Consider the following 144179-nt stretch of genomic DNA (forward strand, 5'->3'; position numbering starts at 1 on the left):
CTCAGTGTGGAGGCAGTTGAACTTGATTTCAGGTATCTGAATTTCTAACAACGCACCAGTGGTTATGGAAGGTCCCACCGCAGCAGCCCTCCCTGTGTGCAGATGATCTCTCCCTGGCCTCCGGAGCAGAAAGGAGCTGAGCATGAGCACTCCATTGTTCTTCCTTCCATCCGCTGTGATAAGATGGGTTTCTGGATGGGCCTTGTTTCCCCACGGAAACAAGTTGATAAGACAGCAAAGTCTTCTTTAAAAAGCTAATGTTTTCAATATATATTGTACAGGCAAAATTCCTTTTTTTAAAAAAAGGTCACATTCTCGACTAAAAATGCTTTTGTACAGGTGCCTTTTTAGCACAGGCAGTTCACAATTTTAGATTCTGACTTGGTTAAAAATTCAAAGCCCCAGGTCTTTTCTGATTCCCTTGCCACCCATCTGAACAAAACAAGGCCACTTCAGAATTGTGCACACCCAAGAGGCGGTGCTAGTGGGCCCTCCCACGGGGCCAGGTGAGGGGCTCACAGGGAGGGTAAAGAAGCACAATCAGAGCCGTCCAGGAAGGTGAGCTTCAGTTTGAGGGTTTTATTATCAAAGTCTTGTAAAACAATTTCAGAAACTGTACATGAACATGGCACAGACTGTACGGAGGTCGCCTACTTCTGGTTGGACCGGCACGGAAGGAAAAGCTCTGAAACTGGCTACTAAGAAAACAGCTTGCCTACTACGCAGCTATCCTGGGGTCACTGTGTGTGGGAGATGACTACTGCAGGGACAGTCAACACCAATTTATTAGTTTATACAACTTGAGATCAAAGAAAAAGGACATTATCAAGGAGAGACTTGTTAAAAGCATACAAATGTCAATTAAAAATGCACCACTTCCCCCCCCAACATTTGAGTTTCAAACAGTAAGAACCAAAAGAAAAAACAAAACAAAAACTGTACAACAGTATCAATGAAAAGCGGTACAAGCTAAGTTTCAAAAATGGGCACTGATAAATTAATAGGACAAGAAATCTCAACTCCCAATGTAGATGTTAAGGACAATGTAGAGCTCCATTTCAAAATACACTATTTGCTACCAGAGGTTATACTTTTTTTTCTGGGGGGGGGGGGGGGGGGTAGAAGGTAGAAACAAAAAAAAGCCTAATTGTAAAAAACAAACAAAAAAATACTCTAGTGCATCGTTAACCTTTGAAAGCCAAGCCCAAGGCTGAGGCAAGCTCCGCCAGGAGGCTCCAGGGAGAGTGGTGTGACGCTGCTGCCTCGCTCTACCATCTGCAGACTCGAGAGACACTGAGGATATTCCTGCCACAATGAACATGCAATCGGTGCATTCCCTCTAGGACTGTAAGGAATCAAACTCTAGAAATCGTCTACGTGAGCTTATTTAATAAAGGAGATCACACAACAGCCAGTCCATGCCTGCTGGAGGTGCATGCAGCCGGTCACGCGGGGGCCCACCAGCAGCCCCAGCACTCCCCTGGTGGGGAGGCCCAGGGCGCCCGGCCATGAACAACAACCATTGACAGCTCAGAACTAGATACATCTAGGTTTGGGGTAACAAACGGGCAGACAGAAGCCCCATGGGGAATGTCACGGAGGCATGTCCGTGGCTGGCCGGCCAGGTAGGCGGGCACGGACCCCTCAGTCGCTCATGTCCATGTCCTCCTCGTGGTGGTCGTCTCCATTCACCTTGGACTCTCTCAGGGAATCCCCACTGCCCTTCTCCACAGATGGCTCCTGCGCCTTGGGAGATCCCGCCGGTGGTGCCTTCTTGTCCTCCTTCTTCTCCTTCTCGCTGTCGTAGCCCTGTTCTTCTTCGTCGTAATCTCTCGTCACCTGCTTTGCCGACAAGAACAAGCCAAGTCAGACTCTGCCTTGTCAAGTGTGTGCACACTGCACCCCACCTCCTCCCATGCCCGAGTCACCCAGGCCCTAGACATACTTTGACATCTTTGTCGCTCTCCGATTTTCTTTCCCGTTCTTTTTCCTTATCTTTGCTCTTCTTCTTCTTGCTGGTGGACCGCTCTCGTTCATCCCGCCTCTCTTTGTCCTTATCTTTTTTCTTCTCTTTTTTATGTCTAGGATAATGGGTAATATGGGGAAGATGAGACCTGCTCAAAGCTGTGGGTCAGGCTTTACCCCCAACCCCAGCCCTGGGGGTCATCAGACTAGATCACAAAGTCCCCAAAGAAAATCCAGGGGTCACTCACCTTCGGGGCGAGGGGGACCGGGACAGTTTTCGCTTTGGAGAGCGGGGCTTTTTGGGTGATCTCGTCCCACTCCGGCTCCTTCTGCGCCGTCTCTCCCTGCAAGGACAAAAGGGCAGGGTCTTTTTTCAGAAGTGATACACAAAGCACATCTGACTGACCCTAGGAGCACTTCGTTCTCCTGCTGTTCCCAGAACTGAATCATGCTGGGAGCCATGACCAACCACTGGCAGCATTTGAATACTGCCCCTCTTTCCTTCATTGAGCTGATGAAGCTGACTCCACAGCACAGCAGCATCACTCAGAATCAAATAGTTACCAAGCAGTGGCGCTCCTTTAAGAAAACAAAAAAAAAAGCTCCTAAAATACCCAGAGCTCCCTGTTTACACACCAGGGGCCAGGCCCAATGGCTTTATAATTCTTTAATCTGCTCCTTAGTGGCGCCCCATCTCATAGGAGCTCTTATTATCCTCATTTTACATGTGAGGAAACTAAGGCAACAACATCAACTGGGTCATTTGTCTGAATTCACCTCACGAGGCTACAGAGAATCCTTTACAAATAAAATTTATTTAAAGGAGCCTTTGTGTTTAAAGCTATAATGTGAAGCAGCTGGAAGGCAGCTCTTATTGTTCAAGTACTATTGAGTTCATTTGAAGACTGAAAAAAGCCTTCCGAGAACTGAATCCATTTTCAAATCCAACAAGACCCGATGGCCAGAATCCAACTCCTTCTGGATCTTTCACTAGACAAGCAATGTCAAAGGAGGACTTGGGGGGGGGGGGGGGCGCTGATGGACTCTAGCCCATGGCTTGAGCCACAACCCTTCTCTTTAGGGGCAATGATCACGTAGCCTCCTCTTGAGGTCACAGGCACAAGCACGGCCTCCCACCACCACTGTTGCTACTTCTCTTTGTAGCGAATTATTAACACCTCCGTAGGAATTGCAGGTTAAGGTGAAATCAGGGAAAACCCAAGTTTTCAGGCTGTTTTTTTTTTTGCTACCTATAAGAACTTGGGTGAATCACAACAACCTAAGTCTTTATCATCTGTAAAATGGGGAATGTTGGACTTTGCTGGTTTCTATCTGAACAAATCATTTCTCAAATGCATCTTTTTCTCTCATGTGTAACATCAGTATTTTCTGTAAAATTTTCTACTTGATTTTACAAATCCTGGATTTACCAAGTCAGGACTAGGGTGTTTTAGTGTGAATACTGTCAAATGGCAGTCAGCAGGGCAGTGGGATACACAAAGACAAAAAGGCTACCATGCCTAATGGAAGGGCCCGTCAGGGGCAGACCCAAAGCAAGCCACCTGAGGTGTGGCCAAAATGTCCAGCTAGCAGATGGAAGCAGGGGTGGGGGGAGAGAGCCAAACTCTCTGGGCACTAAAGTTGTCTTCCTTTGTTCACCAGCTGCTCACTCATTCTGGGCTTTTCTGGGTCTCCTCTCTACCAAATCCTCAGCCATGGGCCATGGGTGGGTTCTATGTAGTGCTCCCCCCCCCCCACACCCCGCAGCTCTAGGCCCTCGTTCTGCGCCCCATCCAACATGGAGGCTCATCCTTCCACCACTGTCTCTTCTTACACACAGCCCTCAGGCCAGTTCAGGCATCATCCCCTCCTTATACTTCTTGGCATCGGTCTCCTTTTTTACAGGTGTTCACCTTTCAACCCACTGTCTGCACAGCTGCTATTTTGACTCTGAGACTTCTCTGCTCAAGAAGCTTCAGTGGCTCACTGTTACCCAGGATCAAGTGCCAGCTCTGTTGGTCTTCAAAGGACACATCTGATCTCTCCACCTCTTATACGACTGCCCAGAGGCGCTGCTTTTGGATTCTTCATCTGATAATACTCTTCCCTCTCTCCACCTTCAGGGTCAATACATTTGCGCCTAATACAAAGCTTGGCCCCTCAACCTGAGTAAGGAAGATTGTGATTCTATCAGAGAGGGGGTTCCGCACAACTCTTTCAAAGGACAGCTTCTCTCCCAAACTTGAGAGCCACATTTCCACCTGACAGTTTCCTCTAGTTTCTTCTCTTCAATCCACACTTGGCCCCAAAGTGTGACCAGGCTTCCCTGTCGCTGGTTGGTCAAAGTGACCACTTCCACAATCTATCGCACGCCAGACACATGGGTTTCCTGCTCTGGCCTGAATCCTCCTATTCACATTGAACTGTCCTTGCCTCGCACCTGGACTTGGCATAGGACCAAAAAGCAGGCACCAGCAGGTGCCACCCCCCCCTTACCCCACCCTGTTTACAAAGGCATGGAGGGGAGAGGGAATCATCTGTAACCAGCTGAGCCACAGGTGTTGGGCAGGACACAAGGAGCTTCCAACCATGGACAACCCCGGCCTGTGGAGGGTGGAGACAGCAGCTTTGTTAGCCACAAGGGGCTTGTGAGGTGGAGGTCAGGGTGCAACTGAAGAAGTCAGATGGGGCCAGCAGAGTGACCAGTGTCAGGAGTCATCCAAGGGGTGAGGGCAGCCACTGGGCCACTACAAGGGCATCCCGGGGAGCCAGAATGGACAGATCCAAGGGACAGGCCAAGGTGCTCCTGAATCAATGACCACATTAAGCCGAGGGGTGGATTTCTAGGTCAAGAGGAGTTGCTTCAACATGTAGAATGCTGACATTTTACAGATGGAGAAATAGGCCCGGTGAGGTCAAGAGCCCTGGCTCAAGGTGACACAAGCCAGCTGATCCTAGGGTCAGAGCTCATACTCATCAGGCCAGGCCCCCAGGCCCCCAGCCACAAGGAGGGAAGGCCAGGAGCACAGGTTGGAGACAAGGTTAAGACGACAACCCTCTTCAAAATCCAGAGAATGGCATGCTCCTCTTTCTCCAAATCCTTGTTATGGGGTCCTGATTTAGCCATGCATGCTTTCAAGAAATTACCCTTCAGGGTAGGGGGCAAATGAGACACTGGGAGATGATCCCCACCCATCATTCAACTCACCGGCTAGTGCTCCGTGACCGCCTTGCTGTGCTGTAGCTTTTGGGAGGCGTTTTAGAACGCTTTTTTTCTTTTTCTTCTTTCTTTTTATCTCTAAAACATGGAGTGGAAAAAAAAAGATTTTTAAAATGTCCAATCTAGCATGCAAATCCCCCTTTATGCGTGTCACCTAAGGCATAATGTCTTCAACCTGGCAAATATATTTCAGATGAAAAGTGTGAAAACTAGGAAAGCACCATGAGATGCTATGGAGGAAGAGGATCCATTCTAATGCTCTGCATAATGTGCAATGAACGACCAAGCTGGATTGGGCGGATCCGTGTTTGATCTCTGCCCTCTCCCTCGAACGTAAGAGCCAACCTAGAGCTGGGCACAGGGACCTCAAGGCATGCATGCCACCAGTATCATACCTGGTTTTTGACGTGCTTCTCGATCTTCGGCCCCGCTCTCTAGAATGAGATCTTCTCCGCCGTGGGCTCTTGGATCGCCGCCTACTTCGTGACTTAGAATGTGATCTCCTTCTGGATCGGCTTCTTGATCGTCTAACAGGGAATAAGCTACAAGGTTACTTTTGAGAAAAGGAAACCACCCTGCAACAATCAAAGTATCAACATTAAAACAAAGAATAGAAATTTCAGAACATGCACAGTAAGAGATTATATGGGAGCTGTTATGTCAGAAAATTCTACCTTCTCTTCAATGAGGACAACTCTAGTACTTGGGTTAGCTAAGACAGGGAGTCTTTTTTGTTTGTTTGTTTTTTTAGGTTTTTGGAAGGCAAGGGTTAGCTTGCCCAAGGCCACACAGCTAGGTCATTATTAAGTGTCTGAGACTGGATTTGAACCCAGGTACTCCTGACTCCAAGGCCGGTGCTTTATCCACTACGCCACCTAGACTCCCTTAAGACAGGGAGTCTTCAAAGGCGTGGTGCCTTTTTTAAAACTAAGAGTCCTGGTGGGCAGCTAGGTGGCACAGTAGATAGAGCACCAGTCCTGGAACAAGGCCTTGAGTTCAAATCTAGCCTCAGACAATAACTACCTAGCTGTGCGACCGTGGGCAAGTCACTTAACCTCACTGCCCTGCCAAAAACAAACAACAACAAAACTAGGAGTCCTTAATGGTTTAAAAGTTCTAATTCCCTTATTCTAGACATCCTGGAGAGAATAGATGTGGACGCTGGTACAACATGACAAGATGACTTTCCAGTGCCATCCATCACACCACAGGGATGTCCTTCACAAATGTCCAACAAATGACTCCGCAGCCTCCATTATTCCCCCATTCCTGAAGCAAGAGATTCTGCAGGTGGAGAACCCCCCCGAACCTGTGTCTGGCCTTCTCCGGGTGAAGCTGGTCTGGGAGCAGTGTGGCCTTTAGGTGTAAAGTCCATGGAAGGAGGGAGGGCAGGGCTTGGGCTGCCTATTAGTGGAGCCTAAAAGCTAGAGAGCTATTTGACTATGGGATAAAGTCCAGTACAACTTATTTTTATTAATTTTTATTAATTTTTTTACCTCAACTGTCATCTAACTAGGCTGTTCCCACTTCAATGTTTACATTTTTGAATTCTTTTGTGTTTGAAACAGTAATGACCTGTTTAGATCTAGTCTGTCAAAATTCTAGAATCCGTGAGTAAAGAGTTTAAGAACACCTGAGAAATCAAAAGAATTAAATAAAGCACTTCATCAATAAAAGGTCATAGTAAACTAATCTTTCTTTAACAATCAGGTTACTAAAACAGTAAATGAAGAAAATTCTAGAGATTGTTGAAGAGCAAACAGAGATAGTGGGGACAATCTCTGGGATCAATTGTTATTAACTCTTCATTCTCCACTTATAAGGTGCTTGATCTAAGTCTTAAAGGAAACCAGGGATTCCAAAAGGAAGTAAAACAGTGATTGCTCCAGAGTTGGCTGGTGGGTTTGATCAGGGAGCAGGGAAGAGAACAAGGCTGGCCCAATGACAATTGGTATAAATGAAGATGAAGAATCAAGGGTCACACATGTGGTGGAATGATAAAGGACTTGGCAGCGTCAGCTGTAACAAGACTAGATAAGGCAGGACTGTGAAGAATTGCAATTACCAAAGAGAAGTCGAAATGTTGGCAAGGGCGGTGGAGGTGCAATGGTTATGGTTATAGCATTTTGATGTTGGTGGAGACCATGGGGTGCAGTGGGCAGGGAAACCAGGCAAGGAGGTGAAAAGGGACAGCTTGTATGGCTTAGCGGATAGAGCATTGGGCCTGGTATCAGGGAAATCTGAGTTCAAATTTGGCCTCAGACAACTAATGGATATGTGATGGGGGGGGGGGGGGGGGGGCCCGGAAACCACTTAAGCTCTATTTGATTTAATCTACTGGAGAAAAAAAACAGAAAAATGCTCTAGTTATCTTTCCCAAAAAAGCTCCATGGGCCAGTACAGTCCATAGAGTCACTGAAGAACAACAAAGCTAATCAAGATTGTGGTGTGTCTGATGATCAAAGGGGAAGGAATAGAGGTAAATGCATTTGGTTTCACACATACTCAATTGAACACTTATGGCAGGCAGCTCAAGGGCTGAGGTACTAGCTAGACTGGCAGCGCATTCATGCTCTGAATAAACAGCATCTTCTTATGGTCACTTTAGTCAGCATCCTGCCTCCGTTACTCTTCTGGTCAAAATGTACAAATGCCCAGCAAACTATTCAAAAAGGGGACGGTTCAACACAGAAAACAATACATGGACAAATGCAAATAGCTGGATAGTGGTCTAACCTATGCCTGGAAGATGAAGGAGTCCTCCTCCTCCTGGATCGTGACCTTGATCTCGAATGCCTCCGTTTTTCTTCTTTCTTATCTGGAAACAAAAAAGGGGAAAAAAGTTTCTGATTTACAAGTATTATGATGCATCTTAGAAAAGTTCCTCAGCTTTTCAGAGCTTAGAAACCATTCTCATTTTTCTAAGTTCTCCATCTCCTCTCACTGGCACCTAACAGCCTCTCTCAGAAACATGTTTCTCATCATGTATCTCTCAGATCACTTTCCTCTTGATAAAAGAGAATCTTAGTAATGAGCACTGAGTTCAGGGTCAAGGATCACTTTATGAAATTGGCCATTTAAGTGAAAAATTCTACTACCACTGAACTAACAGATTTCAAGGAATTCTCTCTTACAATGCTCCTCACCTCAGAACTAAAGTGATCTTTTTCTCCTTTTACAGCCTTTCTTCTAGGAAGGGCTCCCTTCTCAAAGACAGTAAAAAAAGACTTTGCCTCCCTATTTCCTTTTTTCCAATTCCAAATGGCTTCTAGGGAGGCTGAATTTTATCTTAATTCAATGAATAATTCTAAGGCAGATATCCAATGTGTTGAATGTTTTCCAGAAGCTTAATATTCATGTAGAGCCCCGGGGGCTGGAATCCCAGAGACATGTTGCTCACACCCTTCTAGGGGGTCTGTTTTACCATTAAAATGAGAAGAATCCACAAGAAAACTTGAAGGATCCTTCCAAACTTTTTTGATTGTCCCAGTTCTGTATCTGAAATACAGTCCTGCTTACCCAAGTTATGGCTTCAAGCCAAGTGTCTTTCCTTCCAGTCTTAGCCTATATGTCAAAGGTTGCTACTGACCTTTTTCACTTTTCAATAAGTTACCATTGTGCAAAGCCTGGTTTTATCCTGCATAATAGTCCAAAGTAACAACAATGATAATTCTTCATAAAATATTTCAGATGATTGCTTCTCAGTAATGCTCAACAGCTATCTACTCTTTTCTCAAATAAAGTCAAGACTATAAATGTCTCATACATCTGAAAGGACAAATTCAAAACATCTAATTTCTACTATTTGTTAATTTACATTATATTAAAATAGTTTCAAATTTGCAATCAGAATGTTCTCTGCCAGACACTTTGACTTGCTCAGTCATATAGCTAAGTGTCTGAAGAGAAACTTGAATTCAGAAAATGGAATACAGCACCACCTAGCTGTCCCAAACAAAATACTCCTGTTTAAAATTCACCCCAACTGATGCTGAGCGAAGGGAGCAGAACCAAGAGAACATTGCTCACATTTAACATTGTGAGTTGATCAACCTTGATGGAAGCAGCTGCTTTCAGCAGTTCAGAGGACTGGGATAAATCTATTTGACTAAGGACAGTGATGTTCCCATTTCAGAAGAAGAAAAACAAACAAAAAACCTCCACAGAATCTGAATGAATACTACATTCACTTCCTAAAAATTCCTCTTATACCTTTCTTTCCTATCTCATGGTTTTCATTTCCTTTAGTCCTGGTTCACCCATACCAAGAATGGCGAATCTGTAAACATGTTAAAGGCAAATGTGTATGTACAATGCTCACTGCTTGCTGCTGGGGTGGGGGAAGAAATTATATAACAAAAATAATACATATGCATGTGGATGAATGTTGAAAACCTTTCATAACATGTAATTAGAAAAAATGAAGTATGCATCCAAGTCAACTCCACTGATATCATGAAGAGAGACAGTATACTTTTCTATTTCTGGCATGGTCTCCCCCCCCCCCCCCCAACAATCACAAACATGGGGAAGAATCCGGATTTACCTGGCTCTATGGCAGCAGAAATCAGCGACTGTGCTTCTCTGACTCTTTTCATCGCCTCCTCTATTTCTTTACTAGAGGTGTCTGATTTTAAACTTGGTGAAACAAGACCTGCAGCTACATGGTTCAGCCTGAAATCAGAGGGAAGTCCTAGTGAGCATTTTAAAAATAAAATTTAGATCAGCTTTTTATATTTTAAAAATTCAGCCATCCTCTAACTAAGAACAGACAAAACCACAACAATGCCTTCTTGGGAATCCCAGAGACCTGAGAAGGACCTCACCAACCTTGGCCCTCATCTCACCCAGGAACTTCAGACCCTATTTAAGGCAGGGGTCAGCTCAAACAGCTCATCTCTCACCTGGCTGCACTACCCATTATGCCCCTCCCCATAGTCAAGCTTCCTTTAGAGTGTTGTCTGACCCATTTGATTGGAAGTTTCTTGAGGGCAGATACTCTTCTTTCAGCGGTATTTGTAACCCCAGAGCTTTAAAGCCCAGTGCCTGTCACAAGTGGTTACTTAATATTTACTGACTACTGAGTGTACTGATTGTGTAAACTCATTTGGGGTTCACTGAGAAATGATTAAAGCTCAAAGATTTTCATGTTGATGATAGGCTGGCTCAAGCTATCATGAAACCCCGGGAGAGAATGCAGGTATGCAAGTGTCTGAAAAGGAATTAAAGAATACTGATCCACAAATAGATGGAGCCGTCTGATACTACCCAAAGACTTCTATGGGCCCTTGATGAATGCTACTTCTGAAGAAATTTCCTTATGGATAGAGATAGGTTCAGGATTACATTCTGAAAACAAGACTTCATAACCTTCTGGACCCTGACTGTCTAGGCTAGCCAGTCCTCTTCCCAAGGTTGCACTGTCCCTCAGTTAATATACACTTAGTGGAATTAGATACTAAATAGACATTTCTGGAGTTTAGAAAAATCCATTGGAAATAAGCTCTCAATGCCATTTCACACGTGGGCCAAAGTACAATGACATAAAATGATGGCAGTCTCAATTATCAATCATGTCATGAAACGTAACCTAAGAACTCTGGTAAATGCCAAATACAATTGCCTCAGCATACTTTCAACCACATCTGGATTTCTGAAGGCCATGGCAGTGGAAGGCTATGCCAAACAACTCACTGGATAATGCTAATCCTAAAGTCCATATGACAGGTAAATAATTTTATCTTGTTCAAGGATAATTTGGTTACCAGGTGACTGGGTGAAACTTATGGAATCAATTAAAATACACAGAGAATTGTCAAGTGAGAATTCACACAGGTCAAATTAGGAAATGTTACCATTTCAGTAAAAATAAACATCCAGTTAACTTGCTACATAAAGCACCCAAAAAAGAATCATGCCCTAAACATTCATATTCCTCATCTGTAACACTTTGATTTGTATGATAAAAAACTTACTTGGGATCCACAGTACTCATTAGCTTCAGTAACTGATCTGCTGCAAGAGACTGTAAAAAGAGAAACACATTTAAAAAAGAGAACCTTCCACCTGGCCCATTATTGTAGATTCATCCCTTGATGGCACTACAGTAATTTACAATACCCTGGGAGTCTGTGGATGTGACAAGGTGACCACACCACCCTAGAATACTGCTCTGACTTGATGTATGGCCTCTTAAGGGGTGGGGAACATGGACAAAAGGATAAGACTTTTATACATTTTAAAATGTCAAAAAACTTGAAAGTTCATTAGCTAATGTTGGATAATATTCCATAAACCTAGGAATGATCTTATAAAATAACTTCATGAATTTGCGTGCCATCCTTGCACAGGGGCCAAGCTAATCTTCTCTGTATCGTTCCAATTTTAAGTATTTGTGCTGCTGAAGCGAGCACAATAACTCACCAAATTATCTGCATCCCCTGGCCCCCATCTCAAAGAGTAATTTGTTAAAAAGGAAAGAATACATCCAAACAGACTTACATGAATAAGACATAAGCCATCCTTCAAAACAGTCAATGTGTATGCTAATTTCTGTGACTAGCCCAAATTACTGATATATAGACTACTTGTCCAAATTAATAAACAACTGCAATCCTGAGGTGGAAACACTGATAACCCCAAATACCATTTGGGCCTCAATAGTAAGTTTACATCAAGAAAATAGTTATCATCATACCAAGAGAACAAGACAGGACTATAATTCTTTACATAGGTAGCAGTTATCATAGGCATAGGAATGCAGCCTTCAAGATTGAAGTATGGTAAGTCAGGAAAAAAGGAACACACTACCTGAGAGTTCAAGTTTGCTCCAGGAAGCCCAAGAGCAGCAAGGGCAGGGTCCAGAGCAGGGGCCCCCAAAGCAGCCAGAGGAACAGCACCAATCTGTGGAGAAGAAAAGGAAGGCATCTAGAGTCCTAAAAACACACCCAAGCAAACAGGCACAAACAGACAAGTCTCAGCACAAGAAGGCTGTCATTGAAGACAGAGCAAGGTGAACAATCAGGTACTCAAAACCAGTGGTTTCGAATCCATTACTGGAGGTTATTTGTACTCAATGCTAAAAAATTTTAAAATAGAGATTATGCAGCAAAAAAAAAAAAGAGGTTAAGTTCTTATCAGTAAACTCTTTTTTTTTTTTTGCAAGGCAAATGGGGTTAAGTGGCTTGCCCAAGGCCACACAGCTAGGTAATTATTAAGTGTCTGAGACTGGATTTGAACCCAGGTACTCCTGAGTCCAGGGCTGGTGCTTTATCAACTACTTCATTTTTTGACAAGCCACTTACATTCCTCTGACCAAAGTTCTTTTCAGGATCCTAGCCAGCTCTAAAGTTGCCTAATTCTTGTCCTTTGGGGGGAAAAAAACCCTCAAACCCAGGGCCTGCCAACGCATCAAATGCTTCAAACAGGGAAAGATTGGTATTTTCTCTTCCTATAAGCACAGGCAAGTACAACTCTCATTATTGGTAATTTGTTAGAGAGCAGTTGCATTTCTTACATTTAGCATAAGTAAATCCTACAGACTGGAAACAGGACTCTGTAATTGCTATATGCTTGAAATACACAATTTATGGTTGTTTTCTTGGTTTGCCATAGTATATCCCAAAAGATGACTAAAATTTCTTCTGATCTCTTAGTTCATTTGTTCAACCCCATTTTCCCTTGAAAAAACATGGTATTATATTGAGCTGGCCTCAGGTTCTAAAGATCTGGGTGCAAGTCCTGCTTCTGATAGATACAAAGCTGGGGGACTGAGGCCAACAACTTGCTTCACTGGTGTAGCACAGCCCCAGCGATAGCCTTTTGCAAAGGAACCCCTGGATTAATGTTTGCCAAAGCCCAGGTGGAGATGTAACATCCACTGCAAAGGACACAATTATGCAATGGTCTCTGAAGGCAGAAACATCAGGCTGGTGGGTAGGCAGATCACTCTGGGGCAGTTACCTGCTTTGCTAGAGTGCATTTGCTCAAGTGAATTTCCTACAGTCTCTCCCTGCCTCTCAGCACAGGTTATTTTCTGTGACTTGAAAACAATTTTGTGTTACTATGATCTCTAATCAAAACACATTGACTTTATTTCAAAATGTATCTAATATTTTACTTAAAGCCCCCCATTTCTACTTCTGAAAAGTATCTTTCTTCTTTAGCTTAACAGCTACTCAGAGGTCCAGTGCCTTTTGGACATCTTCGTTGTTAACATCTTCTGCCCCCCCCCCCAATCAACCCAAATTTGCCTTCTCCTCCCTTCTATCCCTTCCTCATCCCAACTGAAAAAGAACGAACTACTTGCAACAAATGTCAACAAACAAAACAAATTCTCACAATGGTCATATTTCGTGTGCGTGTGAATCTTGCACCATATCCACATCACCTCATCAGCTGAGTTGCACAGTCAGGTTTTCACTACATTAGTCCATATAAACCATTGGATGTTAATTCTCAATTCCTTTTTCTTCATTTTCTAACCCCCAACAATATTCTACTCATTACCCCCATTCATTTCTTTTTTGTTTGTTTGTTTTTGCAAGGCAATGGGTTAAACAACTTGCCCAAGGTCAAACAGCTAGGTAATTATTAAGTGTCTGAGGTCCGATTTGAACTCAGGTACTCCTTACTCCAAGGCCGGTGCTCTATCCACTGTGCCACCTAGCTGTTCCTCCTTACCACATTCAATGGAAATTCATCATTTCAATTTAATGTGATCACAAAGGTACAGACTGACTTCCTTGGGATCTATTGTGAACACTAGGCACTTTCAACCAAAATATAAAGGTTAAGTGTGTTGAATCACTTCTTGTTTCCAAGTTTCCTTTCACTGAAATAGTTTTGTTTTGAATGCTGAGTCAGCATTGATTTGTACAATTTCCTCATATGGTTGCTGACAGTATGAATTCTTCTTTAAAGAATATGTGTCAACAATTTTACATTTTGCAGAGGGAACGGAACTGTTAATTTCACTGGTTTGGGGAACTTCTAAGTGAAGAAATTTCTCTAAGTCAGGATATTCTCTGAAATGTAAAGGCTCAGAGACAGTTGCCTGGAGCACACAATACAAGTAAATGGGGGTCAGAGGTGGTAACCAAAGTTTTCCTGGCTTTAAGGTCAATGTGATGGGAATGTTCTCTGTGTCTAATTTTAGGTAGTAAAAACGGTCACATTTGAGCCCAATCTCCTATCTTTTGTTAAGAATTCTAGAGATAGTCAACACAGCTGTATGGGAGGTATCATATTTTTCTCTTCTCAATTTGCCTTCAACTTGCAAATTAAAGCCATGTCTCCATTGTGAATCTATTAGGGTCAAGAGTTAAGAAGTGGTTCGAGTTTCCACCTCCCCACAAAGACATCCTTCAATTCTCAGGCTTAGCAAACCTAATGGTTCCTCTTACTGGTTCTTTCTTGCTTATCCACTCTGTGCCATCACTGTACTTTTATAAACAGTTCTAGCATCTGCTGCTTTGAAGTCTAGTTTTAAAGTATGGCAATGCCACACTTCTTTCAATTATGTTTTCCTATTTTGCCTTATATTCTAAATGTTTCATCTTTGTGTGTGTGTGTGTGTGTGTGTGTTTTTGCTTTTCTTAAGGCAAAGGGCTAAAATGACTTCCCCAAGCTAAGTGAGTATTGAGTGTCTGAGGCCGGATTTGCACTCAAGGCCTCCTGACTTCACTGTGCCACATAGTTGCTCCCATCTCATCTTTTTTTGAGAACTACCAATAAAACCCTAAGTCTATAAACAAATTTAGGTAGTTTTGTGAATGCTAACAGTCTGACACTGAGTGATCCATCTTTTCTTGTTAACAAAGTCTCTCTCTTTTTTTTTGTCCTGAAAAGAAATTTCAGAGTTGTTGTTACAAAAAAAATCATGCATTGTGTCCAGGTAGGTAGATTTTCTGATAATTCATGCATCCCGCATTTATCTTGAATATAATGTCTTACCTTTTCTTAATTTTTGGTAATTCTAGACATAAATTGATGGTGATTTTTCTGGATTGATATATATTCTGCTAACTTTACCATCAAAGTTAAGTTTAGTCACCAATTCTCTGAAGTCATCTAAGTATTCCATTGTGCTAGCTGGAATGAATAACTTTTACATCTTACAACTTACAGTGCATATCACTCTGCTCTTTTGTGACTGAAACTATGTCAAAAAAATAGTGGTTTGAGAAAAAAAATCGTGACTTTATTGTATTGTGAAGACTAGTTACCATCATCTAGAGGGATGTTGGCCTAAGGCAGCCCCCCCCACTTTGAACTTATGAATTATGCACCATAGGATCACAATTCCTTAGAATATTCCAAGTGCAATTAAATTATTACATAGCAAATGGCCCTCAGAAACAGTTCTAACTACTTCGCCAAAGCAGACCACCTGGTAGCAGTCACTTTGCAGCAATAAGCCCAGTCAGAGGTTCCCTTCCTACCAGCCCCGCCGCTTTCAGGGAGTGCCTTGGTTTTTAGAAACAGGCGACCACAAAAATAACCTTTCATATCTTACAACACCTGAAATTTTGTTTTCCTTAAGTTTTATGCACGACTGCAGCGACACTTGCACAGCACAAATGAAAATAACTGAGTACATACCATGTATATTCTAAGTTGTTTGAATGAATGAATGAATGAATGACTTATGACTACTGTGCGGCAAGGAGACCATTTCTTAAAAACACTTCAACAGCTTCCTCCCCACTTCTACCCACGCAGCAGTACCTGGGTAAGGGGGTTTGGAGTAGGCAGAAGTCCACCACCAGGCAGAAGACCTGCCACTGCATTAGCTGGTGCCAACAGAGACAAAGCCTTAGTCTCATCAGGAATAACTCCTGCAGAGAGATAGTCATGCATTAGAATACATTCTTTTTCAAGACAGAAAACACACAAAAACACCCAGAAAATGTCTCCCTGATACACCACCTGAGTTTGTTGAAAGTACTTATGTTGGCTAAAATATAAAGCTTGAATTCTATTAATATTTATTACTAATTTTATGTCAGAATGAAACTTCAATGTGTGAAAAATTGACTTCCTTTTTCTCTACAAATGGTTAAGTTTCTAGAGTAAAAAAAAAATATAGCACAATACACACTACTTGTTTGTTAACACTGCCAAGATGTCATCACCTGTACTCGATTTTTAAGTCATGAACCAAAGGTAAGCAAGCACAGTCGGCTCTCCAGGGTGTGCTCTCAACTTTCAAAAGCTGTTTTATGAACACGACTCGTGTCGGCTGCTTCACTATAAAGCACACAGAAAAATCAAGATACACAAGACAAAAAAGGTTGATTTAGGGGTTAATAATATGGCACAGTTCACTATGATTTTTTTTACACCTACCATACAAATTTTGTAAAAATTAAAGAGAAGAAAGGTATGTAAGGATGTTGAATCAAGCGTAGGGCTTTTGCTGACTCAAAAGGGAAATCTGAATGGTTCTGCAGATCTCGGAATATTCTCTAGGTGCGTGAAGGGTACAGGCTTTGGCACGTTCCTTACCTGCTCAGTGAAATGCTTTATGTTCCAATATGTGCCATGCTAACGGTACCAAAAAAGGTTGCTACCTATTGCCAGTTAAAAAGCAAACTGGGGCCCAAACTCTTGAAGGCACAAAAGACAAGTATGGCCATTTTAAATGTCTAGGGTAGGTAGGATTCAGCATAAATATTCATAAGGGTCCTACAATAAGACACATACTCATGTAGACAATTTTAATCTTATCCAACAGCAAAAGCCCTAGACAGATAGATGGATTCATCTGTTAATGTGCCCAAGCCCCCAAAATGAGAGTTTAATAATACAATTTATCTACATATTTGCAAATACCAGTCGTATTTCTGTAATACATATTAAGAAACTGCATCTCATCATAAAACATACAATATGTACAGGGCACTTAAGAGAAACTGGATAAGCTGCAGAAGAAAACTGTTGGGTGGTATTTTCAGCAGGGCCTGGTATATAGTTCAGGCTGAACCAGGGAAAAGAACTGTAAAACACAACAACAAAAAAGAAAAACCACTGTTAAATAAAGGTAATGGTTCCTTCCACCTATACTGAGAGTGCCGATAATATAAACAAATGTATAATACACAGCACTGTTATCTTGCTTGTGTCAGAGCTGTCATCAATTTAGATACCAAGTGTTATGGAGGAGGGAGAGGGAGAAGATCATTTGGATATTGGGCACTAATTAATGCATCAATATATTTACATACCTATAGAGATTAAGGGATAATTGTGCATGCAAAATTGTCTCAGAAAGAGGATATATAAAATAGTAACATCTCTTATCTCAAATTAGTGCAATTGCAACATTTCTGGCAATCTAAATATAAATCCTCTTGAACTTATTGTGAGACACCTAATAGAAGATCTGCATCCATTAAAAAAAAATCATGCATCCGATCCTCTGATATTAAAAAAAACTATTTTAAAAATAAAACTACAATTTGAAAATAGCAATGAGGCCCCTCACCAGTTAATTTTCATGCGTCAAGAGTTTTTTTTTAACTGCTGCTTTGATAGAACCATGAAATACTGCATGAATGTGTAGAAATGAAAGAAAAAGAAACAGACAAAAGAAACAAACATTAACCAAGGAACCTAAATAACCCCCAAATCCATTAATATTAAGAGTTCCTTCCAAATCTGACTATCACAATGTTATCAAATTAAGGCTAGGCTTTCCCATAGACTCTGTGTGTCCCATTCTAACACACTGAGCAAGAGCCAACACCAAAGGGTAAGAGCTAAAAATGGAGTGGAACTGTGTGAAAGGGAAGGAGGATTTGTGCAGACACCTGGTGCCAGGCAACATTAAAACTGCACATCAGAAGAGAAATACATCAAGAATAGGTTTTTGAAATGTAAAACCATTCATAATCCCATAGACATAAAAAATTCATAGGAAAAAAGTGGCCACGTTCCTCCCTTTTAGATTGTATATGAAAAGCTGCGATCTTATGGTATGTTCCATTTTATTTAGCATCTGGAAAAACCAGAAAGGTGGTTTATCCAAGAAAAGATTCCATTTTCTGGAAAAGTCTCCCTAAAATGTCCTAGGAATGATTTAGCCCCAAAGACCCACACCAAGAACCCCTCCGTCAGGCTCCCGTTATTGGAAATCTTTAGTGCCAGACCTCTTCTCTAACTGGCACAATGACAAAACGGAAAGGGCTTAAGAAACACACACACACTAGCCCAGGGAAGAGCGGTCATAGCCAGGCTCTTTAGTATGGTCATAGCAGGCCCTCGCCAGGAGCAGAAAAGCAGGTGTTTTTTTTTTTTTAAGAAAAAATAAATCAATCTCTCCAGGTTTTCTGGATTAGACATCTTGATATCCAGTTTTCAGGTTGATACTGAGAGATAGGTGTCTTCCTTTTAGAGAAAAGACAGTATCAAGAAGTTAGTTGCCCTAATGAGTTCAAGAAAGAAAAATTGGCAGAATTTAAAATGCCTGGCTCATTATGATTATACATATTACCTAAATTCCAGTAATTCTCCTAGATACAGATCTTTATATATATATATATATATATATATATTTCACTGACTTTTCTTAACCATGTGCTACATTTATAGAGAAATAAATCACGTTTAAGATACATTTGGACTAAAGTCTGCCTTAAGTTTCATCAAGTAAGTGGCTGTCACAACGCTGTCTGGTCCCATTGTTAGGATCCATTTCCCCCCACCCCCTGCTTTTGTCCTGTCCAATTACTTTAACAGCCTAAAATGTAAAAAGAGAGAAAATGTGGTTAACATTTGGTGACACCAGGAAAACACCTGGGGGGCTTGAGCGGGGCTTGCTGGCCTTTAGTTATTGTCTAGAATCCCCTGTAGCGGCAGAGGACCCACTGTTTTTCAGTCATCTGGAAGGGCTTTGCATTTGCCTTCTCCACTACAAAAATCACACACACAAATAACAGAGAGAAGAGTTTATTATTTAGTGAAATTCTATAAAGTATAGCAAGGCTGAACAAGAAAACTTGGAATAAATTGAAATGCCCCGTGCCCTTCTGGCACCTAACCTAAAGGAACTGTTGGCTTTTCACACAGACCACAATCATTCAACCCTTGGTATACTGGAATCTACAATTTGGTAAATTGAATTTGAAATCTCAGTGAAAGGAAATCAGATCTACTGTTCTCTTTGATTCCTAAATTGGAATTCCAAGTCATGCATTTACTTCAAGGCATCTCTTGATTTTTAAGGGGAGGGGAAGGGAAGAAGAGGGGTTAAACTCAACACCAATGAAGGTCATTGCTTACTAAGTGGTTTTTTTTTTTAGGAATTGTAGTGAAGGACAACTTCTTTTATTTCTACTAACAGAAGGAGCTAAACCAGAAAAACGGGAGCTGCTTCTAGTTTTCAGAATCCCGAGTGGCTGACCATGGCCAGAAAGTCAACAAAGCCAGGGACTGCAGTATACCAAGGGTCTCCAAATGTTAATGGCTCAGGTTTTGAACACGCTGCTATTACTCACTCTACAAAACTAGACTGAGGCAGACAGCCAACCAGAGGATGGCCACAGAGGCAGGAAACAAGGCACAAACCTTCTGCATAGGGTACGACTATCAGAGCTCTGTCAACGAATACAGTGTTTGTCAGATGCTGTGCCACAGCGGCCGAGTCTGGATCATGGAACTTTACAAAACAGACACGTGAGGAGACCGGCAAAGGCGAGTCGCTAAAAGAGAGACAATGGAGAAAAGACATTAGCTGCCACAGCATGACATCGACATCAAAAATAAAGCCCACACTTGGGGCCAAGAAGGCCAAGGTTCCCAAATCCTGTGCTTATCTACACCACTAAGTTCAGACATCATGGTTCTAAAAGGGGTACAATTCTATTTTACAATTCAACAAAAACCAAATCACATCATCTTCCAAATTTTGCGTTTACTGAAATTTTAGCTGTCAAATGTAGTAACAGCACTAAGACAGACAGAAAAAAGTTATTAGCTCAACAACACACCCAATTTTCAATACACTGTTAAAAAGTGGGATAGTTTTGGCCCAGGAAGTAAATAAACATTCTAAGAAAACCAGATGCCTTTAAATCAGAAAATTAATTTCTTTCACCTATGTCCTCTAGGCTTCACATACCTACCTCCTTCCACCATATGAACTCATGACTGGAAGATCAACAACAAAAGTAACAATTAAATATAAACCTAAAATAAATTGCAAAGAGTTTTTTGGGAGAGGTGTAGTTGGAGGAAAAATGAAAGGCTCTGATTCAATGTTGGTTGACTTCAGAAATGGATTTTTTCCCTTTTGGTAAGCTATTTCAAATTTAGAGAGGGTACTCACCAGCTTTACTTTTTGACTTTTAAGCCAAGAGAGCACAAAAGCCTCAAAAGATTTGACTTGATCCCATTATACTCCCAAGAACTCTGGGGTGTTTTTTTTAAATCAAGTTTAATAAGGCTACCAGAAGGTAAGCACTTCACATTCAAACATGAATGTGGCTCGCTGTTATCTACGCAACATTAAAAAAAAGAAAAAAAAAGTCTATTCTAAACTCTCACTTTAGTTATGTTGACTGTTTCCATGATTTACCTTTTTTTTTGTAAAGATGAAAAAAGTACAGTCAACCTTAGAATTTAGGGGAAAATTAAGATCCCTCAGCCAACAGACATTCTACATTATCTCCTTTTATTATGTATAAGTCATAAACCAAAATCTCTAAATTATTCAAATCTTATATGATTGGAAATAAATTCAGTATGTACCAGCAACTGCCAGTGTTGTCATGAGATTGTTCCCTTTCAAGTCTAAATGTATCTAAATGCAATACAAGAGTCTTAACATATTGATAAAAATGCTGAGTCAATAGCTTCTGCCAGTGGTTGGTAAATGCCTTTGAAGGTTATAGAGCTGCACAAGTATAGAGAACTCCCTGGGAAGCAAACTGACTGGGGGCAGAGTCAAACAGGCCCTGCCTTACCCAGGGCTGGTTCTGAGGCTGGCTCCCTATGTCTTCAGCAGGAAAAGTCCTCTGAATTCTCTTCATAACCATGTTTAAATGGAGTCAGTGAACTACAACCCCTAAAAGAATTCAAAATGCTTAACAGTTTTCATCTTAGAACACACTTGGGATTGATTCTCTCTTCCTAGGGAATAGGTCTATCTTCTTCATAAAGATCCGTAGTACTCTAAAATATTCCTTTTCAGTTGATGGAATTCAAAAACTTAAGGCAGAATACCTCAGCAGCCAGAAGGCAAGTAGAGGAGGTGGCAAAAGTCCTAGATTCAATTGGGAATAGGAGAGAGTATATCACAGCATCCTTCTAGGGAGACTAGATCGAGGATAACAGATTTAGATCTCCAAGGGTTACTAAGAGATCACATGACCCAAACTATTATTTCAGAGTTAAGGTAACAAATCAGGAGAGGTAAAGGAATCTACCCAAATGTCAAAATTGGCATACAAGCCATGGTTTTGTGAAAATAAATCTTGTATGTTCTCCACTACATCATAATGCCAGGCTTCCTCTACCCCAAATTGTAAAATAAATATTCTAAAATCTAAAGCTGTTTTTTAAAAAATTATCTTGCTATCAAAGATTAAAAAATATCATCAATTTACCCAAATCCTCCTCCTGTACTTAATGACTACAGTGAATCAAATCTCTAACAGCATATTTAGGATAAGGTGAAAATTATTTGTTGTTTTTTTCTTTTTTTCTTAGGTTTTTGCAAGGCAAATGGGGTTAAGTGGCTTGCCCAAGGCCCCACAGCTAGGTCATTATTAAGTGTCTGAGACCGGATTTGAACCCAGGTACTCCTGACTCCAGGTGCTTTATCCACTATGCCACCTAGCCACCCCAAGGTGAAAATTATTTACAATCTTAATTTGATAGATATATCAGCTAACTGTAAATGTAATCTACTCAGAGAGCCAATGAAAGGTAAAAACGGTTAGCCTGAATTATATTAAAAATTCAACTAGAAAGTATTAAAAAATGCTAACTTTTTACAAAAGTATGTCACTTGTTAAACATGTTTCAATTTTTGATTTAGAAAATATGATCTTTGTTAACAATTTATTACCATATATATCCACTAGAGCTAAAAGCAGGAAACTCACTTATCTGCTGGACAGGAATAATCCCTGAGAAAAAACATGTGCTTTCCTATTCAAAATATCCAACTTCCAATGCTCTGATTTCAAAACTACTTTGTTTTATCCTAGATTTGTATCATTTTCAATGCAGGCTCTCTATTCTAAGGGTAATAAAATAGGTGATCTGCAAAGTTGTAATACAGAAGTCCTTAGCCCATTATTAACTCACACCTGAAAAAAATGTCCTCTTTATCTCAGTTTTGATGACTATACTACCATTAAATTAAGAGAGAAAGGAAGCTGCTTATAGTTTTGTTACTGAATTCAAGCAGATGACTTCAATACTTAAGTCTCTCACAAAAACACAACTTCAATGACTTGCTTTTAGACTAAACAACAGCACTCCAATTTAAGCTGTAAAAGAACTGGATGCTATGCCATCAAATGACTAGGAGAAATGAAAATATTTAGTTTGGGGAACATAGAGGGAGGCAGAGAAGGGGAAAGTGATCTATGATTTGAAAGTCAAGAATTATTCTTTGAATATTTAAGCACTGTCTAGTGGGGAAAAGGGATTAAAAAAAATACAATTGGCACCAGTGTGCCAGAACTAGGACAAAGGACAACCGAATATTCAAACAATTCTATATCTGGTCCTTGTAACTATTGTTATCATGGACAAGTCACTTGAGCTCTGGGCCTCATCTCTAAAATGAAGTAAAATGCCATATACATAATAATGTTCACACCTCAAAAGTTTAAGGCCTAAATTAAATAACTGTAAAAAAAAAAAGAGATTTGCAAAACTTAAAAGGCTCTATTATTAAAGCTTATAATGTTATAGGATTTTCACTCATTTATCTTCAGTCCTCTAAAACACAAGATAAACATTACTATTTGTAGTGACACAAAGGGGTAAGATTTAGCTTAAGGTTTCAGATTCAGAAAAAATAAATGTGGAATCAGATTATTTAGTGTTTAACTATTGTCATGGGGATACTTTATTTTTTAATTAGGAATTGAACTGTCTTAGAACCCCATATGAGCTACCATCATCTAATGATAACAACTGAAAGGAAATGCTAATCAAAAAGAATCAGAATTTGCTTTTAAGAGTAAAATAGAATTCCTGAAGGGATTTCCCAGCTTCACATTTCTCTAGCATGATGTCCCACTGGAACAAAAGATGTGTGCCATAGCATGAACAGCAACAATGAAGCCAGTTTTTTTGTTTGTCATTGATGGAAAAGTAGAAGTGGAAGGAAAGATGAGCTCAATTCTTGTTTCTTCCATGAGTGTATTCTCATGATGAATGTGATTGAGCTCTTGTTTCATTTTCAGTTACAGTAAGTACATTGTAATTATTTTCCAGAAAGTGGATTCAACTCCAAGGGATTCTTATTTTTAAATGATCAATTTTATTGATTACAAACTGAATGCCATTTTTTCCTCTCTAAACATAACCTCAAAAAATAATCTCACTATTTTTTACTATTTCAGATAAGCATTTCTGAAATCAATCCCTGGTGTGGCTTGTTCTTCCCCCTTCCCCTCCCCCTTCCCCAAAGGCTCTCCATGTGAGTTGGGGTCAGGTCCCAGGTGCCTAAGGGTCCTCAGGTCATAACTATTTCCCCTTTCCATTTCTGTTATCTCACCAAGGCACACTGAAATGTTCCAGAAGCTATAGGAGTTGTGAATGAAAGATTTAGTTGCAACAGGCAGAAGGGGTTGTGATCTTGTCTCCAGAATTGTACTTTTGCTTTACAAATGGACAAATTTGATCTTTTTTATTTTGCTTGTATTCATCTAGTATCAGCACCAACTCATCATTTTGGGATATTTCATAGCGCTGAACTTTTAAAAGTTGTGAATAACTTTTCTGAATTCTATGTTGCTATCTACACTTAAAGTGTCAAAGCACTGGTGGGTAAACTGTCCCTGCCTTAGATGGAATCTGGGCAGGGGCACTGAATTGCACTAGTTGGCCCTGTATTCCTCACAGACAGAAGCTCTCAGTAAAAGCAACAATTCATCAGTTTCATTTTAAATCCTTTATGAAATAAAATCAATAAACTCAATCTTCAGACACATACTTCCCCCTCCCCTAGTCATATTTTAATTCTCTGGTGACTAATGGAAAGTACTCATAAAGCCTAACTGCTATATAGTACAGTATGAGAGTTGTCTGGAGGAAAAGCAGTTTGAGTTAGAAACGAAAAGACTTATGATACACAGTAATGCTTGACATTAAGACACAGTCGGATCATTATTCGAGTTATTTTAAGGAAACAAAAACAATCCTTTTTGTTGTCAATAAAATTGAAGCTTTCAAGAGAAAAATTAAAATTTTGGAGAATTTGTATCCTTCATGAGTCTGGCAGCTTCCCAATTCTTTAAGGACTTTTCCTATGAGATTGGTGGTAATATGAATGAATGCAAATTTTGATTTTGCATAATGAAATGTTAATATATGGCAGATCTGAATGTACCAATATTTTCCAAATGACTACAGTGTGGAAAATATAAAATCACAAAGGTCCATTTAAAGTCTAGGGAAAGTTAAAGGTTTAAAAAAAATTCATGCTTTGGTTTTAGATCCCACAGGGCAATTCATGCTTTAGTGCAGTTATCAAAATAATATTCACGATTCTCTCAAGTTATTAAAACACTCCTTCCTGTTCAACCCTCTAGCTGTATGAAACTGGATTTTCTTGATAAAGTTCCACCAAAACAAGTATCACAGGAGCTGAAGCTAAGGGGGGGGGGGGGGTGAAAACCCGGGCCTCGGGCCGGGGCGGCCTCACTCGCGCTCCGCTCGCTCTCTTGGTGGGTTCCAAGTCTCCGCACGGCCCCGGTCGGCGCCCGCGCCCCCCCGCCCCCCCCCCAGCCCGGCACTTACTCGGGCGGGAACAGGCGCAGCTCGTCGATCTTGCCCAGGAAGCCGAAGAGGGTCCGCATCTGCTCCGAGCTGGCGCTCGGGGACACGTTCGTCACCTGGATGACCTCCGTGCCGCCGCCGCCGCCGCTGCCGCCCCCGGGCACGCCGCCGCCGCCGCCCGGGCCGCCGCCGCCGCCGCTGGGACCCGGGCCCGGGCCCGGGGCGCTGGGGACGACGCTGGGCGTGCTCATGGCGCTCTCGGGCCTCGCTCGCTCCTGCTTTAACACATCAAACACACAACAAACAGTGAGCGGGAGGGAGGGGGAGGGGAGCCGGGGGTCGCCGCCGCCGCCGCGCCCGGGGAGGAGGGAGGAGGAGGAGGAGGAGGAGGAGGAGGAGGCCGAGGCGGGGAGCGCAGCGCGCAGAGCGGAGCGGCCCGGCCGCGCGCAGGCGCAGCACGCACAACAAACGGCCGCCCCGTCGCCCGGGCTGGGCCGCGGCGTCCCACAATGCCTGGCGCCGGCGCATGCGCAGCGGCGCGGCGGGCCCGGCGCCGTCGTCACCCCGGGGCCGAGGCCTCAGCCGCCCCTCCCCCCCGCGCTCGGCCGGGCCGGGGGTCTCGCGCCCCTCCACCGGGAGGAGGGGGCCGCCCGCCCCGCCCCGCGCCGCTCGAGCTCCTCCTCCCCGTTCCGTTTCCGGGGCCACGTGGGGCTCCCGCGGGCCAGGAGGGCCCCGGGCCCCGGGCCCCAAGCAGCGCGTCCCCTGGGCACCCACGAAACTTCTCCCGGGGTCCCCGGGCCGCGCTGGGGCTCACATTATCGAGCTGCTTCTGGGTGTCCGCGTACTTTGCTCAATAGCCCCCGATTTCACTCTGGTCTCTGCCTTAAGTCACCTCAATCTTTAAACTGTTCGTTCTGCTTTAGGATGATTTCAGTAACTCGTTTAAAATAACCAAGCCGTTTGTGGAGCTATCAAGGATGTGAGGAGATCGCTAGGTAACCAGTGTTCCCTGGCACGGCCAAGTCTCCCAACTCCAGGTAACTCTTACAGACCCGGCAGGGGCACTACCTTGTGGTCCTCGAATGGAGGAATGCCAGGTGCGTGATAAATTAAGTGAACCTATCTGTTGCATTTCGACTGGTGTCTGAAACTAAGAATGCCAACATATGGACACGAGAAAAACAAAAAAGGCCAAACTCACCTGCTAATACACAGTTTTCATCCAATGATATTAATATGCAGTTCCTATCAGATACAGGTTTTTTGAAGAATCCTGTGCCCTTATAGGGGTGCTCTACAAATGAAAGATACAAACTATTCAGGCACAGATCGGACAATCATGGACTGCAGCTTACCCCTACTGGAGATGACTTCCAAAGGGATTCAAAACAAGTCTACGAATTGTACCTGCTGCTTCAGTTAATGATGAACTAGTAGGAATAAGCAAAAAAGGATACAAGAGCACAGAATGAAATGATCCCCCACACAGAGATCGCTTTGGAATGGGGGAGACAACAAACACATAAAAGGACACACCAAGTTATAACTACAAACATACACAAAGCAGTTAAGGACAAGGCTGGGAAACAAAAAGGTCAGTCTGGCTCACTTGGAATGTGGGAGATGGAAGCAACATCCAAGAGGCTGGAGTGATCAGGGATATGGAGAACTTTAAAGTTGAAACAGAGGAAGGGGTAGACAAAAGTCACTGGGATTGAGAGAGAGGATGCTTAAGGAGAAGTTTTGGGAGCACAGAGTGTAGGAGCACTAAGAGGAGCCTTTGATGTAGGGAACAGTCGATTAAAACCTGAACCTTCTAAGGTAGTAGTCACCTGACTGCAGGAATAATGGGCAAGACCTGAAACCAGACTAGGTATGGGAGGGGGTGAAGGAGAGGGAGCTTACTGAACTGGGGGCAGAAGTGTCTTTGATAAAAAATTTGTGGGGGAAGAAATGTGATGCCTCCAGGACATTCAGTCTGGAACAACCAATCAGCAAATGGTTCTCTGGGACAATGATTGTTTCTATGCACAGACAGACCCAGAAAGAGATTTCGATGAGCAGCTTCCCTGAGTAGAGCCTATTATTTTTGTTTAATGTCCATGCTTATTTTGACAGTTCCTAACACCTCCTGCGGATAAACCACACTTTGTGCCATGGATTGGGTACAAACCAAGGCCCCAGATCTGCAGGAGCTCCTTCCCACTGGAGGCCTACAGATAGCCAACAGTTTTTATTCTAAAAACATGTAGAGCAGTGAGAAAGCATCTAACATTTCCTTTCAGATCTAAGTCATTTTTTGAGGTCTGCTAAGGTTTTCTTTCCATATTCATTCACATTTTAAATGAGAGAGACCCAGCAGCAGTAGGAGCTGAAGAGCCATGGGGTCTCTCTCCTTAAAAAGTGAGGGCAACTTGTCTATATTAAAATCGGCATGGATCTGAGCCTTGTTTCCTAGGCTCCTCCCTTCCATCCCATTTATTTATATGAGGTGCAAGGCATAGAATACCTTTATTTTGAACTTAAAATGTCAAAGAGAGGAAAAAAAGAATGAGAATGGTTTGGGTATTGTTATTCCTGCCCTGAAAGTATGAACTTATTCACTGCCAAAATGTTTTAAAGCCACTGTGGAGAAATCCTACAGCTAAAATTTCTAGATGTTTTCCCCTTATTATGCATAAGCATAATATCATAAGTTCATATGAAATTTAAACTCATTTCTTTTTTTTCCTTTAAAAAATGTCTATTTTAGGAGGCTGAAAATAGCTCCCCCCAACATATATAATATTGAGATCGCACATGTCCCAAAATCTATCCCAAGTGATTTTGACACCATAAAGTTGCCTGCAGGGGCTATTTTTTTATTTTGTTATAAATAATTTGGGGAGAGGGAATTCAAATAGATTCTTAATAAATATTGGTTGAAAGACTATCATGTATGTGTAATAATTACCTTTATAAAAAAAAGCAGAATCTTTTGTCTATTGATACTTTTAATATCTGGCACTCTAGTTTAAACTTACTACCTCTAAAAAATTAAAATGTATATAAAGTAAGAGGGCAGGTTGACTACCAAAGATGATTACTTTTTTTTAAATGAACTAAGACAATTTCTCAAATTTATTTTAAAATTAAGTTAAGCACAAACCATTTAAATGCCACTATGAAAACCAATAACTTCAAATTATACAAGTAATAAAAGAGATTTATAATTTTATTAATGTTTCCTGTTGGAAGATGGAATGGTATTTGAAATAAGCCTTTAATAGAAGGGTTCTCTTCACCTTTTTGTGCTTATGGATCTTTTAAGCAGCCTTATTGCTTCTGTTCACTGATCCCTTCACAAACCAAGGTTACTTAAGTGCATCTAAAAATAAGATTACAAAAGAAAACAAATTATATTGAACTATAGTTAAAAATATTTGAAAATTTCATGGATCCAAGTTTAAGAACTCCAATACAATCAAATCAGGTTAAATGTTGAGAATATGAAATTCTTTTACTAGCCATCATTTTGAATGTTTAACAACATATAAAATTATCAACATGAACATTTTTATGTTTGATGAAAACAAAATCTTCCACTGGATACTACTACTGCACATTTGATAATTTTAATAAGTATGTTAATATGTTTTATCTTGGGATGGGGGGATATTGGTCAGGTCTTGATTAAAACAAGTTGTTAAAATACTAGGGACTACCTTGTACCTAATAAGTGCTAAATAAATGCTGGTTCTTGTGGTCAAAAAGAAGCCTTTCTCAAAATGGCCAAGGCCCAAACAACCAAAGTTTACTTATTACTTATATCCAACAAGGCAAATCCTCACCTCAAGAAAATTTTGAAACTCTTAAGAACCCTTTGTTTTCTTTGAGCTTTCACCTCCTCTAGGCTCTATAAAATTTGGATTACTGTTCCTTCAAGTAATAATTAACTCTGATTAGAGGTTTAGTCTATCCAAGTTCTAACTAGGGAAGAGAGGGGGTGGGGGAAGAGGAGAGGAAGACAAAGAAAAGAGAAAATGACAATAATTAAAAGGAAACTAGAAAGCAACCCCCTCCTCCCCCAGCAGCTAAGGAAGTAAGTCAACTATACATTTTTTAAAGTCTGAAATGATCAAATTGGTTTGAATTCCAAAACTTATTTAGATATCGATTAAAAGTTTTTATGCACATTCCTCCAGGGTCAATAATAAATATGCCTCATCTTTAAAAATAATATTTATCACCTGCAAGATAAAAGAAAAACACTATTAAGGATCCCGCCCCTAATGCAGACATCAGTTACAGCACAGAAGACAAGCTCATGCCTGCTGAATGCAGCCCAAACTAGATAAAAAATGTAAGTGGAATATGTTTTACAAAAAATAAACAAAACAACACTACAGTATAGATAATACTAATTTGTGGTTTTCAAAGTCAATATGTAGCCTGCTGGGATCCATTTCTACTTGAGTTTGACACTACTGATGTAGATTAATTTCTAAGTAGATTAGAGAATACTGAATTTCCAATGCTATTATAATGTCAAATTGTCTAATGTTACCACTTTTTGATCCAGAGAGAAAATATCATGCTTTTGGAGGCACAGTGCTATTAATGTTTGCTCTTAATTTTGTTTTGCAGAAATCTAAAAGACAGCAGAACTATATTCTGACTTCTCTTTTCCCAGATTGCTTTATAATCTAATTTAAAATTTTAAAATTTGTTTTGAGACCCTTTTACCTGAAGGAAAACACATACTCTGAATTGCTACCACAAAACGCTATATAAGTGACGCAGTCAACAGAGAGGCGGCCCTAGAGTCAGGAGAACCTGAGTTCAAATCTGCCCTCTGATGTCTTAATTTGCCTAGCTGTGTAACCTTGGGCAAGTCACTTAACCTATTGCTTAAATAAATAAAATAAATGCTATATAAATGTGAATATCAGCTTTAGCAACGTATAGAGGAAAAAATTTCAGCTTTAACGTTCAGTTTTAAAAACAAAAGAAAGCACTTTTAAGGTTTTCTTGAGACCAGTTCCATTCATGAAAAAAAAGGATTATTTAATTTGTAATTAGATTAATGAGGAAGCCCTGTCAAATTACTGAAGTCCAAGACTTAATATGCCCCAACAGAACTCATGATCTCCTTCCTCTCCTATCTATGCATGTTGTTCTAGGCACCCAAATGCACAACCTCCTGATGCAACATTCCTGTTATTTCTCTCCTTCACCCCTTAGATCCAAAGTCCAAGTACGGTCATTTTGTCTTCATAATCTTTCCCATCCTTTTTCCTTCTTTAGCTCAAGGTCACAGCTAAGCCCCTCATCAATACTTGGTCAGACTATATGGCAAGAGACTAATTGCCAGGGCACATACTAATGCAATTGCCAGCTCCCTACTTCTAGTCTCTCCCTTCTCCACCCCAGCCAAATGGCTAGTTCTGAAGCCGAGGCCTGACAGCATCACTGGAGGATCAGGTGAGGGGGGGGTCTCCGTTCCCTCAAAGACAAATAGAAATTTGGCATTTAAAGTTCTTCAATATGTGGCTGCCTTCATTAGGTCTTCAAGGTTTCCCAGAACAGCCAAACTAGTCTAGTTTCTCTTTCTGGGGCTGGACATTCAGTGTCCCACCTCAGAGAATTTGCTGAAAACACTCCTTTTGCATTTTAATTGTAGGGGTTTCTAAGCTTCTCTCAAAGCATCATCTCCTCCAAAGGGCAGCTCTTGAAAATTTCATTACTTCAAACAATTGCCAAGTATTCATATACTGTCTGTACTTTTTTTTTTAATTCAATAGAAGGCAAATTTGTTTTTGTATGGGCACATCGCCTGCACTTGGATGGAATGGAGTGTTTAATATTTAATCCTTAGTTTTCAAAGATGATCATGACACCAGGGAGGTGATGTGACAAGCATGAATTGGATTAGAGTTGGGGGTGGGGGTGGGCATTGGGCTAAGTCACCAGTCTCATGTTCTCCTTTGGAGTCATCTGGATATGGATCAGGATGACCAGAGATGGCTCTGATGCGAGGCAATCAGGGTTAAGTGACTTGGAGAGTGTCTGAGGCCAAATTTGAACTCAGGTCCTCTGGACTTGGGGAACCATGCTCTAGCCCCCCCCCCCGTCATCTAGATATCTAATCTAATAAATAAATAAATGGGTTTGATAAATGTCTGTAGATGAGATTTCTCTGCAGGTCCATCAACTTTTGATTAAAAAAATTTTTTTTGACAAGGCAATGGGGTTAAGTGACTTGCCCAAGGTTACAGAGCAAGGTGATAATTAAGTGACTGAGGCTGAATTTGAACTCGAGTCTTCTTGACACCACTGCATCACCAAGCTGCCCAACCTTTGATTCTTCAACCAAAAGTTTGTTTTCATCTCAAACTATCGTTTTAGTAACTTTTATTTTTCATCTTCAAATGGAAAAGAACTAGTTGGCATCACCTAAGGAAAAATGGGTTTTTGTTTTTACTTTTTAATGTCCTACCCCTCATGTCTTTTTATGGAAGGTGTTAGAGCCTCTAAGCAGACCTGGAAGATGCTTGCAACATATGAAATACATCTGAGGCAAAACTAATCTGGTAAAGCAGCCAATTTGTTTTATCAACTGAAAAAGTCAAGTTGACTCACATTCTACTAAGAATACAGAACAATGTTTTTACTTTGTTGACAAGGTTGTGTGTGAGGAAAAAACTTGTATCAGTATCAGAGCTACAAGTCATTCTCCTTGAGGTTACAAGTAAACAAGTATCACTACTCGTTGCTATCCTAGAAATAAGATACTTCAGGAGATAATAGCTGCTTGGCTTTGTTTTTAAATGCAGATTATCTGAACAGAAAAAAACAAGGATTAGTTTAATCTGAATTTTTCACATGAGAACTTTTTTTTGGAAAATGAGAAACAAGGGGTCCAAGCTATGAATATAACTTGTGAAAGAGAGAACACCAAAATCTGTTCTCTGAATGGTTTCGTTTTCAGTTCAGGTTTATTTAAAAGCAAAGATTCTCAAACATTTTCATATCAGGGTCTCTTTATCACGTTAAAATAACAGCTTTGTTTGGGTGAATTGGTTGTCTATGATATTTACAAACCATGATAGAAATTAATATTACGCATGTAAGTTTTTCTGTCACACAGGTAGGAATATGGCAAGACAGTTAACATTTTATTCAAGGAAAAATCATGTAATAAGGCAAGATAGCTTAGAGATTAGAGAGAAAAGCCCAGGAGTTAGGAAAGAAGGCATGGGCCCAAGTGTTGCCTATAAACCCACTTGCCTGAAAACCAAAATGAAAGAGAGAATCTGCTTTGGGAGAAGGTGGTTCTCTTATTTGAAAGATTCCAGTACCAATAAAATGATAGGTTCAATCTTTAACCTAAAAAGTATATATGAGTGCAAACCAAAACATTTAATATTATCTACATATGTATTATATGTTAAACAAAAAATTAAAAACCCTCATCAAGTTAGGAATTATACCTGATTATTAGTACAGAATGTCAGAAAAATTTAACAAATGATTCCCCTTTAAAAACTTAAATAAAAAAGATAAATGTTGCACGTTATAAATCTTTAAAAATTTTGATGTTTATTGAGTCCTTTCCCAAGTCTTGCCAAGTTTGCTTGCCCTTCAAACTTTGGAAAAGACAGCATATGCTTGAAGTGGAAAATGACTTCAAGGGAGGGGGATTAAAGTGTTTTCCCCCCCTTTTAAAAAAAGGGAAATCTAAACATTAACAATGTTAATAGTAGCAAAACTGTATTTAACAAATGCCTTTTCCACCTAAATCAAATTACTTATTCAGTGCCATATCAAAGTATCAAAAATTATTTTGAGCTAAGAAAAATAGTAACAAAATTCATATGGAGGAATTAAAAAGTCAAAAATATCCAAGGGAATTAATGGGAAAAAAAAGGAAGGTGACCTATTCATACCATAATCTAAAATTATATATAAAGTTTCAGTCATCAAAACTGTTAGGTTCTGGCTAAGAAATGGTGGATCAATGGAAAAGATTAGATACAAAAGAAATAATAGTAAATGACTATAGTATTTACTGTTTGATAAACTCAAAGTATAAGAACTGGAAGATAGTAGGGCAGAAACTAGACGCAGACTAACACCTCACATCCTATACCAAAATGAGATCAAAATGGGTACAGGGTTTAGACATAAAAGGTGAAACCATAAACCAATTTATTTCTCTGATTTACTATAAGGAATAGTTTATCAGATCTACAGAAAGGGGAGCAGTTTATGACCAAAGAGAGAGGTTATAAAATGGCAAAATGAATCATTTTGATTATGTTAAATTTAATATAAAGTTTTTGCACAAATAAAACCAATGAATCAAATTAAAAGTTGGGGGCAGAAAAAGCACTGGCCCTGGAATCAGGAGGACCCGAGTTCAAATCCAGCCTCAGACACTTATTAATTACCTAGCTGTGTGACAACTTAGGCAAATCATTTAATGCCCTCCCCCCATGCCTTGAAAAAACCATAAAAAAACCCTCTGGAACACTTTTTACAGCTGTTTCTGAAAAAAGGACCCATTTCTAAAATATTTAGAGAACTGGGTCAAATTTCTAAGAATAACAAGTCATTCCCTAATTGATAAATGATCAAAGACTATAAATAGGCAATTCACAGATGAAAAAATTTAAGTTATCTATAGTAATATAAAAATGCACTAAATCATTAGAATAAATCAAAAGTATCTCCCTCATACATAGCATATTGGCAACATGACAAAAAAGGAAAATGATCACTGTTGGAGATGAGGGAAACCGGGACACTAATGCATTGTTGGTGGAGCTGTGAATGATCCTATCTTATGGGAGAGCAATTTGGAATTACACCCAAAAGGCAATTAAAATAAACTTCATATCCTTCCACTACTAGGTCTGTATGCCAAAAGGATTACAAAAAAAGGGGAAAAGATCCATATGGATAAAAATATTTATAGTGGTTCTTTTTGTAGTGGCAAAGAATTGGCAATTGGGGAGTAGCTGAACAAATTGTGGTATACAAATGAGTACTATTGCTCTATAAGAAAACATGAGGGTTGGGACTTCAGAAAAACCTGTATGAACTGATGCTGAGTGAAATGAGCAGAACGGGCTTAACATTATACACAGCAACATTAGATGATGATCAACTATGACTGACTTGCTCATTTCAGCAGCATAATAATAAAAAGAGAAAGAATTGTCTTTAGATTGGTCTGGGTGTCTGCTACACTAATGTGTCTTTAGAAAAAGGACATGGGATGGAAAATACCATCCAAAAGCAACTATGCAATGTGAATGCAGACCAAAGGTTACTATTTTCAATTTTTAAAATGTTTTATGTATTTTTTACTTGATTCTTCTTTCATAACATGATTAATATAAATATATAGTTAACATATATATTAATAAAAACCTGTATTAGATTGCTTTCTGTTGGGGCAGGGAAAGGGGGAAAAATGTGAAACTCAAAACCTTCACAAAAAAAAGATTGCTGAAAACTACCTTTGCATGTAATTGGAAAAATAACAAAAAAATCTTCAAAAATAGTTACTGACAAATAGTTACATTTAAATCTGTTATTACAGGTAAGAGTTTTTGATATTCTTTTGAATGGTGAAATCAAACAATAATTTAATCTATTTCAGTTTTTTAATGTTAGAAGAAACCTTATTGCTTTATAAGTGGAGATTAAAAGCATTTTTTAAAATATGGATACTAAGATGCCACATTCAGGTGTGCATTCTCAGACTACATTTGTTGAATGCAAAAGATTTGTCTAGCAAATGTGTCAAGCACCCAGTCCCACGTCAACACTTCCAAAGTGAAGCCCCAAACAGTAAAATGTTAACTGGTAAATATTAAACACAAATACAATAAAAAATAAATAATATTACATGTTAAAATGCCCACAGGGATCTTTATATCCTCACCAAAACCCGCTCTTTCCTATTTGAGTTTGACACCACTGGACTAGGAAAATTCATGTGGCAAGGTAGCAAAGTTTTTTGTCCTAAGTTAAGAGACTTTGATCACCAAAAAAAAAAAGTAGATCAAATTATCATCATCATTATTGCCGAGCACGAATGTGATGTATGAAAAACAAAACCATCAGCCTGCAAAGCCAACAGTATTCTGTCACGGAACTAACGTAGAGTTGTAATGCATAGCTGTTTCACTGAAGAAAGCGTAAGGTCAAGACGATGGGTCACAAAAATGGCCGTAGTTTTTCTACTACTAAATTAGCCGAATGACAGGCTACTCTGATCCCACGTACCTGGATTCACACCTGCTATTCTGGTAAAACCCTACTTTAAAGAGTGAAATCAGAAAACTTTTAGAAATGTCACTCTGGACCTTCCAATTTCTGTGACCCAAACTCAATCTGTCAATCGGCCAGAATTCCTCAAAGGCCCTCGCTGGTGCTGAATAGAGACAGGGGAGCCCTTCTTTAACAACACAGGTCAGCACCTCTGCAACTCACAGTCTGAAAGGGGCCTCGGGGACCCTCTTGTCCAAGTTTTACAAATGATGAAATTAAGGGTCAGGGAAGGGACTTGCCCCAAATCACAGAAACTGTGCCAGGATCGGGAGGCCGGCCTTCTGACTCCTCAGAGGGCAGGGAGGGTCATTAAGGGGGGCACATAAGGCTGGAGCAGCTTTTAGAGGGAGAGTGGGGGTCAGTTAACTTGTAAAGAACTCCCGATGTCGTCAGAAGGATTACTCCTGGCCGCCACCCACGAAACACAAAGACCCTTCTCTTTCTACCAAGTGCCCCAGCCCCGAGGACGAGCGCGTTAGCGCCTCGCGGTTCGCGGCAGGTCCGGGCCCCGAGGCCAGGGCGGATCTGGGCCGGGGGGCCGGCCACGGTCCCCGCCCCCCAGGCCGGGCAGGCCGCCGGCCCAACGGTCCCAAATTTCGGGCTCTCGGACGAGCCGGGGGCGCCTCTCGCGGCGCTCGGCCCGAGAAGCCCCCGGCCCCGCTCCCGGCTACGGTTGGCTCCGGGCCCCTCGAGGGCGGTGGGGGAGGGGGCGGCCCGCCCAAGGGCACGGAGAGGCCGCGCCGGCGGCTCCGGCCCGATTCCCGCCCCGGGCCCCGCGGCCCTCCCCGCGCCCGGCCCGGGCCTCCGACGTTGCTCGGGGCGGAGGGAGGGCGGAGGCCGCGCGGCGCGGGCCCGGGCGCTCCCTCGGCGCGGCCTGCGGCCTGCGCGCCCCGCCGGGCCTTCCTCCTCCGTCGACGGGCCGCCCCCGCCCCCGGCCCCGGCCGCCGACGCGCCCCGCCGCCCCGGCCCCGGCCCCGGCGCGCCGCGGACGCCCAAGGGACCCCGGCGGGCCCCGCCGCCCGCTCACCTGAGGAGGGTGCTGGCGCTGAGGAACACGCACGCAGCCCGGCGCCTCTCCAGCGGCCTCCTTCCTGCCTCCCTCCCTGCGGGCCCCAGACGCCGCTCGCGACGTCACAGGCGCGCCGGCCGCACGTCACCGCGCACGGCGCGCCCGGGCGCGGCCCCACGTGACCCCGCTCTCGCGCGGCGGGCGCGCCGCTGACACGTCACGGGGCGGGGCGGGGCGGCGCGGCGTTCGGACGTCACGGGGCGGGCGGGGCGATTTGGGTTGGAGGCGGGAGCGCCGCGATGTCGAGGCCGAGGGCGGCGGCGGCCCGGGGCCGGGGGCCCGGGCCGGGCTTCCGCCGCGAGGACGGCGGCGACGGCGGCGGCGGCGTCCCGCAGGGGCTGCTGAGGGCGGCGCGGAAGAGCGGCCAGCTCAACCTGTCGGGCCGAGAGCTGAGCGAGGGTGAGCGCCGGGGGGCCGCGCCGCGCGGGGCGGGGCGGGGGGCGTCAGCCTGGCCTCGGGACGGGCCGCGCTGCGGGGGGCGGGGCGGGGGGGGGGGCGCCGGGGCCGAGCTGCCCCGCCCCCGGCGCTGCCCCCCGCGCGTGTCCGCGCCCCCCCGCCCCCCTGCCCCCCCCGCCCCCGGCGCTGCCCCGCGCGTGTCCGCGCCCCGCCCCCTGCCCCCCGCCCCCGGCGCTGCCCCGCGCGTGTCCCGCGCCGCCGCCCCCTGCCCCCGCCCCCGGCGCTGCCCCCACGCGTGTCCGCGCCGCCGCCGCGGTCGTGGTGCCGTTGGGCTTGCGGACGGTTCGGGGCCGGTGCTGACGTGCCCACGGCAGTGCCCCACGGCGCCCGGACCGTTGGCGCAGAAGGCACAGTGGCACGGCCTCTGCCCCGCGCGTTGGCAGCCCCAGCGGGGGGGGGGGGGCGGCCCCGCGGGCTGCCACTGCTGCCCTCCCCCCCCCCCGCCCCCTCCCCCAGGACCCCCGACCCTCCCGGCTGCACAGGGAGCCTTGCCCGGAGGTTACGGAACGCGTGGGTTTGCTGAACCTGAGGCCGGAGCTGCCGAAGCCGAATCAGTCCTGTGGTCTCGGGGCCCCTTTATCGGACTCTCGGAGTGGAATTCAAGACGCAGATCATTTAGAGACATTCATTGGCATTTTCTGGTTAGGAAATGAAGATAAGGAAGTGACCCAGAAATAGAATTGGAGATTGATCCAAGAGGAGAGAGAAAAGAAAAGGTATTTTGGGTCCTGAAGGAGAACAGAGACTGGAAACTACAGAACTGGGATGTTTAATCTCCTTGATTCATGAGTTGTCATAGCAGCTTTATGATGTATTGAGGGAAAAGGGTCTTTGGCCGTACATCTGAGTTCAGATGTCCCTGGCCTTCGCCCCTAGACTAGCCACAGTGACCTGCAGCTAGCCTGGAACCAGAGCACAAGTTCCCTTGGGTTTAGTATCACCTTGCTCTAGCCTATGGCATTTGCTTTCAACTGTGCTGGAGTGAGCTCTCATTGTTTATGGGATCATCCAACATTTGTCCTTCATTCTCAAAGAAGACCCATCTGGATCAAAGTGAGGGGGGTTGTGTTAAGGTCACCAGTGTCATCTTCTCCGGAGCCATCTGGGTCCAGTAGCCACATAGGGATCAGGATGACTGGAGATGGCCCTGGATATGAGGAGGCAGGGTAAAGTAACTTGCCCAAGGTCACAGATCTTGCAAGAGTCAAGTGTCTGAGGCCAGATTTGAATTCCAGTCTCCTGACTCCAGGTAGGGCTGGTGCTGTCTCCACCGCCTAGAGTACTTTTAGAGTCAGGCAACTCTCCAAAGACTATGGGTTGTGCCTCTTTTGTATCTTTATGTGCCTGGCACATAGAGTGGACAGTTAGTAATTGTTTGGTTGATTGATTGATCTCAGTAAGGATGTGGAAATTAGGAAATTACGGAGGTCCTGAACCAGGTTGAAGGCTCTGTGACATAGGACAGAAATGATGACTTTTGGGTATAAGTGAATGAGGAATCCATCCAAGAGAAACTTGTTTATTTAAAATTGCAGACAGGAAGCTGGAAAGCAAGACTTAGTAGTTGTAAGACTGGGATGGATAGAGATGAGAGCACTGGGAATATTGGCATCAGAAGGAGTTTTCACATATTCTGAATTGCAAGGTTTGGAAAAATTGAAGCTGGGAATTTGTTAGTCAAAGGAGAGATAACCTTTGACCACAACTCCTATCCTCAGAAGGCAGGGTCATTTTAATTTCTCATATAAAAAGGGAAAAAAAGACCCTTCATTTCTGGATTAGTAAATAGTGATTAACTGAACTCATCTTTAGCTTTGATTTCTTTGGGTTGTCTCAGGAGGGTAGGGAATGGCACATAATCAGATGATTGTCTCTATCTGGAATATGTGCTTGCTTCTTGATCTGTGCAAGTCTCCAGGTCCCTAATCCTAAGTAAGATCCTGTTGGCAAGATGCCTAGTGGCATACTTTTAATAACAATATACAAGTTTTATAAATCTGAGATTTCATAATCTACGATAATAATAATGTTATCAAATATAATATTTAGAATCTATGTAACACTTTTAAGGTTTTCAGAGTATTCACTGATTTTCTCAAACTGAGACTAAAGTAGAGGGGAAAATTGATGCATGATTTATAGATGTTTGTATTCTGTGCAGCCCCTGAGACTGATACACACCAAAATGTGGATCGATTCTCTTCTGTTTGTGCTAATTAATACCAGTTATTATCAAGAAAACACATGTTCTCTACCAACCAGCACCTCACCATCCAAAAAGGAACCATTGTTACAGCAAATGGAGAAGTTTTGAATATTGTGGATAAGTTCACTTACCTTGGCAGTGTTCTTTCCAGGGATGTTCACATAGATGAAGAGGTTGACACACACATTGCCAGAGCTAACTCAGTGTTTGGGAGGCTCCGAAGGAAAATGTGGGAGAGAAGAAGATTCAGATTGACTACCAAGGTCTACAGAGCCATTACGCTGACCTCATTGCTATATTACCTGGACAATCTACAAGCACCAGGCCAGGAAACTGAATCGCTTCCATATAAATTGTCTTAGGAAGATGTTGAAAATCACCTGGAGGATAAAGTACTGGACCCTGAAGTCCTTTCTCGAGTTAAACTGCCAGACATCCAAACTCTGCTATAGACAGCTCAACTATGATGGACTGGTGAACATGTGTTTGCCTCAAAGATTCTCCTCCAGAGAGTCACACAAGGCAAGCACTCACATGGAGGTCGGAGCAAGCAATTCAAGGACACTCAAGGTTTCTCTGAATTACTTTGGATTGATGACATGGGAGACATGGCACAGGACTGCTCATCACGGTGTGCCTGAATCAAACAAGGCTCAAAATGTGAGATGCACAGATTTAGAGACATCTCCATCCCAAATGTTCATGTGTGCAATGCATGCCTGACTTGTGGTAGAGCCTTCCCATCTCATATTGGTCCGCTCAGCCACAGTCTTCCTCATCTCCTCATTTTAGTCCTGTGAGCATGAAGGACAATAACCTGTGTACCTAGCACTATTAAATAATCATGGTAATAAATGAATTCTTGCTTTACCTTTGATCTTTTTGGAAAAACCTCTTAACTTTTTTTCCATCACACATAACGCTTGCTCCTGGACTTAGAGAAAAATTTGGTTTTTTTTAAGGAATGGTACGTTTCTTATAGTTTCTAGAGTGTTTAAAGTAGAAGTGACTTGAATTTGGTCAGAACCTTTTTTAGCATCTACTGATGTAATTGTGGCTTTTATTTTTTATATTACTACTAGGATTTATTATATATTTGTATTATTATAGATTTCTCTTCTAGCAAAAATCAGTTTATACTGATATCTTATTGTCTTATCTTGCTATCTTTTATACTTTGTTTCTTAAGGATATGATTTCTCTCTCATCACATTCAATTTGGATCAATGTATACCATGGAAACAATGGAAAGACTAACAGACAGCCTTCTCTGGGGGCAGAGAAGGGAAGTAAGATTGGGGGGAAAATTGTAAAACTCAAAATAAATCTTTAAAAAAAAAAGAAAGAAAAACAATCACTTTTATTTCAAAAAGATCTCACTGAACCATTTTACATCCAAAGAACAATTAACTTCAATATGACATAAATTGTTTGCAATAAGATGAGAAGGCCCTCATCAAATCTACAATACAAATATGGTGTCCTTTGGCAAACCAGTTCTACATTCCTGGTATAAATGGGTCATAGTCTACAATTTTTGTAATAAGTGTTGTAGCCTAGTATTTTACTTTAAAATATTCACGTCTTTGTTCCCTAGGGATAATTTGTCAATATTGTTTTTAGTTTTTTGTCTCTATCTTACTTAGGTTACAGGCCATATTTGTATTGTAGATTCAGTGAAGGGTCTTCTCATCTTATTGCAAACAATTTATGTCATATTGAAGATAGTTGGCCTTTGGATGTAAAATGTTTCAGCCAGATCTTTTTAAAATAAAACTGATTTTTGCTCAAATAAAACCAATTTTTTTTATGCTGTATAGAGTCATAGAACCAGAAAGAATGGTTAGCAGTGTCCATTTCTCATTTTATATACATATGAATAATTCGTTGTAAATCCGTATTTATCAAAAAAGGGGAATGACAACTTCTGATCACCTGATAACTTGTCTCTCTGCTGAGGATTTAAACTTAGTTCCTGTGACTTCAAATTGATTGTTTATTCTCACTGTACAATACTGTCTCATTATTCCTTATCCTTTTTTTTTAATTTACGTATAGAAACAAGTTTGAAATAGCTTTTTTTGATGCTGTATTGACTGTGATTTTCATTTTCATAAACATTAATATTGTTTTAATTATGTGTTAATATGCAGTTGTAGTCATATATTAATGTATTTACACAAATGTCATTACAATTTTTTCTTTTCATTTTGGGGACAAATAGTTCCTCAGTCAGTCTGGAGAATAAATTTGGATGTCCCTGAGGAAGCGAAACAGAATCATTCCTTTACTGCTTCTGATCGATGGTGGGAGCAGACCGATCTGACCAAACTCATCGTATCCAACAACAAGCTTCAGTCGCTTTCAGACGACCTCCGCCTTCTGCCTGCACTGACTGTACTTGATGTAAGTTAATCGACTGTACTTGATTGAAATATAATCTGATATGGTAAAGAGAAACTGCAGCTCCACTTATATGCTGAGAGGGAAGCTGGAAAGGAACTGGCTTCCAATTCCAGTCCACAGGAGGCAGGAGAGAAGGTGAGGCTAAATTCAAGTTTGGTATTTTGGAGGGGCTAGGGCCTCACAGCTGACTGAGGCTTCCTGGGCAGGGATACTGTCTCGGCCCTGAGGACCGCAGCTTGTCCTCTTCTTCTCATTCCTGGTCATGGGGTCCCCGGCCCTGCTCTGCAGAGCTCCTCATTTACTGACAAAGGATGATAAGGGGATTGTGGGTGGTGGGAGAGGAAACACATGTCACTTGGGACTGAGTTTTTGTACTTGTTGCAGATGCACGATAACCTGTTGGCATCCCTTCCTTGTGCCATAGGTGAGCTGGAGAATCTTCAGAAGCTTAACGTCAGGTAAAGCCTGATGGGGGAGGTGGAGACAAGGTATCTATAATGTAAATGGGAGGTGGTCTCATAAGATCTGAGCCATGTAAGGAGCCTGGGAGGGTCAACTCTGATCTAAATCTTAAAGCAAAATCAGGGGAGCCAGGAGGTCAAGGGATGGCCAGGACTGAGGTACCACATGGGGAGAGAGGGAGTGTGAGGACTGGCACATGGGCATGGAATGGTTGAGTCCACGGAGAGGAGAAAAGAGGAGGAAGAGCAGAGCGGCAGGAGGACTCAGCAGATCAAACTGAGCATTCTCTCTTTGTTTGATCCTAGAGGCAGTGGGGCACATAGACTAGAAGTGATCAGAGAGAGTCTTGAGGGCATGATCTGACCTGCCCCTTAGGAAAAAAAAAAGTTTGGTAACTGGAGGGGGGAAAGATTGGAGGCAGCAGACCCCCCCCCAGCATCTAGGGCAGTAGTTCAGGTGAGAGGTCATCAGGACCCATACCAGGAGGGGAGGCCACATTGGAGGAGAGAAGGGGGCACACTGGGGAGCTTTTGTGAGCCAGTCCATAGAGGTGAAGAGTGCAGATTTGATGGAGTGGTCTCTAGGGTGCATGCCCAGGCATCCCATGGGATGTCCTGGGGAGGAAGGCCTCCTCAGCCAGTGAGTTGGCCTTCAAAAGGCAGGCAGGTGGGTCAGGAGGGGCACCCACAGGGCCAGGCCTCAGAAGGGATTTCTGGGTAGATTCTGCATGGAGGGGAAATAGGCAGGTTCCCCATGTGCTGGACCTGGCAGGGTTTGAACTTTGCTGAAATGAACAGGGAACAACTGAGTATTTCTGAAAAGCTGAGAGACTGCTATCATGAGGTCTCTGCTCTGTCTCACGTTGGAAGGTGAGGTGGGGCAGGGAAAGAGTGGACACAGGATGGATGACCCAGGAGGAGACAGTGGCAGGGGTAATAGCAGCTGGTTTTCTGAATCTTTTAAGATTTGCAAAGCCCTTTACATCTCATTTGTTCCTTGCAACTACTCTGGGAGGAAGGTGCTCTCATTCCCATGTTACAGATGAGGGAACTGAGGCTCAGAGAGGTCCAATGACTTATCCAGAGTCCTAATCTGCATCTAAGCAGGATTTAAACTCAGGTCTTCTGCCTCTCCCCAAACTTCACTTTCTGACAATAGTACAGAAGAGGAGTGGTAGGTAAGAGAGATTTTAAGCCAGACCTTAGTCATTTACTGGTTATGATTGGTGAAGGAGAGAGACAAGACAAAAAGAAGCTGGCTGTTGGAAAGACAGGGTGAAGGGTAGAGCCACTGGTACCAAGGCTGAAGGAGACCCATGTCCAGCTTCTGACTGAATTAATGACAAAGGTTATTAAAAGGTAATTTACAAATTACATTATTTCCTTTTCTCTCTTGAAATGCTGCAAAGGCCAATTATTACTGTCTTTTTTAAGTGTATGGTGTTGGGAAAGAAAATAAAATTACATTTAAAATAACAACTAATGGGGCAGTTAGATGGCGCAGTGATTAGGGTATGGGTCTTGGAATCAGGAGGATCTGCGTTCAAATCTGGCCTCAGACACTTGGGCTGTGTGACTTAGGCAAGTCACTTAACCCCATTGCCTTAAGCAAATAAACTTTTATTTATTTATTTTTTAGGTTTTTGTAAGGCAGATGGGGTTAAGTGGCTTGCCCAAGGTCACATCGCTAGGTAATTATTAAGTGTCTAAGGTCAGATTTGAACTCAGGTCCTCCTGACTCCAGGACCAGTGCTCTATCTACTGCACTACCTAGCTGCCCCCAGGTAAATAAAATTTAAAAAAATAAATAACTAGTAAAATTTTAACAGGGCTATGTAGTTTGCTAAGAAAAATGACTACAAAATTTTACTGTGTTTGTGAAGGTTTTTCTTTGACGTGTTTAGCATTTGTTTTTATCTATTAATAGTCATAACAAACTGAAAACACTACCTGAAGAGCTTCTAAAACTCAGAAACCTGAAGGGCTTGTTTTTGCAGTACAATGAATTGACTTGCGTCCCTGAAGGATTTGGACAACTGCACAAATTAGAGGATTTAGTAAGTTGTGTTTTTCTTATGTGCTTTTCCCTTGAAAAAATTTGCTCAGCCTTCTTGGCTCTTGCAGAGGAATCCTCTTTGAGCCTTGTTACAAACCAAAGTCTTCATCCTCCTTCACCATCTTTTTTTCCAACCAGGGTTAAGAACCCTCTGGATGCTAGATGAGACATAGATGAATGAGTAGGAGAGAAGAAAGCCAGCAGACTTAGAAAGTCCAATTAAAATTTACTCTTGGCATTTGAGACCCAAAGAGAGCATTCGACCATAGAGGGGAAAAAAAGCCAAACCTGGGGTCAAATCCTGTCTCTGATGTTGACTTTCTTTGTGACATGACATTACTCCTCTTATCAAATGAATGAGTTGGACTCTGACCTTCTAGCCCAAAAGGTCCCTTTAGCTCCAAATCCATGATCATCCTAGGTTCGTAGGTGTATTTAACGTTTACAGTGCAGGACAGTTTTGGAAATCTTGCCCCTAAGGGTCACCAAGTAGACCTGTAATTTCCAGTGGAATCGTGTTTAATTTGGGGCATCTTACAAAGGCCTTAGCATTGGGGAAAAAATTAAAAATGACCAACAATTTGTAAGAAGAGAAAAAGATGTACAAATTATAAAATACGATCCTAACTTGAGATAAATAAATATGCTCTGGTCCTGTTAGTTGACTGATTAGTGGCTCTGCTGTAGCGGCATGTCTTTATCCTGCACATAGAAATGGCAACAGTAACGAGAAATTTGAGCTCAGTGAGGTGTAACTAAATCCTCAGACCTCCAGTTAGTTAACCATCATTGTTTTTGCTGCCTGAGGATAGAAAGCATTGTTATGTCAGAATGATTGAGGATGGTGGGAAGTACTATTCTCAAAGATTTTTAGTAATGACAGCTGAGGTCTTCAAACTGGGCTCTACATGTTATAATATGTGCTCCTAAAATAGTTTTGGCACGTTAAAGATCATTGCTGCAAACCATTTTTTAAAATGACAAGACAGCCAGCATCTGTCACTGGCAAACTCTTTACTTCCTCCAAATGTGAGTCTGAATTAGGAAGCTAAAGAAAGCCTATGAGGTACAGAACCACTTCAGTCTCCTTGTTCTCATCCTTCAGTGCCAGCAGACATACAATACTTAATTATTCCTATAGCATTGAATTGGAAAAAATAAGAAAAATAATGGCCAGCATCTGGGCACTCAAAAGGAACTTTAAAACATCCTTCACAAAATTGCTAAGACAGTAATGTAACAACCTGGGCACCCTGGAATGATGTGGGTATTAAGAAGAAGGGACTTGGGAAATTAGTTAGGCTGTCTGGGCTCCATGGAAGGCAAGAATTGGCCAAACTGGGAAGTTTGATGCAAGGTTTGGTTGACCCTTGACAAAGAGGAGGAAGGAAGAACACTTGTTCTGACAGTATGTGGGCCATTCTTTCATTTTCCAATTTTATTTGTGAAAGTCAAAAGCCAAACACTTAATCGATTCTTGGAACTCCCAGTAAAGCCAGCAAAAGATTCTTTTAGGGTACACCCATATTAAAGAACTTACTGTCCAGTAGAGACTTTTAACATTTCCAAAAAAGAAATTTCTAGACTATTAGTGTAAAGTGAGATCAAAGTTCTTGATTTCAACCCATTTCCTGCTAAAGGGAAAGCCTTGATGATCTCCAAAGGCAAAATTAAGTGTTAACATTGGCTTTATATAAAATACCTGATGAAAGTTCAGTGATTTTTTTTTAACAATTCCAATTAAGAGGTGATAGTTGGAGAGATGGGAGCTTAAGGAAGCAATCCCTTCCCTGATGAAATCGTTCTTTCCCAGAATATGCTTTACACTGCCCACAAGGATCTCAAAGTTGTGTGTGTCCCTTGGTAGGGAGGGGTCATTTCTTAATTTTATTTTTACTTTTTTCAAAAGGATCTTTCTAACAACCGTCTGACAGCTGTTCCAGCTAGCTTTTCTTCTCTTTCTAACTTGGTGCGACTCAATCTTGCCGGAAATCAAATGAAGGACTTGCCAGCAGAAATCACTAGGATGAAAAGTAAATTTACTCCGTTTAAATTATGTAAAATTGCATGTAGTATTTCACGTAACTGTAATAAAGTATTTTGCTAATTGGAGATGGACAAGTATGATAATGGTTTTGAAGGTGCTTAGTGTTTCTTACCTCTTCATAGGTAATAGAGCACTTTGGCACTTGGAGGGAGAAAACATAAAATTATCAGGAAGTCAGTTTTGCAAAACTAAAAAAGAAAAATAAAATCATTAAAGTTAAGGTGGGCTTGGTTCACCTGTAGAGCTGAGCAGTTAATTGGTTTTCTAGAGGTGAGAGGTAGAAAACCACTACTTTCCCATGCAGCTTTCCCTACAGAAGACCCAAGGAATGAACATCTTTTACCTGGATTCCTGGGGGGGGGGGGGGGGGACCTTCTTCTGGGACCTAGATGCATTGTCCTTAAGAACGTTTGCACCTAAAAAGATAAACAATTTAATTTTTATACTTAAAAAGTTAAACAATATAGCTCTTTAACAGAACAGTTCTACACCCAGCCAGGGGAAGCATTAAAATGACCTCATGGGCACCATGGAGTTGTCGAAGCAGAATGTTTCTCTGGCAGGTCCTTCAGACTGGAAAGGCTTTGAGTCCAGTCCCGGGGACATGCTCTGCTGTCATCCAGGACTAGTAGTCTCATCACTTAAAGGAAGGTTACTGGGGGAATGAATTGTTTTAGCCACAACAACTCACAGAACTGTCCCTAAGCATAGAGTTTGCAATCCAGTCTATATGGTGGAGAGTTTCCCTGTGGAGCTACATTTTAGTTCCTTGAAGTAAATATTTTTAAAATAATATTTTAGAGTCAGTTTTAAGTATAATTTGATACCTTTCTCTATAATCTTCCTATTTTTTCATTTTACCCAGAATTTAAAAATTGGAATAAAAGCCTTTCCAGGGGATTTGACCCTAACCTTATACCTGGCTTGATCCCAAACTGTCCGTGGTCCACTTATCTCTTGTCCACTGGCTCCTCATGGTCAGCCACAGGTTATGCTTTACCTTGCTCACTTAGGCAATTTGAATTCATCACTTAGAATAGAGAAAAGAAAGAGAAAAAATAGTTATTGAATTATTTTTTGACAGTTTTCCTCTTCGTTTCACTGCGTTCCCATCAGCTGCAATTTCAAGTTCCTGTGCTTGGCTGCTTCTTCATTTTCATGTTTTTAAAAAAAATTCATTTTATATCTTGTTTCTTTTCCCATTCACTCTCTTGTTTGAAGTGTGTCAAATATATGGGATGCAGGACTTTGCTTGGCTATCACTTGGTAGGGAACTGGGTCTTAGAGACAGATTTTAAAGCTATTTTCTTGAAAGGTTGACAGTAGTTTCAACTCTCTCCTCCACCAAAACCTTTGAATACTAATGAATGTAAGAAAAGCTGGGTAAGCAACCCTTAAATAAGAAGTTGTTGAGGGCAATCTAAAGCCTAGGAAAAGGACTCATTTTCTGACGGAGTTTTTTCCTGACTTTTAAAATAATAACTACCTTGGTTGGTTAGAGCCTGGTCATGACGCTGAGGTTGCTGGTTCATTTCCCCACAGGCTGAGCTGTAATATATAATGAGGAGGTAGTGCCAGTCCTTTGTTACTTCCTTACTCTAATAATTCTAAAAACTGCCAGAGTTGTGAGTGCAGCCTCGGCAGAATTCCTGAATGAAGACCTTAGAGCAGTGTGAATCATAAAAATAGGTCACCGTGATGCTAATGTCCCCTTTCTTTCCTTAACTATTCTTGTCCAAATCAGGGTGGAAAACTGAAAGGCCTTTTGTTTTTTTTAAATTCACATGCGAATTTCCTTAAATATATTCTAGCTTAAGAAAAGGATAAATGGTAGTAAGTAAAAATAATACTTTATGTATGATATTTTATATTTGGTATTTTCATATACATTATTTTCATGAAACTTAAAATTTTAGAAGACAGTGTATTAAAGCTATTTTGATAGTCCACCTAAATTTATATAATTTATTAATTGGGGTTTTTGTGGGGGAGGGGTTCATTATATGAATATATTTTGTTAAAAGTTAAAACAGATCTTCATGGTAAATTTGTTATTCATTGTTAACAAAAGTATATGAATTGGCAGGTTTTGATCATAAAAAAAAGTTTTTCATCAAGTAATTTCTATAGGATTAAAGCATTTGGACTGCACTTCAAACTACTTGGAAACACTCCCTTCTGAGTTAGCCGGCATGGAATCCCTGGAGCTGCTCTGTTTACGGAGGAATCGTTTGCATGCTCTTCCTTCATCTCTGGCTTGTGCGTCACTGAAGGTACAACCTGCAGTGTCATAGGAAACTTAAGATTTTTAAAAATGTCATCTAACAGTGGGATATGTATCACTCCCTCGAAAAGGGGATTTTTCCAAGAGCTGGAGTAAAATTATTGTCACAGATAGTACTGTTGATAAATGTTTTAGAAGTAGAAGATAACTTAGTTTTTAAAGCAGTGATCTATCTTGTTGGATTCAATCATTCCTCATATTCATCCATTAATTAGGTCTCTTAAAAAATAGAGGTTATGTTAAAGTACTTCTATATAAACATGGAAACTCAAAGTTGGATGGACTTTCAGATGTTTAATCTAATCCAGGCCTGAGTGGGTAACCCTTCTCTAACACAAAGAAGGGGAAGTCCAAGTTTTCTTTGACACTGTTGAGGATAAGGAACTCTCTGCTACCCAGGTAACATCTAAAGTTGACTTCTCTTTGGCTTTTAACTCTGTGTTCTGAAACCAAGTTTAAAAAATCTAATTTCATTTAATGGGTTGTAATTTCATTAAATAATTGTAAAAATTATAAAAAGAATCACTAAAAGATAAATGTCATTTAAATGTTAATGGTGGGATACTGACAATCTCAAATCCTTGTCACTAAAAAATCATTTCGTATTTTGATATCCTTTCATTAAAAACATGACCTTCACAACTTAATTTTTTTTAATACTTTTCATTATGAATTTCTGATATCTTAAAGATGCCAGAAGAAAGTTGAGGAAGGTCCTCTGTGGAATCACAGAGACTAATTTAGGGGAGATTATGGACAGAAGTTCAGATTAAACAGGTTAGGATCAGTTTATGAGCCAATCAAAACCCTTCCCTCCTTAAAGGGAATAACCTCCAAATTGAGCTCCCATATCTCCTTTAGTACTTAGGCCAGGCTGGCATTTTGGCGGTCAGACACTTAATTGGAGATCAAGAGATCTGGAGTCATTCATTCAGAGTGACTACATTATTAAGCACCAACTAAACTGGTAGGAACTGATTCTAGTCCTGGCTCTGCTACTAGATTTTGATTTTTTTTTTTTAATCTTGGCTAAATCCTTTAATCTTTCTTGGCCCAGCTCCCTTCTTTTTTTTTTTTTAATATCTTAAATATTTTTTTTATCTTTCTGATTACATGGAAAGATCATTTTCAACAAATTTTTTTTGCATATTTTTAAGTTTTGCATTTTTTCTCCCTCCCCCCACAGAAAGCAATCTAACATAAGTTATAGGAGGTATATCTATGTTAAACATATGTCCATATTAATCATGTTGTGAAAGGTGAATCAAAAAGGGGAAAAAATCCACGAGAGTAGAAAAACTATAATACATAAAACAAATTTTAAAAACTGAAAATAGTAAGCTTTGTCTGCTTTCAGATTCCATAGTTCCTTCTCTAGGTAGAGATGGTATTTTCCATCGTAAGTCCTTTAGTCTGTGATTATTGTGCAGGTGACATGAGCAAAATCATCATAGTTGAATATCATAGAGTATTGCTGTAAATGTATACAGTGTTCTCTTGGTTTCTGCTCACTTCACTTAGCATCAGTGAATGCAAGTCTTTCAGCTTTCCTGAAGTCCTGTCCCTCATGATTTCTTTTTTCTTTCCTTTTTTTTAAACTTGAAATTGTATTCTATTTTTCCAGTCATAGGCATCCATTTGCAAATTTATGAGTTCCATTTTTTTCTATTGCCCTCCCTTGACTCCCCCACATGTCAGCGAACAATCTGATAAAAGTTGTACATGTACATTTATGTTTAACATATTCACATATTAGTCATGGTATGAAAGAGGAATTAGAATTAAGGGGAAGGGGAAAAAAACCATGAGTGGAAAAAAACGGAAAAACATAAAAGAAGTTTTAAAAAAGTGAATATAGTATGCATTCAGACCAGTTTTTTTTCCTCTGCATATAGATGGCATTGACCATAGCAGGTCTCTTAGGGTTGTCCTTGATCTCTGAACTGTTGAGAGGAACTGTATCCATCATAGTTAGTTAATCATCTTACAGTATTGTTATTAGTGTATACAGTGTTCTTCTCCTGATTCTGCTCCCTTCACTCAGCATCAGTTCATGTAATTTGTTCCATGCTTCTCATGATTTTTTTTTTTTTTTTAGGTTTTTGCAAGGCAGTGGGGTTAAGTGGCTTGCCCAAGGCCACACAGCTAGGTAATTATTAAGTGTCTGAGGCCGGATTTGAACTCAGGTATTCCTGACTCCAGGGCCAGTGCTCTATCCACTGCGCCACCTAGCCGCCCCACTGCGCCTCCTAGCCACCCCATGATTTCTTAGAGAACAAGAGTACTCCATAACAATCAGACCATAACTTGTTCAGCCATTCCCCAGTTGATGGGCATCCCCTCAATTTCCAATTCTTTATCACTAAGTAAAGAGCTATTATGAATATTTTTGTACATGTGGATTTTTTTACCCTTTTTTGTGATCTCTTTGGGATACAGACATAGTATTGGTGTTGCTGGATCTTTGCTCTTTGGGCATAATTCCACATTGCTCTCCAGAAAGATTGGATCAGTTCACAACTCTACCCACACAGTACATTAGAGTCCTAGTTTTCCCTCATCCTCTCCAACATTGATCATTTTCCCTTTGTCATATTGTCCAGTCTGATAGGTGTGAGGTGGTAATCAATAATGATTTAGAGCACTTTTTCATATGACTATGGATAGTTTTAATTTTTTTTCATCTAATAATTACTTGTTCATATCCTTCAACCATTTATCAATTGTTGGGCCCACGTCCCTTCTAATATTCCCTTTGTTTATTGAATTAATTGCTGTTCTGCTAGCTCCCCCTTTTATGTATTTTGGTTAAATTATTTCTTTTTTTATTTTATTTCTAGGAGTTTGAAATAATTCTCTAGAAATTTTGAAATAATTTAAAAATAGTAACAAAATCTCTTAAAAGTTCCTCTGGGGATTTTTGTTTAGTTGTGAGAAAAAAAAAACCTGATTTTCATTTTACTGAAAATTTAAGCTAATTAACAAAAGAAAAACTGTGGTTCTTATCAGTAATTTGAATTTTATTCTTCAGATGATTCTAATTTGTTTTCTTCTAATTATTATTTCATCTTGAAGATAATGAATAAATTACATTTACTAAGAATAACACAAGTATGAATAACTTTGATTTTGCTTCTTGTAGGAATTGCATATTGGTGAGAATCAGATTGAAACGTTAGCTGCAGAACATCTTAAACATCTTAAGTCTATCCATGTGCTAGATTTAAAAGATAACAAGTTAAAATCAATTCCTGATGAAATTACCTTGCTCCAGTCCTTGGAAAGACTTGATCTCGCTAACAATGATATCAGTAGGTAAGCTGAAAAAAACCTCACCAAAAACCCATATCAGAAATAGTGTCCGTATTATTCAAAGAATTATTATCAAAGTGGTTCAAAACCTACGAATATTTTTCTCAGTGATTTAAATTGTATAGGACATTATAGTTAAATCTAAAATCGTTTTGAGATCTCAGAAATGACTTCTGATGCATCTTCTTTAGTCTACTTATTTGTGTTTTAGGGGAATATGAGAACCAAAATGAAATATATTTGTAATGAAGGTAGTTCATATAAGAAAGGCATATGGGTCAGAGGATAAAGAGGCAGGTTCAACTTTAAGAAAAACTGAATTCTGGTTTGCCTCCTGTCTGATATAAGGACACCGGGCTCCTTAGCTAGCCCTTCAGCTGCTCTGCACTCTGTCTAGACATGAACTGTTTCTCCACACAGAGCACAGTGCCCTCCTTGGGAAGGGACCAGCTCAATGTCTATCCTTTCATTTGAGGAGGAAGAAAAATGGGCAGACCATAATCTAGCAGATATTCTGCTTGCTACCAAAACTTATAGATATTGACTTAATTCATATAATTATGTATTTACTTGAAAATAAGCACATGTGCTTTGTTATATTCTGTTAGTGCATTTGGTTTTGTCTGATAGCAGTCAAACTTGTTTTCCCACTTCTTAGACAATGAAATTGATGAATCGGGTTTTTTTTTTTGTTGTTTTTTTTTTTAGGGTTTTTGCAAGGCAGTGGGGTTAGTGGCTTGCCCAAGGCCACACAGCTATTTGTCTGAGGCCGGATTTGAACTCAGGTACTCCTGACTCCAAGGGCCGGTGCTCTGTCCACTGCGCCACCTAGCCGCCCCCTGATCATTTTCTCTTAAGAATGGACTTTATTCTTTTCTTGTCTTCTCCAAAGTTTCCTGTGTATCATTTCTCCTCTCTGACCCTTTCCCATAGACACAGCAAAGTTATTTAATAAAAATAAAAGTATGAAACAATAAAGCTAAACCCCACTGTGCAAGTTAATTGGTATATATTTCAGTATTGTGGCTCTTCTCCAAATCTTTATTCCTAGAGAACAGAAGCCAAACCATGTAGAAAATGGGGCAGCTAGGTGGCACAGTGGATAGAGCACCGGCCCTTGGAGTCAGGAGTACCTGAGTACAAATCCGGCCTCAGGCACTTAATAATTACCTAGCTGTGTGGCCTTGGGCAAGCCACTTAACCCCATTGCCTTGCAGAAACCTGACAACAAAAACAAAAGCAAAGCATGTGGAAAGTCTACCTGGTCACCCCAGCACATTGCAACTACTCAGAAAATATTCAGGTTATCTCTATTATTTTTTGAGAGGAATCCTTTTTATGTAAATAAATGGATGCACCTGAGTTGGGGGTCTCAGAAATTCTTTGTATTTAATTTGTAATATGTCTTCTACGACAAGTGTTTTTTTTATTTAGAGGGGCTATGGTGCCTTTTTTTAGTGTCCTCATTGCAAGCCTGAGACATGACCATTTAGGAATGACAGATCATCCCAAATTGACTTTTCAAACAAATATTTGTTTTACTTTTATAATTCAGTGAATATTAAATATTAAAATTTCTCAAAGCACATTCTTTTGGTAGTCAACTGCTTTCAATAATATGTGTATGTGTGTGTACAGTTGAATTATGTTTAAGGGGTTTTATTTTGTTTTGTTTTTTGATAGTCTGCCCCATACTTTAGGAAACCTTCCTCATTTGCAGTTTGTGGCATTAGAAGGAAACCCTTTAAGAACTATTCGACGAGAAATCCTAAACGTAAGTGTATTTTGAATTCAAGTTTATATTTTGTTTATTTCACATTCAGACATTCATGTGGATCTTCTATATGATTGCAGTGGCTCTTTCAGTGATGGTTTTGTGTTCTTCTCCATTTAGAAAGGGACCCAAGAAGTTCTCAAGTATTTAAGAAGTAAAATTAAAGGTATTATCTTATTTCCTTCTGTATTTTCATGCATGGAAAGTGACAGCCAAAGCTTTTAAGATTAAATTAATTTAATTGTATTGCTTTTAATCATTTTATTGCTAGGCGATGGGTTAAGTGGCTTGGCCATGGTCACATCACTAAGTGATTATTAAGTATCTAAGGCCAAATTTGAACTCAGGTCCTCCTGACTTCTGGACTGGTGCTTTATCCACAGCGCCACCTAGCTGCCCCTTTTAATCATATTTAATTGGAATTAAACTTCTGAAAAATTAGAATCTGGTTCATTTTTCCCCACTCATTTTCTAGGGGAAAAAAAACAGACAAAGCATGCTCTTATCTTGGGGGTCCAGATGCTTTTAAAAATATTTTCATAACTGTATTTTAATATAATCAATATCCTTTGTAATCTCAGTATTTCATGTTACCATTTAAAAACTTTCAGAGAATATCCTTGGACTTCACCAGCTTGCCTCTGGCATCCATAATACAAGGAAAATAAAGAAGCTGTGTGGTGGACTGTGTTTTAGACACACTGTAGGAATTTATATTTTTAATTTCTTTTGATTTATGCTACATTCCATAGCAGGTTAAAAAATGGAAGTCAAGAAATAGTAATAGCCAACTCCATGCTGGAGTTTGTCCTCAGTGAGGCCAAGCACCTCCTCAGAAGATCAGAAGTTCCCTTTATCCTGGGGTATTCCAACAAGGTGCAAATCTTATATTTAGATGAGGCTCCTTGGAATAATCATCTCATTAAATTTTTTTTCATTTGTACCTTTGTTTGAATTGTTGATATACAGATTCTGCCCAGATTAAGTTTGTGTTCAGAATCATTTTGGTAAGGACTGAGCCATTCAGGCAGGTATGGTGGGGGGCACTCCTTGATTCAGGCCCTGCAAACCTCACGCCCCCCACCACCACCACCTTGGTGCGTTCTTTGTTAGCTCTCTGACTCTTCCTGAGTTGGTGGTAGTGTCAGTTGTTCATTGTTTTATTTGTGTTAAATATCTATGACCCATTTGGGGTTTTCTTGGCTGGAGTGATTTTGCCATTTTCTTCTCTAGTTCATTTTACAAAAATGAGGAAACTGAGAGTGAAGTGACTTGCCCAGGGTCACACAGCTAGGAAGTGTCTGAGGCTGCATTTGACCTCCTGATTCCAGGCCTGGCACTTTAGCCACTGAGCCCCTGGCTAAGGCCAGACCCTGTGTCCTGGGAAAGGGATATTGTGACCTTGAGAAGGGAGCTAACTTGGAATGTGCTCTGAAAAGGACATTTCTGGCATTAATAATTAAATAATAATTAATAATAAAGTATTCAGTACTACTTTAATAAAACCCTTAGATTCGACCAAGGTATTGTAGTTTTTAAGCAATATTATGTCCTACAAAGTGCAAAAAAATTCCCTAGCATACATTCTCAGCCTGGTAGGGGAGATGAGACTTGTAAGCCAACCTGGCTTTCTGTGGAGTTGTGGTCTTTTCCCCCAGCCCCCCCCCCCCCCACTTGTAGGGGAAGTTTCCAGAGGTCCTTCCCCTCCCCTGGCCTCAATTCCTCCTCCTCCTTGCTGAGGCAGTTTCTAAGATCTCTTCCAGCCCTCAGATTCTATGAATTATTAAGTAAAGACTATAATTCGACTAGTTATTTTACTTTTTGGGCTAGAGGCCAGCAATGTAGAACTGGGATATTATCTCAAAACTGTGAGCTGTTTAACTGCATCAAGAATCATTTTAGATTTGAGCTGTGTATTTATTTATAGCCATCTCTAGTTATCCTTTCTTTGGAGTGGAGGAAAGAAAATGTAATATTGTTCAAACCGATGTAACCCAGGGCTGAATTGTTCCATTCCCCTCTGACAAGGGCAAACTTCCTTTCTTTTTACCCTTTTGAAGTCCGATTAAGCTGCCAGGCTATTTGTAAGACAGTAAGCAAGTTTGTTATTCACCTTTTTGCTTTGAAGACACTCAGAATGCCTGAAGAAAATCTTTTTAAAAAATATCAATGAGATTATGACTTGTTTTACATGCCACCAACATTATTTACAGTTTTATGAATAAGTAGCCTCCCTTTTAGGTGGGGTGTATTTTTAAATGGGCCGTTTTGCAATTTGCCGTTCTTTAAAGCTGTTATCCTTTTCATATCACAAGAGTTTATAGTATTTTTATAAGAAAGGGTCATATTTTTTCCTTCCTCCATTTTTTCCTGTTCATTTTCCAGAAAGAACTTCATATCATCTTGAATATTTTTCATAGCAATTTTTTTAGTTACAATCAGAAAGAAATTTAGTTGTAAGAGTAATTGGTTGTTCTCCATTTTCTCCTATAAAGTAAATTGTGGAAATAATTGTATTGGACATTTCTTCACAATGCTTCCTGTACAGCATTCCTTGTACTTCATCTAAGTAGAAGAAATAGCAAAATACAAATGAATCGGATCTAAAGCCCCAGCTTGGCCATATAGTAGAATGTGCCAGAATGGGAAATCAGTCAGGAAGAGTTCCAATTTTGACAGTGCCTTTTAACTAGAAGTATGACCTGGAGAAAGGCCAGTCACCTCTCCAACTCCCAATTCTTCATCTCTAAAATGAGAGGAGTATTTAAAATTTTAAGAATCACACACTCCTTCTTTCCCAGGAACCTAGCACAAGAGGTGTAATAAGGTTCCTGGGAAATGAAGAGTGTGATTCTTTGTGCTTTCACAACTCAACTCTGTCAGCTTTTCTGCCCCCTCTTCTTCTGCTCTCATTGTTCAGCCCTTTGCAGTCTGACTTCCAGTCTTCTCATGTCACAGAACCTGCTTCTTCCCCAGTTAGCAACTATCTCTTTGGTGCCCAGTCCAGGGCCTTGGCACAGGTCTCAGCCTTCTTGACCTCCCTGCAGCACTGGCCCAGTGGGACCCCCCTTCTCCTCCTGGATACTCTCACTTCTCTGAGGTTTTGGGACTCTTCTCTCCCTGCTTGTCCATCTGTTTATCCATAGCATCCCGCAGTTGATGTGGCTGCATCAGCTCCCTGAATTTCTTCTCTCTCTGGGGGTTCAGCCTCATCTCTTCTAAGCTCTAGTTCTTTCCTCGTGAATTTCCAGTTGGCCTTTTGTTGGCTTTTTTGAACTGGGTATTCCATAACCATTTTAATCTCAACATATCCAAAACAATTCATTCTCTTCCCCCCCAACCCTTCCAATCAGCCAGGTTCAGGGGCTCCTAGAGAGATTTGTAACTCTCTGGCCCCCATAGCCAATCACTTGTCAAGTTTGTCAATTCTTCCTTCACAAAATCACTTCAATTTATAATCTTATAAGAACACACTATTTTAAGCCCTCCTCATCTTGAACCTACACTGTTGTTATAACCTCTTAACTGATCTCTCTTCCTCAAATTTAACTTTCCCAGTCTATTTTCTGCAAAGTCACCTCAGCAATTTTCCAAAACACAGGTCTGACAACATTACTGTTTGACTGACTAAGCTACATTTTTCCCTTCTTACCCTCTAGAGTTAAATATAAACTCATTTCGACATGTAAAGCCCAGCATAAAAAAATGATTCCTAACCTATATTTACACTTAATTTTACTTTAACTCCCCTCTCTGTACTCTGTAATTTAGTCCTAGAGGCTTTCTTGCTCTTTCTTACATTTTAGCTATCTGTGGCCCTCTTCTGGTCAGGATTTTTTATCAGCAACTGTAGTGAAGACAGCAGTGACTTGGGCGACCAAATTTTTAAGTGATAAAGAACCTGGTAGGAATGGTTAAACATTGTATTATAGTTGTGACCCAGGAATATTTCATCATTCTATAATGATGAGTGGAAACTACTAAGGTAGATTTTAATAGAGACTGTTAAGTTCTGTGCTTCAGCAAACCAGTTTTTTCCATTCTGAGGAATGTAGTGAGGCAGCAATTAAATGTGGAGAAATCTCAAGGATTTGGGTAGATTGCAAGCTACTAGGAGTAAATGATGTCTTGAGGCAATCAAAAATGAGTGTGCTCAGTAATGCAAGAAGTTGGAACTTTACTTTGCCCAAATGAGACACTTAGAGAATAGTGTCCAGTTTTTCATGTCCCATTTTAGAGAGAACATTGGCAAACTGTAATATTTTGCAAAAAAGGCAAGCAAATGGAACTAAGGGACTTGGAAACCATGTGGAAAAACATTGACGTCTAACCATTAGAACAAAAGATTTGGTGGGGGAGGAACATGATTGCAATTTTCAGATATTTGAAAAACCATGAGGAAAAGACCTACATTTTCTTTTATGTGACCTGCAAAGGCAAAGATAGGACAGGTGGCTTCAGTTTTCAAGGAGCTACATTTTCATTCCACATGGCACAACACTTCTCCCTGATGAAACCTAACCAAAACCAGAAGTGACTTGGGATAATGAGTTCCCAGTTCTGGAGATCTTCCTGCAGAGACTGACTGGTCTTTTGTTGAAGAATCTTAGAGTCTTTGGATGACCATCTAGAAGGGTTGGCTTAAGAGATCATTAGGAGGATTCCTGCTTCAGATAGTGGGGAATGGATTGGATTTACCTCCAAGAGGATAGGATTCTCATTTCTAAGGACAAAAGTCAGATATTGTTCTCAGCTCCCTCTGGAGCTTTACTCTTTATTCTTTGTCTTTCCCATTTTGTTAGTTTCTTCTTTCTCTTTTTTCCTCCACTTTTTTCTTTTTTTGATAAGGATAGAAATATACAAAGAAAAACCCAAAACAGTCTGCACCTTCAAGAAGCTTTCAGTCTCATGGGATAGACAGCACAGGTAGGAAGGAAAGGGACCAGAGTCATCAAGGTGTGATGAAGGCCTACAGGCAGACAGGGTAGGCTCAGAACAGGTGGGACTTAGAATTCATGTTTTCAAATGATGAGTTTCTGGACATCATGAAATCCAGGGCAGCAGTCAGGTGGGAAAGGAGGAGACAAATCCCCTGGGTATCCTCAATTACAGGGTCTGGGAGGAGACCCTAGGAATAGGGAGGATGAGGAGGTTGAGTTTCAGAGTTGATGGGATCTTGGAAAATGATGAATTTCTAGAGTTCATGAATTCGAGGAGAAGGGGGGGCTGGGTGGGTAATTTTAAAATTTGATTAACTTCCATTATCAAATTGGAAATTTATTGTCCCAGAAAAATCACATATAAGAAAAAATTGAAAACTTCATGAAAAAAGAGGTAAATGTCATTTAGCTCCATGGTATATGAGGCTTTGAAATAAGCTCACATGTAGAAGTAGTGCTCTCCATCTTATGAATATTCTCTTCATAGGCCTGAGCAACATGTATTTCTACTCCTTCTAGCATCTAGCTTCAGTTTATCATCTTCTCTTATTTTCATTTTTCTACCATCTTCACACAGTTTGGATTGTGACTGCTTTTCAGATCACAGACTATACTTTTGGGATGTTCGGATTCATGACCACTTCTCTTCTGTGTGACTATTTAGACTCCCATAAAGTGTCATTAATGATTACATTAATGATTACTTAGACATATCCCAATTTACATAATTTCATACTGGATAGTTTCCCCTTGTAAAGATTTACCTTACTTGATTTGTTAAAAATGTGCATTTATGTCTTGGAGGAGGAGTGGCAAGAATTCCCTTTACATCTCTTTGGGAGTTTTCAACTTTCAAGTCCCTTTTTATTTTCTTGTATTTACTTTAAAGCACCAACCACAGTAGAACTTTATTAAAATGATCTTTAATCTACTGGAGATTTCATTTTTTTTGATCACCTTCCAATCACATCTGCCTTGTCCCTATCATCTTTGCTGTTTGAGTTAGAAAATTGAATTGGCAAAAACTGAAAATTCTGATTCATTATCGAGTGATCATTTTTCCTTTATGGTCTGTTTTCAGAACATAAGTTAAATGTGTAAAGGTGCTGACCATGTTAAATTTATCCCAGAAATTTTTCATTAAAAGATGCCTAAAAGAAGCCTTAGGCTTCAAAAATAAACCATATCTCTTCCCCATAAACACTAAAACTCACAAGGTTTTTCTCATCAAAAAACACTTTAGGAAAAGCTTATCTGCAAGAACGCTCATTAATTTTGGTAGGCTAATTTATATTCCTAGTTCCTGTACAGAACTTGAAACCTGATTGGTGGACACTCATTGGGGGGGGGGGGTGTTAAGGAGTCTTCACCTCCTTCCACTAAGAATATACCTTGATTTCGAAGGTCAGCCACCTCCAGAGGAATCTCTCCATCTAGACCACCCTCTCTGAGTGATTTTCTCCTTCATGAGCTGGGTCACCTTGAATTCTGATGGAGGGTTCATTTCCTCCCAGCGATGGAGAACCTTTTTTCTGCTAAGGGCAATTTGGGTATTTATAACATCATTCATGCTATATTTGGTCAAATATTTAATTCACTCCTGAAAAGCTGGTAGATTTATTGAATTTTGAGGTCCTGCCTGTGGTTGCCTTGGTGACCCCAGACCAATATGACCTCTGGGCTGGAGGTTCCCCACCCCTGCTCTAAGCAAAAGTTAAGGTCTCCTGTGGGGTCTTTGCCCAAGATGAAAGAATTGGTTTCCTTGAGGCCTGGGACTGTCTCATTGGTCAGTCATGACCTTCAGAGACTGACCTTCTGTAGGGGCTGGGCCCTAAATGAGAAGGTAAGAGGAGAAAAGCCTGGATCCCAATTTACTATTTTTTTATTTTCATTTATTTAAGGCAATGGGGTTAAGTGACTTGCCCAGGGTCACACAACTAGTCAATTATTAAGTGTCTGATGATTTGGACTTAGGTCCTCCTGACCCCAGGACCAGTGCTCTATCCACTGTAGCTGCCCCTACTATTTGGTTATTAATGCAATATAACAAAAATTTCTTTTTACTGCTTCAAACTGCAAGAAAGTCACTCATCCAGAATGAAATGTAGGCTGTTAAGACACTTCAAAGGCTCTTTAGTGCAACCCTCTCATTTTACAACTGGGGAAACTGAGGACTGGGGGAGAAATGGAATCTCTTGCCCAAAGTCCCTTTGCTTGGAAGGGGCACATGTTGGATTGGAACCCTGGTCGCCTGACTGAGCCCAGCTCTTCTCCCCATGTCATCCTCCCCCCTGATGTTCATGTTCAGTCTATAATTCAGCTCCACGATGGTCTTCTCATTGGATGCTCCCATTGGTTGGCAATCCGTGGCATTACCCCTCTTCTAAGTTGTTCACGTGGGCACTCATTCTCTTTCAGACCCTCATTGCACTCTCTGCCATCACTAGGGACCTCTTGAGTTCCAGACCCCTCCTCTCCTCTTTAATCATGTGGTGACCCAGTCCCTGGATTCAGTTCTGCTTGAACTCAGGCTCATCATTCACTACCCTTTGGACATCTTAACCTGAGGACCCCAAGGATGGGTCCCCTTCTTCTCTATTCAGATAACATCACTTTTCTGGCCTCCAGATCCCTGGTGCTGCTCACTCTGACCCCCTCTCTCCCAGCACATGGATTTTGTTCTCAGATGTTTCTGAGGCCTTCTTGATAAAGCATATAAATTACGGGCTCTTCCTGGGGGTGTAGCTCTATTATGTGTGAGTAGTCATGCTTTTTTTAAGCCATTTAGTTTATTTCTCTCTAGTCATGTGCCTTTGTGACTTTTTTCCCCTCCCCAGATGATCCAGTCAATCACAGTGATCCACCCATGGAGACAGCCATGACTCTGCCAAGCCAGGCCATAGTCAACATGCACTCCATGAGATCATTGAAGCTGTTAGACTACAGGTATGGAGCCGGTAACAGTTGTGTTATGGTTGCTTTTGAATACTGAATGGAATTTTTATGTAGAGTGAAGGCCGGAGCTTACGGGCCTCCTTGGATAGATTCCAAGAGATCATTGAGGCAGAGAGCAGAACACTCAAGTCAGAAAACATGTTCTTTGAACCGGGAAATGTTCCCAAATTTATTTTTTCTTAATTTGTTGAATAATAGAAAAAAATCTGTTAGGAAGAGCCAATGTGGCACTGTGGCACACCCCCTGGATTCTGAGCCAGAAGAGCTGGACTCACATCCACCCCCAGTAGGTGTGCCTTGAGTGTTCTTGGCCAGCCTCCCCCTTTGTGAATTTAGAAGGGATGATTTTGAGCACCTCTTCCACTTGTGAATCTTGGGCTTTGTGAATCGGAATTCTTTGAATGAAATTTGCTGTTTACAAGAACACTATTCAGGAGTAACCCATCCTAGAAAAGGACTTGGAAATATATGACTGTAAGGTGTTTTCTTTTGAGATTGTCACCATGAACAACCAACCTGAAGTGTAGTAACAAAGATACTGTGGTTCTCTAGTGATTTAGATATTGCTTTTTGATATACCCCAGCATTTCACAGTTGCAAGGGGCTCCACAGAGACTTGCAGAAGCGTGTTTCTCCAGCTTGTACCTGAAGGTTCCGGTAGGGGGAGGTTCTGGCCCACTTTCCTTAAGCATGGTTCTCATCAATCAGGCATGACCATTTTCCTCTAAACAACTACTGCCAATTATTTTGACACAAATATTAGAAAAGACTAATCCATACAAAGCATGAATGGAAAAAATCAGCCTTTAGGACCAGAAAACCTAGGTTCAGATCCCAATCCTTACCCTTTGTGTCCATACAACTTTGGCAGGTCCTCTGGCTTCCCTGCACCCTATCTCTTCCTCTTTAAAAGAAGGGGGTGGCCCTGGATTCTGGGCACTGGGAGGCCTCTAGCCTGTCTCTTGTTGTCTGGTCTGATCCTGGCCAGACAGCCAGGCCTCTCCAGAGAAGCCATTTATTCTTTACCTGTTCTGTACTCCCTGAACAGCCCTTCTCATCAAAATTGTTGGCTTCCTGAGAGACTTAGCCAGCAGTGAAGGAGGGCCTTGTGTAGATGAAGACCTCGTAGACCAGAGAGATCTCCTTGGTGAATTAGTAAAGCATGTCTCTGTGTATATATGCTATTTGATACAGCTGCTGTATCTATTTTATATGTTTATTTGCAACTAAGTCTTTTGTGAGTTTAATGTGCTACAGGACGGGGGTGGAGGGGTGGGAGAGTGGAACCCTGGAGCAGAGGTAGAAGGCCCAGCAGCTAAGAGTTTACCCAGGACTCTCACTTTTGTCAGTCAACCAAAAAACATTTATGAGATCCCTACTGTATGCTCATTTGGGGCTACAAAAAGAAGCACCAGCCAGTCCCTACCCTCAAGCTGGCCGGCTCATTCTGTTCTTGTCCTATTCTGACCTCGCCCATTCCTATACTTTATATCCACTTATTTCTTAAGAACCTCCTCTAATAAGAGCAACATGTCTTCCATCTTGGCCATCATAATTCTCAAAAGCCAACCTAGGGAGTTCAGGAGGGTCTGTGACCCAGGGAGCAGAGAAGTCTGCCCAGGTCCCTCAAGTAGCAAAATAAGCATTGTCATTATGAGGAAGGCTGAGCTGAAGTTAGGCATCAACAGGTAGAAATTTATGGACATATTTCAATACTTTGTTCAACAATAGCCTGTTTTTTGGTTTTTTTTTTTTTGTAACCCACAGTCAGAACCCATCTTGAGCTCCCTCCCTTGGACTTTTCAGAGGAGTTGTAGCCAGGCGGATGACCAGTGTCTCTAGGCTTGGTCTGGACAGCAGACAAAGTCTGCCAGTGAGCTTTAGCCTTTCTAGCTGGATGTGGGACTCATTAAGGTAGACAGAGCCCAGGATCCTCTAGTTTGTCTTTCCAGAGTCTTCCCTTCTCTAATTCCCCTTGGTTAGGACCTTCGCTCTCAGACCTCACACATCCTTTTTTTTTTCCTTTTTGCACTTTTCCTGCCTTCTTGGGTATTGCAATAATCTGGGTATATCCCCTTCCTCTAATTATGGCAGAGGCTATCCGATCTCTTAGAATGGCACTCTCTGGATACAGTAGTCACATGATAAAGATTACTACAACAAACTTCATTGAAGCACCTTTTCTGTGAAAGACACAGCTAGGGTTGGGGGGGTTGTAAAGACAAAAATGAACGTCTCCTCAAAGAGCTTACCCCTTCAGCGAGGTGAAGGGGTGCAAAGTTTCTAGAAGTGAGTAATGTTAAAGTATTATATAGAGCAACAATGTAACTTTGAGGGGGGGAAAGATGGATTTTGGGGAGGGAGCAGTCCAAAGCTGGACTTTGGAAGTTTGGAGGAAGTTGGGGCTTTGGGAGCACTGCATCAGGGCAAAGGAAACAATAGGAGCCAAAGGTACTTCTCCTTGGACTTCTTTTACTCACTGGTGGATTCCCTCCTACTCTGGAAAATCCAGTCAGAAGACCCCCTTTTCCAGAAAGCCCTCTCAGAACTTCCTGGTCAACGTGACCTCAGGAAGCCCTTGTCTATACCTCAGGAAGCCCTTGTCTGTTTGCTCCTCTTCACTGCCTTTAGCAGATGCTCTTCTTTTGTATTCCTTCTCTGTGGATGGTTGCCCTTTCCCTTCTCCTTGATCAGCCCCAGGAGGACAGGCATTCCCCTAGGAGAGCACCTTCCCAGGGCACTCCCTGCGGGGGCCAGGCCCTCCACTGGCTATTGATCCTGACTGAACAAGAGTGGCCAAGAGAGGCTTGGCACCTGACAGGTGCTTATTTACCAAAATGATTTTGCTTTGTCTTTTAGTGAGAAGCAGACAGCTCTGATTCCTGATGAAGTCTTCGATGCTGTAGGGAGCAATGTGATTACTACTGTCAACTTCAGTAAGAATCAACTAAATGAAATCCCAAAGAGGTAGGTCTGGGCTCCCAAGGCCGTTACTCTGGGGTCTGTCCACGGACGGATAGGAACATGTCCTGAATTGGGGGCCCAGATGATCACTTCTCATCCTCTCTGAAGTTCCACTCACTTTGGACTTGGCTTTGTATTTGCCACACTTAGCCATTAGCCAACAAAAAGGAGAGTTGACCCAATACTGTTGCCTGACTGACTTGAAGGCTCGCTTTCATCTTTTTTCAGGGTAAGTTGACTTAGCTGTTAGCAAGTACGGCCTCAGAGATAGAAACAAGTGCATTTCATGAGACTTAAGGGGCCTCAGAGAAGCCCTTAACTTGTTACTCATTTTACTTTTAAAATGTATATCACAATTATTAATTAAATGCTTTACCTTCTTTTCTAAGCAACGCAGTATTAGAAGAGAGGTTCAAGGAATTAGCCAATGTCAGTCCATGGTCAGTGATGGACAATATTAATATTCAGTTCTGTAAAATTTCAAATAAGTTTCACCCTGGAGAGAGTTTATCTTAACAGTAGGGGATCCATAGAATTCCAAGAAAATTCCTCTTTTCCTGATTTCCCACAAAACATAGTTTTCCACACCCTCTGAAGTACTCAGTAATATTTTATTGGTGATAGACATATAATTGGGCCAATTGTGTGCCAGGACAGTGGCATGGGTATACTATCTGATTGCCAATGGCAGCCCAGTTCCTGTGTTTAGAGAACTGAGGAGAAGTGAAGCATGTTCTGGTTTGCCTCCCATTTCTATTCAAAGGGCACTTGGACTGGCGCTCTTTTGGGTTCTAGGTTTTTAATCAATAAACATTGATTAAAGTACATACTGTGTGGCCAGGCATCGACTGAGCTCTGAGGATACAAAAGGTGGCAAGAGTTTACCATCTAATGGAGAAGAAAAATGCAAACAAATAGAACAAAGCAAGCTCTATTTGGGATAAATGGGAAATGATTAACAGAGGGAAGGTTCTGCAATCAAATTTTGTTTGGTTTTTGGTTTTTGCAAGGCAATGGGGTTAAGTGGCTTGCCCAAGGTCACACAGCTAGGTAATTATTAAGCATCTGAGGCCGAATTTGGATTCAGGTCCTCCCTGATTCCAGGGCTGGTGCTCTATCTACTGTGCCACCTAGCTGCCCCCAAGGTTCTGGAATTAAAAGAATTTGAGGAGGACTTTGTATGAAAAGTAAGATTTTAATTGGGAGGGACTTTAAGGAAGCCAGGGAATTCAGTACTCCTGGAATAGAGGAGGGAGAACCTTCCAGACTTGGGGAATGTTAGAGCTAAGAGGTAAAGGATCTTGTTCACTGTCATTGAATGTGGGATGGGTGATAAGGTGTGAGAAGCCTGGAAAGGCAGGAGGGGGCTGACTTGGGAAAGGCCTGAAATGTCCAACAGAGCATTATGTAGTTGTTCCTTGAGGCAATAGGGAATTAATTGGAATTTACTGGGTAGGGAGAGGGACCTGGTTGGACCTGGAGGATGGACTGGAGAGTAGCCAGAGTCTGCCTATAAGGACCCAAGATTTGTAGACGGGCAGATTCTGGGATCACTGTGCCAGTTGGGTGGGAGGGAGACGGGTATGATAGCAAAGAAAAAGGGGCCCATACCAACTGGGTTGGTTAAGTATAGATTTATTGGAGAAGTTTCCTCATGAGCCTGGTCACATGAGGCCTGAATAGTGAAGCCCACACCACCCTGAGAAACTACACAGACAGTACCAGGGACAGCCCAGGGGTATGGGCAAATTTTCTTATGGGATAGTTGGAGGGTCTTTTGCTGTTTCCATTCATTCAGTGTAGTGTACATTAAGTGTCATCCCAGGTAATACTCTCATACTACAGTTCCAACTGTAAGAGTCAGTGATGGTGTTGGGGGTAGGAGAGGGGTGTGTTGAGAGGTGTCAAGGGAAAAACTATAGGCCTCAGGACCATGTTGGATTTGGAAGGTGAGAGATAGTGAAGAGACCAGGATGACTCATGGCCTAGGGGTCTCAGAGACCATCTCATTCCTCCTATCCTTTTCCTGGCACAATGGTCACAGGAAGTATGATGAAGTCCAGGTTCACCCAGACTGCCTCAAGTCTCCCCATCTGCCCCATCCCCCATTAAGTCACTGAAATGTTTTCCTTAAATGCAGTTCACGCCACCCTCTACTCAGTAAACTCAGGAGCCCCTTAGTATCTCTAAGACCAAGTATAAAATGTTCTATTTGGCATTCCAAGCCCTTCATTCCCAGTCTAATTTTACCTCCCTTCCCTAACAAGATCCCATGATCTGTCCCAGAAATATATGGGATTAAATGAAAGTATAATGCAACTTTTTAAAAAAGTGAAATGCAGGAGTTGAATCGATTTGGACTTTTTCCTCAGCTCCTTGCTCTCTGTAGTGTTTCTTCAGATTAGGCCCTGTGGGCAGCCAGGTGGCACTGGGCTGGACCTGGAGTTAGGAAAACTCCCCTTACTGAGTTTAAATCCAGTCCCAGATGCTTACTGGCTATGTGACCTTGAGCAAATCCTTATACCCTCTTTGCCTCAATTTCCTCATCTGTAAAATGAGCTGGAAAGAGAAATAGCAAACACTCCATTATCTTTGTCAAGAAAACCCCAAATGGGGCCCCAGAGAACTGGACACACCAAATAACAAAATAGCTCTTGAGGATACAAAAGGAGTCTAATGGGAGGAGACAATACATAAAGGGAAACTGAGAACTGAGAGTTGGGTGGGGCCATGATGGTCCTGGAACTGAAGCCAAACTGGGCTGCTGATGGAAAAGTTCCAAGAATTCTGAGTCCTCTCTAAAGGGAGACTTTGGGAGGAAGACATTGTTGATTTCCCTTCCATGCTTCCAGTTAGAGGGGGAGAGGCCGCTGTCAGAGCTGAGGTGTTGCGTGTCCACAGCTAAGCCAGCCAGTCTGGGTATTGATGAGATCTGGGGGGTCCCCCCCCCCCGGGTCTAAACGGAGTTACTGTTACTAGATGGAGACTCAGCTGTAAAGTCTATTTAAATTTTTTAAAAGGCTAAATCATTATATTAGCTTGCAAAATTTCTAGATTTAGGAGTCATTGGGGGAGCTGATGGAGACCCTTGGTGGCATGGCTAAATTCAGACCCACATTAGCCTGATGCCAAGCCCACACTCTCTCCACCCACACTTGGTTCTTTTAAGTCTAGCATAACATTTTTGTATTGGGGGGAAATTATGAATTATTGAAATATTTGCCAGAAGTCACTTAGCCAAAATGAATCTTAAGTGAAATCCAGCAGGATAGGAGGATTTAAAAGGCCTTTTGTTTCAGGCTGGTGGACCTGAAGGAAGCTGTCTGCGATGTCAACCTCAGCTTTAACAAGCTCCCCAGTCTTTCTGCAGAATTGTGTATGCTTCAAAAACTGACCCATCTGGATCTCCGGTAGGTTCTGATGGGGTCGCACTCAGGCCTGCCCAGAGAACTCGACCTGCTTTCCTTTTGTATGCACGTTTTCCAAATATTGAAACTAATCTCTGAATTGTGGCTAGACAGGCACTTTGATAGGCCTTTAAGAGGGGCACTTTGTTCACTAACGTACATTCAACATTGAGGCCCTCGTGCAGCCCAGAGAAGGACGTGAGCTTCTTACTAAAAGAAACTCAAGCAATGAGAGCCCCATTGGGCTCATTTCCTGTCAATGCAGGTGTTTCCCTTAGAGAAAGCTTGTTTGTGGGAGTAAACAACTCGGAGGAGTCAGGGATTTATATTGAGAAAGGATATTTACTTGCCAAAAGAGGACCATGTTCTTTAGGGACAGCCACAGTGAAGATTATTTATGGGAAGCTTTTAGGCAGCCAGTGTGTACTCAGGGCCCTGCAGGGGAGGTTCGGGAGGCAGCGGCAGTGACTTCCTTCCTTGTTCCTCCATGCTCCATGGGGTTGGTGGGGCAGCTTGCTTTGGCTTGTCTCTGAATTAGCAGACTACTTTTTAGATGCAGGAAGAGACAGGAGGAGAAAGGTGAGGAGGAACCATAGACCATGGAAGGGGCCAACAGGAGATATGTATTCATCTTCCATGGGCCACCCTTATTATTGACCACATCCTAGATGAAAAGGTGGAGGGCGTTTCTGTCAAGGGGCCAGAATCCTTTTCCTGGTGTGTGGACCTGTTTTCAAAACATAGAAATGGGAAGCTCCTCTCCACAGATGATTAGAGATGGTCAGTAGAAAGCAATTCCCCATCCCCACCAGTAGCCGTAGGCCTGGACTGTGACCCCACCCCAGTACACTCGACAGAATTATTCCTTTGTGAATGGGATACTTTCTGTACAGCAAGGTTTCCCACACTGAGATGAACTTTCTCACTCCTCAGCACTTGCCACTGTGTCCCTCACAAATTCCTTCCCTGATTGACTGGGCCATCGGAGGACATCTGGGCAGGTGGACTAAGTAATCTTGGCAGTGACCTAGGCAGGAATGGGGCTGGGGCTGAGTAGGACAGAGAGTCTCCCTGGTCTCTTCCCCTTTCTGAGCCCCCATTTGTGGCTGAGATGAAGGAACACAAGGGCCAGGTGTGTCCCACCTGGTTACTGGCTGCCCTACCTGAGGATCAGGCTGCCCAAGAGACCACCTCATGGCTTGGCCAGTTCATGGGCAGGATTTTTCTGTTGAAATTGTTTAAGCTGTAAACAAAGGAAATCTCTCTCCCCCCTTTGTGTTCTCTGTCCTTTCCCCTACCACTGTCTCTTCCCCACAGAAATAATCTTTTGTCCTCTTTGCCTGAAGAGATGGAAGCTTTGGTGAAGCTGCAAATGATCAATCTTTCCTTTAATAGGTGAGTGTTCTGGCTGTTCTAGCAGAGGAGGGTCCAGGTTCTTCTGACCCTCCATTGAGGGAGCATCTGTGGGAGGCCTTTGTTTCCTCACAGAGGCATGCTGGGTGTAGGGGGCACATATGGGGCGGATCAGAGACACCCAGCCAGAAAGTGTCAGGGCCACCACTTGAACCCAGGGTTTGGTTTCAAATCCAATTATCTTCTCTTGAAGCAGCAGGGGGTGCCTCACTCGGTGACCTTGGGGAAATCATTTCATCCACGTTCCTCAGTTTCCTCAACTGTAAGGTTGGGGTCCTCTTGCACCTATCTGACCAGGTTGTTGGAGGATGACATGAGGTAGCATCTGACAAGAACCTAGCACAGTCCTGGGCAGGTATTTGCTGCTTTGGAAACGCCCCTTCGTTGGCCTCTCTGAATCTGTGATGCGTAGTCATGGCTGATGGCCAGCCAGGCTTTGTTCAGTGCTTTTCACACTCATGTAGATCAAGTTTCTTCTTATGTTTCAGCACTGTTTGAGAGCGCCTGTCAGAAAGGCACTTCGGGTTCATATCAAAAGGCACATTTTTATTCCTTTTGTGTGGTTATTGTTCTCATCTAGAAAGTACAAAGCCCTTCAGATTTAAAGAAAAAGATTCAGAAATTTCAACATGACCCATATTCTTCATAATCTCTTTTTAAAAAATGCCATTATTGACCACAGTCTGTCATCATTCTATAGATAGGGGGCCAAGGACCAATATTCCCACCCCTCCACAGCACTCTCTTGGGGTCCTGGTCCTTGGCGATACCGTGCTGGCCCCCTTCTGGGGCTGCCCTTTCTGAAGACTAAAGGTTTAAGAGTGATGGAGGAGTAGGAGGCAGTCAGCTACCAGCTTACACCAGGGTGCTCGTCTTAAGTACTAAGTCATCGGGAAGATCATCCTCCAAGCGAAGACCAGGCAGGGCCGGGCCGGGCCCCACAGAGGTTGTTAACCTGTGGTTGGGTTTTTGGTTCCCAGCTCCCCCTTGTCTTTCAGCCTGATTTTCCATCTCTCTTTCTCTCTTCCTGTCTGTTCTTCCCATCTTGACCCCATTCCCCTGCCTCTCTCTTAACATTATCTCTTTTAGCGAATCAGAACCTGGAGCTATTGCATATTTTCTATATTGTATTGAATACTTGTGATTTTCCTTGCAGCAGTACTGCATGTTCCCAGTCCCCCAGGGCCAAAATCTTTTTTAGTTGTCTCTAATAGAGCTTCTCAGTTCTTCAGTATCTAATTTATATCATGTATTGAATTCCCAGTAGTTCTCATCTGAGGCATAGATTAACCAGTTTCTCCTCATTGCCAGTCTCTTCCTCTTATAATCTCATAAATACCCTTTTTCTGTTTTTGAGTCCTTTGGTTTGATTAGCGTGAGGCGTTCCTGTTTGCCACTTGCACCCATGCAGATTGGGAGACAACTGGGCTATTGGTCACATTGCCTCAAGCCCTGAGAGCCTGGGTGATTTCCCATAGTTGGTGCAGCCAGTGTTTATCCTGATTCCTGTGTTTATTTTTTGTTTTTTGGGGGGTTAAGTGGCTTGCCCAAGGCAGCTAGGTAATTAAGTGTCTAAGACCAGATTTGAACTCAGGCACTCCTGACTTCAGGGTTGGTGGTCTATCCACTGCGCCACCTAGCCTCCCCCAGTGTTTATCCTGGATGGGATCAGTATCTGGGCCTTCCATGACCCACCAGTGCTCTCAGGTAGCACTGAAGGCCTGTGCGATCTGTTTCCAACTTGCTTTTCTTCTTTTCTCTCCTGCCATCCTTTTAGTGAATACTCTCTTTTAGATAGATCCTGGTCTCCAATCAACCCACTCCTATCTAATAAGCTATATAGCCAGTGACAGGTCTGCCTGGGGTCTTGGAAGTGATTGGCCCAGAGCTGGGCCCTGAAGTGTAGCTGGGAGCCAGAGGAGAGAGGGCGAGACAGAGAAAGAAGGATCACAGGAGCCTAGCTCCCCTCCTCCCTCCGTGACCTGTCTCCAGACCCCAGGAATCTCTCATTCTATAACACTTGTGTCCCTCAGACTTAGCTGATGCACCTTCATTTTACATTGTTATTTCTATTTACTTTTCTGTATCAGTAATGGAGACATAGAAGGGCATTCGATTTGTAGACAAAAGGCACAGTGCCAGGCCTTGCCACCCAGGTGGTGTGAACAAGTCATTCTCCCAGAGAGGCAGACTGGGCTAAATGAGCTCTGAGATTGCCTCTGGCTCCCCCACATTTCTGTGACCGTTGGATAATATAGGTTGTGCTGCTGGCTAGTGCAGTAGGGGTTGCAAAGCATTTTGGGATGAATGAGTGAACAGAAAAAAAAGTCTTTTCCTACACCTGATGTTGTGTCAAATGCAACTGTCCCATAGTAGTCTGGGAGATGGCACCTGCATTCTAGTTGCCTCTGATTCCTTAACTGTAAAATAGGGGTGATGGGACCCTGACCTACCATTTCTTCTTTCTCTCCCTCCCTCTGCTCCTTGGTGTCTTGACATTGCCTAGCACCATAGAGATACAAATGGTTCATGGTAATTACTTGTTAATTGTTTGTTAATTGAATAATAAGGGGAGACAGGCCCTGGGAAAAGAGAAAATAGTCCCCTTGATGCATCCTGTAAACCCCTTCTCAGAATGATATTTTTAAATAATCTTAATAATTCAGGACAGTAGTAGTCAAATGTTAATAAAAATGAAACGTAATCTTCCCCCCCCCCCCACTCAAGTTCACAGACCCCTGAAGTCTCTCCAGGAGGGTCATGGACCCCAGGTTCAGAATCCCAGAGTCCTCTGTCTGGAGAGCCCCAGGGATGGTGTGTTGGTGCATGTTCAGCAATGCACTGGCCAATTCCAGAAGCAGTGCTAGTGTGGATCGGATTCTTCTGTCCTGAATTAAGCTGTAGGGGAGCAGTGGGCACCTCTGTCAGTACCTGATACCCACTTTGCTCTGCTTCCTCTCAAGGTTCACCCACTGCCCCTCTGCTCTCCCCTTCCTCTCTAGCTTCTTTTGCTGGTTATTCATCCGGCTCCTGCCCATGCACTGGGTCTCCTCCATGCCCACCCTGGAGCAGGCTGTCTTTAACTTAAGAGTCTGTGAATTTGGGTTTTTAAAGGGTTTGACAACTGGATTTCCAAAGGGTTGGTAGCATTTGTAATTCAACAGGGTTGGTAGTGTTTGTAATCTGTAGGGCCCACAACACAGAAGAGGTTCAGAAGCCCTGGGGTCTTCCCTCTTTCTTGTTGATCTCATCAGCTGGTGGCTCCCCTTTGAGGTTCCTGTCCCTTCTGTGCCCCTTCCCTTAGAGCACACACCCCTTGAGGGTGGGGGGCCCTTTTTGCTTTGTCTTTGTATGCCCAGATCCTCCCACTGTTCTTTTTTTTGTTTGTTTTTTTGTATTTTTAGGTTTTTACAAGGCAAATGGGGTTAAGTGGCTTGCCCAAGGCCACACAGCTAGGTAATTATTAATCGTCTGAGGTCATTTGAACTCCAGACCCTGTGCTCTATCCACTGACACCTAGCCACCCCTCCTCCCACTGTCCTTAATGTAATAAATACTAAAAAAAAAAGTTAGTTTTATTAAACAGACATAAAAGTGCTTTGGAAAGAAAGGGGTTTTAAGTTTATAGATGATGGTTTTTTTTCATTTAACTATCTTAAGAATTTGTTTTGGCCTCTGGAACTACTAAATTGAGTTTCTTCACAGATTTAAAACCTTCCCCAGCATTCTGTATCGCCTTCAGAGTCTTGAAACCATCCTCCTCAGTAACAACCAGGTTGGCTCTCTGGACCCCCTGCAGCTAAAGCAGATGGGCAAGCTGGCCACTTTGGACCTTCAGAACAATGACCTCCTTCACATCCCCCCTGAGCTGGGCAACTGTGTGAGTCTAAGGTGAGATCCGTGTTGTACTGGGCCCTCTGGTTTGCTTTTTTTTTTTTTTTGAGCTGCTTTCTTGCCTGAGGTGAGGTGGAGGAGGAGGGGCATCCCCGAGAGCAGCATTTGGGGCCAGGGTTCTCCCAGTAAATTGCATTAGAGGCTTGTGCCTACAGGCTAACCACAGCCATTTGCCCCCCCCACACACACACACACTAATTTTTAGAAACAACAAAAATGATTCTCAAGGATTAGGGCATTAATTAGAGTTTCAAAGGCCAGAGATCAAAATAAAACTGTTAGTCCTTGTGAAAGAAGATGTCTGGCCAGAAAAGCTGTAGCACCTCTTCAGGCTCCGCTGGAGGCTGGCTCCCTCCCTGCAGAGCACCCTTAGCCAAGGCCTGTCTGTTGTAGTAGGCAAGGCTAAACTCCCCTTTTATTTTTATTCTAGGGCAGCCGGGGGCACCACAGTGCCCAGTATGCCAGACCCAGGGAGGAAGTGCTAGGTTCAAATCCATCATCAATCATTGGGTCTGATCCTGGGTCAGGGGCATTCTTTGCCTCAGTCTCCTCATCTGTAAAATGGGGCTAATAGCAGCCCCTCCCTCCCAGGGTGGTTGTGAGAATCAGATGAAGCCAATCATTGTCAGAGCCGTGCTGGCCTGGTTATTCTCTTTGCTTTTCTTGTTCTTCCTCTGGTGACCCTATGAGTTTTCATTCTTGTAAGCCCCGTGCTTGTCAGTAGCAAGAGGAATCCTAGCCTCGTGGTTCTGAGATGCACAGAGCACATCAGTGTCTTCTGAGAGGCCCCTCTCTGGGGCTATGATATTCTACCGGATGAAGCCTTGGGTCAGGCTTGGTCTCAAAATAACAACAGGCTGGTTTTCTGTTTCTTAATGGTGGAGAGGCACTATCATTTTGACTTTGCAGGAGGAATTGAAAGAGCAGGATTGCGTTGTAGCCTTTTTCTCTCTTTTCCCACTGTGGGAGGTAGGGTAGAGATGAAGGAAAGAGGCTGGTTGGGTTCACTCTGGGGGGGCATCAGGGGCTGCCTGGATACCATACCATCTTTGTCCCCCTTCCACAATTGGGGACCCAGGTGTCCCCAAAGGGTTGGACTGAAGGTGGGCTCCTTGGATTTTGCCACTACAGTTCAGACTGAATGCCTGGTTAAAAGTTTATCCATCGGACCTCCTGAGAATTGCTAGGCACAGTTTGACTTGTTCGTCCCCCTCACAGCCCTCTCAGAGGCGGGGACCCATAGAGACATCTGTAAGCTCATGGATGAAGGGGGTGGTTGTTGCTTTAGCCCAGCCCTACAGTAAATAAATAGAACATGTCTGTTTAAGAAAATTCCTATAAGAGAAAAAATTTGGCCAGAGGGCTTTTCAAAGGGAACAGGTTCAAATGCCTTATTTTCTTTTGCAAATTATCTGTTTATTCACTCCCTAAATTAATTTTTCCAAAACTAAGTTGATTAAAAGAAAGGTCTGGAATGAAATGATTTCCCCACTGAATAATCCTGACTCTTCTAAATTACTGTCTGACCTGTCTGCCAGCTTGGCTCCCTCCTTTCATGCACTTTCCACATGTGTGCAGTTCCTGGTTAATGATCCTTTGTTGTTTCTTACTGCACCTCATTTAAAACAACAATCCTGTTAAAACAAACTAGGGAAGGGCATCAGAGCCACCTTCTCCATTTCTGGCCCAGTGGTGAGTATGCCTTGCTGCCCCAGGTGAAGAGTGGGGGAGTGGGTGATGGCAAAGAAGATGCCCCTCTGAAGAGTGACCTGATTGATCTTTGGCTCCTCCTCTTCATGGTCTGTTCTCCACACAGATCCTGTGCCAAGCCAGGTCCTGCCCCCCAGGAGTTTACAGTCTCACCTGTAGAAATAGAACCAGCCCTGGATCAGGGAGCCTCTGCCCTTTGCCTTCCTCCCTTATGATGTGCTCCTCCCTTTCCCAGAACCATCCCAGGCTCTGACAATGATTTATTCTCTCTTCATTAAAACTTCTGATCTCTGTACGTCCTAGGATAGGCCCTCCCTCCCTCTGGGTCTCCTGGTTTTTCCCAGTCATGGGTGAAGTCTTCAGCAGCTGAAGCTTGAGGCGGAGGTGAGAGGAGAAGTGCTAAGCCAGCCTGCTCTCCCAGATCTCCCAGGGTCATCTGGGCCCTGAGCCCTTGCCCTGATTAGCACAGCTGTCCACGCAGCATTTTTGACTGGGCCAGAAGCATGTTTGCGCCCCCCCCCCCCCCCCAGTCATAGCCCTCTGTGGGCAGGGCAGGGTTCTACTGCCTGTTCCTGCTTAGACTCTATGGTTCTTGCCTCTCCCTTAGAGTAACAAGTGGAAGGAACCCTAAGAGGTTCTTTGGTCCAACCTCTCATCCTGACACCCTCCCAGGGGCTCCAAGCTAAGAGTAGAACCCTAGCAGAATGATCTGAATAGTAAGGAAATCTGAACATTTTAATAACTGACCTGAAACCTAATGAGTTCACATTGTGAGGATCTGTCCCTCCTCCCCCGCAGCAGCTTGGCTGGCACCAGGTCTCAAATTAATTGACTCCTGTCTGGAGGAGGCCCAGTTCTTGGAGGCTGCACCGTGGCTGGGGTCTGTGACTGTACTGATTGCAATTTGTGTCGGCTTTGCCCCTTCCCCATACCCTCAGGTGGTTCTAGACAGTTTGAGGTATCTGATCCATAAAGTACACACATCTTTGAAGCAGGATGCAGTTCATTTTGGGGAAGACCAGAGGACCCTGACATTCTCCCCTTAACCCTATCTTCAAGAAGATGGTAACAGCTGATCCTGGGTCTACCCCTGTGAGAACTTGAATGGGTCACTGGACACGGAATGAGGGCTTAGATGCTCTCTGAGCATTCTCTCCGTCCTCAACAAGATAAAACTATGAAAATCAGGGAGTCAGTGGAAAACTTGGACTTCATAGAGAAAAGTTTCCATGATCTACTTGGCGTAACACATCTTTAACAACATAAGGAAGAGGCAGGAGCAGTATGTATATGGAATGGTGGGGATGTGTGCGGACAGTGAAGGGGGAGGCAAACATGATCTTAGTTTATCCTAAACTATTAAAAACAAGTGGCTGTAGAGACCCAGGCCCCCGGTCAGTCCAGATTTGGGGCTTGAGATTGTGCCTATCAGTCAGGCACCTAGGACAAGGACTAATCTAGTCAGATTTTGGTCAGACGGGGCAGCTAGGTGGCACAGTGCACAAAGCACCGGCCCTGGAGTCAGGAGTACCTGGGTTCAAATCCCATCTCAAACACTTAATAATTACCTAGCTGTGTGGCCTTGAGCAAGTCACTTAACCCCATTTGCCTTGCAAGAACCTAAAAAAAAAAAAGATTTTGGTCACATGTCCTGTTTCAAAATGGAGGCCCGAGGGGAGAGGGAGAGAAACATTTTATTTCTAAAGCATTTGATAAAGGTTTTGGAGAGTGAAACTCATCTCATCGAAGGTAAACAATCCCTGGTTTCTCTCCTTTCTAGGACCCTTCTGCTGGAGGGAAATCCATTCCGAATTCCTCGAGCAGCCATTTTAGCTAAAGGAACAGATGCTGTTCTGGAGTATTTAAGAGACCGAATTCCTACTTAACTGGAGTTGCGTGCTAATGGAGATGCGTGCTTTGAGAGCCAGGGAGTGTTCCCAGGCTTGTCTGAGAGCCAATGTGCTAGTCTTCATCTGATGGTTTTTTCAAACTCTTATCTGTTATTGCTGTGATTTTTCTGGGGCACAAAACAAATGGTCTTACAATCTTATTACCACTAAATAGCATTTTTACATTGAAAACCATGTGTGACAACTTTATAGGAATTATTATAGTCTCCTTGTGTGTTTATATATTCATTTCAAGAGTTTTGAATTTCAAAAAAGATAATAATGGTTTCTATAATTGAAATATTCCTGATTAAAGTTGTTCTTTTTTTTTAATAATGACAGCAATTTTGTAAAAGATGAGTGCTAGATTTTTTTTAACATTTTTGTTTTCATTTGTGTGTGTGTGTGTACATACCTTTATATGGGACTACTTTGTCATCTTTCCTTATAGTATGTGGGGAAAGTTAAAGAAGCATTCATTGATAATACTAAGAATTTGTGATGTCAAGTTTTAAGGACATGCCCCGGGCAGCTCTGAAAGACTGGAGGTTCTAGATGAGTAAACCATTACAACATTGGATTGGGGACAGAGAACCCTACAACAACAGACCTTCAAGAGAAGATTCAATTTGATTTCCATTGTGATTCTATTTGCAGCATTTATTTTCAGGTGCTGAAAATCCATTTTTCCCTATTGTCTATAACTCATTTGGTTTAAAGCATTTGCCGAAGAAGAAACTTGGTATATCCCATAAGGAAAGGGCTATTAGTGAAGCCAGCTTGGCCGTTTTGTTATTTCCTTCTGTCCTCTTACTCCCAAAGTCGCTGTATCATGCCCCCTGAAAATTAAACTGTTTTGGTTGCAGCTCAACAGCTTACTGGTTTTTCTAATCAATTTGCATCCTTCTTTGGTGTTTGGGCACTTCTAGATGGTCTGGGAGTTTATTGTGCACTCTCAGAAACTGGTTGAGAGAGGGTTTGGCTACTGTTGGTGGGCCCTCCTCAATGTGACATCGGTCGTACTGATTCGAGACCCAAACTGGACTAATCCAAATATCTTCTTGCAAAAGAGCTTGATTTAAGGAAGCTTAATTTAAAAAGTAGATTTCATGGGCCATTCAGTCTTCGATACATTCAAAAGAGGATCTTATTTGTATAGATTTCAGAACCTTTTTTTTGAGAAAAAAAACCAATGCAGATTAAAATACTTATTTAAAAATAACGTGTTTTCAAATAAAGGTTACAATTTGTATCTTAGTAAGGGAACAACCCTTACCACCTCTGCTGTCAACTCACGAGTCTATTTTTACATTAAACAAAAGACACTTTACAATAGGGTGAAATTTTATTATTTGTACAATAAAGAGACTTTATGTTATTCAAAACACTTTTTTTTAAATACTGAAAAAGTTGAGTACATCAAAGCCAAAAAAAGGCTCTGCTGTACACTGCACAGCATTGTCTGAGTCCCTGTATTTTGTTATGTACAGAAAGCATCTTCAAAATGCATTATAGTCACAATGTCCACCCTCACCAATTAGTGTCAATACAGAAAGTCAAACTGAAGGATACAACTCGCGTGTGCAAATTACCAAGATCAGGGAGATCACCATATCCGTCAGTTTAAAATTGAGTTTTAAAGGACCTTTTTTTGCACATAAAATGAAGCTGTTCTCAAGTTTAGTATGTTATAACTGCAAAAAAAAAGCATTAAATACATTCACAATCTATGTTAATAAAGTAGTAAATAGTTCATCCAGCTTTATTTACAAGATGGAGTTCAACTGAAAAGTACAGTTTTAATATAGCAATCTGTAACACATACAAAAATGACAAGTATTTATAATTTAAGCTCAAAATCACAATTATCTCAAAATATTAGTTACAATACAGCCATTTCCATCATAATTAAACATATCCTCAAATAACTTTTTTTATAAAATGGTAAAATTTTTATTAAAGTAAGCTATTCGTTTGAATTGGCTACAGTACTAACTCCCAAGTAGAAAACTGTTGAGTTTTGTTTTTCTCGCAGAATTATTAGGTAAAGCCACCCAGGTAAAGCCAAGAGACCGAAAAGGCCCCGATTTATAAAGATCCGGCCTCTTGAGCTTTGGGGAAACTGGTCTGTAAAAGCTTTACAAGGGGAGTGTCTGTCTGGAGTCTCTGCAGTGAAATGACATGCACTAATATACAGGATGTCGGAATAAGTCGGTGAAGACTTCCGTGCACATAGAAATGTTCACAGAGATGACAAAAAGAAGCCTTAAATAAGGAAGCAAGCGCATAATCCAGTCTTGAACACCCTCAATTCCTCGCTCCCACGTTGCCCTGGCACCCCAGTGAGCAGCAGCGGGCTCTGGGCTGAGAGAAGCCACAAAGGGGTGATGTCATGCCCCTTGCCAGTTCCCAGAAGGCCAGCCGGAAATTACTGTCTTAAGCTAGCCTAGCATCGCTCCTGAGTGCACCAAAGTATTTCACCCAACCAATCATGCCCTCCACTCCAATTTACAAAATTCAATCACTGGAGGAGGTAGGAAAACAGGCAAAACGGAGTGTTCGTCGTAGGGTGAGGGGCAGGCCAAACTCAGTCATGGGGCACAATGCAGGGTGTGAGGGATCTCCATAAGCCTTTTCCCAACCCTGAATTTGGAAAACCCTCTGTGCTGGAGAATGGGAAGCAGCCCCTCTATAATTGCTGGGCCAAAAGTTGCTTCCAATTTTGTGGTGTTCGGGCAAAGAGGAGCTCCCAGCACCTAACACTGGTTTATTAATACAGGGGCGGGGGTCACCCTTGGGAATTGAGAGAGGACAGTAAAGAAATAACTTTGAAGCTTCATTCTTGCAGGTTATTGTTATGATCCAAATGTGGAATCTCAAAAGATTCACAATAGTCTCCTATAAAAAGTTTCCTTCACACTAAAGACCAAACCAAAAACAAGATGATGCCTCCACAAAAAGACAGATGGAGAGACTTGATTCCTTCTAACACCTACAATGCAGTTTCTAGGTGGACTTTTTCTGAAACCTAAACAGTAAAATAGGCTTCTGAAAGGGGAAAATGGGGCTCAGGAAGAGGAGGAGATGCCTATGAGCTGGTAAAGTAGATAAGGGAAGAGGAGTCAGCTGGGGGACCCAAACTCGCTTCTTAGGGCTCACTTAGGGCACTCCAAATTTCTCTCCTGTCTTAACTACTTATGGTGCTTGCCCATGTCCTGCAGGGCAGAATTGTTCACGTGTTGAAAATAAAATTCCTCACGGGTTCATATGCTACCAAATGGTTTTGTGTTCACCAGATGGGTTTTTCTGCTTAGCCTAAGGGCTTTCCATTAGATAATAACCAAAAGCTTTCCTGCCTAAGTAGCAAGTAGCTAGGCTGCTGGGAAGGGGAAGATAATGAAACCCAGAACTTACTGGGCTGGATGGGAAGTGAAATTTCCATGTTGATTTGTCCTAAATTCATGAGTGCCTTTCTGGCTGTTAATCAAGGGTCGTTGCTAAGCCCCGTGATCTTAACTGCACAAGAGAAATGCAGCAACATAAAAGAAAATACCCATATGCGTGTCTGTGTGTGTGTGTGTGTGTGTGTGTGTGTGTGTTTGTGTGTGTGTATAGACATATCTACAAACCTGAGTCATAATAAAATTTATTTAATATATGAAAATAAGCTTTAAAGGGCCAAAAATACCTTTGTGCAATGTAAGCAGCTAACATTTAAACTTCAGACAAGATATACATTCTATAAAGAACCAGCAAAAAAATGAGCATCTTCATATAACTTTCCCAGCTATAGTCAAGACAAACAGATTTCATCACCAGTGCTGATTCTGTTTTCATTCCCCTGAATTCATTAAAGATTTTAGAAAACATATTCAAGTATGGGATTTCTATATTATTATTATTATTGGTGGGCATTTCCAGTGTTTCCTTAATCTGATGAGATCAAAATTGCAAGGTTAGGTTTGTAAAGGCGACTGCTGGCTGCCAAATCACAAGGGGGAAGAAACCTTTAAAAGGGAATTCATAGACTCTTTCAAAAATAAATATCATGGGAGAAGACAAAGTCCTGTCTCCCCTTTCCTTGAATCCTCTTTTCCTTAGCTCCTAGCTTGTTTTCCTATATTTTCTCTCTCCAGCTCATTGGAAGGGTCTTGTTTCCCCTTCCCAAACCTACCCCCCACACACAAAAAATAAAACTACAGCAATCTTGCTTCCATTCAGCCCTGAGTCTGCTACACCCGTGCCGCTTATGAAACTCAACAGCCTCCAGATCCCTGCCTTCTTCTACTCTTCCTCTCTGTTTCCTGTGGTAGAATTGAGCTACCCTAGGAGCTCCCATATCTCACCCCCCCCCCCATGATGATGATTTACCCGTTAATTATACATTAGGAGATCTACTCGGATATTTCAGCCTTTGGGCACCACTGATCAGTCCTTTCTAGCTCTAGGTGGATGATTCTTTCCCTCCTCCCATGGTCTGGCATTGACTTACTAGTTCCCAGGATGGATGCATCTCCCAGTAGAGTATAGGGACAATTTTTCATTTCTTAGATTCCCAGACCCAATCTTGTGCCTCGCCTGTGGTAAGCAGTGTCTGCTAGAATGAATTGCAGTGGAGGGCCATCTGGGATGACAACCCACATGGTGGCCCAGGGCAGTGAAGCACTGGCCAGAACTCCCAGTTGTTTCCCCAGGTGAAGTCCGGAATTTGCTTAGCAGAGGAAGCCTGAACCTCAGTATTGGCCCAAACCAGGTCCCATGGTCAGAGTGACTACCGTTGGCCAGGGATCTTTTCCCCATAGGTTAAAGGAACTTGGGAAGAGAGGAAACCATCTAGGTGGTAGGCATGGGGAAAGCATGGATGTTCTGACCACTAGGGAGCAGCTGTCATTTGTTACCAGGATTGGAAGGGCAAAAGTAACTGGTGCAGGGGACATGGAACAGTAGTCTCTCCTAGCCTTCGTCCTGCAGCTTTTGCCTTTGGATCATGAAGGGTTCATTGTGCAGAGAGCTAAAAGATAGACTTTTTCTGCCAACAGATATATTGCCATGGAAACTGTCACAGAGCTACTAGAATTTGTCAGAAAACTGGGGGGTTCAATCTGAGGGCAATGCTACCTTGCAATTTGGGTATTTCTAGTTTTGAGAAGCCAGGATTCTCTGGTGATGGCCACCAATTGTCAAGTGGACAAGAGACTTGCCAGCATGCCTAGTTAGGAGTCTGTGGCCTGGGCTGTGTAGGGAGAAGAGTAGATGCCAAACAGAGATGGGGCTCTGAACAACTCAGATCATCTCCTGGCACAGGGAACTCTTAACTCAACCATTGGTTCAGCCACACAGGCCAAAATGCCTAGCAAGGAGGTACTCCTGAGCTCCGGGGGCAGGCTGCTGGCCACGTCTGTCCTGTCCTCTCCACTCCAAGCTCAATTATTGCACACCTAGACACATTATTGCTTCTATACATCTTCCCTATCCTCTGCAGCATTCCAAAGTAACTGGGCAAGTTACTCAGCAAAAAAAAAAAAATGCCTTCATGATCCCTGACCTGCCACTTCCAGAGTCCCTCCTAGTTCCCTTCAGTCTGGACAAACCAGATTTCCATGCCTTGTTCTATCCCATGGTCTTGGGTAGGGCTGAATTATGCCTATCCATAGAAGACAACCACCTACAGCTTAGGATTTCCTGGGACAGTGGGAAGTTATTGCACATACCTTCTACCTCTGAGAAGGCTGATGCCTGAAATTTCACAATTAGAGCATCAGTCTTTTGAAATAAGACTATTAACATGTTGATTTACCCACATCCGGCCACGTGGGCTATTTGCACTTTGATGTGAATGACTTAATCACTCTAGATTTCCTGAGAACTAAGAATAAGAGCAGTGACTGGCATTGTAAATGGAGAGAGTAAGCAAAAAAAAAAAAGGGGAGGTTCTAAATCGCCCCCCCACCTCATAACTCTGCCTAGAGCCAGCTCTAGGTTCAAAATTCTCTAATGACAGAAGGCTTTCACCCTGGAGTCAGAAATTCTGGTAGAAATTCTGATTTCTTTTCCCACTCACACATTAGCAGAACTCTTTTTAATAGTTACCATGTTCACCAACTCAGCAATTGCCAAAATGCAGGGCCATAGAGGCAGAGCTCTGATGGAGGTGGGGGCGGGGAGAAGAGCTGGCTTAGATGACTAGTGCCCCAAAGTTGGGGGGATGTAGTCACCTTCTGTCTCTGGATTGGGACCACCAGACTAGGACCTAGGCAGAGGCTGCAACACCATGTCCTTCCCCTTCCCTCTTCTTTCCTTTCCCCTCCCTCCTTTCAGAAATTGGGATTTCCCCCTAATTTGGGAGGAACAGGAACATATTAAAAAAAAGTTGATAAACTAATCCCAGGTGGTGCCTGCCCCCCATCGAGCCCAAAGGTTCCTGTGATGGGCTTCTTTTTATTTTTTATAGGAACCCTTTAAAATGTATGAGGAAGGTGTAGACTAATGAAGGCTCATCTAAAGTGTGGCTGCCTGTGGCTGCCCCTTTACAGATGCTCTCCTTAACGACAGAACTGGTTGCCCCTTCCTCAGCTCCATCTCCTGGCCTTGCTAAAATCCTGCCCTCTGCAGGAAGACTTCCCCTGCCCTTCTTCAACCGGGTGCCTTACTGCCATTGGGGAGTTCTATTTCTCTTGAGCCAAGCTCTGTGGGTATGGGTGCTTGTAGTCTGCACAGTGAGCTTCTAGAGAACAGGAGATGCTCAGGGCTTTGCCAGGGGCTGGCATGATGCATCCTGGTTGACTAGGCCACCCACCACCATCACAGAACCCCCTCCTCCCGATGTTTCATCTCCTTTGCTTTCCTCTTAATTCCTTTAGAACATCACTGAGAATTGATGTTCTACTGTCCTTGAAAGCTTTTCTCAACTATTTCATTCAGCCTCTCAGGTTCCTGGGGCCACAGCACCCCAAATTTAGGGCTGAATCTCCTCTATTTTATAGATGAGATGGTTGTGGGCCAGAGAGAAAGTCGCACAGGGCAACATCCCCATCCTCCAAGAACTTTGGGCTAACATTCTTCTACCACCTCTCCTACACTTTTTTGTTGTGGCACCATGGACTAGTGTAATGACTGCATTTCCCAGCACCCTGCCCAGATGGAGTCACCCACAGATTGCGGCTGTGAATGATGCTCCCCATTCCTCCCAGGGACTGCGACCTCTTGGGTTCAAGAATCCCGTCCCTGATCCTGAGGGACAATCCAGAGGGCACTAGGCCTTTCTCATCCCTCTATCTAGAGGAGATCCATGGAGAAGACACTAGATGTGCTATCCTGGGTGATTCATATAGAACTCTTTTCCTCTCCTCTCCCCTTCTTTCTTCCTTTTTCTCTCTTCCCCTTCCCTCTTCTTTGCTTTCCCCTCCCTCCTTTCTCCGCTCTGCTCTCTCTTCTACCCTCTCCTTGCCTAGCTCTCCTCAACCTCCCTCTCCAATGTCTCTCTGCTTCCAGCAATAGAAGAATCAAAGGAAGAATTTCCCTAAAAAATAACAAATTATTGAAGGAGGAAGTTTCCCCAAAAGTAACAAATTCATTGATGAAGGAAATTTATACAAAAGTAGCAAAGTCCTTGATGGAGAAAGTTCACACAAAGTAACTTCCCTACACCAAAAAATCATCATCTAAACAAAAAAGCAAACTAAGAGGCTGTGTGGACAGTTCCAGGGAGTACTGTTGACTCTGCTGGGGTCACTTACATTGCACAACAGAAGGCTGAATTGTAGCCCACATCCCACAAGACCTTCCCTAGTTCTCTCCTCTCGCCACAGGAATTCTCTCTATAATAGACCAGGCAAACCAATGATGCGGCTTCTTCCTAAAACCCTTCGGGTGACAAGGGGCTCTCCCTCCCAGCCATCCCGTCTCTGGAAACCTCAGCTCTGATGGGGTTGTTTGTTTCCTTGTAAATGGGATCAAAAGTCCTCTTTGTGGCCTGTCCCCTTCCTGGGTCCACATTCAGTCCAACGTTCCCCACCCTGTGGCTGGGCCTCCCCCACCCTGCTGTCCTTCACAGCCATCTCCCACCTCTGAGACTTTGCACTGGCCTTCCCCCTTCCTCAATGCCATCTCTTAGAAGCTGGGGCTCCCTTCCACACTCAGCCCAAGTCTCCTCGTCTGTGGACAGACTTTCCCGCCCCCCTCCCCAGCTGTTGGCAGCTCCCTCTCCAGGGTTGCTCTCCACCCTGCCTAGCTGTCTTCTATTTAGAACATGAGTTCTTTGAGGACAAGTACTTTGACTTTTATCTTTTGTGGCCTTAGTATTTCACTGAATAGGAATCCAGTTTGACTGCTAGATTGCTTGCTATTCTTCTACCTTCTGGGGTTATTTGGAACAGATCTAACCCTTCCCCACCAGTCCTCCCAGAGTTGCTATCTTCTCTGCTCTAGGCCGAATATTTCCAGTTCCTTCAACTGGCCTCCAGCCCCCTGGTCTGATCCTGGCCCACAATCTGGGCACCTTCTTGACTTGATTTTGGATTGAACTACTGACCATTTGCCAGGAAACTTCCCTCACCTAGTGGAATTTTCTTTTTATCACATGCCATAGAAACTCAGAAGAATAATGCTTTGATTTCACCTCATTTTTTAATGGACAAAAGGTCAGGTAGTCACCCACCCTTGTGGCCCTTTTTACTTATGCTAGTGAAGAGGCCAAGCATGGTGGGATAGGTCCAGATTGGGGGGGGGGTCCTATGGTGAAAGACTGGGGCCCTTCTCTGGCTGTTACAGCCCTAAGGCTCTTCCTCAATGGACCGGGCTGGCAATTTTCCCCTTCCGACTGTAACAGTGATAGTTCTCTTCCTACTTGGTCTACACATCCCTTTGTGCTTCACTGTGAGCAGCAAGGCCCCAGGGTCCCACTTGGGTACCTCATTATTCTCCTTAGTAGATAAACAGATCTTACGTATCCCAAGCCTCACTATGGAGGCTTGGGAGATTCTGATTTCAGGTCCGTGGTACATTTCTCAGAGTTAAACTATTAAGACACCATGAGGTTATGCCATCCCCTATCCCTAGCATCTCCCACTCACTAAATGAAAAAGTGGACTAGACTTGGGATGTCTGAGGACTCCATGGAACCCCCTCTGGTGGCCCACCCCAGAAAAGAAGGATCTATCCCTCTCTCACTTACAGGTGCAGTGGTGCTGTGAAGGAAGGTAGGCCCTTGGGTGACCCAGCCTCAAGAGAGTTGGCCTCTACAAAAGGGAAGTGGAGGCTAAACTTTTCTTTCTTTGGGGCATCCTGCTGCCATGCCTTGTAGGAGGAAGGAAGTCCTGCAAAGATTGCATGGAGATTCCCAGGAACCTCATCTGAACTGAGACAGTCGATAGCCACTGAGCAAAGCATTGGAATAAGTGGTTTGTGTGTATATGGGGATGGAGGGGGTGAGCAGGTGGGGCTGTGGGCTTGTTGGCAGATGTGTATGTGTGGTCCTGAAGCTCTGTTTTCCTGGTTGGTGACTCCCTTTCCAGGATTTCAGCCCTGCTTCATTTCACTCTTGCCCCAACTCACTCTCACCAGCTGCCCTTGTCCCTGCTGGGGTGCCCTCCCCTAACCCTGCCATCTCCCAACTCCCCTGGAGTTATTTTCTGCCATTAGAATGCAAACTTTTGGGGGTAGAGATAAGATTTGTGTTTGTCTCTCAGTGCTCAGCACTTAATGAACTATTTGTCTAAAATGTTAGGGAGGATGTGGGAAAACTAGGACACATGCATTGTTGGTAGAATTGTGAACTGACCCAACCTTTCTGGAAAGCAATCTGGAACTATGTCCAAAGGATTATAAAACTGTGCAGACCCTTTGATCCAGCAGTACCATTAATAGCTCTACATCCCAAAGAGATCATAAAAAAACGGGGGTGGGAGAGTCCTAGTTGTACAAAGCAGCTCTTTTTGTGGGGGCTAAGAATAGGATATTGAAGGGATGCCCATGAATTGGGGAGCAAATGAACATGTTAAGGTTTATGGTTGTGATGGAATACTATTGGGCTCTAAGAAATGTTGAGCAAGATGATTTCAGAAAACTTAAAAGACTTACACGAACTGGTACAAAGTCTAGTAAGCAGAACAGACCAACATTGTGACATTACAGTCACAGTAACGTTGCTACTCCCAGCAATGCAATGACCCAGGACTATTCTAGAGAAAGAACTGATCATCTGAATACAGATCCTAAGCGTACTATTTTTCTCTTTTTCCTTCCTTTCCTTCCTTCCTCCCTATCTCCTTCCTTCCTTCCTTCCTCCCCCTCTCCCTCCCTTTCTTCCTTCTTTTTCTTTTGAGTTTTATTTCATAAAATTACTAATATGGAAGTATGTTTTACATGATTACCTATGTATAGCTTGTAATCAGGTTGCTTTCCATCTCGGGGAAGAAGGCGGCCAGGGTGGTGGGGGAGAGAATGGATAGAATTTGGAAATCAAAATTAAAACAAAAAATGTTTAAAAATTGTTTTTACGTGTTGGGGAAAATGAAATATTATCAAAAAACCATATTTATCTGTATAAATTCATCCACCCATCTCTGTAGCTATTATGTCTTCCTAAAATTTTATGTAATCATCAACTATAAAGTGAGAAAACTGGAAGAAGAGAGTAGGACAGTGGGAGGAAGCCCCAGATGTCTGGCAGTTAACAGGCAGATAAGTAAATGATTCAAATGGCATAAAATGAACAGGAGAAAATCAATTAGCACATGGAAAGAATATCTCCAAGTGAAACACTGGGCACTTTCTCTCAACCTCTTCTCTCTCAGTTTTCTTAATAGCAAAATCTGATTAAAATGAAGAGATGGAGTTTTTAGTCCCAGAACTGAGATCCTCAGTTCCAGGAGAAGGGAAGTGCTAAGTCCTGGATTTGAAGTCAGAGATTCAAAGTCTGAATCCCACTTTTGCTACTTGCTCCCTTTTCTAAACTCAGTTTCCTCTTTAACGGGGTTTTTAGATTCAATGAAGCCAGGTCTCTTTCGGCACTAAATTTATGGCCCTTTTGTCAAATATATTCTTCAATGCTCAGGACCAGAGGTGTGGTGGGAAGGTAGGGTTTAATCATTGCTGCAGGTCCATAAACAACAGCCTGTGTGTGTGTGTGTGGGGGGGTTTGCTGCAGACTATTAGACATTTTAAAGAATAGCTATGAGTTGTCATTTTCTCCTTCCCTTCTCTAGCTTTCCTAAAGTTCAGATCTAACCAAGTCACTCACCTGCCACTACCTCTGGGTTCCCCTTTGTCTCTATTTGGCATCTTACCCCAAACTCTGGATTCAAGTCATTCCTCTTTCTCCAATTGTTAGTTCCCTCTCTCTTCAGTTACAGTGTATTTATTTTATATCATTTATATTTAGTTATCTATCTATGAACAAGTATCCCCTAGGTGAATGTAAGCTCCATGAGGCCTTTTCTCTATATACTTAACACCAAGGACAAAGGAGACATTTAAATGCTTGTTAATTGATTGTTGAGTCCTTCCATATTTTCCTGCCCCCCACCCCCACCCCAATATGGCCAGGGCTAATCTCCCTATTTTCCCAGCCAATGCAGATGAAGACAGACTTAAACACATCTGGTTATTCAAACCTGTAAAGAATGATGACCTAATGTCCAGAGGGGACAGATACTTAAAGGAAGATTGTGGATGGCAGTGGCACAGGAGCTTGTCAAAGGAGGACTTTATAAATTGAAGAATGGCATGGAGAAATGTTGAAGGATTTCTCCCACTATCCTCTGTAAGTTAAACTCTTCTAATGTCTGCTTCTTGGTTGCAGAGCTAAAGATTCATGTGATAAATTGAAATAGAGTCAGAGAGGAATTACAAGGATGAGAAAAGTTTGAAACTAAGACCCATAAGGAAAGGAAGTGAAATTTCATTGGCTACAAGCTTGTAATGAAATAAAAATTTCATTAGGGGCCTGACCTGCATGTCCCAGGTTGTTCCATTGGAGCCCTGACCACCTGGCAGGTAGCCACAATGCATCCATACCTCCATATCTTGCACGTGTATTTCCAACAGCAAACAACACTGCCCTGAGAAAGGCAAGGAAACTATCTTTTTTTTACAGACTGTGTGAAGCACCTTACAATCATCTCATTTGATCCTCACAACAACTGGGAGATCAGTACTGTTATTATCATCATTTTATAGATGTGGAAACTGAAGCAAGCAAAGGTGAAGTGATTTTTCCCAGGGTCACAGAGTTCTTAAGTGTCCAAGGCTGGATTTGAACTCTAGTCTTCCTGACTCCAGGACCAGTGCTCTATCCATTGTGTCCCACTAGGTCCCTAGGAGTGCTTACTGTTCTCCTGATGGAAGAGGTACCATCAAAAGAACCAGTCAGCTATGGGGAGCTGACAGTATGCTAGACTTGGTTCAGATCTCTGCCTTTGACACTTGGTATCTGTATAACTTCCTGTTTGAGTCTCATCATTTGTAAAACTTACTCTGTGAGATCCTAATAAAGGCTAAATTTTAAATTGTCCAAAAGAATCTTAGCTTCTTTAAAAACAAAAAAGAAGCAGGTCCAAAGATTTAGAACTGGAAGTGATATTTTAAGTTACTCCTCTCACTTTATAGATAAGGAAACAGTCCTGGTTACCCAAGGTCAGAATCTGACTTTTACCCCAAACCCTCATTTCCAGAACTTTCTACCACAGTTGCTGCTCTACCAACACTGGTCCCGATTGGACCAGTTGTTTATTATTAGAATTTGCTAAAATGGCCAGACCCAAAGTCCTGGAAGGGTTGTAAATGACTTTCCTGGATCGAGGGGATGGAGAAATTGGAGTTTGCTAAAAGATCCATCTCAGGAGCTGATGGTTATGGCTATAAAGAATGGAAGGAAACTTTGATTGGTTTGGGCCAGGCTTCTGCAAGTTAAGGAATAGATGTGTTAAAATGGATTTTTACCTTTTTTTTTTTTTTCATCTCTGACCAGGAAAAAGATAAGGTCAGGAAATAGAGCCTGAGGAAGGCAGGTGAGGCTGATCTAGGGAGAGAAATGAACCAGGGGCTAAGGGTGGAAGTCACAAAGAGGCCTGATGTAAAGAGAAACTCTAATATTCTGAACTAACCCCATGTGGAATTGGCTGCCTCGGGAGGCCTTCAAGCAGAGGCAGGATGTCAGTTTGTCAGGTAGGTTGAAATAGGAAATTTTTGTCCCCATTATAGATAACTTCTGAGGTCCTTCCCAACTGTGAGTCTGTGATTCCAAGATGGCAGTAGACCAGCTGGTGGTACTGCTGGCCTAATGAGCAGAAGGTGGGACAGATAAAAATTACCTCAGGTGTCAGAGGAAGTGCCTAATTAAAGATTTGCTTCTTAGAGTTGGCAGAATTCATCAAAAATGCAGCAGATCCAGAAGTCTTGCAACTGAACCAATGACTCCAGGCCTGTGTGAACCAGGTAAGGATGGGTTGGTTTGAACCAGCAGTCATCAGTTCACTTGTTTGGGGCTTTTTTCTCTCATGCCTTCTTTTTCATAGTTCATGTTTGATAGAATCTTACAATTGTAGAGGGAGAGGGGCTTTCAAATGGAACCAAACTACCTCCTCCCACCCTAAAGTTCTAGAATTCACTTTAACTGACAAAGAATGGATTTTTTTTTTTGGAACTATAGCAGGTGGGATTCACAATTCACCTCATTGATGAGAAATCTGGAAGACAGCTACTAGCTACCAGAGAGGTCCCCAGTGATGTGTCCTATGTTGTTTCACACATAAGGGTGCTAGAGCTCTAGAAAAATTCTTAAGGGAACCTCTGAACTGGATCAACTCAGAGATACAGAGACAACTTCAGTCACCCATAAGATGAACTCTGACCAGCCTCACATAAGATGCCCACATAGTTTGACATCTGCATTAAGGGCAGAGCAAGAAGAAAGGACCCAAGCTGCATTTGAAACAGAAGCTTTGTGTGTAAATGTAAGAATGAATCTGCTTCCATTTCAGAATGGGTCACTGAGGGAAGAACCAGCATCTCTTTCTCAGGAGGGTTTTTTGATAGTCTTGAGAGTGGTCCAGAATGCAAGTGGGCAGATGGACTTGATAACCTCTAAAGGTCCCTTCAGTCCCTAGTATCACAGGGCAGGCAGAAATGGGTTTCCTCCTTTAAAGCACAATTTTTATCTTTGGCTACACATTCGAAATGCTCATTTTTAAGTTCATAAAAATATCAGCATTTGGTCTGAGATTGGGAGATATCTTTTAACTTAAATGGAAGAATTGTATCTACATTCTTAAATTTACCTGGTAGCTATTTTGATTCTACAAAGAAACCACAATAAAGCTAAAAAGTACTTTTGTTAGCTTCCTTTAACATAAACATGTGCCTTATTTTCATTTGAATTCTTTTCTTTCTTTAGTCTTAAATGTGCTTCCATGGTATCCTGGATACTTCTTAATGTCTCCCAAAAATAGCATTTTGCTTTTCCTTTTTGAAAGTTTGCATTATAAAAGTAAAGCATTATTGTTCATTTAAAAAAAATAAACTTATCAAAAATTCAGCTGATTGAAGATGAAATATTCTATTCACCTCCTGTCAGAGGAGATGAACTTAAAATGCAAAGAGACATAATTTGGGGGCTATTTAGATTTGGATTGAAGGCTTTCTTTTTTTCCAATTGGAGGAGCAGTGGAAGAGACAAGTTATAAATGTTTGGAAAAATTATTTGGAAAAAATTAAGGTCAGTGAAGTTTTCATTTCTATTAAAATACAGTTTAACATCTACATTAACAGCAAAGCAAGAAGAAAGGGCCCAAGTTGCATTTGAAACTGAAGCTTTGTGTGTAAGTGAAAGAATGAATCTTGATGAATAAAAATGTCTTTTATGACTGAGCAAAAAATTTTAAAAAGAAAAATTTCTTAGGTGCATACCTTAATGAAATGCACCACACCTGCCTAAGTGGCTTAGTAGCCAAAGGGTTGGCTCTAGACTCAGCATGCCATGCAGTCAGGGCATCTTTGATCTATTCTGGCTGAATGACTGTATACATCACTTTAACTTCTTAGGGGATCAAGAAACTCTCTCAGACTAAAGGAAAGAAGTGGTAGCTTTGTCTCTCTCTGTGCCTATGAAAATTACAGACGGGTCCCCACATGGGAATGGTCTGTAGAGGTCCCTGATCATTTAAGAGGCAGGTGAATTCCTTTTCAGGGCAAATCTCCACCAGATTTGTTTGTGATCTGTGTGATTAACTTCACTCTCAATGTAATTACAAGTCTTTGAAGCACGTCCTTCACTACATTAGTGGGTGAGGTGATTCTAAGGTAGTGGGACACACACATTCTGGTCTCAATTTGTCATCTTAGGGAATTGGATGGAGGTTGTTTGAGGACTGACACAGGTATAGGGATAAGAATAACCATCCAAGGCTGCAGTTTATTTATGTCTTATATTGTGTGAAAACAATTGGAAAAAAAAGTCAGTTTAATCAGCTACTACATATTCCATCTAAACCGAATCCTGCCCACATATATTTTTCTCTTTGTGGATTTGTTCTCAAATCGACCAGTTGTTCAGAAGATGGAGGCAATGTTGGCTAATTATGCTAACTTCACCAGTTTTTGGAATTGGAATTGTCTAGGTTGGTATCAGCAGTCACCTTCCTGATCTGAGCAGCCATAGACCTTGACTCTAGGCCTAGAGTAAATTCCAACTTCTAAAAGGAGTTTATCTGGTTGTGGGTGGGGAAAAAAATCTGTTTCCCTTCAGAGGAGCAGTAAGGAAATCAGAGGTCATTAAGAGCCCAAAGGAAGAAGATGGTGGAATCCAAGTAGCTTCTCAGGTTAGCCTGCAGATGGCATTTATTGAGCTGAAGGAAGAGTAAAAGAAGGAATTTATGGGATTGTTTCATGAGGGTTCCTACACATGGGGGTGAGGTGGTGACTCCCAAGAGGCTGTTGTTAAATTTTCTGTGTGAACTTGGTGGAAATCAGCAAATTGCGGATCCCAGCTTCATTTGTTGTTTTGTTGATTGTCTAAATAAACTTAAGATAGTGATAAAGAAAATGCACATTAAACTTAAAAATGTGCTGCAGACTTTTTTTTGAGAGCTGATTATTAAATATTCATCAGCTTCCTCCTAGATTGGGTCGGGGGATCAGAGTACTATTTAGTAAAGCTGCTAGTTTTCAGAATCCGGTTAAATTGCTTGAAGGAGAATCAATTCTACCTCCCCCCCCCCTTTTCATCTTCCTTTTCTCTTTCCTTCTACTGTGCATCTGACCCTTCTCCCCACCTTCCCCTTTAACCTCAGCCTACTTCTTCAGTAGATCTGTGCTGCAGGCCAAATTTGATTGGAAAAGATCCTGGCAGGTTCATGCCAAAACAGCATATTGTTTTTCTGATATTATTGGCTATGAGGAAACTAGACTGTTACCTAGATGCAGCTGCTCTAGAGGTTTAAGATGAATCTCTAACTCAACCCCTCTCCATGTTTAAAAATAATTGCTTAATGTGCTAATGCTCCTCAGAAGACAAACAGCGATCTGGTGATGCTTCCTCTCTAATGGTTTTCTTGTCCCATCACTCAGTGTGTGAATTGAAATACAGTAGTCATTGGTGAGGTTTCTTGTGAGAGTCTTTGTTCTATTTACATGAAATGGTTCCATTCCATTTTTTAAAAAAATCAAAATCAAACTGATTTGAAAATGGTTGTTTTGGGGACAGCTAGGTGGCACAGTGGATAGAGCACCAGTCCTGGAGTCAGGAGGACCTGGGTTCAAATCCGGCCTCAGACACTTAATAATGGCCTAGCTGTGTGGCCTTGGGCAAGCCACTTAACCTCATTCACCTTGCAAAAAAACCTAAAAAAAATTTTAAAAATGACAAGCAACATTCTGCTAGTCTAGTATGAGATCTCCAGGGCTCAGGCTTGTGGGCATTCCATGTGTAATTCTTACAGCTGCTCCTTTCTTCTCCTATGGGGGCTTTCTTAGTTCAGACCCTTGCCTAAAGGCAGCTGAAGGAACTTCACTGTTGCTTGAGATAGTAGAACAACCTTCAAATTGAAATTCCTGCTTTAAGCCTTGCCCCACTCCAATCCAACCTTCACGCATTTGCCAAAGTGATTTTTCCAAAAGCATCTGTCTTCTCTTGTCCCTCATAGGCTCTGCTCCTCCCACCCCACCATCCTTAGCTCCAGCTAACATTCATATGGTGCAAAAGATTACACCTGTGGCATCTTATTTGATCCCCAATAATCCTATGGGATAGGCACTATTATTCTTATCATTCTCATTTTACCCATGAAGATAAAATACAAACTCTGAAGTTTGGGACCTTCACAATTTGACTCTTGTCACCCCTTTCAAAGCTGATTACACCTTACTCCCCCCCCGCCCCATATTTTGCCTTCTAGCCAAACTGACTTGAAAGAATGAATCAATGAAGTCTTCATAATTCTCATTTGTGGATTCACATGCTGGCCATGGCCTCTGCACCTTCCCCTTCACAGCCTCCCTCCTTAACTGCCTAAGGAGGACCACAATGAATGAAAAATGATAATCCCACAAAATCAAGCCAATTGTGGAAATCACTTCATAAACAATTTTCACACTACCACAATAAAGGAAAACCCCCACGCATCCCAATCCTATCATGAAAATGAAAAGGGGGGGAAGTTACAAGATTTTTCATTTCAAATAGGAAGAGGTCCCATTACTCTTACTTTTTCCCCTCATTACTCTTAATTCAACAGTAGCTTTCAGAGAAAGCACCACCAATCAGTCCATTAGTTTTAAATGATTAAATTTTCTACGACAAGGGAAGAAAGGGCGCACCAGAACAGGATAATTGACTTCTTGGAAAACAAGAGGATTTGATTTATGGTGACATCTTAGTGAGACTGGGGCCAGTTTGCTTGGAGATCTAATTAGAACAGTAGAGGTTCTCTTACTGAGAGAGAGGGGGGTGGGTTGTGTGAGCAAGCAGGGGTCTGTGCACTGTCCTAGGCACTGAATCATGTGGCTGTCCAGCTATGGGGAAAGCTTGCTCCATAGTACATGATGCATTCCCCTTATAATTGAAAGTGAACAGGTCATATTCTGACTCAATTCTCAGAGGAGTATGGGGGAAAGATCTAATCAAACCAGTTTGGTCCTTGTGTTGCCCAAGAAGGTTCAGAGCCCTTTAAGGGGATGGACTTCATACTGACTCTCTTGACTCGAGGGAGGCATAGGGTGGGATTGGCTAGCTTGTTAGCCAAGTCCTGGAGGACTGTGGCCCAGGGGCTATCCCAAAGCACAGTCAAAAGCATCAGCTTTTGTGGAGATAAGACCTTAATACTTGGTAAAAGGAAACAACAGTTGCAAGAAGCTTGTTTATTGAAATGAGCTACAGGGAAAGGATCAATGGAAGGAAGGGAGGGAGGAAGAAATGAGAGAAGGAAGGAAAAACTATACTGAATTGGAGTTGACTGTTGTTGCCCTGAAAAGAGAATATGGCTGGGGCAAGTTTCAGAGGCAAATTAATAGATCCTTAGCATATGTATAGCATTCTATTTTCTTTATTAAACTGTTAACATGTGGGGCTGTGTGTGTATGTGTGTGTGTTATAGCTGGTTGGCACAGAGTGTGGGACCTGGAGCCAAGTAGAACTGAGTTCACATCTGGCCTGAAATATTCAGCAGCTCAGTGATCCTGGGCGAGTCATTTTGTCTCAATTTGTCTCAGTTTCCTTTAATTGTAAAATGGATATGATAATAATAGTATTTATCTCCCAGGGTGGTTGTTAAGATAAAGTTTGCTAATATTGGTAAAGTGCTTAGAAAACATTAAAGTGCTATATAAATGCTAGTGATTATTACCATGGATATTGTAGCCCAAATGTTTAGGGATCCTTTTTCTGCAAAGTAAGTCTAAGTATTTATGGAAGGGGGGAGAGAGGATGCTCCCAGGCAAGAATCTGATTCCAGCTCAAATCGCATTGGTTCAGTTTGTCCACCGAGTCCTATGATTTTATCATCCTGGGAAGCTTCTTCCACAAAACAACTAGTTTGTGACCTCAGAGATGAATCTGAGGAATTGCTTGAGACCCTGAAAGTTTCAATGACTTGTTTCCAAATAAAGGTGGCAACATTTGAAGCTAGGACTTCCTGGCTATGCATAGCACCCTATCCATCCCACCATGCTGCCTCTGTCAAAAACAAAACTAAGTTTAAAAAAATATAGTCTGGACAATTCTGATCTAAGACAAGGGAAGAAATGGCAAATCTGAATGGGATAACTGACTTCTTGGAAAATCAATTTGATAAAGATGACATTTTCCCCCTGGTTCAGGCCTATCCCACCCACAACTCCTAACTGTTGAAAAGGGTGCTGATGTCATCATCTATGATTATTGAGTTACTGTCACTATCAGAATAAGGCAAATTGTTCAAAAATGGCCTGGAACCCAAGGCAGGTTGAAACTTGTGAAGACATGCATGGCTTCAGAGATAACACTTTTATTGGCAACTGCCCAGGACCAGTTCTACTCTGAAGGTGCTACCAGGAAGTGTGTGATCTGAGGGTCCTACTCTTTGGGCAATACTTTTGACATGCAAAAAAAAAAAAGAAATCCTAAAGTTGGACCCTGCCAATGTCTGTCTGTCTGTCTCTCTCTCCTGAGCCTTGCTCCTGTACTTCCAGCAGAATTGCTCCCAGTGCAGATGATAGGAACTGCATTTATGATGACTAACTGCATTCAAGATAGTCAACCCTAGGCTAAGATATTTGAATGAACTTTTATCAGAAGTCATTGGAGGCTCTCATTTTATCATTTCCCTGAAATTTACTCCTTTACTAAAATCTGTGAAAATGTTTGCCAATAAACCTTTCCACATTGCATAGTCATGCTGAGTCTTCCTAAGGTTCCTTCCAGCTTGAAGACCTAGAGTCCTAATGTTTCCAAAAGTCCTATTGGATACTGCAAGTGGCTATGTTATAAATATTAGTAAAATGAGTTGTAGTTTAGTATGTAGCAGTCAACTGGAAGTCTTTGGAAAATTCCACCAATAGAATGGGAACACGTTTGCCTAAAGAGAAGTGGGCCTAGAAGGGAACCTGTTTCTCATTTTGAAATTGCTATCCACCGCCATAATTTGGTACATTCATTAGAGGCACAGTTGAATGAAACTCATTTGGGACTATTCTAGTTTTCTGATTTTCCTCAAAAGCTAATTCCCAACTGGAGGATGAGGCTCACTTAGAGAATGCTAGAACGAGTTCTACAAAGTATGTATGTGGGCAAGAGGGGAATCCAACTTTCTCAAAGGACCAGAAGGAGAGACATTTATAGGTTTGGGCAGCTTTGATTCCTGAGTTAAGCATCACCTATGTACAAGCAGCTTCCTAGACAAAACATAGGTCTATACCAAAGACATTTTGCCCAAGAATTTCAATAAATATATGCAAGATAACTGAGAAATTTCATTAGCAATGGAGTAGGAAAATTCTGGGAGTCTTCTCTGAAAGTAAATTCATTGCAAAATATTAAGTCAGTAAAGAGTAGCCATGGGGTAAGCTGTCAACTATATTGTGATATGAATTTTGTCATTCCTTCTCACCTCCCCTCCACTTAATGCATTTCAGCAGCTTCATGGAGCAAACTTCTAGGGATAAATGGAAAACCTTCTATTTAGTTTGAAAGCCCTCAAGGCTCTTGCCCCTTCTCCCCACATTCTCTGGGATCCAGGGATACTGCCCCCCTGGCCATTCCTCCATAAGACACTCCATCTACCAAGTCTTCATTTTCCCTGGCTGTCCCCCATTCCTGGAATGTTCTCCCTCTGGCCTCCCAGACTTCTGCAAGAATCTTTCCCCAATCCCTTCCCATTCTACTAGTGGCTTCCCTATGGAATATTTTCTAACTCCTCTATACTCATGTGCACACAGATGTTTTCATATTGTGGTTTCATTAGAATGTGAACCCTATAAGGGCAAGGACCTAGAGCCTTAGAATGGTATCTGACCCATAGGAAATATCTAAAAATTGCTAGTTGATTAAATCTCATGGTATTCAGAGAGCACTATAGCACTGCTGCAGATGACACAGAACTGAAATAAAAGAGGGTTCTCAACCTTAGGGATCTCACACTCTGGAAAAGGGATCAAGACTCCCCAAAAGTAAAGACAACTGTTGTTGTAGTTCAGTTGCTTTTTAGTCATGTCCTGCTCTTTGTGACCTCATTTGAGATTTTCTTGGTAGAGATACTGGAGTGGTTTACCATTTCCTTCTCCAGTTCATTTTACAGATGAGGAAACTGAAGCAAACAGAGCGAAGTGACTTGCCCAGAGTCACACAGCTAGTGTGTGCCTGAGGCTAGATTTGAATTCATTGAGTCTTCCTGATTCTGGATCTGACATTCCCTGCCCTAGATACTACCTAGCTGACCCAACTATTACATGATGAGTACATTAAAGAGTCACAACCCAAAAGTGCTGTCAGTGCTAATGGGGATGGGGGTGGGGGCATGAGGGCTTGTTCTTTCTTCCTGGTTTCCTGGTATGAATTTTTTCTATTATCTACTATTTAGGGTAATGGTGGGATGAGGAATGGTTGTATTCTTCCCTCATCATTCTGTCTGCCTCCTTCTAAAGTGATACTTCCTTCTGGAAGACTGGTGCTTCCATCTAGGGCACAAGATCATTACATTCAATGACATTCTTACCACTAAAATGATGAGTAATAAGGATGTTGTGTTTCTTTAACCATATCCTTTGACATGAATTTTCAGAGCAATAATGAAGTAAACATTTTAAAAAGTCATAATGAAATTCATATAAGAGTAATGTGCAGTAGTGTGAATAATTTATGATCAATTCTCTCACCAATAGGTGGATGGATATATGTAGGCAGGTGTGTAGCAGTATCTATATATGTCTCAAGTTATCATAGTCCAGGTGACTTAAAATGTCAAAATGTGCAGTGATTAGCATGCAAAAAGAGGGACTGTAGGTGATTTTTTTAAAAAACTAAAATATGTCTTATAAGCCTTGAACCCTGTTCCAAAAAATTGTTTGACTTTTAATGACCCCATGCCAATACACCAGGATTTCTGTTCTCCTTCCTTAGCGTTCTCACTCACTCCACACAATCCTCACTCTATTGCTCTTGAATTGACTAGTCTAACAAAATGCAGAATCTGTCTGCCACAGATATTATCAGAGCCCCCTCAGAGGCCTGGATTCTAATTAAAACCAACTCCAAAGAGGTAGAATCAACTTGCTTCTTCAGTATTCCCATGGCCTATTTTAAAATAGGCCCTCCTTGATTATTATATTTTTGGATCTTGGAATATTCCAGAGCTTATTCTCATGGCTATGTATCAGGTAGTGCAATCAGTCATTTGCTGAACAAACAATATACCACTACCTATGGAGTCAATCCAATTTTTCTTAATTCATGAATGGCCTTCACCAAACCTAACTGAGCCACCTTGTCACTCCTTCTTCTTGGCTGCCTTTTCCAGTGTGCAGTATTCACTAAGAAGTTACTTAATGACGTATGTAAAGGCTTGGTAAATTATTTTCCACTGGGTTAATGGTGCCATTTTTCTTCTTCATCTCATTTCAAACACAAAAGATAAACTCAAGGCACTGTCTGAAGGCTTGAATGTTGGTATACTAGCAACAGTAGAGGTGTTGACTGGAAAGACACAGTGCTGGCGAGGATAGAGCAGGGGCACTTTGGGGCCTTCGGAGTTCTGGTTCTCAAAAGCCCTTTTGCAGGCCTTGGACCAGTAGTAGGATCTGCCAGTAATATTTATAAGATGCTCCAGATGGTCATATGAGAAGGCCATAAGGTCCCTTTCTTACCCTTTCCTCCACTCTACCTTTCTCTCTCAGACTTGATTTGCCTGCCAATGAGGCCATATTTGTGAATTCATTTTTTTTTTTGGTAGAAAGGATTCTAAGAGATCAACAAGGGTCACTGAATAACACAGTTGTAGAGATTTATGCATGAAATAGTAACAACTCATTTTATTTGGCTCTAGGTGTAGGCGTGTGAGTTGTAGCAAAGGAAAATTAAGCTCTGGAGGGCATATTACATCAGAAACTGCCACTTGATTGTGTTGCAGAAACAATTAGTTCCTCATGGGGAACTCTTCCAATAGGCCACCATCTCAGCTCTGTAGTCCTCACTAACTCTGTAAATTCTGTTTGCCATGACCTCATGATGGTGAGTAACAGCACAGATAAGGCATCAGTCAGAAAGGGAATGCCTATTTACGGCTCTAGGAGGACTGTTCTATCATTGAATCCTTACAGTTAGACCAGGTGACAGCTTCTCTTGCCAAGAAATACCATTTCAGCTCTTGGGAGAGTAACTTATTTTAATAGACCCTACAAAAATACATATTCTCATTGGACGTAGGAAAACAGTTCATTTACAAATAGCGTCCTCAGAGCTGTGGTGACATGGGATGTGACGCACCTGTGAGAATGTACACACTGCGGGGAAACAGCAGCATGGAAAGGAAATGGGGATCTAGGTTTGCTCCTAAGGAGCCATGCGGACACAAGAAGGAGAAGAACACTGCAAGGTCTGCAGATTTATCCTAGAATTTCCAACGGGGCATCTTAAATAAATAAATGAATGAGTGAAAACATAAAGAAATATTAAAAAGGATTATAAAATGGATTGTTTTTCCCATCACTTGTACTATAAAATGTCCATAATTTAAAAATCCCCAAGCTCCCCGATTGGCCTGCCCATTTCTTTGTCCAGTGGTAAAGGAATGCCAGTGTTTCATACCATTACTTCTGGAGGAAAAAAATAGAAAAGCTTAAACCCTTAGACCAGTAGCTGCTGTGATGAATTTGGGACTGTCTCTAGCCCTGGTCAAAAGGCAAGCTTGGAGATAACTCTTACAGTAGACCACAGCTCTGGGATAACACATTTAAAGTTTATATTTGATTCTAGAGTTCAAATATAGCTCCCATCAATGGGTTCTCTGCTAAACAGTCCTTCTCAGGGATGAAGCTTATCCATCCCCCAAACTCATTGAAGTGACTGAAAAGCAGCAAATCCACAGATGCAATATTCCAGGAAATTCCACACCAACAGCAAAATGAATCACAGGGGCTATTATTTATAATTAGCGAAACCTGAAAAAAACAAAGCAACTTTCCTGCCACCCATCACTCACTGCTTATATTTGTGGAGAATCATGGTTACCAACAATGATCTTTTGTCCATTCCCAACTTTGCCCATACTGTGATCAGCGGAAGGCATTGAGCAAGTTTAATTAATTTTTTACTGACTCTTTATATTCAGGTCCCAGAGATGAAAGGCTAACTTATGAAACATTTCACTCTGTATGGTGAGAATTTAGCAATGAATATGGAACCAAATATAAACACTGTATACCATATGTACAGTTTACTTTCATAAGGCATTATCATGTATTTTATTGAAAAAGATTCAACATAGTAAAGTCTTATTTTAAGATATATTTTCTTTCTCAATCTGAAGTGTTTAGTTTATGAAAATATCATTTTATCTATATTCTTTTTGAATATATGCCAACATATAACTTGTGCTAGAAATATTTTATGGGAATTACAATTCTTTATATCTGTATTTTCTATAGAAAGGCATATACAATTTTGAGGCAGTGTTTCTGATGGAGAGCGGAATTCTTAAAGAGCTTGTGTGTGCTTCCGTGCTCTGAAATTATAGGAAATCCACTTTGAGAAGAAACTAATTGGATAAAAAAACAAAACAAAACAAAACAAAACCCCCGCACCAATGCCCAGCCAGAGGCTGACAATGAGAACTAATACATCACCACGTGAACGTCATATTTATAGAGTGAACATTTTTAAGGAGGATCAGTACTGACATACAGTATTATACATTTGGCACTAATGTTTGCCATTGGTCCAGCAATTGGCAAAAATGTTTTCCTATGTATAAATTTATCTTTGAACATTAGGTCTGATTAGACGAATCTTCACTATTTATAAAAAATATTTAGACAGTAAGCTCACGCTGAATAACTAGGTCTACTGTGTTCTGGAAACTCTTCAGGAGTAAGACAGCTTTCTCATGTTCCATGTGCACGAAACTGTGTCCATTTGCCTGTAAAATAAACGAATGAAACGGTATCATCAGCACCAAACAGTAAATTGTTGCTGTCCATGGTTTCTAAAAATAGCAAAATCAAATGGAAACTAACACAATATTTTATCATGGAAGAGGCCTAGTTTTAAACTGGGAAATATTAACTCAAATATGAAGATATGCAAATAATATTGCTTTCACTGAAGGAGGTTTAGCATCACTAATATCTTCAGAGGTGGAGGATTTAGACAAGAGCTGGTGGCCTGTCTGGCAGCTAGTTGTCAGAGAGGTGGAAGCGTTGCCCACTTGGGGTTGTACTGATGAGACATAACACATTGTGGCAACCAGATCTTTCATTTGGACACATGTAGAGAAGCTGGCTCTCTTGACTGAAGAAACTATTATTTCTACCCAGGGCAGATGGGAACAGAGTACAAATTTGAACTTTTAGATTTATTGCCCAATTTATTGCCCTAGGTTTCCTGGGAATCAGAGCTCTGGGGTTATATCCTCATGGTATTAAACATCATTTTTATCACCTCAGGCTATGGTGTTAAGCAACAGGCCCAATTTCTATCATATTGCAAATTGGGTAACTTTTGTCATCAGCCTACAGCAGGGTAGGCCCCACAAGTTTTGCTTTTGTGGGATCTCAATGACATGAAAATTACAGAGAAAGCATATTATTAACTACAGTCAGAAAAACTCACTATCCCAAACCAAAAGTTTCATTTTGTTTGTAGACATAGCCTTGGCCAATTAACCTTAAGGAGACACTTATTTTGATTAAAGAAATCAGTCATACTAGTGTTAGGTCTTGCACAACCTCAAAGTACAAGGTAATTGCCTGCATTTCTTACTTTTTGGTTGGCTGGGTTGGTCTTGTGTAGACAAAGCTTTTGTTCTTATACCCTTACCTTCTTTTGTGATTCACTAAAATATGATTAATATTTCTCATAACTACTTTTAAAAAATGTTAGACTGTCTTAGATGTTCTCATACCAAAACCAAACATATCAATGGTAGTGCTGGATAAGATAACACTTAAAACTTAATGAGATCCATATATCTGATTAGTTAAACCTTGATGGTCAAGACCATGATGGAGGCCTTACTTGGGAATATCAAACTCCTAGTCCCATAAGATAATATGAGAAACAAAGATAGAAGAAAACTTAGAAACAAGGAAGTGATGGTTTAGAATTAGAGTACCTGCCAAGTTTGCTTCCCACATGCAACTTTATTTAAGATGTAAGAAATAAGCAAAGTTGGTTGAGAGTAGCTGAGGCAGCTGCAGAAAGCAAATAATGGAGCAGTCCTTTGGCCATTGGGTTCTTGTCCTCAAACCTAAGCTGTGTTAAGAAGCAAACAACTGGGCTCATTGATTTTTCTTTCAAGTCAGATTGAGATATGATTTGGAGAGATGAGCAAACAGGTTCATTGTGATCTGACCTGAACATGGGTTTGCTCAAACCTGAGTGTGTGCTTTACGAAGACTTCTATATTTTAACCTTAGTAGGGACATCATGAAAAAGGATCCTTCTCTTCTCTTTGCTTCAGCAAAATTGAAAGCTGGTAAAAATAATCATTTCAAGTCACAGTTTTGAGAAAATACTGCCTTGACTCTATTATTTGGATAGGGAATACCTGTCTATTTGCTCTACAGAAAGTAAACTGAATAAATGTGAGGTCCTGAATGTCAAATTGTGCAGAGCAAGGTGTAAGAAGACAAGAAAGACAGAATGGAGTGAGATTACGAATGGCTTTGAATACCAAATAGAGGATTTTATATGTGATTCTGGAGGTGGTTGGGAGCTTCTTGAATTCATGGAATTGGGGATGATGTGATCAGACCTGTGTTTTAGAGACTCACTTTAGTGGTGCAGTAGGGAAGGGGCATATATGAGAGATGTTGCATGTGTAGAATTTCCTGAACTAATTGGATGGGAGGGGGTGGGAGAGGGGGGGGATCAAATATGAAATCTAGGTTGTGAACCTGGGTGACTAGAAGGATGGTAGTGCCCTCGAAAGTAAGAGGGAAGTGAGAAACGGGGAAGAGTTTTTGAGAAAGATAATGAGTTCATCTTTGGCCAAACTAAATTTAAGACATCAATAAGATGTTCATTTTGGTACTCCCATTAGAGAATTGATGATATGAGACTAGAGGGCAAAACAGAAGTTAAGGCTGAATAAATAGATTTGAGAATTATCAACATAGAGATGCTAATTGAATCTGTGGAAACTGATGAAATCACCAAATTAAATAGTGTAGAGGGGAAGGAGAGGCACCCACTGTTTGGGTGTGACCTTTATGAAGATCTACCAAAAGAAACTGTGAAGGAATGTCCAGATGTGTAGAAGGATAATGAGACAGGAATGGTGTCTTGAAAATTTGGAAAGAGGGTAGTATCAAGGGGGAAATGATTAACAGTGTCAAAGACTACAGAAAAATCAAGACTGAGACCATTATAGTTGGCATTCAAGAGATAATTAGAAGTTTGGTAAGAGCAGTTTTAGTTGAATGGTGGGATTGGAAGTCTGTCTGTAGAGAATTAAGAAGAGAGTAAAAGGAGAAAAAGTGGAGATACCAAAAACAGATGGACCTCCTCAAGGAATTTAGCCATAAAAAGGAAGAAAGATGGCCCCACAGCTAGTGGGAAGAGATAGATCAAGGGTTTTTTTTTTGAGGATGATGGTGACACAGACATTTTATAGGGAATGGGAAGTAGAAAGGGAAAGAATGTTAGAGAGTCAGGGTTGGGACAAGAGAGGACATAATCTGGAAAAGGCTGTAATAACATTTAAAGCTAATCTGAGAAATTTCATGGCTTGATCAAAAGTTTCATCTTGAAAACTTTAAGTCAGAGGTACAGGAAGTACAGGATCTGTCAAACTCAAAATAAGTTTGGAATGGGAGGAAGCAGTGCATACCTAAACCACCATCTACCCACAACAGAGTGGTTGAGATCCCTGGTAAGCAGCAAATAGCTCCCAAGTAACCTCAAACCTTCTATTATGACATAATCATTTTTCTTCTTTCAAATATTTTTGCCTATGACTGCAAAGTCTTATTCCCTAATGATTCTTTGTTGAAGAACCATCTTTCCATAGCACACGGCAGAAAAGAATCAGGTGAATCTCTCATCTGGTAGTACAAAATCTGTGTCTGTTCCTGGTGTGGCTTCCTCCAACACGCATAGAGGAGAGAATTGTGCCGTGACTTTTTTGGACCCTGACTAGGAAGCACCAGCTACAAAATAAGACTGGTTTCCAGTTTGCGTCATTGTGGCAAACCTCTGTTCATCCAGTCTGATTTACCCTGTTCAAGTCTAATGCTTCTCATTGCTTTTCTGGGTGAAGACTCTCCACGGCTACTGTGGCAACTGACGTGCTGCATTCTGTTTCCTTGAGAGTTACAATTAGCTTATTTTTCCCCGTTATGAACCCCAATAATTTTGTTCTCTGCAATAGTTTCTACAAGTCTGGAAGCTTTCAAAGCTGTGATTCATATTCAGATTGCTTTCAGGTTCAATTTGGGTCATTCCAAAAATACTAGTGGAAATGATTGTTTATTCTTAAAGCAGAATCTGCAAAAATGCTGAGTTTTTCATTCTTATTATAGCTCCCACATCGGGCTTATTTTGGGTAGTTTCAGCTCATGAATGTATGTTTGTTTTCTCTTTTCAAAACAGAAAAACACTGTGATAGAAATCAGTATTCTCTGTAGCAGAAAAATGATGAGCTCCTTTTGTCCTCTTCAATGTGCAATTTCATAGTGGGCCAACTAGGTGACAGTGTATAAACAGTGTATAAACTCAGGAAGATCTGAGTTTAAATGTGACTTCAGTCACTTCTTAGCTATGTGATCCTGGGCAGGTCATTCAACCTGTTTGCCTCAGTTTCCTCAACTGTAAAATAGTGAAGATACTAACATCTATCTCCCAGAGTTGTTGTGGGTGGTGGATCAAAAGAGATAATACTGCTTAGCACCCAGCATAGGGGATACTTAAATGCTTCCACCTCAACTCTTATGCCCAATGTTTTAGAGATAAACCACTCTAGTATCTCTTCCATGAAAACCCCAAATAGGGTCATGAAGAGTTGACATGACTGAAAAATGGCTGAATAATGACAACAATAAAGTTCAACCTTCTCATTTGACAGAAGACAACAGGAGGTAAATAATGTCTCTTAATTTCTTTGTGAGTTTATGATCCTCCTACATCCTAAGAAAAAATTTAGAAAGCATGGACCCTCAATGATTATCTTTGCCCTGGGGCCTAGATAGTCAAGATACTTTTGAGGACCCCGGACTTCTGTTTATAATTATTATCATATAAGTGGGAAGTTCTTGCAGAAATACAAACTAAATTTAGAAAACAAGATGACAGTTTTAAGTTGGAAATTTATTTAAATGACATTAAATCACATAGTATATGTAAATTTGGAGCCCAATTCCATTTTTACGCATTTGATAATATGCTCATTTACCCATGTGGAGATAATCACTGATTATGGTAACTGGCTTTTAGCCCTTGACTATTCTAGGCACCGTTTTATGCTTCAAACTTGCACTTCAGAATTGAGGTGATGATACAAAGTGCTTCCAATACCTTGGAGTGTGACAGAAATGTCATTCATTATTATTCATTTCTCCCTAAACCCTATTTACATTTAACTCTTAACTCTACAGTTAGAATTTTTGGACACTTTTATTCAAATCATAATTTTCTCTCTGTTCTACTAGATGATGATGGCAGATTTTCTGTGTGTGTGTGTGCATAGAAAACAACTAACTAACTCCTTATTAACAATTCCTGTAAATTTCTTTCTAATCTGTAATCAAGGATTATATATTTTCTGGTAATGAATTTACCAATGGTTTTGCCCCAGTCTTGCCCTAGTCAGCTTAACTTGTGCCCTGGACCTATCTCCTTCCTCCATCATCCAGCACTTCTTTTTCCATCTTTTTTTTCATTGTTTTTCCCCATTGGTTCCTTCCTTCTCTTCCCCTCTATCTTAAAGCACACATAGTGTTCCCTTATCCTATAAAACCCTTCCATGCACTCATTGAACCCTTCTTTACTGATACATCCATTTCCTGGACACACACCTACTATTCAATCATTTTTTTTCAAGGCAAGTTTTAAGTGGCTTGCCCAAGGCCACACAGCTAGGTCATTATTAAGTGTCTGAGGTTGGATTTGAACCCAGGTACTCCTGACTCCAAGGCTGGTGCTCTATTCACTGCACCACCTAGCCACCCATGTTCAATCATTTTCAAACTGACTTTCATCTTTGGAACATCTTTGCCAAAAGTGTTCCTATAAAGCTTGGTCTTATTCCTCATCCCTTTTGAATTCAGGGCAAAAATTGACATTGTTGTCCTCTCCTCTCTCCACTTCTTGGCATCATTTCATGAAGAGTTAGGGTCCTTCTTATCTCTCTGATTACTTCTTATGCTTCAGCTCTGTGCCCTGTAAATGTAGTTAGTTTTCAGAGCTCCAGTTTTGGGTATTTTTTCTTCCTTTTTTCTCAGTAGTCATATAGCCTATAGGCTCAGAACCCTATGAGACATTTACAGTTATCTAGTTGAACCTTCTAGGCAAGTCATAATCCCATTTTCTTTAGTTTCTTCATCTATAAGATGAGTTGGAGAAGAAAATGACAAACCATTCCAATACCTCTACCATAAAAATCCCAAATGGGGTCATGAAGAGTTGACATGACTGAAAAAAGTTCAACCTTCTTATTTTACAGAACACATCAGGAGTTAAATCAAAGCTCTAAACCTGAAAAGACCTCGGATATATTTAGTACAACCCCTTCATTTTAAAGATGCAGAAAACTGAGCCACAGGAAGTTGAATGATTGATTCATCTAAGGACAAAAACACTGTGATAGAAATCAGTATTCTCTGTAGCAGAAAAATGATGAGCTCCTTTTGCCATCTTCAATGTGCAATTTCATAGTGGGCCAACTAGGTGACAGTGTATAAACAGTGTTGGGCCTGGACTCAGGAAGATCTGAGTCTAAATGTGACTTCAGTCACTTCTTAGCTATGTGATCCTGGGCAAGTCATTTAACCTGTTTGCCTCAGTTTCCCCAACTGTAAAATAGTGAAGATAATAACATCTATCTCCTAGGTCCTATGACTCCAATGACTCCCACGACTAATAACTACATTTCTGGTTCCAGAAAGAAATGATGAGCCATCTAAATGTTGACTGTGGAAAATGGAAATGAGGCCAGGAAGAAAACAGGTTTTGCAAACAACAAGCTAAACTATTTAACTTTGAATCCTGGGAACAATCTAGTACAGATCATTAAAAATATGCTTCATGAACATCTGGAAAAGTTAGTGGTAACTATAAAGAACCATTAGGATTTCATTAAGAACAGGTCGTGCCAGACTGACCTCATTTTCTGTTTTTACAGAATCACTAGTCTGGTACATTAGTAAATGCTGTAGATAGTTTGGCTAAATTTTAACAAAGCATTGGATAAAATCTTTTATATTTTTATTATATGGTTTGCTGTGAACTAGTTAAAATGGATTTTGAATTGGTCAATGGCTTTATTCAAAGCATAGTCAACAATGGTGCAATGTCAACTTGGCAGGAGGTGTCCAGGGGATTACCCTAGGCCATTGTGCTGTATCAGCTTTAGCAATCCTACATTTTTAGTAAAGACTTAGTTAAAGACATCAATATTATACTCTAAACTTTGCATATGACACAATGTTGGGAAAAATTTAAACCTGGAGAAAATCACAAAATTGTGCAAACTGGGTTCAATATAAATCATAATCTCAACTGGGCTCTCACCAGATAAAGGCAATACTTTTATACCTCCTTAAAGGATTCACTGTCCCGTTTACAACAAAGAGTTTTCCAAACCCTCCTCAAACTTCCCATGGCCTCTTCTGCAACCCTTTGAGTTGAGAACTTTGTCTTACATTTCATTGAAAAAAAAATTGACTCTTCATTGAGAACTCCCTCTTCATCTTCCATCACTTAAATACCTTCTACCGTCACCTCCACTCTTGTCTCAAGTGAAGAGACACTCCTCTTTGTCAAGGCAAACCTTTCTACCTACCAAAGCGATCCCATTTCATCCCATTTTCTCTAGCAGAGTGCTTCCTCTATCATCCTCACTCTCTCACTTATCTTCAATCCCTCCCTATCTACTAGCTGTTTCTCTGCCACTTATAAACACACCTATGTCTCTTTCAAACTTGAAAAATTCTCATTTGATCCATTAATTATTGTCCCATATCTCTTCTGCCTTGAGAATGCTGTCTATGTTAGGAGTCTCCATTTCTCCTCTCTCTTCTTAATTCTCTGTAATTTTCCTTCCAACCCCACAATTCAACTAAAATTGCTCTTTCAAAAGTTAGCCTAAATGATCTCTTAATGGTTAAATTTAATGACCTTTTATTTATCCCCATCCTTGATTTTTCTATAGTCTTTGACAGTAATAATTATTTGCTCCTGGATATATCCTTTCTCTAGGTTTTCAAAACACTGCTCTCTCTTCATAATCCTCCTGCACATCTGGGCATTCCTTCTTAGTTTCCTTAGTTGGATCTTGATAAAGGTCATGCTCAATAACAGTGGGTGTCTTTCAAAGATCTGTCCAGGGTACTTTCTCCTTCACTATACTATTTAATTTGGTGATTTCATCAGTTCTACAGATTTAATTACCATTTCTAAGTTGATGCTTCCCAAATTTATTTATCTGGCCTTAATTTCTCTTTTGACCCCTAGTCTCACATGGCCAATTCACTAATGGAAGTGTCAACTGGATGCCTTGAATTCAGCATGTCCAAAGCTGAACTCATTATCTTCCCTCAAAAACTCTCTTTTCTTCTTTCCCACTTTACTATTTCTTTCAAGGGCACTGGTCACCAAGTTCACAACCTAAGTTTCAGTTTTGACCCCTTTCTTCCCCCCCATCCAATTAGTTGTCAAGTTCTGACAATTCTACATGTGTAACATTTCTCATATATGCCCCTTCTCTCCTCTGATTCTGCTGTAAGTCTTCTGCAACCACTAAGAGCACTGGTCTGATCATAGCACCCTAATCCTAGGGGCTCCCAGTCACTTCCAGAATCCCATATAAAACACTTTGATATTCAAAGCCCTTCATATTCTAGCCCCCCCCACTTTTCTTGTCTTCTTACACCTTAGTCCCCGCAATATACTCTTTGATCTATAACCAATCCCCTGGCTATTCCACAACCAAGAGCCTCCATCTCTCAGTTCCAAGCATTATCTCTAGATTCTCCATTCCTTGAATGGTCTCTCTCATCATCTCTACTGACTTCCTTGGGTTCTTTTAAGTTCCAGCTAAAACCCAACCTTAGAAGAAAGGTTTCCAAATCCCTCTTAATTCTGATGTTTTCCCTCAGTTAATTATCTCCTTTTTATCCTTTATATAGTTTGTTTGGATATGTTTGAACATAGTCTACCCTGTTAGGTTGTGAGCTCCTTGAGGGTAGGAACTGACTTATACCTTTCTTTGTATCATTAACATTTTGCTCAGTGCTCAATACATAGTACTTTAATTAATAGTTTAATTTATAGGTTAATGTCTTATCTGGATTACTGAGCCTGCTACTCAGTCTCCTTACTTCAAGCTCCTCCCCACTCTAGTCCATTATCCATTCAGCTGCCAAAGTGTTCTTTCTCAAGAACAGGCCCAACTATGACATTCTCTTATTTAATAAACTTCAGTCTCTCCCTATTGCCCCAGGATCAAATTTACAATCCTTTGTCTCACTTTTTGGAGCCCTTTCTAATTTTCCAGGCTTCTTGTACTTTATTACATTTCATTTATTGATAGCTTAGTACTTTGAGTAGAATTTCCCAAAGAGATAAATGAAAGTCTTCCACTTGGGAACAAAAAGCATCTTCAGAAGAGCAATAAAAAGGAGAGGCTTGGCCAGAAAGCTTTCCTGAAAACTGGAGGTTTTAGTGAAATATAAACTCAATCTAAGTTAACAGTGATGTAGAAACTCCAAAAGTGAATGCAGTTTTGGCCTGCATGAAAAGAGTCATCGCTATAGAGGACAATCCCAAAGTTGAGGGAACTGGGGAAGTTTAGACTGAAGAAGAAACATTTCAAATATTTAAAAAGCTGTCATGATCCTGGGGGCAAGTTTATTAAGTAGGGGGATGACATGTTCCATTGACCTAACAGCCTTCAGAACCAGGAACATGGACTAGAAGCTGAAAAGAGACAAGCGTGGTTGAAGGGGTCACCTGAAGAAGTGAGGACTCTCTTGTTCTTGGAAATCTCCCAGAAGAGGCTGGATGGTCACCTGTCATGCTCATTCCAGTGGGGATCTCTTCAGTTAGGAGTTGGTATAGGACCCTGAGGGTCTTTCCTACTCTAAAATGTTGCAATTCACTGAAAGGCAGAGCCAAGACTTGAACTCAGGCCTTTTTGGGATTCTCAGCACTTAGCTGAGTCTTTCATATAGTAGGCACTTAATTAATACTTGGTGACTTGACTTGCTTTTCTATATATGGTTTATTGATGCTTTAAAAACCCATGTAATTTTTCAGGGATTAAAAACATTCCCCTATGACAAAGAAATCAACCAATGGGTTCATTGTGCATCTCTTGGCCAAATCTGCCCAGAGTGCCTTCATTTCTGCTGAGAGGACCAAAGAACATCTTTCTTCTGAAATCAAGATCAGTCACTGCACTAATTAGTAGTCTCAGGGCCCTTTCTACTGAACTGGAATCTCCGTGCTTGTCCCCCCACCAAGTCAAACTGCCATATTTACCCCTGGCGATCCTATTCGTGGCAACATCTTCAGCTAACTTTCAAGAAGAAAATGTCTAATTTTATATTTAAGTTCCTAAACCCCAATCCATGAATGAAATTACATGCTAGACATCACTCCAGTATGTGTTCCTAGCACTTTGAGATCCAAAGGGCCCAAAGGGCATCCACTCTTGTTTTCCTTCCAGCCCAGATCATTCTCTTAAGTTTTCTCTTTCTATCAATGGCAGCTCTGTTAGATCCTGTGATCACCTACAATAACAAAAAATACTGTTAGCTGGCAATTATCTGGCTTATAAAGGAATGTCAAGATGTTCTTTTTTTGTTTTTGTTTTTTAGGTTTTTGCAAGGCAATGGGGTTAAGTGGCTTGCCCAAGGCCACACAGCTAGGTCATTATTAAGTGTTTGAGACTGGATTTGAACCCAGGGACTCCTGACTCCAGGGCTGGTGCTTTATCCACTACACCACCTAGCGTCCCAAGATGTTCTTTTGATGATGGAGATTGTTGTTCAACAAAGACATGGGAAATCAGATCTCTTAATGGTCAATTAGCCACTAAGCATTCATTAAATGTCTATCAGCTTCCAAGTACTGGAGATACAAATATGAAAAAAGGAAGACCGTCTCTGCCCTCAAGGGGTTTTATGATTTAAAGGAGGAAGACAACACATGATAGGAAACCAAAAAGGGAAAGAAGAGGTAGTGACAGGAAGGAGGGAAATGAAGTCAACAGTCAGATGAGAAATGAATTGATGTCTGAGCTCCCTCCTTTGAAAGGGGGTGTGGATTCATGACCTCATCTTTCAATCAGTGGGACAGAGGATGATGAGGCAGAGTTCTCTGGGCCTCGAGGCCACTGGGATCCTCCTGGATGATGAGGTTAACACAAGAAAGAGTTTCTTCTGCTAAACTCAGGAAGAAGTGACTAAGAGGAGTCTCAGAGCAAAGTAGCCAGGTGAAAAATGAGGAGTATTAAGTATGTGAAGAATAGGGCATGGACAGAAGTCACGTTGTACTTGGAATGATCGAACTGACTGAGTTTGGGAAAGAGAGAGATAGTAGCAGGGAGGTAGTGGAGAGCCCAGTAAGTGACTCTGAGATCTGAGGAGCGGCAGAATGGATCTGGGTTTGGTAGTGAATGGTTTGGATGTCAAAATATATTGGTTTTGGGAGTGACCTTTGCTTTGTGGAAGCCTGGAAAGAATAAGTACTGAGGCTAGCTGGAGATTGGCATGGCTTAGTGAGATTCAGAACCTTGAGAGGAAGCATCTGTGGGCTTTAGTGGTCTTCATGCAACAATATCGCTTTTGGGGGAGCAATGTAGAGAGAGCCCTAGAGATGATAGATCTACACAACCCAATTCTAAATTTCCAGTCTCTATGTTCAGTGAGAAGAGAGAACACAGCAGAGTGCATGTAATTAGAGCATGGAAAATTAGAGAATGTTTGTGATCAGTAAGAGTGGGGCCATAATCAATGTTGTCCCTGCTGTCAACCCCAAACCTTAGTCATCTTTCCTTCCTTCTGTTCCTCCTGCCCAACATCTAACCAATTTCCAAACTCAATATTTGTCTCCCTTTCATGCCTACTTCCCTTGCAGTTCAGAACATTGTTCCCTCTTACTCGAACTATTCTCTTAGCAGCTTACTTGGTCACCTTAACTCTTATCTTTCCTTATGCCAATTAACCTATAATTATTAGCAATCATTTTCTTTCTTTTTTTTCCAGAATAGATTTTCTTAATGCATAGTCCCAAATAATAACAAATAATACATATTATAGTCTCATTCCCTCTTAATGGTCCCCCCATGTCTATGGTTTCCTCAGGCTGACATTCAAAGCTATGGTCTAACCTCAACTTACTTTTCTGATCTTACTTCCTACTATTTTCCTTTGTCCTCTTTCTACTACAGTCAAATTGGACTGCTCACTTTACCTCAAACTCATTGCTCTTTCCTTTTTCTATGCCTTTTGGTCACATGATTCCCTCTTTATAGAATACTTTTTCCCTGATTCTCTTCACTCATAAACATTCACTGTCCACATTTAAGTATACTTGGGCATATATGGATATAGATGTATATTGTCTTCTTTAGAATATAAACTCCTTGAGGGCAAGGCCCGTGCCTTTGTCTTTTTCTATGCCTAACACTTCACACAGTATCTACTAGGCACTTTGAATCTCTAGTAACTCCTCAACTCTGAGACCAGGAACTCTTTACCTTACCAGAACCTTGTATATTGTCTTGTGCTCAGTCTGCTCTGAGTTTTTTTTTTTTTTTTGGTCAAATTGAAATGACTTCCAATTTCTGCCTTTAATTGACAATACCTCAAAACATTTAGCAGACTCTCCCAACCATTAGGACTGAATCTAAACTCCAAAAACAACCTTTGGACTCCAGATTCAGAATGACTTTAGGTGACCCAATTGGGGGACTCAACTTCTGTATTAGAAGATCCTAAATAGAAGCCAGTCAGCCAAAAGCATAGGTAATTCACAACAGGTGGGAGACTTATTCTGCTGGAACCAGACAGAACCAGAAAAATAAAAGCGGGTGTATAGAATGTCCTCAACACTAATAAACATTTATAAATCAGACTACAATTCTTGGTCACAAACCACTTTTCCTTCCAAATTAGAACTCAAATGACTTTGTTCTTGTAAGGAGCCTCCCTTCATCTCTGCCTTTTCCCCTTGGTCTCTTCCAATATTCAGTTTGACTCCCACGGGGTCCAAGAAGTTTTTTTAAACTTTCCTGGTAGCTAGTGAGTTCCCTTCTAAGATTTTTGTTTTTGTTGCTCAGTTGTGTCCAACTTATGATCCTGTTTGGGATTTTCTTGGTAGAAATACTGGAGGCGTTTTCCATTTTCTTCTCCAGTTTATTTTACTGAGGAGGAAATGGAGGTAGACAGGGTGAAGTAACTTGCCCAGGATCACACAGGCTGGATTTAAATTCAGTGTTCTTAAGTGTCGGAAAGCAGATTTAAACTCACAAAGAGTGAGTGCATATGGAAAAAAGTGCATATGGAAAATGAGGCAGAAACCTAGAGCTTTCTTGAACCAACTCCTTCATTTTACTGATTAGCAACCTGTGTCTCAGAGAGGTTGAGTTACTTCCTGCAGATGCTACCCAGGTAGCAGGAGCTGAGCCAGTAGTTTGGATTCTGGTTCTCTCACCATCACTCCATTTGCTAAGGCTGGGTGGATTAAGATGGGATTGCCTGTTTAATACACATGCTGGATAATATAGATGTTCAAATGAGCAACTAAGTGACTGGTTTCTTATTTTATCTAATTATCATCTATTATTTTTCCCTGATTATGTACAGAAACAAGTTTTAACATTTGTTTTAAAAACTTTGAGTTTCAAATTCTCTCCTCCTCCCCCCATCCCACATTGAGAAAGCAAACAATTCGATAGTGGTATGGAATTATGCAAAACCTCTCCAAAATTGGCTAGCTTCTAATACATATTTTTGGTAGAATCATGAAAACCAGAATTTTAATAAAGGAAGCTACAGGTTTTTAAACTACTTCAATCAGTGAATGAAGTTAGTAGAGAGTGGGAGGACAAAGAAGAATAATGAGGAATCCTTTCTCTATATTTTTCTTTTTATGAGTGAAATCAGATCACTGGAAGCCAAGTGGTGCTGTAGGGAGAGCTATGGGCTAAAATGCTGCCTAAGAATTATTGTTGTGGGATCTTGGTCAAGTCATTTGGCCCCAGTTTCCTCAATTGTAAGACAGGGATATTAAGAGCACCTCCCTCCCAGGATTGTTCTGAAGATCAACTGAGTCCATCTTTGTAAACTTTGTAACTTAGCACGGTGCCTGGTTAAGCTGCTTAAAGGCTATTATTAGTGATCAAAAAGTAAAATGAATAGCAAAGAACTTTAGGAACATTTTTGTTTCACATGACAAGACTGACAGTGTAGTGCAGTGGATAGAGAGAGAGAAATCTTGGCCTTGGGATTCTGGGCGACTCACTTCCTTGCCTCAGAGAACCTGCTTACCCTGTAAGCTGCAGAGCCATTGCCAAGATATAGAGAAGAAATCACAGGTCCCTCCTGCTCCCCCAGACAAGGAAACACCACACACACTATTTGTTCATGCTTCACGTATCATAATGATTTACAACTGACCTATTAGGTTAAATAAAATTCATGCCATTTTGAGGTAAATTGAGTATAAAAGTTTGACATTAAAAATGAGAAATAGGGGCAAGCTAGGTGGCGTAGTGGATAAAGCACCAGCCCTAGAGTCAGTAGTACCTGGGTTCAAATCCGGTCTCAGACACTTAATAATTACCTAGCTGTGCGGCCTTGGGCAAGCCACTTAACCCCGTTTGCCTTGCAAAAAAACACAAACAAACCTAAAAAAATGAGAAATGTATCTTATAAAATTAATATCAAAACTATCTGGGAAGGGGACTTAAAATTTTTATGCCTCAACAGTATGCAATTAATATGATCCTAATTTTAGCAGAGCTGTAAAATGCCAGAGACTTCAAATCTCTTTCCAGATGTTATCTGCTAGTAAGCACTTAATGTTTGCTGATGGGTTGATCTGTGATTCTACATGTTCTACTGCAAGCTCCGTCAGTGGTCCACATTTGGCAGGTCTCACTAAGTTAGAAAGTCCTCTGCCATTGGCTGGTAGCTGACCCTGTCTCTTGTCTGAGGACAAGCCTCTAAGTCTGGGGGGGTTGTCACTAACAGGTTAGACACAGGTGGATCATGCCTAGTTTTTTTTTAGTTACACCTATCCTATGGCATTTGGGAACTGAAATCTGCATCAGTAAAATCAATGTCCATGCCAATGGAATCTCAACTTTTTGAAATGTTGGATTAAGTTCCATTTGATGCCTCCTTGTCTAGAAATCTCCTCATAATTTAGAATGAAGAGACAGTTAATGATATATTTGCAAAATGATTGTAATTTCCAGAAAAGGTGGACCTCTTAAATATGTTCTATGATAATGACCATCAAATTATAGGAAAAAAACAGTCCTAGATGTCTGGTTCACTCTTTATTTTTGGTAAACATATTGCAAATCCACCTATGCATGTTTTACTTCCTTCCTTTTGGTAAATAGCTTTGTAAAATTTCTAAAGATCACCATAATCCTCTTGAGAATTCAGTGCCAGTCCAACTGCCCAATTGGAACTGACTATGGAAAATAATCTAAAGATTAACTGTCTATATAGGAGATGGCTGAATGTTCCAGTCAGAGAGGTTTCCACTTATAGATTTTTTTTTAAATGTTTTGGTTCTCTTTATGGCTTCATTTCTGCAGCCACTAACATTAGGACTCTTACATCAGGGATAGACTCAGATGAGTATGATTAACTTAATAAAGCAATCCTCTGGAGGCACGTTCTCAAAGGACCCATCCAGGTGGAGTAATTTATTAACATTCTGCATCTCAAATGCGTAAAGGCTTGTATGTTCCAGCAGGTGTGTGACTTCTAGACTTGGGCTTTGGGTAACCAAGATTCCTAAACTGGATTGACAGTCGGGGAGAAAAGAAACCCTGAGAACTTTAAATAATTGCAATTTCTTCTCCACATTCACTTTGGGGAATGAATTCACTTTTCAGGAAGTAAATCTGATGGAATACTATAATTAGGTCCTTGGGTACATTTTGGGCAGACTAGGCTGTATTCATCCATGTTGTATGGGTTATAAAAGAAACCATTTTTTCTCTCTCTGGGAAATCATAACTACAGTTCCAAGGTTCCTAGGAAATTCATACTTTGGAGTTCATAACCCTAAAGCAATGGGTGTTGTGAGAAATTATGATGTCTTAACTAGAGCATCCTCTTACTGTTTTTGTTGATTATTCTGAGAAACAATTGGAATGAAATATTTTCAGGGATTGATTTTCAGTTTTCCCAAGACCCAGAGTTTGACAATCTCTGAAATGATAAGGGGCGATAGGGGAGTATTATGCTCTGTCTGTTATCTGTGCAAACCTAAAGGCACTCTAGAAATAGAGTAAATGAAGATATTCATTAGTAGAAAACTGAAAATAAAATTGTGGCCAAAACTTGTATTTAATGATAAGTTTGTAGGGCAGCTAAGTAGCACAGTGGATGGAGCCCTAACTCTGGAGTCAGGAAAATGACTCTTTTTAAATTCAAACCTGACCTCAGACCCTTACTAGCTATGTGACTCTGGGCAAATCACTTCCTCTTGTTTGCCTCAGTTTCCTCATCTGTAAAATAAGATAGATAAGGAAATGACAAACCACTCCAGCATCTTTGTCAAGAAAACCCATCTGGTGTCATGTCACAACTGAAAAATGACTGAACAAAATAAAGTTGGTAATGTTTCTTTATAGAAATTACCAAATTTTGCTTGAGGAAGATGGGAGGCGTGAATGCCACTCACGATGGAGCTTCCATTGGTGCCCATGATACCTACTAGATGGCCATTACCTTCTCTACTGCTTTCACAATGTAGGAAAAAACTTTATTAACAGGTGCTGATCACCAGAGTGAGGATTTTAGAGTCAATGTTCTCTTTGAGAACTACATCCACCATAAATCTGAGAGTGGTTTGGCAGTTTCTGGAGATGGCATAGCCAAAAGAAAAATGGGACTCAAAAGAAGGGTTAGTAAAGGGAAAGATACCTGGAGAGAGGAGAGAGGAGGGGGATAAGAGGCAAACAGAGAGATTCAGAGAGATGGAGATGCATATGGTGCAGGCAATAGCAGCACATTTCTGGTGTATCAATGAAAGGCTAATGATTATGATGATATGATTACCTCATCACACTTGGTGATGTTTAGAAGAGTCACATTCACCTATTAGTTTGTACTTTGTTGTCTTAGAACATAAAGATGATGTGAAGACTCAGAGTCTGTTTGACTCTTAGATGAGAGATCAGGGAAAGGTCTGACTATGTTAGGTCCTTAGCTCAGGAGAACTCAGGATGGGGATTCTGAGTACACTCTCAGGAACCCTACCCAGGAGATAGAGTCCTGATGAGAAACTTTGGTATCCAGGTAAAACACAAGATGAAGGAGTGATGGAGAAAGATCACTCGTTCTCCTACATAGCTCCAATCAATGGTGAATCCCCTCAAAGGCCCATCATCGCAACCATCTATGATGTCTCTTCTCAAGTCTCTCACATTACACTCTCCCCACTCCCTTTAGTGAAGGACCTCAACCCATCCTTAACTGAAAAAATAGAACTCCCTTTTGTCTTAAACTCTGTACCTCAAACCCTCTCAACTTCTCTCCCCCTCTCTTTCATGATTCTAGACTCTGAAAAGTGGTCCTCCTCCTTGCCAATGCTGACCATGATGTCTACCTAGAAGTCACATCCCCTGCCTAATATTCTGACTCTTCCTGCTTACTAGGCTTCTTACTTCTGGCCCTACAAACATGCCCAGGTCTCCTCCATCTTTAAAATAGACCCATATGATCCTATCATCCGTTCATGCTATTACTTTATTCCCAACTGAAATTATATTGTATTATCTCCATGTGCACAGATTATTTGTCATAATAAAAGATAAGGTCCTTGAAGGATGGGACTTTTTCCTTTTTAAAATTGAGCTTAGCATAGTTTCTGATACATGAAGATTGAACTCGGCTGCTTTTTAGGTGATCAAGTGATGGGGAAGTTGTCTAAGAGGGTTCTAAAGTGGGTTATTCCAACAATGCAAGTGGATTCAGTTGCAGACAGATTGCACTCCTATATGAAATTCAGTCTTGGCCTTAGTTCTATAATGTTCTCACCGAACTAATAAATAAGAGGAATAATAAATCTACACAGTCAAAATAGTAATCACTCTGGACAGCTTCCCAAGCATTTGTTGATGGAATTCTTCAGGGAAACATTTTGAGGGGCCTCTGTTTCAGACATAGAAGTCCAAATTCTCTTGAGCTTCCTCTGTGGGATGGGTGTTTGGAGAAAGCTCATTTTTCTTTAATGCTTTCTCCAAAAGTAATCTTTGAGGAAATGAAAATGTTACTCCTCTTTCCTCACATCCATTTTACAAGAAAGGAAGCAGAAAGGTGTAGCTACTTGGCTGAGATCAAACCATTAAGAAATGACAGGGCTAGCTCTTGGACTCAGGTCTTCTTCGTAGCCAAACAATGAATGGTTTTTCTACTATAACATGCCATCTTTTAGCAGAATACAACAGATTTGTCTGAATTACTCACTTTTTACTTTGCGGTTTTGATATTAAGTTACAGTTCTAACTTAGATCTCATTATTTCCAGGTTTATAAGTTAAGTTCAAAAGTTATTTTGTCACTCAATTCCAAAATACGCAAATTAGGGAACATCAACTCTATGATGACAGTGCTACTTTGTCTAAATTTTGTATCTCCCCCCAGTACTGACAATGCTATATGCTGTCAGCACACAATACATATGAATATGAATGTTGTTAATGTTTTAGGTACCTACTGCATGTAAGTAGGCACTGGCATGCCAAATTAAATTTAATATTATGTTGAATTAAGTTGAATGGAAGAGATGAGCAAAATTATTTTAAATTCGGTACTAAATTAATGAAGTGCCTTGTGCTTTTACATTTTGTTTTAATGATCTGTAAACTGTTGTATGAGTAACTCGTTATTCACAAATGATTTTTTTTGTTTGGAAGATTGCATTATAATAGAATGCTGCATACAGACACAGGAAAGGGGAATAAATACTCTGAATCATCTTGTTCAGCATCATCCCCTACCAAATGTAAGAAACGTTGTCTTTTGACTTATTTTTCTTCTTGGCAACAAAATAGCTAGCCATAATTAATGGATTGCATTTAAATGGGTCTGGAAATTTGAAAAACATTATTTATTAAACCAGTTAAGCACCATATTGTTACTTGTGTTGTTTTTAATCTGTTCTATTCATTCCCAAAGAATGAGTGGCGGAGTGATAGAAATTCAGCCTGGCTGAATTTCCTAATCCCTCTCACACCCTCTAGTTACTAGCCCTCTCCTTGGTCCTGGCAGAATTCTGTGAATACTGGGCCACAGAGGGAGTGCTATGGGGGAAGTTAGGCTCAATTAAGGATCACGAACATTCTGCTTTAATCTGGGATCTTAGGCCATGAAGCTAAATGAGGACTGACCTCCTCCTGTCTCTTTGAAGATGAGATCCTTAGATCCAGAAGAGATCAGTCCTGATTCCATAGCTCCTTTCTGTGTCTTGGGGCCATTATCACTGAGAGAGCAAGCTTATTTATTTGTGTTTTTCTAAGCTGAACTTCTTAATGAAGGGCCTTGAGAACACATGGTGCAGGTGTGAAAATGACCAAAGATGTGGCCGTGGCGTGGATTGTTACTCTCTCTGGCACACACACCATAGTGACAAACACACCAACTCTCTTGGTTAGGAGCTGAAACTGGCCATTTGTGCCCTTCGGATAGCTAACTCTGCCATCTTGTAAACACAGCGCTCAGTTGGCTGAGTTTGAAGGGATCGTTCTCTTTTCACTACAGAAAAAAAATCTGATGTATTAGATACAAATTCTTTCTACAAGAATGATAAATAATTTATAGGGTGGATGCTTCCTCAACAACCACTCCTCTATGGGTTCAAAGCAAGTTGTGAGGATGCTTCCTTTCTCTTTTTTATAGGTATTTTTTTTTTTTGCTGTCGGTGAGGAAAGTTTAGAGGGTGAGGGCATGAGCATCTGCCCACTGTGGATGCAAGTGAAGGTTTGAAGTGTAGCAGAGGAAATAGGAGGCAGAGAAAAATGTTCTGTGTTAACCTTGTTAAATCATTAACCTATTTCTTTTTTGCTGGCCTCTATTGCATGGTTCAAAGTTATCTCACAGAACCAGACCCTGCTCATACTCCAATTGTTTAAGTCTATCTTACTCAAAATGGGGGTGGGGGTGGGGTGGGAGATGCCATCTAGTGTAGTTTGCTGGCAGCCTCAGAGACTACCTTCTCTGTTCCCACCAAGGGAGAACTGAGGCACATAAACCACGTGAGATAACAGGGAAAGTCCTGACCCTCCCAAATCCCTCTCAGAATAAACAATACACACTATACCCCTCTTTAAAAATCTTCACTTTCACCCTTAGCCTTTGCCTATTTTCCTTCAGAAAAAAGTCCATAGTAATATGTAAATAACATCTATTTGTCCCTAAATATTTCTGGATCAAGAGTTGGTCTGCAGAACCTCTGAAGTCTTTATTTCCCCCCTCAGAAGGAAGCCAGGAGGTGAGGAGAAAGGTGTCTCATCATCTTAGTAGCCTGTGCAAACACACAGGAGTACGGAGTGTCCCTGGGTGAGGCTCATTCCTCTTCTCACCCTTACTTAAAAGCAATTACCATTATTAGTAAGAACATACAAGATTGAATCCATCACAGCTTTGATTGAAAACAGCCAGTGAATAGGGCAGGGTTACCTCAATGTTATTCAGGTGCAGCTAGAGGCCCTCTAGTCTTAGGGAATGAGAAGTAGGGTCCTGAGGATCCTGCAGCTCAGAGGAAAGAGATGGGCCATTGAACTGGGCTAGAAAGAATCAGAGTCCCAAAGGAAATCAATCAGAAGAGAAAGGGGAACTGAGCTGTGGCTGAGAAGGGAGAGAAGGAGGGTGGTTGGCCCTAAAGACATGTTGGAGCTGCCCCCCCTTCCAGTGATGCCCACCTCTTCCAAGGCTGAGGAATGCTCCAAGAAAGGTCAGTTCTTTCCCCATCTTCCTTCTTATGAATCTTGTAACATCCTAGGATTTGCTTCTATATCTAAACATTTCCTATAACCCAAATAGAACCTGTATCACAAGAATCTAGGGGTTAGTCAGAAACAAATATAAATGTAAGGTAGGATTAAAAACCTAACTTTAGAGGTAGGTGACGTAGTGGATAGAAGCACTGGCCCTGGATTCAGGGCCTGAGTTCAAATCCAACCTCAACCATGTAATTACCTAGCTGTGTGACCTTGGGTGAGTCACTTAACCCCATTTGCCTTGCAAAAACCATAATAAACAAACCAAAAAACTAAAAAAGAAACCCTACCCTAACTTTGGCTTAAATACTAGGAGTTTTCTGTACTAGGAGTTCAGACAGGTGGTGGTTATACTTCTAATGTCTTATATAATAAGAAATCTCTAAAGTAGCAGAGGACAGAGGCAGCTAGGGGCCCTCCAGGGCAGGAGGACATTAGATAGCTTAGAATGAACCAAGAATTGTGACTCAGTGTGACAGTGGAAGACGAGGTGGCCAGTCTGCTGAATTGTAGATGGAAGCTGAGAATATGAAGTATCAGAAGAGCAGGTAGGACGGAGCTGATGGGAAAGGCCTGCCCCCCTGCCCCCACTGTCAAAATGAACGATTTTATTTTTGAATCTGGCTGTAACAGGGGGAAATTAGTCTACTGAGTAAGGGGTAACACAGGTAGAGCTGAACTTTAGGAAGCTCCTCTTGGCAGCCAGGGAGGCCCTTGAGAAGCTCAGGTATTACAAGAATCCAGGTGTGAACTGATGAGGGCCCATGAATGAGATAGTGAAAGAGGTCATCTTGTCACAGATCCTCCTTTGATTCAGTTTATACTTGTCAGGGGGAGGGAATGCTAAACCTTCAAGCCCTCCTTGAGTCCTGTCACAGCCACAGCCAAGATACAGTCCATCTGGCTTTAGTGGCAGCAGAGGCTCACATGCCTGTGGTCTCCACTGCTTCACTGCCTATGTTCTACATCTGGGCAGGGGAGAAACTCTACTTTGGCCATCCCTCTCACAGGAGGAGTCCATCCTCCCAGTTCTGTTCAGACTTCGAGGGTTTCTCTATTCCAACTGAGGCCAGAGATCAGAGAACTGTGATTTCTTTGTGTCTTCATTCAATAGATTTAAAAAAAATTAACTGTCAAAGCTTTCTCCTTTCTTTCCTCCCTCCTTTCTTCCCATTGCTTCCTTTCATCTCAAAATCACAGAAACAGAGACTTAGAACCTCATTATTTGATACTTCTTTGAATGAGACACAAGTGGGTCAGTAAGGCTGAAAGACCTTTTCATGACATTTACTGCTCGACCTAGAAATAATCCTAGGCATAAATATAATGAATACATACATACATAGCTGTACATTGCTTTATATCAGGATAAATAAATGTGCTTATAAAGAAGAATATTTGTGGTTCCTCATTTTCTAAGTTCTTTTGATTGAAAGGTAGCTGGGTAATAAGGTAGACCAGAAAAGGGAAATTAAAGGGACTTTAGAGGTTTGGACATCATCTTTTTATATCAGATCTGATTTTTCTTTTTCTGGCTGATTCTCAAATTTCTTCACATTATGAATGTCTACCTCTAGGTGCTTTTTCTCTAAGTTCACAGTGGCATCAATTTAGATTCTGGGACATAGAAGTAAAAAAAAAAATCTGGAACCTAGCAAGCATTTCAGAACAGGACCCTTGTCTATTGCAAAATAAAGACATCTCTACAGGAGAGTTTCCCATCATGCAATTTAGGAATTGCTTGTGAAGCATTAGAGCTCATCTTGGATAGAAATAGAGCTCAAAGATGATAATATAGGTACACAGAGAGAGGAAGATGAACATTTGATAGCTGTGGGAGTGGCTTTCACCCATGAGGATCATTCAATTAGATGAAATCTTTTTGGAGAACACAAGGTTTTACAGAAAACTTACCTCTTGTATAGTTAAATATTGCTAAGTTTTATGAACACAACAATGTAGGCATATTCCATGGCATTCATGCAACATATTTAAGAGTTACAGTTAAGAAAGTTTATGTCTCAAATGAGCTCCTGATCTCTGACCCAAAGTCACCAATCTATGAGTCCTTCAAATTAATTGAGGAAAAAACAGTTTCCTTTGGATGACTATTTACAGTACCAAGCAGCAATAATGAAAATAAAGACATGTGAGATGAACATTACTGTCAGAAAACATATTTTCTTATCGATCATAATATGACTTTTGTATATTTTTGATTTAATTTTTCCCTATTGTCCACAAATAAAAAAAAAAGCATCTCTCTTACCTGAAGGATCTTATCACCAGGCTGCAGCAGGCTGGATGCTGGCCCATCAGGCTGAACCCTAGTAACAAAGATACCCTATAAGTCAGAAGTAACAGAGGTTAGGATTCTATTACCAAGAACTAGGCTTTAGATTTGTTTGCTATTAATTCACACCAAAAACTCAGATGATTACTTTTTAACAATAACAAAAACTTGCAAAACATTTCACTCGTGCTAACTCCAACAATGTGATTATGGGTCCCTTGATGTCCAGGACACCGTCACTGAATGGGAGAGGCTCCTCAAGCTTTCAGAATGCTGAGTTCATCTGGTAGCATTCTCTTGTTAAGTTGTAGAGAACTCTGTTATCTCCATGACAAACTCAAATTACCTTTCCTACGTCCACACTCTTTAGTTCTGTTTTCAGTCATTCCATTTACCTGGGAGTTAGTTCACTCAATTGACTGTATATTATTACTTCAGTGCAGTGAGTAGAAGCTGGATAAGCTGGTTTATTTCAGTGATTATCTTGTGTTTTGTTGAGATTTCATCTAAATTATTTTCTATTTACACAAAAGTGGAAAGTATGTTGAATGAAATGCAGGTGGTATTGATGGTGAGAAAGTCTCATCAATTCAGTCCCTAAATTGGACAAAAGGATTAGCCGGTGCTGTCTAGACAAACCAAGAGATTTACGGACTGGATTTTTTACCTTCCAACTGGTTGCTTTATATAGTTTTAAAATCTAAGCTTTAATGAATGAATAAAAGCAAGCAATAAGCTACCTCGAATTCCCATGCCTACATTTAACCCATTTTCGTTTCCTAATATTTGAGTTCTTATTCAAAGTTATATTTGGTGTTTGCTATAGAAGCGCTCCTTTGGATTTCCCTCTGTCATCCTCCAAGTAGCCAAGACTAAATCATGTTCTAACAACCAGTTATTTTTATCAGTCACGGAACCAGGTAGCCAATTCATCAAATGAGTTTTTTGCCTGAAATGAAGAAGTGTTCAAAATAACCAATGGATCAGGTGGCCCCCAAAAGACTGAACTACTCTTTGAATCTAAGGCATTCCATGCAGGCTACATGTGCAAAGGGAGGGGATGCTTTCAGGGCCCTTTGCTCTTGGTTGTTTCACTTCTCTGCTCCAGAGGATGAGTGATTTCACTGCCCAAAATATGCCCCCACATCTCCCATTGCAGCATCAGGTCAGATGGTGTAAACGGCATCTGCCTCCCATTGAGTTTCAGTGGGTTACATTGGCTCCCTTGCTTCAGTGCCTTGGACGGGGGAAGTTGGGGGTAGCCTCCTGTCACAGACATCCTCTGTGTACATTCAGTCTATAGGAACAGTATTGTAGGCAGTATAACTGTACTCCCTGCTATCTGGGCTTGTGTTTTTGTTGTTGCACTGGTGCCCAGAAAGGAAATGTGGACAACAGAGAAAAATCTTAAGAATTCCAACACGTTGTTCTTGTCAGTGGCAAGTCGAATTGAAGGTGCCACCTAAAGGAGTGCCATCCAGTCTCTAACCCGAGGTTGACGCTTCAGTTTCCCAAAGGACTTTCTTGTTAAGATTCTGGGTTTGGGGGACTGCTGAGCTAGTAGGAGGTGGCTTCCTTCAGTCTGACATCTGATGAAACACAGGTATTTTTGGTCTTTCACGTTGCCATTGTTTCCCAGAGGACTAGAAGCTTAGATTTAAGTCAGTGTCAGTTGTTGTTTGGGGTCTTAAAATGATGACACAAGGTAGATAAAATAAGGGCTCAGTGAGGGCGTGTGTGGGGTGTCCTGGATTGGAAACTCCCTCCAGTATCAGATGAAAGAGGAGCTCATCTACAACTGTAGACTTAGAGACTTGATTGAAGCATTGAGAGATAAAGTGACACAGCTATTCTGTGTCAGAGGCAGCACTTGAATCCAAATCTTGGTTTGAAGGTTGACCTTCTTTCTACCATACCATGCTATCAGTAATGGAAGTCTAGACTTAGGTGAATATCAGTGAGGAAAAGGGAAATGGATTTATAAAACCAGATACTCTCATGGTAGCCTTGGGCAGAGATTCAAAATATCAATTGACAGCAAGGGCAAAATACAAAAGAAAATCAATGGACCACTTGAATGTCAACTTTTTTTTGCAAAAAAAACCAAACCAAAATCCCCAAACTATTCTATGCAGTTCTCATTCTATTCAGCCAGAGTGCAGTACTATCATGTCCTTGTAATAGCCCTTTCCATTGTGCTGGACTAAATGAAGGGATCACAGATGTACTGGAGATATGAATGAAGGTATTTCATTTTTTTGACTCTAGCATTAGAATTTAAAGGATGTTGAGATACTTGGGAATATATATGTGGAGGTGGGGCAAGTGTGGATAAAGTCCTTACCCACTCCACTGCATTTTAATGATGCAATCAATGTTTGCTAAGTGGACTTATAAACTTGGTTTACTATGATGTATTAGGGGAAGGAAATTACTCATAGTGCCCTAAAGCAATACTTTCTTAGCAGTCCAATGGGAAGTTTGAAAATTATTTTATTTGGCAAAACTACCTTAAAATTTGCAGATTTGCCATATATGCTTTTTTAAAGTTTTTTGCAAGTCAATGGGTTTAAGTGACTTGCCCAAGGCCACACAGCTATGTAATTTTTAAGTGTCTGAGGCTGAATTTGAACTCAGGTACTCCTGACTCCAGGGCCAGTGCTCTATTCACTGCACCACCTAGCTGCTCCCCCCCATATATGCATAATAGATAGGAAGCTGACTTTGAAACTAGGTGGATGTGGGTATATGTCCCATCTGTGCCACACATTAGTTATGTGGAAGAGTTCCTGAAGCTCTCAGTCTCACACTCCACTCAGAGAGACTCTCAGTTTCAGAGAAGGTGGACACTTGCATTGGTAGATGGAGCTTCCTCACCTGAGAAATACAGGTGCAGTTTCTATCTGACATTTCTAGGTACCTAGTGATTCCACATGAGGATCTGAGCTCCCTGCGGTCAGGGGAAGTCTTTTGTCTTCATGTTCCTGGCATTTTGCACAATGGCCTGGAGTTGGGACCTCAAAAAATGCTTTGTATATAAGAGATTGTATTCCTTAACATGGCCATGCAGGGCCAGCTTTTGAAACCAAGCATAAGAACAGTGTGACTACAGAAAAGCCCCCAAATGCCATAGTCTTCAGGGTACTGTCCAGCCTGGAAGTTATCTCAAACCTGTCCAGATCAGCAAATACAGCCGATGGGCAAACACCAGGATGGATAGGATCTGGGCACCATGTCATTTTGTTTACTTTTTTATTCACAGTTTTCAACCCTTTGTCAAGTCAATCACAATCAATTGTCAAAAGTTGTAGTTAGCCATCCCTTGAACAGTTCTGCTTTTTATCAGTCATCCTGGAAGAAATCAGTTTGGAGGCATATTCCACAAAGGTCAAGGTGACATGGTTGAGCATATCCTCTGGCATGGAGACTCCTGGGAATGCAACTTCATAGGATGACCCCTGCTGTCCCCAAGACAATTATCTGAAACAGTCACTTCAGAGGAGGAAATCACTCTCTGTGGTTATTTAATGATGAAAGTGAAAAGTTCTGACAGTCTTTGCCATTGCACCTGCCCTAGGGAAATGTGAACTACAACTTCCATTTATGGAATGTAACACTTTAAAATGCTAGAGCACAGCTCCCACAAAATGCCTAATAATGATTATAGTACTATAATCCAGAACATATTAAATAATCAATCTAACATGGCATCATCCAAGGAATGAGCAAATATTCATAGGGTTATTCTGGATGATGACTGATTCCTGAACTGTGCCACCAATCACAGACTTTTTGGATGGCTCTGGGACATGGGACTTTCTCACTATACTTCCCTTCCTGTCCTGTTCTTTGGCTGGGCTCTGAAAAGGCATAAGCCCATGACTTAAATCCACAGAGACACCTAGGGAACACAATTACCACTCTTACTTCTGGTCACCTTCTTAAGGAAGTCAGTGTTTTGGGGCATATGGAAAATGTAAGAGGGGAACACAAAGACACACCCAACAACTATGTCCACTGCTCTCTAAAGCCTGGCACATTTAGTACTTTTTGACTGACTGGCCATTTCCTGATAGATTGAGGTTTCTTCAGCTTTGAAATGTAATTTGTTCTGTATCTTTGGGTCTTGGACTTCAGATTTTCTAACACTTTCCAAAATTCAAACATTTAGCCACACTAAGTACCATTCTTTATTTCTAGTACAGATTTTAATTAATCATTGCTTTCATCAAAATAGATATTAGAATGGTGGTTTATTGACAATTCTAGTTCTTAAAAGCACTAAAGATCCAGGAACATTTTAGTTTAAAATAGCAAAGACTTATATGAAGAATGAAAGACAGAATCAGTGACAAGGTGTGAGAGATGAACCATACCTTGGCTGATGAGTATCTCAAGTAATGATAATGCTAAATCATATCACTGGCAAATCTTTCAAACTAGCTGATGTTAGTGGGCCATCTGCTATAATGCGTTGTTTTAACTAAGGACAAAGATCAAATGATACTCTGAGTTACATGGAACATAATATGAGAAGTGAAAGCATTGGGAAGAAGGGAAATATTTTCTACAGAAGGTGGGATCAGAAGTGAGTCTTGAAGGAATCTGGGCAAAGGGAGTATTTGATTTCTGGAGTAGATCAGCAGCTAAACCCCATACCCTGGGGAGGTCAGCACCCCTAGGACAAGCCAGAAGGGAACCTGCCCTCCAGAGAAAATAAGCAGCTAATCCCTGAAGCCCAGTCAAAGTTAACAGAAAGACCCAGCATAAAAAAAACTTGGGACAGTATATCACCAGAATCCAATGGTTACATAAAAACACCAACTCACAAAAAGGCAGAAAAAAAATGAGTAAAAAACAATGAAAAGAGCTTAATGATAGAAAGTTACTATGGTGATAGGGAGGAGCAAGACATAAATCTAGAATAGGATAGTAGTGTCAAATGGTTACATGTGAGCCTCAAAGAAAAATGTAATTTGATTGTAGACCCCAAAAAGAATTCCTAGAAGAGTTTTAAAAGTATTTTGAAAAGTAAATTAGAGAATTAGAGGAAATATTGGGAAAATAAATGAGAGTAGTGTGAGAGAATCATGGGGAAAGAAGAGTCAATAGTAGGGGAAAAGATATAAAAACTAGTGAGGAAAATAGCTCCTTAACAATTAAAAATGATCAAATAGAAAAGAAAGTATAAAAGCTCACTGATAAAGATAATTCCTTAAAAATTAGAATTGATGAGTAGAAACCTATGACTTTATAAGGCTTTAATAGATGATAAAACAATTTAAAAAGTAAAAAAAATAGAATGAAATGTTTTCATTAAAAACAAGTGAACTAGAAAATAGATCCAGAAGAGATAAGGTAAGAATTGTTGAACTACCTGAAAGTCATGATTTTTTTTTTAAAAAGCCTGGATGACATCACACAAGAAATATTAAAGAAAACTGCCCTGTTATATTAGAATCAGAGGGCAAAAATAGAAATTGAAAGAAGAGATCCCAAAATGAAAATTCCCAGGAAAAATCATAGCCAAATTCCACAATTGAAAGAAAGTATTGTAAACAGTTAAAAGAAATAATTCAAATATGAGGACCTACAGTCAAGATTATTGAGGATTTGGCAGCTTCTACATGAAAAAATTACAGGGCTTAAAATGTGATATCCTAGAAGGCAAAGGATTTAGGATTACAACCAAGAATCACCTGCAAAATTAAATAGTATTTTTAGGGGGGAAATGGACATTTAAAAATAGAGGACTTTCAATCATCTCTAAAATCAAAGCTGAATAAAAAATTTGACCCCCAAATGCAAGATTCAAGAGAAACACTAAAAAAGGTGAAAAAAAAGTAAAAAAGAAACAAGAAAAACATAAGAAATTCTATAAGGTTACAGTTTATATTTCTAGATGGCAAGATAATATTTGTAATTTTTAACAACTTTATTACTATATAACAATTAGAATTAGTTTACATAGATAGGAAGTATGAATATAAGGTGATTTTGATGGGATGACACTACCAAAAAAAGTAGCACAATAAGGGGTGAGAAAGAAAATTGTACTGGAAGAAAGTGGGGGGGAGATTGAATGGGGGTAAATTATCCTACATAAAAGAGGCAAGAAAGACTAACAGACTGCCTTCTATGGGGTTGAGGGGAGGGAAGTAAGATTAGGGGCAAAATTGTAAAATTTAAAAATAAATAATTTTTTTAAAAAAGAGGCAAGAAAGAGTTATTATAAAGATGGGAAAGATGGGGGGTTGGAGAAGTGAGCAAAGCTTAAGCTTTATTCTTATCAAAATTGGCTCAAATTGGGAATAACATACATACTCAGTTGAATATAGAAATCTATCTTGTTCTATAAGGAAGTAAAAAAGGATGGGGATAATAGAAAGTGGAGTTGAGAACTGACACAAGGAAAGGTATGTTAAGGAAGGTTGTGATCGGAAGTAAAACACTTGTGAGAAAGAAGATGGGGATATGTAAGAGGGAGGGGATAAACAAGTGAAATAACGCGGAGGAAAAACACAGTTATAACCATAAAAATGAATGGAATGAATTCACCCATAAGGTAGAAAGTGGATTATAGAATGGATTAGAACCTGGAATCCTACATTATGTGCTTACAAGAAACACATTTGAAGCAGAGAGCTATACACAGGGTAAAGATAAGGATCTAGAATAGAATCTATCATGCTTCATGTTAAGGGAAGAACATAAGGTTACCAATCATGATCTCATATAAACAAAAGCAAAATAACTAAAATGGATATAGAAGGAAACTATATTTTACTGAAAGGTAAAGGTCAATGAAGTCAATCAATGCTAAATATATGCCAAATGGCATAGCATCTCAATTTTTTGAAGAAGTTGAATGAGTTATAGGAAGTAATAGATAATAAAACATTACTAGTGGGGGACTTCAACTTTGCCCTCTCAGAACTAGATAAATCTAACCAAGGTTAAACAAGAAAGAAGTTAGGGAGGTGAATAAAATTCTGGAAAAGTTAGATGTGATGGATCTCTAGAGAAATTTAAATGGAAATAGAAAGGAATATATATATATATATATTTTTCAGCATTATATGGCACATATATGGAAATTGACCATGCTGGCATTAGAACATAGAAACTTCACAACCAGATGAAGAAAGTAGATCATGGAACAGTGAACATTATTGAATGTAATAGAAAATTGAAATTAAGATTAAAGGTCAATTAGAAATTAGGTAATCTAGTCCTGGAGAATGGGGGGTTGGGGGGCAAATCATAGAAATAATCAGTAATTTCACTAAAGAAGGTAACAGCAATGAGCAATATATCAGAATTTGTGTGATGCAGTCAAGGAGGTGCTTGGGGAAGGATTTATATCTCTGGTTGTTTGCATTGATTGCATAAAGAGCAGAATAGTGAATTGGGCACGCTACTAAGAAAACTAGAGGGAAAACAAATCAGAAATCTCCAGTTGAACACCAGGTTGGAGGTCCTGGGAATGGAGGAAAAGATTACTAAAATTCAAAGCAAAAAACCCCCATTGGACTAAAGGAACTAATAGGACTAAGAGCTGGTTTTATAAAAACAAAACAATGGGGTAGAAAATGCATTAGTTAATTTGCTTAGAGAAGGGAAAGAGAACCAAATTTCTAGTATTAAAAATGAAAGGGGGGGCAGCTAGGTGGTACAGTGAATAGAGCACCAGCCCTAGAGTCAGGAGGACTGAAGTGCAAATCTGGCCTCAGACACTTAATAATTGCCTACCCGTGTGACCTTGGGCAGGTCACTCTTAACCCCATTGCCTTAAATAAATAAAATTTTTTAAAAAGTGAAAGGGGTGTATTCACCTCCAATTAAGAGGAAATTAAGATGATTGTTAGAAACTATTTTGTCCAATTGTACATCATTAAATTTGACTATTGATGAGATGGATGAATATCTACAAAAATAGAAACTATTCAGATTAATAGAAGAAAAAATACAATACTTAATTCAATTTTGGAAAAAGAAATTGAACAAGCCATCAATGAACTTGGCCCAGAGAGATTCACAAGTGAATTCTATCATTCAGTTGAAGAACAGTTAACCCTAATACTATATAAACTATTTGGAAAAGCAGGTTAAGGATTCTTAACCAAATTCTTTTTACCCCACAAATTATGGTGCTGATACCTAGACTAGGAAGTACCAGAGACAGAAAAATGATGGACCAATTTCCCTAATGAATATTGATGCAAAAAATTTTCAATAAAATACTAGCAAAGAGGGGGGCTAGGTGGCGCAGTGGATAAAGCACCCACCCTGGAGTCAGGAGTACCTGAGTTCAAATCTGATCTCAGACACTTAATAATTACCTAGCTGTGTGGCCTTGGGCAAGCCACTTTACCCCATTGTCTTGCAAAAAAAAATACTTGCAAAGAGATTACAGTACCATATCACAAAGATCATGACCAGGTGGAATTTACATCAAGAATGTAGGATTAGTTTTGAATTGGGAAAACCATCAGTATGGTTGATCATATCAATAGCAAAACCAACAGAAATCATATGATTGTCTTAATGAATGTAGAAAACAACCTTTGGCAAGGAACAACACCCATTCCATTTAAAAATACTGGAGAGCATAGGAATGAATGATGTTCACTTTAAACTAAAACTATCAGCAAGAATTGACTATAGTGGAGATAAGCTAGAAAGCCTTCATAATAAATCAGGGTGAAGCAGGATTATCACCTTTATTGTTTAGTTTCACTGATCACCCCTGAGGTCCTTGATTACCATTGTGTTCTTCCCCATTTATGCAAAAGAAAAGCCATGTTTCAGATGTCCTCATCTGTAGACACATAATAAATGGCTATTTTTCATTCTAACTTGTTACCTACTCATGAGCTAAGAAAACTTGGGAAAATCCCTCCCCATCTTTGGACTGCTGTTTTCTTGACTGTAAAATGATGTAATTTGTACTAGTCGATCTCTACATTTTCTCTTTAGGGTGATGATTTTGTGAAATTGTGATGAACAAAAAGCTCCTTACACGATAAAATGTCTAAAGAATCTGATTGGTTCAATTTGTCCATGGAGAGATGACAAGAACATCAGTTTGGCCTTATGCCCATCTGTAATTCGGGTTTGTTTGCAAGCTCCAGGACCAATCTATTGTTTAGGCAAGGGAATGTTTAGAAAGAACCCATAGACCCCAAGCTCAGGTGGTTTCATGTGACTTATTATGGGTCCCCAAATGATCTCATGCTCCAATTCTAGAAACTAAATTATCTTTTTTTAAAAAAAAATGAATCTAAGCATCTCATTGAAAAAAACCCCAAATAACTATTCTATTACTAGCTTTAGAGTTTGCTTTAATGTACTCTAGTCTCCCTGTTGAGATCCTTCCTCAGGATCTAAAGCCCTGACTTGCCTTTGTTAATGATAATTAATATTTATATAGGATTTTTTTCCTACTAAAGACCCACCATATTAAAGTATGTAGATGGACTTGAACATGTGAATGGCAGAACCCAATTTGGCAGCCCAACAATCTGAAAAAAGTTTTGGGGGATGAAATATTTACTATTGTCTATGCATTTGGGTGGTGCAGTGAATAACGTTGGATTTGGAGTCAGGAAGATGTGGATTCAAATCTTGCCCCAGACAATTTCTAGATGTGTGACCCTTGGCAAATCACTTCAGTTTTCTCAGCTTCAGTTTCCTCTTCTGTAAAATGGAGATAATAATTGCACTTACTCCATAGGTTTGTTATGAGAACCCAATGAAATACATATAAAGCTTTTTGCAAATCTTTGTATGGGTTATGTTGTTATGGTCTAAGAATCAGTCCAGGTGAATGTGGAGAATCATCTTTACAAGGTCAATGACCAGGGAATGGATTCTTTTTGGCCAGTCTCTTATAAAACTATTGATTAGGGCGTGGAAGAGATGCAAGGTGGTTGTTAGAGGAAGTGCCCAATTACAGAAGGGATCACAGAGTATTGCATATTGAAATGTTGAAGCAAGAATACCAATGTTTATAAAACATTTCATCCTAATCTTTTCCTAAAGGAAACCAAATGAAGCTCAGACAAGTTCAGGGACTTATCCAGGGTAATAAGATCAGTAATTGTCAGTGTCAGGACTAGAACCCAAGCCTTCTCCTCTTAGTCTATTTCTTCTGATGCCATCTCACTCTCTATCAAGGCCTGGAGTTATTTACTCCCTCTTAGGCCCTGGTGCCTCAGTGCCCCCCTATCCCTGACTGCTGCTCTGTTTAGAACTCTCGCTACTCCCTGTTGTTCCAGTGGCCCATGCACGGCTTATCTACTACCTGCCTATCCACTCTTGGGTCTCCCAGAAACAGACCACTCATCACTTTGTCCTCTGTTGTGTCCACACTTTCCTAAGTTCCCAAACATCCACTTGAACTTCTAGTGCTCTCAGTTTGCATCTTCCTGGATCATTTGTCTCTTGGCAGAAGTCAGTCAATTAAGGACCAAGTCGTCCTGCCTGTGAGAGTATAGGGCAGGAGAAGCCAGGCTGACTTCCATGATTAGAGGTCACTTGATTTTTCCATGGTGGAATTTGGGCAACAAGATCCTCTAGAGAAGGGTCTCTTCAAACTTCTCTGTGTCTTGATCTGTCAGTCTGATGCAGCCTCTGGGCTCCTCAGAATCATGTTTTCAAATTCACGAAATGAAATACAGATTTCAAAGGAAACCAATGACCAATTATATAGTTATTCATATGTGTATCTCTCTCTCTCTATATCTATCTATCTATCTATCTATCTATATATATTTGTGTGTGTATATACACTTGCATATATAAATATAAATGATTGAATGGATGAATGAATAATAAAACAAGTTCCCAGATCCCAGGTTAAAAACTCTCCTTTAGATATTTCACAAAGTGAAAAGTCTTGGCCGACCCAATTTTGGGAAGATCAGCTCACTCATCTTGTGATGAATGGCAAAAGTCCTTCCTTACGAAGTGTCCTTCTCCTCTTTGATACAATTGTCATGGACACAGGTAGAACAAATAACAGAATATAGATACACTTTTTTAAATAAAAAATATACCATCTGCAAACTAGTCTATTTTTAAAATAGCCAGTGTCACAGTACTTAGCAAGACTGAAAAAATATTCCAGGTACAAGTCATAATTTTTAAAAACCATTTCTCTGAAGTATTCACAATCCAAGGGTACCAAGAGACCCTTTGTTGATGCATTTATAAATGCTTCCCTTAAAAAAATATATGTATATATTAACTTTTATACATACATACACTAATATATAATTTCATTTGAAACAATCTTTACAAAAATCAAATTTCTCAGACTTTCTCAAGAAATCCTTTTCCCATCATCTTTTCGTATCCTAATGAATATTGGAGAGGAAGACGAATAGGAGAAACTAGAATAATTACTTAGGATAGATTGTGAATCAATGTTGATAATTATCAGGTTTGAGATTTCCTTTCTGTTGTTGGTGCTTTTATCTCCGACCAGGCTTCTAACTGTATCTTACAGCCTCTTCAGGGGAGGAAGGAGTATATTGCTTCAGTCTTTTCCTGTATACTCAGATTGCCATCACTTAATGACTGTCCAATTTTCAGAACAATGGCTAAACATGGAGGTTGCCTCTTTAAACTTCACAGAAAACCATGTTTCTCTCCAACATCCAGTAGCAAGAAGTTAACCCTCCATCCAGGAAAAGAAACCCAAAACCTTCCGATAGGAGACATTGCAATGAGCAGCAATGCCATTTTTGGCAGTGGTGATAACTTGTTTTATTGTGACTGTGAAACCAGATTCTTCTTGAGTAGGATTTGTCATTGATGTTATTCAGTGCTTTGGGAGAATGAGGTCCAGAATCCTTCTTCATTCCTTTTCCTACCTGTAACTTTGTGATTTAGTCTTTCTTTCCTAGAATGAGGCAAGGATGAAGCTTCCTCCTTGAGTGAAGAATTTTCAGTATCCACCATTAGACATTTTTCCACTGTAAAAGGTCATAGATTACTTTATGGAATTGATCCAATATAATGACAAGGAGATCTCCATATGCATTAATTAATCAATTCTCTTGATTTTTAACAATAACCAATGGAAGTTTCTTTCTGGTAAACTCTTTGCAGACTGCCATTTTTAAAGCATTGTCATAGGAATATTTAAAGATAAGCAAATAAGATGGTGGTTGCTACACTGGGAGAATGGCCATAAGAATGACATTTTCGTTTTAAAATTGTATTCTGCTTGTCAATTCACTCTCTACAACATATGTCTAATTATCTTAGTTTCATGGTGAGCAAATGCTAATGCATGGGTGTTTTCTAAATAGGAGATTTAACTCTGTTTAATTAGGTTATATATTTTTAACTGATTAAGGAATTTTTATTAAAGCAAGAATTTTATAATCCAAATTATGTTTCCTTGCTCAGCTATCATTCTGTTATCTAAAACAGTGATGATATTCTGAGGTTTTTCACACTTAAGAATTACAAAATTAAAGATGTTTTAAATTTTTTGTACTGTACTGAAATTTCTTCTCTCTGTCTCCCCCCCACCCCCATCTCTCCCTACTGGAGTCTATAAAACATTATTTTGTTTTTATATATTTTACTGTTTGGGGGTTTTTAAATATTTTTTTCTTGTTTTGCTTTTAAATTAATGAAGGTCATATTTTTTAAGAGTATGGAACAGTGGCACTCGGTCAACTCTCTTCAGAATCATGGATCCCCTTGGATTCCTAAGACCTCTAATTTCAGTGTTAGTACAAAAGTCTGTAGATCTATAGAGAGAGGTCTCTACAAACACAGACATATGTTCAGAACAACCCCACCACTAAAGTCCACCCTTGAGAACTTACTGTGGCTTGGAATTTCATCTTAGGCCATGAAGTTTCACAAGCTCTTGGAGAGTCTCTCCCAGAGGAAAGGCTATGAAGATGACTACAACTGTGAAGTAGGTGCCCCCATTTGCAGACTTGACTAGCCAGCTTTAGAGAGACCCATCACCAGGCTTTCCACGTAGGATTTTGGGCCACAGACAATCCACCAAGCCCAGAGTATCAGTTTTGGCTGCACATATAGGTGGCTCTGTGCAGACCATGGTGAGGCATATAATGGTCCTGCACTAAGCTTTACATAGAATGAGTTATCATCTGATTCAGTTATGATTCTACAGCAACCAAACAAGAGATATTTGACACATACTCTAATAACGAAGTAAATACTTTTGGATAAACTTCAAGGGGAATGTTGCTCTGTTCTTTAAATCTTGTCAGATTAGACCAGCCAATGGTTATAATGAACTCTTGGTGATCTGGTTTCCTGTGGACTAGGAAGTCTAATTTGTTTTGGCTAAACACAGTCCAGAAGATGGGTTGAAATTGGGGTCTATAGTAGGATTATTCGATGTCTAAAGCTCCCCAGAACTGGAGAAATTCTAGACCTCAAAGATATGTTAAACTAAATATGTGGGTCTCACTTTCCCCTTATTGAACTTCCCATTTTTTATAATCATGGTTTGTTGTGCTGACTGAACTTTTTTCTCTATTTATTAGAAAGCTGTTTATTCATATAAAGAAAACTTACATACACAAGGAGATAAACTGTATGCAAAATCCTCCAAAGAGTGTCACTATATAGTTCAGATGATCCAAAAATCTCTGGATAGTAAGATTTTTAAAGACAACTTTATGAAGTCTTTTAGAAACAAAAGGCATTATCTATTTTCAGTAAACAAACTGAATGAGGCAAATTTCTAAGTGTATTCCCCATTAATTCATTCCCCAAAGAAAAAAGTCACAGACCAAATCAAAGATTCATTCTTTGGGCCAACATGAATTTTATAAACTTAGACCCATCATTCTTTTCTTAATAATTCCATGTTTAATACACTGTAGATTCATTGCTACCTACTAGGTATTAATTGTCTTGTTATTTGAGGAAAACAAACTTAGGCCTCCACATGAAAAATAAAAAGAAATTCAAATAGTTTTTTTCAGGCTTGTGTAATTGATGACATTTTTTTACTTTTTATTTGTTACTTTGGTTCAGTAAATATAGACTTAGGACCATTTTCTAAGCCCAGGGAAAAGTAGTGACGTTTGAACCCATGCCCCCAGTTGGTCTCTCTAGAGAAGAAGCCCTTTCTCCATCACTGAAATGGCACCATTTGGCCTCTTCTTATTTCCCTTCCATCCATAGTGGCCAACAATAGTGCTTACATTCAATCCCAAAGTGGCAAATAGAATCCTCAATTAATGTTTGCAAATTGGGAGCTTTCACTTCAATTTGGCAATCCTAGAAATAGAAATATAAATTTCTAAAGGTCTCTATTGCTTCTTAGAGAGGTTATAAATGCAATTCTATGTCATGACATTTAAACAAAATAAATTATAAGAAATAAGTTCTCTCATTAGAAGTTTAGCGAATTTGTAGGTATATAATTAGGAAATTTTTGTAAAAATTCTGAGGAATGAATATATAGTATTTTTTTTATGGGTGTCAACATTGGAAGTCCTCAGATATATTGCACCCAGTAGTTGAAAAATTGGATCCTTTGTTCATTCTGAATAGGAAATTGTTCAAACAGAGAAAACACCCTTTATCTCTTCTTTCTATCTAAAATAAAAGAAAGAAGAGAAAAGAAAGAAAATGACAGGACATCTATGCTGTTCAGAAAGGGTAAAGAACCAATAACATTTCTTTGCATTTCATACATATTTCCATAATGATTAGTTTCTCGCAAGAACTGGTATGGTAGAAACTTCAGTAGAGAGATAAGAAATAACACTGTAGTAGAAGGCAAAGGTGAGGGAAATTTTTTGTGTGCTGTTATGGGAAAAATAATGAAAAACTGTACAATTGTTTTTGTTCTTTCTGACAACTCTGTATTTTAAAACTCTAGATTGATACCAACTAGTTAAAAATGCAATGATGCCTTTCCTGTTCCTGGGATCATAGCATCAGAGGGGAGGACATTAAAATGCCCCTTGACTACATGATATCTTCAAAAATATTTTTAAATGGAGCTGGTGACATTTTTTTTTGTAACTGGTGTGTCTTTGCAAATAATCTATAATTCTTGCCTGGGTTACATATGGAACTGCTATCTTCTCATTTGGGCTAAACCTCAGATCATCTCTCTAAGACAAATTCAGAAGGCGGTTGAGAGGAGACTCTGAGATACAAGGCCCCATGGAGAGAAGAAACAGCTGAGCCTAGCAAATAATGAAAAGAATTACTTAAAATGAGAAGCTATCAGATCATTTCCCCATATACACATACATACACACAATAACTTTTAATCAGATCATCTGTCTGTGATCTGCCCCATTCCCTTCCCAGAATTCAATTAAATGTATAACTTGTTTCAGAGTGGCCTACTTTGTGAAAAAGGATAAAATGCCTTTTAAAAGAAGTTCCAATCAACATTCACAAGAGAGAAGGTTTCTGTCATTAATGGTCAATGAAAACAATGATTTCTTACCTTGTCAGAAGGTTTGAATGGATTTCCTTGTCCACTAATTCCACCACTGATACTAAATCCAAGGCCAGGATTCTTTTCTATTCTCACACAAAACTAAGTTAAAAGATATAAGAAGGTAATAAAATATCTAAAATATAGTCTTCTCAAATCATTGCACTTGCCTTTTACATATTCCTTTAAGGTTCCTATTTTTAAAAATTAAAAATTCTTCGTATAACATTGAATTTATTCCCAATAGATAAAAGGAGGAATATTTATAAAATAAAAGGCTTTTCTACTTCAGTTTGGGTTTAAATTAGGTTGAAAACATCTATACAGTGTGTCAATTAGAAGGCATAGAGGTTCTCACCCTGACCATCCATACAGAAAAGACCAAATGGATGAAGAATATCTATTGCGTAGCTTTCAACATTAGTCTCATCAGTATCTGGGTCTGCCATAAAGGGAAGAGATGGGCATTGAGCTAGGTTCTGTGTTGGATAGGGGAGGAGAGTGGACTTCGTTGCCTTTGAGAGATTACCAGGCTCTTGAAACCCCAAGGTCAAAAACCCATATTTTTTAATAACCAGAGTTTACAGATGTGGCTATAGGCAATAAAACATGATGTATTCTAGTCTTGGAAGAATTGAAAATGAATTTTATACCAAAGGCAACATAAAACAGTTGAGGAATTTTGAAGGAGAACTTAAGTCAAAGATATCAAGGGAGAGAAGAGGGGCTGGGGATGACTAGAAGACAGTCAGAATTATCCACAGGGACCTTCCAGATGTCACATGAAGGCAAGGAAAGCCTGCCACATGTTTGGGGGACCTTCTGTGGTGAATTTGTCTGACAAATCAAGTGGCAATCTGAATGTCTGCAGGTGATACCGAGTGAATGAGGTGGTGCTTCACTGGGGTATTGACATGACCCCTACTAATGCCCTGCTACTATGGCTAACTGTCATGGGGAAGGTAGTTAAGAAGTCACTCTATTCCAGCCAAAGTATTTGTTCTGGCTTTGAATCTGAAACCAGAAATATGCTTTATACAATGGAAACCAGTAAGATCTTATGACATTAAAGGAATAATCTTACTTCCATCTTCATCCATGTTAAATATCCTATTTGTAACATAAGTGGTTCACTTAAAACTGTGAGGTGAAGAATTACCCTGCTACTGCTGTAGTCTTTTTTGCACAGTCATTAATAAATGATTTCTGAGAATAGATTTCAGGCTTAGGAGAAGGATCATCTATCCTAAGCACTGCAGCATGTTTTTACTTTTAGGATGTCTTAAATGACCACTTTCTAGCTAATGGAGCTGTAATTTCCTAAATGAGTTCTTGGAGGCTGTTAAACACTGCTGATTATGACAAATTTGTATTTTATCTGTGTCTTGGTATAGATGAATGATTAAAACATATTAATCAAAAGTAAATGAAAGGAATTTTTTTAGCAATTTGTCATAGTTTAGCTGTGACTTTTTAAATGGGTAAAAAATGAAAAAATACTGGTATGATTAACACATTTAACTTTTGTCTCCTCTATGTGCAATCATTTCTAATTACTCAAAACAGGTTAATTATTCATTATCTGAAAACCTTATATCATATGCTGGAACATGTGAAATTTTTGTGGGCTTCTTTGGACAGTAATCCTCAAAACAAATATTCTACTGATTCACAGAGTTGGATAATAGAGTTCATTTATAGGATAAGCATCTGGAATCTTGTTCCTTAGAGCTACTCTCATTTTTCTTTCCAGATTTAGAAGGCATTTACCTTCCAAGGAAAACTAGAACTTCATTTATCCCAAATATCATGAGGAAGAATTATCTCATATGGTTATTCTTGTCCAAATCTGTAATTTTTGTTGGCACAGAGTTACTGATAAGGAAACAACCTCTATTCATGTAGATTTGCAACTTGAAAGTTTGTGAAAATTGTCTGCAGGCATGGGGATTTGAAGTATCATAATTTAGTAGATGCCATTGAGAAATTAAGGGTCACACAGTTTGTAGATGCAAGAGATAGGTTTTGAAATTAGACTTTCAAAGTCTTTGACCATCGATGACATTTCATATTTTGCTTCCCAGTGTTTGAAGGAGTGGTTTCCTTAAGTCTGGAATGGCCTATATAAAGAATGGAACCGGGAAAGGCTGACTCTGGAAGGTGAGAGTAGTTGGCAAGAAAAGACAAGAAAAAACGATAAGTCAAACAATTAGAGGTTTCATCAAATTGAGAGTGGAATGATGGATGGGGCCAAATTGGTGAAACAGCTTGCAAGTTGGTAGGGGATGAAGGGGAAGTAGGTGTGGTGGTTATAAAGTTGTTGAGGCAAAGAAAAGAAAATGGAGAGACACTGTAAAGTTATTGAGAGCTGATGGCTGGCTATAAAGGTTGTACCCAAATGCGTAAGATGGAGATGTAAATCACTTCAGAATGTTTCCATTAATGCAGAATGGGGAGAATTGTATGATGACCTGCATCAAGTGTGAAATGTTTGCATTTCTACCTCAGCTGAGAAGCTGGCAGTGGTGTTGCAAGTAGAAATGGATTTTCCTCCTAGAGGAGAAGGTGAAGGGAGAACATTTTTGCAAGCTTCTCCACATCTCCAGTTGTGAAGGAGAGTGCAGGACTCCTAAGGAAAGAGTTAAAAGACTTGATTGGGTGAAAGACGTAAAAAAGGAATCCCAGATGGAGGAGGGGAGATCTGACCCATGTCAGTATCATGGACCAGGGAAGAGAGGAGAAAGGGAAAGAAAAGGAGAGTGGAATAGATTGGTTTTCAAATTCTTTCTGAAGAGGAGAGAATTGAATGTTCTGAGGAATCCGTGAGGGAAAAGTTAAAATGGTGAGGGGGCAGAAGAAAAGAGCAGCAGCTGCTGATTTCTGGCTCAGGGCTTTTTTTGATTCTTGCATCTTTTTCTAGGCCAGAAGTCTTTAACCTTGAGTCCATGAACTCATGTAAAAAGAAAAAAAATGGTAACTATATTTCAATATAAATTGGCTTTCTTTGTCATTATTGTAAATATTTTTGGGAGAAGGCATCTATAACAGAAATGAAACTTGTTCACCACCTCCTCCTGGAGAGATCAAAGACCTGAAATGCAGAATGAGAGCTATATCTTCAGATATGATAAAAATGGGAATTTGTTTCTGGTCTGTATATTTTTGCTTTTGGGTTTTTATTTCTTATTTTTGTTTTAATTCTTCCATGGGAAGTAGTAAAAGAAGAGAATAAATACTTGCAAAAAATTCCCTTAAAGAAAGGGCTCATAGGTTTTACAAACTGCTAAAGAGCATGTGATTAAAAAAAAGGTTAAGAACCTCTAAAATAGGTCATGTATAATGGTTTTCAAATAAATCTTGCTTCCATTAACTCATTTGATTGATAGAAAGATCCTGTGATGTGCAAAGTAGGTATTTTGAGACTCATTTGACTGTTGGGGAAAATTTGTCCCTTCAAGGAGCTGGAGGTCTTGCCCTTTCTTGCGGTCTTGAGTTTCATTCATTTCTTGTGAAGATGGAGCACTGACTTGTAGATGCTTGAAACCCCCAGAAAATATTTCAAATATTTTATGGTCTTAGACTTTTAGGTCACTATACCTCATTTCGGGCTCCAACTGAACAGGTTACCTATGTTCTTCCTTTAAATATTTTAAAACTCCTTTTTATTGTTAATACCTTCTAATAAATTCTTCTCTGTTTCCTAGTGATGTGAATGTTCATAGGAGAGCATTTAGAAACATTAAAAATTGTATTTTCTAAGCACATGGATTTTTTTTAAAAATCTAGATAATATCTAACATTTATATAGTACTCTAAGTCTACAGATTTCTTCATTTCATTGGATTCTATGAAAAAAGATCTTATTAACTATGATTATTATTATTTTAAAGCTAAAGAAAAATAAGGCTAAGGTTAGGCAACTCGTTCATGGTAGGATTCAGGATTTGAATCCAAGTCTCAATGCCTTTGAATCTATCTACTAGAAACCTCCCTTGTCAGACAATCTGAATTGTAGTGAGGAGAGATTTTTCAAAGGCATTATGAATTGTGGAAACTAACAATCAGGATGCTGAGAATATATTTCCAAGTGTACCATTATTAATAGGGTAACACAGTCTTCA

At 40.8% G+C, this 144179-nt stretch overlaps 3 protein-coding genes and 1 non-coding gene across 8 annotated transcripts in view; 1 reads left to right on the forward strand and 3 right to left on the reverse strand.

The window, feature by feature from the left end:
• Positions 1-564: 564 nt before the first annotated feature.
• SRSF11 (serine and arginine rich splicing factor 11) lies at positions 565-36647 on the reverse strand. Of its 4 annotated transcripts, XM_074221199.1 has the most exons (15): positions 36498-36647; positions 28432-28514; positions 26349-26441; positions 25169-25425; positions 19754-19887; positions 15914-16023; positions 11996-12088; positions 11161-11210; positions 9732-9859; positions 7922-8003; positions 5581-5712; positions 5174-5263; positions 2214-2309; positions 1946-2081; positions 565-1842 (listed from the first exon to the last, which is right to left on the reverse strand). In XM_074221199.1, exons 4-15 carry the CDS (start codon positions 25396-25398, stop codon positions 1645-1647), a joined length of 1479 nt encoding a protein of 492 aa, XP_074077300.1. In that variant the 5' UTR covers positions 25399-25425; positions 26349-26441; positions 28432-28514; positions 36498-36647; the 3' UTR covers positions 565-1644. The 4 variants fall into 4 exon arrangements, with proteins under 4 accessions (XP_074077300.1, XP_074077299.1, XP_074077302.1 ...); XM_074221198.1 differs by lacking the exon at positions 28432-28514; XM_074221201.1 differs by lacking the exon at positions 36498-36647 and having other exon boundaries at positions 565-1839; positions 28432-36010.
• On the reverse strand, positions 11496-11598 carry LOC141515680 (U6 spliceosomal RNA). The gene has a single exon (XR_012476438.1). It is a non-coding gene; the product is annotated as a U6 spliceosomal RNA (small nuclear RNA).
• A 131-nt stretch (positions 36648-36778) lies between the features above and the next one.
• LRRC40 (leucine rich repeat containing 40) lies at positions 36779-78045 on the forward strand. 2 transcript variants are annotated; one of them, XM_074221196.1, is made up of 15 exons: positions 36779-36938; positions 41426-41607; positions 41992-42065; positions 43996-44125; positions 46034-46157; positions 48302-48444; positions 51598-51770; positions 53451-53541; positions 53662-53707; positions 61319-61427; positions 64296-64403; positions 67700-67810; positions 69125-69202; positions 72926-73111; positions 76605-78045. In XM_074221196.1, the coding sequence occupies exons 1-15, from the start codon at positions 36779-36781 to the stop codon at positions 76708-76710; spliced, it is 1821 nt and encodes a 606-aa protein (XP_074077297.1). In that variant the 3' UTR covers positions 76711-78045. The 2 variants fall into 2 exon arrangements, with proteins under 2 accessions (XP_074077297.1, XP_074077298.1); XM_074221197.1 differs by lacking the exons at positions 36779-36938; positions 41426-41607 and adding an exon at positions 41625-41631 and having other exon boundaries at positions 76605-78044.
• A 16035-nt stretch (positions 78046-94080) lies between these two features.
• The window catches only part of LRRC7 (leucine rich repeat containing 7), a 594014-nt gene continuing 543915 nt past the window's right edge, over positions 94081-144179 (reverse strand). Inside the window, exons 25-27 of the mRNA XM_074221205.1 lie at positions 140068-140160; positions 124569-124643; positions 94081-101810 (exon numbers count right to left, since the gene is read on the reverse strand). Coding sequence (XP_074077306.1) covers positions 101703-101810; positions 124569-124643; positions 140068-140160 — 276 coding nt within the window. The 3' untranslated portion in view covers positions 94081-101702. The remainder of the gene's footprint in view (positions 101811-124568; positions 124644-140067; positions 140161-144179) is intronic.

This window comes from Macrotis lagotis, chromosome 2 (genome assembly GCF_037893015.1).
Source record: "Macrotis lagotis isolate mMagLag1 chromosome 2, bilby.v1.9.chrom.fasta, whole genome shotgun sequence".
In the NCBI taxonomy this organism is placed as follows: Eukaryota; Metazoa; Chordata; class Mammalia; order Peramelemorphia; family Peramelidae; genus Macrotis; species Macrotis lagotis.

Bases quoted from the DNA above. Each gene is read 5' to 3' on its own strand.
- SRSF11 (XM_074221198.1), bottom strand. From the start codon at position 25,398: ATGAGCACGCCCAGCGTCGTCCCCAGCGCCCCGGGCCCGGGCCCGGGT. The intron at 11,211-11,995 runs GTAGTGTGTTCC...CTCTTTTTACAG, and splicing joins GAGCAAACTTGAACTCTCAG to TCTCTTGCAGCAGATCAGTT. The intron at 5,264-5,580 runs GTATGATACTGG...TCCATGTTTTAG, and splicing joins AGAAGCACGTCAAAAACCAG to AGATAAAAAGAAAGAAGAAA.
- LRRC40 (XM_074221196.1), top strand. From the start codon at position 36,779: ATGTCGAGGCCGAGGGCGGCGGCGGCCCGGGGCCGGGGGCCCGGGCCG. The intron at 67,811-69,124 runs GTAGGTTCTGAT...TCTTCCCCACAG, and splicing joins CTGACCCATCTGGATCTCCG to AAATAATCTTTTGTCCTCTT. The intron at 69,203-72,925 runs GTGAGTGTTCTG...GTTTCTTCACAG, and splicing joins ATCAATCTTTCCTTTAATAG to ATTTAAAACCTTCCCCAGCA.